We start from the raw sequence: 138,942 nt of genomic DNA, 5'->3' as shown, positions 1-138,942 counted from the left end.
GGGAAAGGTGTTCTGGGAGACTGTGTACTTAGGTCAAAGGAGACCCAAAAGTATGGGGCAATAACCAAACCTGGAAATATGGATTCCTGGCTTGGGAGCAGACTATTTGGGGGAAGACTCCAAGTTCTCAGAGAGTGCCTGAGTAATGACTCTGGCAGATATGGGGCAGGGGGAGGCAGTAGGAAGGACACTCAACTTACCAATTATATCTGATGGTGAAATAGTCAGGTTGTAGAGGTAACCTTTCTTCACATTTTCAGCAAACAGTTTCTGTACTTGACTGGTTGTGATGCTGCCCTCTTGGAAGACCACAGCACATTCTGTAATCACAGAGCCCTTTCTGGGCACAGGGAGATTTGCACCTAAGTCCTATAGGTTCCAGCTCCTGGTTCAGAATACTTCCCCCTCCTTCTGGAACTGGTACTCTTTCCCATATCTAAGCTGGTATCCTACCCACCCTCAACACCACCCACATCTGTAGACTGGTACCTGAATTGGAGCAGGGAAAAAGTCACAAATGCCTTGTCTTTGTAGATCTGCTGCAACTAGGAAAAGAGAAGAAGGAAGAAGGATAGCCAGGATGTCAGAGGATTAAATGGCTATTTGGAGGTGAGGAAAACAGTCTGATTTCCCAACCCATAGGGGAGAGGATGGTACCTACCAGACCACTGATAGAATTCTTCAATTCTCGGTAGTAGAAGGAGCTGGGATTTTCCAGAGAAGAATTAAAGTGCAGATTGGTGATGACGAATGAGAGGAAAAACATGACACTCTCATTAATGTCAACTGGGAGGTAAGGGGTACTTTGGCTGATCGTACTGGGTTGTGATATGGAGCTGTGATTATTGTCAGGGGCAGATGTGACTTTCTGGTAAAGGGTTGAAGAAATACTCTTCTGATTACCAGTTGTTGCTGTAATGATTTTGGTGCTTTTTGTAGCTATGGTGACATGATGATTAGTGGGTGTACTGGAGGTGTGATAGTTAGGGGGTGCAGATGTGTTGCTATGGTGACCAAGGGTTGTGGTTGAGGTGTGATGGTCAGGAGGTGCAGATGTGTTGCTATGGTGACCAGGGATTATAGGGGAAATGTGATGGTCAGGGGCTACTGATGTGGGACTATAGTATATGGAGGTTGTGGAGGAGCTGTGACTGTCAGGTTGTGTAGTTGTGATGCTCTGGTGGCTGGAGTTGGAACTGTGACTGTCAGGATGTTCAGTTGTGACGCTAAGGTGACCAGAGGTTGTGGAGGAGCTGTGTCTGTCAGATTGTGTAGTTGTGATGCTCTGGTGGCTGGAGTTGGAACTGTGACTGTCAGGATGTTCAGTTGTGACGCTAAGGTGACCAGAGGTTGTGGAGGAGCTGTGACTGCCAGGTTGTGTGGTTGTGATGCTCTGGTGGCTGGAGTTGGAACTGTGACTGTCAGGATGTTCAGTTGTGACGCTAAGGTGACCAGAGGTTGTGGAGGAGCTGTGACTGCCAGGTTGTGTGGTTGTGATGCTCTGGTGGCTGGAGTTGGAACTGTGACTGTCAGGACGTTCAGTCGTGACGCTAAGGTGACCAGAGGTTGTGGAGGAACTGTGACTGCCAGGTTGTGTAGTTGTGATGCTCTGGTGGCTGGAATTGGAACTGTGACTGTCAGGACGTTCAGTTGTAACGCTAAGGTGACCAGAGGTTGTGGAGGAGCTATGACTGCCAGGTTGTGTAGTTGTGATGCTCTGGTGACTGGAGTTGGAACTGTGACTGTCAGGACGTTCAGTTATGACGCTAAGATGACCAGAGGTTGTGGAGGAGCTGTGACTGCCAGGTTGTGTAGTTGTGATGCTCTGGTGGCTGGAGTTGGAACTGTGACTGTCAGGACGTTCAGTTATGACGCTAAGGTGACCAGAGGTTGTGGAGGAGCTGTGACTGCCAGGTTGTGTAGTTGTGATGCTCTGGTGGCTGGAGTTGGAACTGTGACTGTCAGGACGTTCAGTTATGACGCTAAGATGACCAGAGGTTGTGGAGGAGCTGTGACTGCCAGGTTGTGTAGTTGTGATGCTCTGGTGGCTGGAGTTGGAACTGTGACTGTCAGGACGTTCAGTTATGACGCTAAGGTGACCAGAGGTTGTGGAGGAGCTGTGACTGTCAGGTTGTGTAGTTGTGATGCTCTGGTGGCTGGAGTTGGAACTGTGACTGTCAGGACGTTCAGTTATGACGCTAAGGTGACCAGAGGTTGTGGAGGAGCTGTGACTGTCAGGTTGTGTAGTTGTGATGCTCTGGTGGCTGGAGTTGGAACTGTGACTGTCAGAATGTTCAGTTGTGATGCTGTGGTGATCAGATGTGGGTTTGTGTGTGCTAGATGAAGCTATAGCATGTGAGGTCACTGCTGTTGTACTGTCATTCTCTGTATTTCTGTTGCTACTGGTTCTGTCTGCAGCTGTAGTTGTAATTGCTGTGCCAGTGGTGTTGTGGAGGACAGCTATAAGAAGTTAGAAACACTAGGTTAAGCTGGAGTCCAAACAAATCAGGGAGAAACAACAGACCCAGAGAGATTTAGGCAGAAAGCACAAGGAAGAAATTTTAGGAAGGGGATGGGTGTGAATGGAGAAACCCAAAGACACCAGATATTACTTCACCTTCCTTGACTCCATTGCTAGCCCATAACTTCCCTCTCTGGGTTTCTGCTTCTATTTTCTTCCATTATTGCTCTGTTCCCCCTCTCCAACTTCCATATCTGTCTGCTCCCCAAAAAAATATTCTAGGTAAATCAACCAAGATTCCTCACTGCCCACTGCCAAGTCTTTCCAGTAAGGCCCCTTCTCAGTCTTAGGTCTCTGTGACCCTTTCTTCTCCCTCCTGTGCTTTTGTCCCAACTTAGAGACCCCCAGATCACCCTTACACCAGGATTCCCTCTTTCTTTAGTTCCCTCTGCAGAGGTAAAAAAGAACCAAAACTCTAGCCCAGGGGCAAAAAACAAAAACAAAAACCGTCTGAGCCAAGCCACCCCTTCCCCGTCAGTTTTTCCTCTGCCCTCACCTGTAGGTAACAGGAACAGTACAAGGACCAGGGTGGGTTGGATGCCCGGGGTCATGGTGGTAACCAGCGGAGGAGAGCACGGAGCAGGCAGGGCCGGGTTCTGCCCCAAAAGCTGGGTCGGGCTCTGGAGCCCGCTGCTTTATACCGGTCCTCTGCCAGAGGCCCCGACAGCCCCAACAGGTGACAGGTGACACAACCCCGCCCCCCCCTTCGCAATCCCTCCTCCCCTTCTACTTTTCCTCCTCCTCCCCACACATTCCTGACCCCTCGGGTACACTGGGCTCCAGATCGCTCAGCCCTCTGAGTTTCTTCTCCACCTGGTAACCTCTCATCTCCTTTCCTTCTTTCCACATAGAGGGGAGTCTGGCTACTTGGAACCCAGATCTTCTTTCTGAGCCCCGGGGCAGTTTCTGGGCTGAGGAAAATGGAACGGAGACTAACTATTAGGTTAGGTTAGTAGCTCTGGAACCACAAGGGTTCAGGGCTGCAGACACTAGAGCATCTTCCAGCCCCCAGAGTCCCTGATTCCCTGGGATATAGATTCATTTAGGACCTTTCCCAGGACTCCCCCCTTCCCCGCTCCTTGTTGGGTCCCCAGCAGAAAGGAAAGTTGAGTTTGGAATAGCTACTCCCCCCCATTTCCCGAAACAGCCTCACCCATTGCCAACCCCTCCCAGTTCGTTCTGCACGGTAGATCGGGCCTGAAACCCGACAGTCCCCGCCCCAGGGTGGGTTTTTCTGTATGCCTGGGTGCCTTCTGGATTTTCTCATGGGTGTGTGTGTATGGGGGGGGGGGGCGAGAGATAGGAGGGGGGTAGGAAGAAGGAAGTAATAAACAGGGTAAGCTCTTTGGGGTCTCTCCACGCCCATCCTCCAACTGCGCGCACCAGAGGTAATAGGTCTATTCTGCCCCCTGGTGGTTACCTGTAGCCCTTCATGGATTAGGGAAGGAGATTGTCGGTAGCTAGGTGGAGAGCGGAGCGGATGAGGGAAGGGCGAAAGTCTGCTGAGGAAAGTGGGGAATTGGAGAAACAGTAGAAGAGCAACCCGGGGCATGGGAGAAGTACCTAACGGTGCACAAAACAACACCAGCGTTAGAGGCTAGAGAGACCTGAGGGCAGATCTGTGCACAGTCACTAACTTCATCTCTGAGATTCTATTGCCTCTTTTATAATATGGGGGATATAGTTTCACTTCTTTGTTGTTGTTTGCATTTTGTTTTTCTAATTTTTCCTTTTTGATCTGATTTTTCTTGTGCAGCATGATAATTATGGAAATATATAGAAGAATTGCACATGTTTAACATATATTGGATTACTAGCAACCTAGAGGAGGGGGTGGAGGGAAGGGAGGGAGAAAAAAATGGGAACACAAGGTTTTGCAAGGTTGAATGTTGAAAACTATCTATGCATGTGTTTTGAAAATAAAAAGCTTTATAAGAAAAATATATGATGTGGGGAATAACAATCCGCGTTATCCAGTTTGTGGGTTTGTTTTGAAAAGCAAATCAGATAATGTGTATGTATAAAAGGTTTATTAGGGAAACCCTATAAATTGTGATATCAGTGTCAGCTATTACTATAATTATTTTAGTATTCCATTTTTATCCTTGTAAAGAAGGAAAAAATCCAAATTTAAAGCAAGAAAGGATTTCAGAAGCTATGTAGTGGGAAGGCAAGGGGAAGACTTAATCATTGTAGTATCTACAATATGCCAGGCACTGTGCTAAGCATTTTTTAAAAAACAAATATCTCATTTGATACAATCCTACTAGGTAGATGCTATTATTATCTAATGCAAATGCTCATTTTTTTCAGGAACTGAATCCCAGAAAAGTGAAATGAATTGTTCACATAGGTAATGAGGAAGCATTAGTGTTATGTTTTCACCCTTTACAAATATTTTGATAAGATTTAAATCAAACACCAAGCAATGATTAAAAGACCAACTCTGTGTCAGGTACTGTACTAGTGCTGGAGATACTATGAAAAAAGCAAAATAGTTCTTGACCTCAAAGAGCTTCCATTCATATTCAAGAAGCAACATAGAGAATCACAATTCAAGAACTGGAAAAGTTCTTGGCAGCCATCAATTCAACCAATGCTGGAACAGAATCTTCTCTATAACACACAAACAGTAGTTGTTCAGCCTCTCTACTCACAAATGTTTAATGAGGAGCAACCCATCATCTCTTTAAGTTGTTCATTTCCCTTTTGGACAGTTCTAATTGTGGGAAGATATCCTGACATCTAGCCTAAATTGTCTTATTTATACATTCCATTCATTAGTGGGGCTTCATATTCTTTCTCTGAGGCTAACAATTAACAAATCTAATCTTTTTGGGTTAGGGTTAGCAGTTTAAATACTTAGAAATATATTCCAGTAGATAAGTGGCCAAACCAGAGACACAGACAGTTCTCAAGGAAAGAAATGATAGCTATCAAGCATTATATGGAAAAATTATCCAAATCATAAGAGAAATGCAAATTAAAACAACTCAGAGGTTTTACCTCATGCCCATCAGATCAATAAAGATGATAAATAAGAAAAATGATGATTATTTGCAGAAATACACTTGAAAACATGTGTATACTAATTCACTATGGGTGAAGATGTCAATTGGTCCAATCATTTTGGAAAACAACCTGGAACTATAACCCCAAAGTCACTAAACCGTATATATCCTTTGGCCCACAATACCACTATTGGGAATATACCTCAAAGAAATCAAAGAAACCTAATCCTACATATAAAAATATTTATAGCAATACTTTTCTGTTACAGGCAAGAATTGGAAAGAAAGACGATGTTAATCAATTGGGAAGTGGCTAAACAAATGTAACAGATTCTGTATCCCAAGGAAATCATAAAGGAGGGAAAAGGACCCACATGTGCAAAAATGTTTGTAGTAGCTCTTTTTGGGATAGCAAAGAACTGGAAAATGAGTAGATGCCCATCAATTGGAAAGTAGTTAAATAAGTTAGGGTATATAAAGGTAATGGAATATTATTGTTCTATAAAAAAATGATGAACAAGCTGACTTTAGAAAGGCTTGGAAACATTTACATGAACTGATACTGCTCGAAAAAATCAGAATCAGGAATACATTGTATACAATAACAGCAAGAATGTATCGTGATCAGCTATGAAAGATTTGCTTCTTCTCAGTGATTCACTGATACAAGGCAATCCCAATAGACTTTGGACAGAAAGTATCACCTGCATCCAGAAAAAGAACTAAGGAGACTAAATGTTTTGTTTTGTTTTGTTTTTATTATAGCTTTTTATTTACAAGTTATATGCATGATATGATCTGTTACTAAGATCACCTTGGAAGTCCTTCCAGCATAGTAGAAAGATTTGCCAGGAATTGTAGTCAGTTGGCATAGTCTTAAAGAATGGAGAGTTAGCACTATGAAATGATTAAACTTTGGAATGGGACTTTGTGTAAACTAACTCATTTGGCTTTTATAGTAAAATGGTGAGGCAAGAATTATATATATTATATCCAATTTATAAATGAAATATCTAAGGTTCATAGAATGCCTTGCCTCAATGTTTTATAACCATTAAGTGGCAATGCTAATATTAGAACCAATAGGCCTATTCTCATTCTGGTGCTTTTTCTACTATACTATGCTGCTGAAAATATTGTATGTACATATCTTGCATGTTATTTTTCTTTTTTAAGTAAAGTCTATTAGTCTTTTGTTTAAAAAAAAAAAAGATATATGCATGGGTAATTTTACAACATCGACAATTGCCAAACCTTTTGTTTCTACTTTTCCCCTCCTTCCCCCACCGTTCCCACAGATGGCAGGTTGACCAATACCTGTTAATTATGTTAAAGTATAAATTAAATGCAATATAAGTATACATGTTCTAACAGTTATTTTGCTGTACAAAAAGAATCAGACTTTAAAATAGTGTACTATTAGCCTGTGAAGGAAATCAAAAATGAAGATGGACAAAAATAGAGAGATTGGGAATTCTATGTAGTGGTTCATAGCCATTTCCCAGAGTTTTTTCACTTGGTGAAGCTGGTTCAATTCATTACTGCTCCATTGGAACTGATTTGGTTCATCTCATTGTTGAAAATGGCCATGTCCATTAGAATTGATCATCATATAGTATTGTTGTTGACGTATATAATGATCTCCTGGTCCTGCTCATTTCACTCAGCATCAATTCATGTAAGTCTCTCTAGACCTCTTTGAAATCATTCTGTTGGTCATTTCTTACTGAACAATAATATTCTGTAACATTCATATACCACAATTTATTCAGCCATTCTCCAATTGATGGGCATCCATTCAATTTCCAGTTTCTGGCCACTACCAAGAGGGCTGCACAAACATTCTTGCACATACAGGTCTTTTTCCCTTCTTTAAAATCTCTTTGGGATATAAGCCCAGTAGTAACACTACTGGATCAAAGGGTATGCACTGATAACTTTTTGAACATAGTTCCAAATTGCTCTTAAGGAGATTAAATGTAAACCAACACATACTATGTTCACTTCTTTTTTGTTGTTTGTTTGTTTTTTACTCTCTCCCATGGCTTTTCTGTTTTGGTCTGATGTTTCTCTTCCAACATGATTCATAAAGCAATGTGTGTTTTAAAATAATTAAATAAATAAAGGGAGGGGGGAGAACATGAAAAAAAGTAATGGAATATTACTGTGCTGTAAGAATTGGGGGGAAAAGGGATTCAAGGAAATCCAGGAACAACTTTTATAGACATGTAGTATAGAATGTTGGATAGATTGACGGACCTGTTAGCAAGATCCAAGTTCAAATACCATCTCAGACACTTTCAGCTATATGACTATGGGCATATTATTTAACCTATTTGTGCCTTGATTTCCTCATCTGTTAATATGAATACATTACTTTGGATGACCTTTATTTAAGAGCCCTTCTAGCTCTAAACCTATGATCGTGAGCAGAACCAAGAGAGCCATTTATATACAATATTATAAAGAATAGTAATTTTGCAAGACTTGCAATCATGATAGCTAAGTGGTATAGTGGATAGAGTGCCAGGCCTGAAGTTAGGAAAAACTGAGTTCAAATCCTACCTCAGGTACTTCCTAGCTGTGTGATCCTAGGTGAGTCCCTTAACTTCTTCCTCAAATTCCTGAACAAATAAAATGTGGATAATAACAGCACCTACCTCCCAGTGTTATGAGGATTAAATGAGGTATTTGTAAAGTACTTAACAGTATAAGAACATTATAACTGTAATGAGGGCCAGGTTCACAACCAGCCTCAAATATTTATTAGCTATATGATGCTGGGCAAATCACTTAACCCAGAATGCCTCCAATAAAGGAAATGGCCTGATTATTGTAGCTGAAGCCATTCTGGCTTTCTAATCATCGTTTTACTTACCACATGCTCACCAGCCTTTCTTTTATAAGCTATCCCCAGGGTCCAGTCATGGGGTACATCTTAGATGTTAGTAAATATTTAACAACCAGAAGGATACATGTTTAAATTTAATTTACATTATTCATATTTCTCCATAACTTTTTTTTAATCTAGACAATCAATTAAAAAAAATAAACCAAGCCTTAATTTGAATTATTGTCCTATTTTTTAGGGGTAAATGTTTCTACTAAAAGTTGATCAAGTTTGGGCTATCTCTAACATGCCCATTGGGTTCATCCCACCAAGAATGTAACACCAGTGGTGATATCTGAAAAAGCTAGGAATTCTAAGAAGGGAGAAGATGAGGAAGTGTGTCATGTCTTTATGTAGAAAGTTTGTATACAAAGACACAGAGAACAGGAGTGGAATACTCTAGAAGAAGAACAAGCATGGAGGAGAATAATGACATAAAAGCCAGGAATGTTAGATTAGATTAAAGTTATATAGAGCTTTCTTTTTTTTTCCCATTTAATTTATTTATTTTCAACACACATTGCTTTATGAATCATGTTGGGAGAAATCAGAGCAAAAGGGAGAGAGAAAAAAGTCATCATCGCATATGTTGATTTACCTTCAGTCTCTTTAGCTCTTTTTTTGTATGCAGATGGCATTTTCTGTCCAAAGCCCATTGGGATTGCTATGGTTCACTGAACCACTGAGAAGAACCAAGTCTTTCATAGTTGATCATCACACATTCTTGCTATCATTGTGTACAATGTATTTCTGGTTCTGCTTTTTTGGCTCAGCATTGGTTTGTGTAAATATTTTCAAGCCTTTCTAAAATCAGCTTGTTCACCACTTTTTTATAGAACAATAATATTCCATTATCTTCATACACCACAAGTTATTCAGCCATTCCCCAATTGATGGGCATCTACTCATTTCCCAGTTTTTTACTACTAAAAAAAAAGAGCATTTTTGCACATGTGGGTTCTTTTCCCTTCTTTATATTGTCCTTGGCTTGTATAAAGCTTTCAATGTCAAACTGAGATGTGTATATTTTATCCAGAGGTAATAGAGAGCAATTACATCTTTTTGAGCTGGGATCACAGAATCTTAAAAGGGCTACTAGGTAGTTCAGTGAATAGAGCTTCAGGTCAAGCATGGAGTCAAGAAGACTCATCTTGGTTTCAAGTCAAATCTGGCCTTAGACATTTACTAGTTATGTTGAAATAACCCAGGCAATAAAATGCACGACAGCCGCAATGAGGAAGATTTAGAATTTATTTGGTACCGAGCTCGGGACGGAATGGTCGAATTCCATCCCTCACAGAACTGAAGACGGCCTTATAAGTATTTTCTGTTCTGCTTGTTAAATTTTGACATTAGACTGTGATTCGCATTTTACAACAGGAAGACAGGAAGAAGGGAGATTCACATAGGGATCAAGGTTAGGTGATCAGCCTCCCGGAACAGACACTTTTAAGAACATTGTGGATTTGGTCCTTTGAAGCCCAAAAGAAGTCCCCCAATCTAGCTGAGCAAACTTTCTTCTGCTGGCCCGAGGGGGAAAGGAGGGATTTGTCCATTTCAATGTGATCTTGGGCAAATTTGCCTCAGTTTCTTCATCAGTAAAATGAGCTGAAGAAGGAAATGGCAAACTACTCCAGTATCTTTGCCAAAAAAAGTCCAAATGGGATTATAAAGAGCTGAATGTTACTGAAATGAATGAACAATAACAACATAGGATCATAGATTTGGAATGGAAAGGGATCTTATTTTTTTTCTCTTACTATGATGCTTCCTTTTTTTTAACTGTTTAATCATTTTTTTTTAAAATTGCTTTTTATTGAAACTCAGGTCTCTTTGTCAAAGAAATCCACTTCCATCAGAATACATCTTCATACAATATCGTTGTCGAAGTGTATAATGATCTCCTGGTTCTGCTCATTTCACTTTGCATCAGTTCATGTAAGTCTCACCAAGCCTCTCTGTATTCATCCTGCTGGTCATTTCTTACAGAACAATAATATTCCATAACATTCATATACCACAATTTACCCAGCCATTCTCCAATTGATGGGCATCCATTCAATTTCCAGTTTCTAGCCACTACAAACAGGGCTGCCACAAACATTTTGGCACATACAGGTCCCTTTCCCTTCTTTAGTATCTCTTTGGGATATAAGCCCAATAGAAACACTGGAAGTGGATTTCTTTGACAAAGAGATCTGAGTTTCAATTGATAAATGATGAACAGAAGCAGCTACACCCAAAGAAAGAACACTGGGAAACGAATGTGAACTATCTGCATTTTTGTTTTTCTTCCCGGGTTATTTTTACCTTCTGAATCCAATTCTCCCTGTGCAACAAGAGAACTGTTCGGTTCTGCAAACATATATTGAATCTAGGATATATTGCAACATATTTAATATATATAGGACTGCTTGCCATCTAGGGAAGGAGGTGGAGGGAGGGAGGGGAAAAATCAGAACAGAAACGAGTGCAAGGGATAATGTTGTAAAAAAAATTACCCTGGCATGGATTCTGTCAATATAAAGTTATTGTTAAATAAAATAAAAATATTAAAAAAAGAAAAAATTGCTTTTTATTTTTCAAATTACATGCAAAGATAATTTTCAACATTCACCCCTGCAAAACCTTGTGTTCCAAATTTTTCTCCCTCCTATCCTCTCCCCCCCTCTTCTGGAAAGCAAGTAATCCAATATGGGTTAAATATGTGCACTTCTCCTAAACATATTTCCACATTTATTGTGCTGCACAAGAAAAATCGAATCAAAAGGGAAAAAAAAAAAAAACAAGCAAACAACAACAACAAAAATGGTAAAAATACTATGTTGTGATCCATTTCAATCTCCACGATTCTCTTTCTGGATGCAGATGGCTTTCTCCATCACAAGTCTATTGAAATTGCCTTGAATCACCTTATTGTAGAAAAAAGCCAAAGTCCATCACAGTTGATCATCCCCTAATCTTATTGTTGCTGTGTACAATGTTCTCTTCATTCTACTCATCTCATTCAGCTTTCCAGGCTTTTCTGAATTCAGCTGGGTCATCATTTTTATATAACATTAATATTCCATTACATTCACAAGCCATAACTTATTTAGCCATTTCTCAACTGACGAGCATCCACTCATGAAAAAGGATCTGAAAAGTCATTTAATACAATCCCTTCAATCAACTAACAAGCATTTTTTGAGAGTTTACCATGAGCCAGGTACTGTGTTAATGCGCAGAGCAAACAATGAAAAAAATGAAAGTCCCTACTCTTAGGGAATTTGTCAAGTTTTATTTTATTTTGGGGTGGAGAGGAAGGCACTAGTACCTGGAGGTGGAGATCAGAAAAGACTTCAAGAGTTGAATCTTTTATGGAAACTAGAGATTTGTCAGAAATGGAGGTTGTAGGAAATGAACTCCAGGAATGAAGGATGTCTAGTGCAAAGGCATGGTAATGAGAAATGGAGTATCTCGTGAGGGACCGTAAGAGAGCCAGATTAAATTGTAAAGTGAATAAAAGGGAAACATGTGTATGGAATAAGGCTGTTCATCCTAGAGTTAATAGAGAACCACTAGTATTTACTGTGTAGGAGTGACAGTGTCAGACCTGCATTTAAAGAAAATCATTTTGAGAGGAATGTATAGGAGGGATTGGAATAGGTTGAGATTTTTTTAAAGTTTATTTATTTTTAATACACATTGCTTTATGAATTATATTGGGAAGAGAAAAAATCAGAAAAGAGTTGAGAGAGGAAAAAAAAAAAACCAGAAAAAAGAAGTGAACATAGAATGTGTTGATTTACATTCTATCCCCATATTTCTTTTTTTGGATGTAGATGGCATTTTCTTTCTTTTTTTTTTTTTAATAACTTTTTATTGACAGAACCCATGCCAGGGTAATTTTTTTACAGCATTATCACTTGCACTCACTTCTGTTCCAATTTTTCCCCTTCCTCCCTCAACCCCCCCTCCCCAAGATGGCGTTCTTTACATGTTGAATAGGTTACAATATATCCTAGATACAATATATGTGTGCAGAACTGAACAGTTTTCTTGTTGCACAGGGAGAATTGGATTCAGAAGGTATAAATAACCTGGGAAGAAAAACAAAAATGCAAGCAGTTTATATTCATTTCTCCCATGTTCTTTCTTTGGGTATAGCTGCTTCTGTCCATCCTTGATCAACTGAAACTGAATTAGCTCTCTTTATGGAAGAGATCCACTTCCATCAGAATACATCCTCAAACAGTATCGTTGTTGAGGTATATAATGATCTCCTGGTTCTGCTCATTTCACTTAGCATCAGTTCATATAAGTCTCACCAACCCTCTCTGTATTCATCTTGCTGGTCATTTCTTACAGAACAATAATATTCCATAACATTCATATACCACAATTTACCCAGCCATTCTCCAATTGATGGGCACCCATTAATTTTCCAGTTTCTAGCCACTACAAACAGGGTTGCCACAAACATTTTGGTACATACAGGTCCCTTTCCCTTCTTTAGTATCTCTTTGGGGTATAAGCCCAGTAGAAACACTGCTGGATCAAAGGGTATGCACAGTTTGATAACTTTTTGAGCATAGTTCCAAACTGCTCTCCAGAATGGCTGGATGTGTTCACAATTCCACCAACAATGTATCAGTGTCCCTGTTTTCCCACATCCCCTCCAACATTCCGCATTACCTTTCCCTGTCACTCTAATAAGTGACAGGTGTGTAGTGGTATCTCAGAGTTGTCTTAATTTGCATTTCTCTGATTAATAATGATTTGGAGCATATTTTTATATGTCTATAAATAGTTTCAATTTCTTCATCTGAGAATTGTCTGTTCATAGCAGATGGTATTTTCTATCCAAAGTCTATTGGCATTGCCTTGGAGGAATATGTTGAGACCCAAAGCAGGATGATCAACTAGAGTGTATTGCAATAATTCAGATGAGAGATGAACAATAGAGTGAACAATAGTGGAGAAAAGAGTATGGTTGTTGAGATGTTAATGGAGACAGCAACAAAAAGATTTGGCAACTGAATGGATATGTTGGGCAAAGAAGATTATGAACTTGAAAATGATACTGAGATTACAAATCTGGGTCCTTGGGCACTTGATAGTAATAATAGGAAAGTTTAAAAGAGAAGTAGAGTGGGTTTAGGGGTGAGGGACAGAACTAATGAGTTTTGTTTTGGACACATTGGGCTTGAGGGGTATGAGACATCCAATTCAAAATGTCGAAAGAAGAAAAGGGTGTCTAGATATAGCAAAAGTGATATATGACAATTCAACAAAAGAAACTGAAGGAGCAGTTAGGACAAGTAGACTCTCTCTTCCTGCCCCATCCCCCTCCAAAAAAAAAAAAATAAAAAATAAAAAAGAGTGGTCATGGAAATCCAGAATCTAGAGAGGAGAGATTGTCCAAAACTGTTGGATAATCGCTGCAGAACTGACAAAAACCCATCAAATTCGGCAAATTAGAAAACCTTGGTAATTTGTATTGATTAGTTAGTACTCAGCACAATGCCAGGTATTGTGCTTAATAACTGTTTGTTGACTTAGAAGTTAAAGGAAATAAGGTGTTGATAATTTTGCTTTATTCCTCCTCCCTAGTCCCACCCTCTCCTCCACCCCACCTCCAATTTGGCTTAGAAAGGGAGAAGAGATATAGGAAACTAAAGGAAAAGTAAAATCTAGTTGGTGCTTTATAAGACTATGGTAAACTTGAATGTGTTTGTAGGGAGCAAGAAAGGAATCATAGCAGAAAGCCTGAATAGTAAAATGAGAGAGGGGATGGTATTAGGGCAATCTGCTGGAGAAAAAAGATTGAGTCCATGAAGAATTGACCGTGTTAAGTTTGGGGGTTTGTTTTATTTTGCAGTGAGGGAAAAGATATGACCTTGTCATTAGAGATTGGAGTAGAAGAGAGAACAGAATGTTACTGTGAATACAGAACAAATGTAGGCAAGGAAGCTCATAGGAAATAATCTCTCTTCAGTAGAGAATGAAGTGAAATTATATATTGAAAGGATGAGAAGGTTGGTGTGGGAGATATAAGAAAAGAGGTTTGGAACAATCATTATGAGGACTAAGATAGAGACTCATTTAAGAAGGAGTTAAAGAACTAAATGCCTTGCAGCAGCAAGAGCCCAGTTGAAATTGGATAATACAAATTTGTAGGGGATCCATTCAGCATAGTTATGTGTTGCTATGTTAACAGGCTTGTAAGTTAGAAAATAAATTGATGGTGTGTGGAAAGGTGAAGAACTTACAGATTAAGCACATATTGATCAGAGACTGTTAGTTAAAGTAGATCAGGCCTATAGGCCTCAGTCACATGATTTTAAATAAGGCCTGGACTGCATTCCATTGTCCAAAGAAGTGATTACAGGCAGAAGCTGTATATCACATTGTCCACTGAATTCCACTGACCACATAGGAGAATAAAAGTTTATGTGACCAATCACAACATATAGAGGATGGGATTTTGGAGATTCTTTGTTTGAAATGTATAAAAGCTGTGAAGCTTTTCAAGGGAGTGGCTCTCTCCTGCTGTGAATTTGGCTCACAGACCAGGATGGGGTCTGCTTCTTGAGATTCTAATAAATAATTCTGCTTTCTATGAGTGATCTCTGTAGTAGTAACTTTGGGTAGATCTTTTTGACCCAAACAGTTGGGGGCTCGTCTGGGATGGGGTCTTTGGGGATGATGGCTGTGCACCCTGGACAGGGACAGGCACTCACAGAGCAGTTTTCTCCATGGTCTCTGGCTCTGGGTGTGTAGCCTCCCTCCCTCTTAGACAATGATCTGAGGCAGAGGTACTCAGTGGAAAGCAGAATTGAAGATTGAAGGAAGTAGAGTCCTGATGGCCAGCAATGCAGTCTGGAAGACGTGTAATTTGAGGTATGCTTTCAGGGGTAAGTCTGGGGGTCCATTGGCTGGGTCAGGGGAGACCTCGAGGGATTAGCCCTCCTAAATTTGTTTTTGTTGAGGACTGATGTCGACCCCAAGGAAAGGATTCCCTGAATAGGCTCTCAGATGACTGTGAGCATGAGGCTGATCTCCTCTGGTAATGGGAGAGAAGCAGTCCAATAATTTGTCAGGATGGTAGCTAGGTATAAAAGGATAAAAGGAAATGTAAAAGGTGAAAGTAGAGCTTTGCATCTGTCTATGTGTGTATGTTTATTTTGTGTTCCATATTAAAAAGTTAGCAAGCTTGTAAGAGATAAGAATTCAGCCTCTGTGTTATAGGCTTAGAAAAATATCAGGCTGAATTGTTGGGAGTTGTAATTCATTCATAGTAGTAATTCTTTCAAAGTGGTTCAGAATGTATTGGTCTTAAATCAGGTAATTTCTAGGCATTCTCTGTGAAGGCAGAGAAATGCACTAAACGGGCTTGGAAGTTTAGAGAAGCTCCGTTTGGATTCTGAAAAGAGTCCTGGGAAAAGCCCCTACTCTGTTTTGTTGATTTAAAAGCTCTGTTAAGTTTTAAGAACAATGATTAAGAAATTTGAGAATTGGTTATTTTAATGTTACTTAGTATAAAATTTGCTTGTGATTTTAAACTTTTTAACCTGATGTGCTAATTTGTAAGTAAGGAAAAACTAGGCTGAAGAGTTTTCAGAGCCTGATAGAATAAAGGGCAATAAAATCCTTATCTGATCGAAACTCAGACAGGATATTTTAAAAATGATTCTGAAATTGTGGGTAATAATTTTGCATTGCCTTTGCATGCTAGATTTGTTTCCTCTGAGTAAAAGATCTTGGAATTTGTTTGAATATTGATACCTTTATTACTAAAGAAAAAAAATTGTCTATTTTAGTAATAGCAGGAAAAAAAAGCAGTCTGATAGTAGGATTAAAGGGAAAGAGCAATAAAAATTCAAACTTAGCCAGGACTGGGCCATAAAAGCTGCCTGGACAGATAAGAGAGAGATGCTAATTGCTGTGTGAAGAAATATGGCAGAAGAAAGAAAACTTTTAAAAACAGCTGTATTCAATTTGATTCAGTATGTTACCTTCTGATACATATTGGGTAATTTGTTAACATTGTAAGTTATGCTTTATGGAGTTTTTTTTAGTTATTCACTATATTGTGAATCTTAAAAGTTCTGAAGGGAACTGGAAAGAAGAATGCAGGAGATTTATGAAGGATTGGTTTGTAAGAGCAAATTGAGAACCCAAATGTATCAAGGAAGAATCAGTTGGAAAAAGAAAGGAAATAAATTGATTGCCTAAATCTTGAGAAGGATTCTTGTGTAGGAAACTAAGTGGAGAAACAGGAGGAAATCTTTTGTCCAGGAGTGCAGGAGTGGGAGAAAAGTGGCCACATGGAATCCTCTCCTCCCTCCCCCAATCAAGTACATTCCAGTCATTTTCTGTAGTGGCTTGGTTAATTGACTGAATATTTGTTTCTTTGAAACATAATGGTTTTGTTTTAAGAATACGATCAGAAATGTAATCTATAGTTTGAAATAGTTATTCAAAAAGTTTAATTGATGTTTTTAAGAACTTTTCAGATTCTTTTATGATGGCCAATTATTTAAATTATTGATGCCAAGGATAATAGTTTTTGCCTTTGTCCTTTTGAAAATGTTTTTGTCATGGACAATATGTAGTTTGAGATTTCTCTGTGTATTGGGTATTTTAAAAGCAAAATGACTGGTATAATATTCAATTTATGAAAAATCTATTTGGGTATATAAGAATTGTGTGAACATTCTGAGATAAATTTCTTACTGTTAAAAGTCTTACAATATGTAGATGATCTTTTTGTGGCAGGGAGGAAAAAAAGTGACCTTGTCCAACTCACTATCAGTTTGTTAAATTATTTAGGAGCACAGGGACTGGGAATTTCTCAAGACAAATTGCGATTTATGAAATGTGAGGTAAAATATTTAGGTCATTGTATAAGTGAAGGGAAAAAGAAATTAGATCCTATAAATTACTTGAGTGAAAGAATGGAAACAGTAAAGGGAAGGGATTGGCGTACAGGGCATTGGTCACTGAAATTTTGACTAATCTTATGCTACCTAAGAACATTGCAGTGGTTCATATGCAGGGGCACCAAAGAAGAGATTCATTTGAGACAAGGGGAAACTGCTTGGAGAAGAGGAATCTGTAAGTATGGAGGAAATGATGGTGCTAATTCTGGCATTTCTGCCTCCAATGCCTCCACCTTCCCTTACTCCAGAAGAGAAGCAGGAAATCCGAAGCAGAGGGGCACTGGCTCCTCCCTAACGGCAGGGGGGTAATGGCAGGGACCACAGCAGGTATGAGACATGTACTCCAACATTTACATAGGGCAGTCCTTGGGGTCCAAGACCTGTGTGACATGGTGCTAAGTTGGTGGCACCAGGCTTGTACACAATAGCAGGCAATTGGTCAGTGGGTGTCCTGTTTGTCAAAGGACGAATAGTGCGGCCCAATGACAAGTCCAAAAAAGAGGAAGGCCCCCAGGCGTTTCCAAAGCATACAGGTGGGCTTTACAGAGCTGCCCTCAGTGGGGCGTCTCAAATACCTGCTGGTTATAGTAAACCATCTGACCTCGTGGCTGGAGGCCTTCCCCCTTGCCCGGGAAACTGCCTCAGCAGTTGTAAAAGTACTCCTTGAGCATATCACTCTAGGGTATGGGTTGTTGGAGCAAATAGATTGGGACCAAGGCACCCATTTCACAGATAAGATCCTCCTATCTGTGGCCCAAGCTCTAGAAATATCATGGGACTTACACACCCCATGGTATCCGCCCTCATCAGGTAAAGTGAAAAGGATGGATAAGGAAATTAAACAGCAACTGACTAAGTTGGTTGAGACACACTTGTCCTGGACCAAGTGCCTTCCCCTTGCCTTATTAAGAATTAGAACAAAACCCTGAAGGGATGTGGGATTATCACCTTATGAATTATTGTATGGTCACCTTTATCCAAAAAGGATTCAAAATTCTTCCTTGGACCCAATATTTGAGACCAAGGATTTGTTTTTAAGGGAATATGTTCTGTCTTTACTGTAACATCTGAAAACTTTACAACTAAAAGGGCTTATTGCTCAGACTCCTCCCTTAGGATTCACAGTGCATAAGTTCTAGCTTGGAGACTGGGTCCTGATTTGGAAGTGAAAGGAGGACAAGCTGATCCTGACTTAGGAAGGACTGTTCCAGATCCTCTTGACATCAGACACAGCAGTGCTACACAGGAAAGGGGATGGATGGAACATACCAGAAATAAAGGACCAGTGGACACTCCGAGGGTGTGGACTTCCAAATTGAATCCAGAGAACAAGCTGAGACAAACATTGAAAAGGAACTGATGAACTGTGCATGTAAAATCTCCATAGTGATATTGATCTGGGATACCTTATTAGGGCATTGCCTAAATCAAACAAGTGCAGGGCCATGGATGGTGTGAATGGACCTTTACTCGTTGACCATATATCATAGATTGTGGTGAGCATAGAAACAGATGGAGCAAGTTAAATATTGTTTGTAATATGGGTTAATTGTGTCCACCAGCATTCATTAAGGAGTAATGAGGGATGTTTGAAGGAATTTAGTTGAAGCCTATTTGTCAAGCACCCCATAATCTATTCAAGCTGGTGATGCTAATAGGTGGGGAGATGCCTGGCCCCCAGCAGAGACTATCAAGGAATATGGACCGGTGACATGAGCCCAAGGTGGTGGTTGGGGATATTGGACTATATATATATATAATAGATTAATTCAACTGCAAGCAGTCCTAGAGGTAACAATTAACCAAACTGCTCAAGTCCTTAATCTATTAGCCGATCAAGCCACCCAGACAAGAGAAGTTGTTTTATAATATAGATTAGTTTTAGCTTATGTTAGCAGAGGAAGGAGGGGTCTGTGAGAAACAAAACCTGTACACCTATTGTATGCAAATTGATGACAAAGGACAAGTAGTAAAAGAAATTACTAAGGGCATTCACAGGATAGTTCATGTGCCTGTACAAGTCTGGAAATCTCCCTTCACAAATGGCTGGTGGTCTTGGTTTGATGGTGGCTGGTGAAAACAGCTCTTATGGTACAAACATTGCAATCCCTGGTATCATTCTATTGCCACTATGTTTACCCTGTATGATTACATTGGTAACAAGAATAGTTCAAAGATCACTGTCAAGAATCTTACATACAGAGGATGCCATTAAAATGATGATTTTTAAAGAAAGAGGGATGGGAGGCAGTAATAAGGGATGATCCAGGTGAGGAGATTAACAAGCAATGTGTAGAGATGTTAATTGAATTTGACCACAATGTAAGTTCTTCATGAGGAAATATATATATATACATATATATTTATGAATAACAGGGTAGATTGTGTGGAAAAATGAGGAACTTACAGATTAAGCACATATTGATCAGAGACTGTTAAAGTAGATCAGGCCTATAGGCCTCAGTCACATGATTTTAAATAAGGCCTGGACTGCATTGTCCAAAGAAGGGATTACAGGCAGAAGCTGTATATCACCTTGTCTACTGCATTCCATTGACCAAATAGGGGAATAAAGGTTTATGTAACCAATCACAACATATAGAGGATGGGATTTTGGAGGTTCTTTGTTTGAAATGTATAAAAGCTGTGAAGCTTTTCAAGGGAGTGGCTCTTTCCTGCTGTGAATTTGGCTCACAGATCAGGATGGGGTCTGCTTCTCGAGATTCTAATAGATAATTCTGCTTTCTATGAGTGATCTCTGTAGTAGTCACTTTGGGTAGGTCTTTTTTTCCCAAACAATGGTAAGCATAATTTCATTGTCTATATTTGGTAAGATATGAACAGCAACAGGACAAAAGATTCAAGAGTAGGGCTGAATAATTAATTAACTGTTGGGCTGAATAATTAATTAGAAGTTCAAGATTGGGAAGGGAGGAAAGTAAAGCTAGAGCAGGAAAGTATTCAAGGAGGGAGGGATAAGAGGTAGCTATGAGAAGGAACAGTTAAGTTTAGGAGAAGGAAACCAGAGAGAGATGAAATGATCAGATAACAGAGATTGGGTTCTTAAACACAGTAGTGAAACACATGCTCATGATGGCAAGGTCAATCATATACCTGAAGTGGAGTGGAGGGAATATAGTACAGCAGACTGAGATACTGGTGGGGTTAGGGTGTTTAAAGGACCCATCAACACATACTGGTCTATTCATATAAGAGCATGAAAGGAAGACTGTGAACTAAGAGTTAGCTCCCTCATGAAGAGGGAGAAGAGCAGTAGCTAACAGTAGATAATAGATACTAGAAAAAATTGGGTGATTTTTGTGAACCTCTAAGAAAAGTATCCTCTTTGAACATATAGGTTAATCATATGGTAATCACTGAGACTGAGTGGAGATCATGGGAGTTAAACAGATTGAGAAATTGGGGGGGGGGTTAAAGTGTTCAATGAAGGATTATTAACATGAGTGTTAAAGTCCATTTGTGTAAAGGCAGGAGAGAAAGATTGGAAGCCAGGTGCAGAATCCTTAAGATGACTTGGAGAAAGAGGGAAGGGAGCAGTAGATAAAAACAGGAGATAATAGATAACTACTATATGGATTGGGTAATAAACGGATTTTGTGAAACTCGAACAGAATAGATGGGTTAAATAATTTGCCCAAGGTCACAGAATTGTTGAGTAGCAGAGGCAGGATTTGAACTAAGGATCTCAAGAAATTCAGAGTTCTTAAAAACTGTTAAAAAAAAAAAAAGTTAAAAAAACTGCGTTTTCAATCGGCAAAAATCTATCTTTTCTCCTCCATCTCCCCATTCTACTCCCTTTCCTGAAAGTGAAAACAAAAGGAAAAAACATTACAAACTTGTTCAGTCAAGAAAAACAGCATTTCTCCTCAGAAACCCTCTGGAGCTGTGATTAGTTGTTATTTATTAGTTGATTAGTGTTATGACACTAATCTGAATTCCTAATTCTATCGAGGTTGTCTGTCTTTAGCATATTATCATTACATAAACTATTCTCCAGGGTTCTGGTCATTTTATTCCACATTAGTTATTATAAATTTTGTCAGGTATCTCGAAACCCTCCTCCTCCAATTTTTCACGTATGGTAGGCAAGCCCACCTGAGTTCAAATGTGACCTCAGACGCTTATTAGCTGTGGGACTCCGGGCAAGTCACTTAAGCTAATTGCTAGTTTTCTCCCGTGCCAAACGAACATAAAAATGGCAGGGTTGGGAGGATCAAATGCTGTTGCGGGGGGCGTTGGCACACTGCCTGGCATGCAGTAAGCACTATATAAACGTCAGCCCTTATTTCTTCCATCATATTCCCAGACCCTAATTTAAGCCGTGCCGCGACTGATGGGCACCCTCTCCGATCCCTAACTCCCTCACAAAAAGCTCTGCATCTTTTTTGCAATCCTTAGTTAAATTTGCCTCGTTTAGGGCTAGTCCCTCCCTTAATCTGCCCCGTTCCGACTTCCCCGGGCCGAGGGGCCCTTTCCACCGCCCCACCAGCGGTAGGGGAGGGGCAGCCGCCCCGAGACTTGGAGGAACCTCTTTCGGGCGGCAAAGCTGTAGCAGGGAGACTGTGGGGAAAGGACCTGTAAGCAGCCCCGGGATAGGTTGATATTCCCGGGAACGTGGAAGCCAAAGAGAAAACGGAGCAGAGCCATTTCCTCCAGAGCAGTAATATCGCGAGACTTGTCAGGGGCGGGATCTCGGAGGGCCACGAGATTTGGGGTTTTGTGTTGGGGAGGGGCCCCTCCTCCCTCACACTCCATTCTTCCCCGCCCCGAATCGAGGGAGCTAGAACTCTGGGTGGGTGGCTCCGACCTCGGCTCCAACCTCCGACGTTTCCAGGCGACAGCCATTCAGCCCGGTTGCTGGGACACGCGTCACCATGGCTACGACTCCGCGCCGCACAGTCCGAGTATTTAAAGGGGAGGCGCGCAGGACGCCCGGGCGTCGGAGAATCGCCGCCCTCGAGGCTCTGCGGTTGGGTTCCAGCGCTTTCTGGCCTCTCCACGCACCCATTTACTCCTCGACCTGGTCCAGACAGTCCAAGCTGGACGTCTCTTCACCGCTGCTCATCCTGCCGAATTCTGGCTTCTGCTCTTCCCAGCCCGGCCCAGCTCCGGGGGAGTGGGGACCCCGGGCCCCGGGCGGGCGGGAGGGACGGGACGTGGTGCAGTGTTGTTCTTTCCCCGCCAATATTGCACTCGTCCCGGCCTCCGGCCCTTCCGGCCCCCCGGCCTCCCCCTCACCCCGAGCAGGGCAACCTGGCTCCTGACCGCTGACTTGAGGAGACCTCGCCTGGACGGGCGCCGCCCGCAGTGAGTCCCACCAGCCTCCATCCTCCCCGCTGCACCCCCGCGATCCAACTCGTTCTCCTGCTGCCCTTTCCCTTTTCTCTGCCCAAGTGCCAGTCTGTAGCTTTACCTCGATCGACTCCCCACATTTCCCAGTTTACCAATTTCTTTCCCTCCCTCCTTCCCACGGGGCTGTCCATTCTTTCTTCTCCTGGGCCGGGTTCCCTCCCAAAGAAGCAATTGCACCGGCTGGGTAGAAAACAACATGAACTTTATAGAAACATTTTTCCTGGAGGGTGGGCGAGGGAGGGAAGGGACGGGACGGAGCCCTAGAGACATCTCCAAACTTCTCACACGTTGAGCAGTTGGATCTCCAGCCCATCTGGAGTGGAAGGAACGGGGTGGAAGAGAGTTTGGAAAGACTCGTTCCCTAAACCTCCAATCTGGAACCAGAGGGTCTTGAGTAGATCCTGAATCTTCCTGGATGGACCCTCACACCCGTCCCTGAAGCAACTGCCTCCTGAATGGTTCAAAATCCTCAGGCACTGTGTCTGGAAGGGTTGAAAGCAGGAGGGATGAGGGAAGTCAGAGAAATCATATGACCCATCCCACGACTGAGAGAGGAGCCAAAGATGGAGAGGCACCCTACAATAAACTACCATCCCCTTCTCCCAGGGAAAGACTGAAAGAAGCTGAGACTCAAAACCCCTCCCCCTTTTCCCAATTCTGGGGACCCACTCTTGTTCTCTGCTCCCTTTTAGCTTTAAATCTGGGTAATGTATGGGCTGAACGGTACCAGGGGCAGGTGGGGATGGTCTTGAATCCCAATGACCCTTCCCCAGCTCTCAGGACCTCACCATTGCACCGATACTGTAGATTAGACCAGATGATGTTTTCTTGGGAGAAGCAAAAGACGCCCAGGCGACCCCCCCGCATGGATGTATCAATGATCACCCCAGAATCTGCCACCAGCTGGGGACCCTCATAGAGTTTCACCCTGCCCAGGAGAAGGAAATTCATGAGTTTGGGGTGTCCTCTGGACACTGAATTGTTAACAAATCAAAGTTCTCACTCAATCCCCTGCCAGTCCCTCATGATCTCATCAGGCTTGAGAGAGGAGTGGAGGAGGGGGAAAGGAGGAAGGGGAGAGCTGTTCTCAGGCTAGGGGCCCCCAGCTCATTGTCCATCCCCCTTTGCATCTCAAAGCCCCAGCCACATTCCAAGCAGGGATTGAGTTGCCATGGCGATGGGCACAATGGACAGGGGGGTGAAGTCACCCACTTCCCAGGCTCCAGTCCACCCCCCCACAGACACACACAGCTCCCCTGCTCTGGCCCCCCACAGGCCCAGGCACCTTAAAGGGGAAAGAACTTGGGAGGGGGGAGTATATACACAGCTAGCTACTTAGCTTTGGTGAGTAATGTTTGTGTTGGGGCAAGTCTCATCTACTTACTGTTCTGACTTCCCGTTTTCCTAAGATCAGCAGTCTTCTCCTCCTTTTCCCTCCCTACCTCACTGAGTCTTGGTATTTGTAATGGTAACAAGAGCTTTCTGAACTGAGCTTTGTGTGGAAGTTGTGTTATTCAATTAAGGCCATGCACTGAGTTTCCTAACGGGGAGTTAAGAGTTTACTGACTGGTGTGTAATGCAGCAACAATTCAGGGTAAAGAATAGGGGTATTAACATTTAGCCCTGGAGTTTAGCTTGTCACTAACTCACTAAATGTCCTTGATTTCCTTATCTTTGAATTCAAATGAATATGATGAACTTAGATGATAATTGAAATCCCTTTCATGTCTAAAATTATAATTCCAGTTTGCCCAGGGCAGGCAGGGCCAACTGGCTGAGAAGTCATGACAAGTTGCCAACTTGTGACTCGCCTAGAGGAGGGCAAAAGAAAGGGGGCTGTATAGTGGATGATTATGTAGGGTTCCCAGAGGAGGGGCTCTGTCTCTCCTTCCCTCACCGGATGTATCCAACTTGAGGCCTGTGAAGCAGCTGCCAGCGGTACGAAGTCTTGTCCTGCCAGCCCACATTTCGTGGATCTGTCCACAGTAGGCGAACTTGCTCTGGTGTATGGCCTGTGTGCCACAGGGCATTTCGGAGGTGCTCGCCTGGACCAGACACTGACTTTACTGCCTGAGAGAGAGCAAAGGGAAGAATGGGTGTCATACATTGGAAGGGGAATGAAGATGTGTCAGAAGAATCACTTGAGGAATAGATCATGGAAAGGAAGAATTGAGAAAGTAATATCAGGAGTTTCTGGGATCAATTCCCAAATTATAGAGGGCTGGACAGGGGGCTGGGAAAAAGCCAGGGAAAGGAGGGACCATGGGCCAACTGCAGGAAGTCCTAGGCTCCCTGGCCCTGGGTTTGAAAGGACAGATTGGAAGACCTTGAGCTGCAGGCCAGGTTGGGCCACAGCACGGAAGGGTGTTGCCTGCCAGTAAGTTTGCTCTGTCTGTTTCCACATGACTACGTAGAATCGGCCACTATCTTGGTAGCTGAAGAGAAAACCAGCGTAATCATCATCTGTCACTGTGTTCACATGGAAGGTGCCCTCGAAGTCTACACCATTGAAGGCTGTGTATCCTGGGGTGGGGTGGGAGGCAGGGAGAAGAGATTCTTCCTCATTAATGGTCACTTGTCCCAGTAGATCAGCAGGAATCAAGACTTAATTACAGGAAAATGGTGGCAGAAAGAAGTGACAAGGGACCACCAAGCCACTTGCTGCATTATCCTGACATTATCAACCTGGCTCTTGTGATTTTCCCCTTTGCCCTCTAATTCCACTCTCTTATCCATACCTCCCTTGTTTCTTTCCTCCCTCCCATTCCCAAGTTGTTAAGAGGATGGCCACTACCTACCCACAGCCAGGCCAGGGTCACTGTTCATAGTCTGAACAATTTCCATACCCTGTGGAGGAGAAGAAACAAGGCACTTAATCCTAGTGTTCCCCTTCCTTTCCAGGTTCACAAAGCCCGAGGAACTCAGGAACCCCACTAGAGATATCTACCTGGTTGAGTACAACCCAATTTGGGTCAATCTGGGCATCCCCCTCAGGATCCAGGACTACAGTCTGATAAGCCCGGAAGTCAGTTAGTGTTACTTCAGCACTCTCAGGACACACATCAAGGGGATCAGCCACCGCATCGTTGTCAAAGTCATCCTCACACACGTCCCCCACACCATTGCCTATGCAGATATGATTCAGGGCATAATGTTTCCTACTCTGAGCTATATTGTGCCCTCCACAAATTTTGCTTATGGATTGGACCCATTCCTTCTACTTCCCTCCATTTTCCCCCTCCCAATTCCCAAGCATAGAAGGGTTTGAATTTGTCAGTGTTTAATTTCCCAGGAAAGCTAATTTGTAATAGAATCTTTACTGAACCAATTCCTCACCATCTGAGTCCTTCTGGTTAGGGTTAGGCACCAGCCTACAGTTATCAGGACCAGGGGGCACATAGTCTGGGATCCCATCATTGTCATCATCTCCATCACACTCATCACCCTGCCCATCGTTATCTGAATCAAGCTGGGAGCTGTTGGGTAGCTGGGGGCAATTGTCCTTGGTGTCCTGGTGTCCATCACCATCACTGCTCATGAGAGAGACAGCACCTGGTTAAAGCCCTCACAGAGTACTACATCCTGCATCCTTTCTACTCCTTTGCTTGGGGTTTCTCTTAGCCCTGGCCTTATTTTTGCATCCCTCCCACCTCCCACTACATTTAGAAATGAAGATGAAATCCTATGGGAAGCAGCCGCTTTTAAAGGCAGCAACTGAAGCAGAAAGAATGAGCACATTCTAGGAATTATTCTCAACTCAGCATAGGCAAGGAAGAATTAAAACAATTAGAAAATTTGGAAGGACACTGAAGAAGAGAGATTCCCCAAATCAGTTGACCAAGACGCTACCTGTCTTCGTTCGTGTCACAGACGTCCCCTACCAGGTCACTGTCTGCATCTGTCTGAGAGATGGGGACCTGTTCTCACTTCTTGCCCTGGTTAACCCCACCACAACCTGGTCCCCTTCCTTGTTTCAGGCAAGAGGTTGATTTCTTTTAGCCCCAGTCTCTGCTCTGCCCACATTCTTCACATCCCTCTCCCTTTTCCCTTCCCCTGTACCTGCGTAGGATTACTCATTTCTGGGCAGCTATCACAAGCATCCCCCACCCCATCCTCATCCCGATCCGTCTGCAGGGGGTTAGGGACCTTTGGGCAGTTGTCCAGCCCGTTAGGGATTCCTAGAAGAGAGGGTCAAGGGAAATACAAAATCACCCCAAGAATGAGCACAGTCCTTCCCAATATAAGCAAATGCTTCCATGTGATCTCCTACCCCAAGAAGAGCTACATATCTGTCTCTCCAAGGCTAACTTCCCTCTTGGCTCCAATGCTTCCCACCTCTTGAGGCCCCTCTTCTACTCCCTTCTGTCTCCTTCCCCCAAATCCTTCACTATCCTGTTCCTTATCTAACACACTCGCTCCCTCTCTGCATGGGACCAGGCCACACTGTGACTACAAGAGTTCCCATTCCCATCCACTAGACCTTAGCCTCTCCAAGTGATCCCCACTTGAGTCATCGGTTCCTTCCCTCCCCTGCTACCATTCCTCCCCAGGCCCTTTTCTTTCTGAACCTCCTGCGCACCATCCCCATCCACATCGTTGTCACAAGCATCCCCTTCCCCGTTGCTGTCTGTGTCCTTCTGGTCATTGTTAGGTACATTGGGACAATTGTCACAGGCATCACCAAATGAATCTGTGTCTGAGTTCTGCTGGTCTTTGTTGGGAAACAGCCGGCAGTTATCCTGGGGGGGTAGGGGGAACGGAGAAGAGACAGGTTGAAGCTTTGCTCATTTGAGGCACCCAATACTCTCTCACAGGACAGATGTGCTGGGGCTTGCTAGGGTTTCTGCCTCCAGGGCCACCACCCACAAATCCAGCCCTAAGCACACTCTTCCGAAGCCTCTGTGCTAGTCTTGTGCCTCTACCTCAGCCCCTCACCAAATTTGATTATGCCCTTTCTCTAGTCACTCACACCAAATCACAAGATAAAATTTTGAGCTAGAAGAGACTTAGAAACCATTGTATTCAACTTCTTCATTACCCAGATAAGGAACTTGGGCCCAGAGAAAGGTGACTTCTTCATGGCCACACAATTATATCTGGAGGAACCCAGGCTTTTCAACTCAAAGATGAGAGAGGTCAAGAACAATATTAGAGGAACAGAATAAGGAAATAGGATGTGTATGGAGAAACAGAACAGAAAGAGGGAAGGCAGAGATGACAAAGGAGAGGGCGATGAAAAGACCAGAGGGACTAGAGAAGTAGGAGCCCAGAGAAACCTCCACATTCTTGATCCCATCGCCATCAGCATCATCATCACACTGGTCACCCACTCCATCATTGTCGGCATCCTCCTGCCCAGAATTGGGTGTCAAGAGGCAATTGTCCTGAAGAAGAAGAATGACTTTTAGAGTTCATCGTTTTTGCCTCCATTGTCTCATGTAACTCAGGTAGGGCTGCCACTATGATCCCTTTTAACCCACAAGAACACAAGCCTTGAGAGATAGAACAATTTGTCCAAGATCCCACCGCAGGTAATAAGGATAAGAGTAGAGCTCAGACCTGACCCCAACTCTACCTGGTCATCCCATGCTCACCATACCCACCTGTTTGCAATGCTTGTTGTTATCCATGCAGGGCAGGGCCTGGTCTGGGTAGCCATCAATGTCAGTGTCAGGGCCACAGACATTCCCATTCCCTGCCCATCCTATGTTGCACTAGAATGGAATGCAGGAAAATTAGAGTTTCGGATGAGATTTCCAGAAACAATTTATATTTGAAATTTTAAAAGAACAATATATTATGATCACAATCCTCATTTATAAAACAAGACAGGCTAAGAAGTGATTTTCGTAGGCTTTCATAGCTGGAAAGTATCAGAACTGGACATTAGCATCCAGATCTCTCCTAAAATGGGCTCCCTTTTGCCTTCCAGACCCACCTCTCTCTTCCTACTTCATGTCCAGGCCTTTCCCTCTTCTAGATCTATTCTTACTACATATTCTACCTCTTTCCAGCTCCCAATTCCTTAGTTCCCTCCCTTTCCCCCAAAGACTCATTTTTTCTTTTTTTCTTCCCTCTTTTGGCTTACCGAGCAAGACACAGCACCATTTCGCTCGAACAGACAGTGAGCATGGACATGGCAGGGGTTGTGTGCTGGGCTTTGACAGGCCCGGGCTGGAAGACAACCTTGGCTCTGGTTACCCAGGAAACCTGAACGGCATGGACCACACTTGAAGGAACCCTAAGAGTAAAGAATTGGCGGGATCATCAGTTGGTAAGTAACAAAACATTCACTGCCAGGCATTTGTATAGCAGAGGAATATGGTGCTAATTCACTAAGGTGGGATAAAAAGGATATTATGCTGCTCCGGTAGGAGCAGGAAATTGGAATAATGGGACTTTCCACTGTGTCTATCAATTCTAAAGCTTAAAAAAAAAAGATGATACCTTGGAAACTCCCATGAAATGGGCAGATGGAAACAATGGAAAAATTAGTATTCTGTTCTCCTTTGCCACCAGTAATAATGACATTCTCTTTCCATCAGTCACTTTAAGGCTTACTTTAAAACTCTTTCTGTGCATGGCTTTGGATTTATGAAAACCCTTCCAAAAACAGGGCTTCTTATAGTGTATTCCATGCCAGAGAAATTGACTAACCCGAACCATTGCCTGGCCTCCACATCTGTAGGCCTCAGGCACTGAAGTAGGGAGAACAGGATGTTTGAACATATTTTCTTCTCCTGCCTCAACCCTCAAGGTATAGCTAAAGTGACACAGGAAATTTGCCTGCACTATTACTCACTGGTCCTCTCTTTGAGCCCCTTCATACTTTATCACCAACCTACCCCAACTGTACCTCTGTATACTTCACACAATAGGGTGAAGTATAGATAGGTATCTGTTGGGTGTCCATTGGTATAATTTTAATTTGATATTAAAAAAAACTCTTTCATGTGTCTCTAATAACAATAATAATAACTAACATTTACAAGCATAATCTTATCCTTTCAACAACTCTACAAAGTCAGTGCAATTATTATCCCCATTTTACAAATAAGGCAAAGTGACTTGCCCAGGATCATGCAGCTAGCAAGTATCTAAGGGTGGATTTGAACTCAGATCTTTCTGATTTCAGGCTTGGTACTCTCTTTATCATGTCACCTAGCTGATCTTCATAAGAACCACATCATGTAGGTATCATAGGTGAGCTTATTCTCATATAGCATATAGAGAAACTGAGGCTCAGAGAAGTTAAGTGCCTTGCCCATGGTTACACAACCATTACATATTAGAAGCAGGATTTGAAACCAGGTCTTTCCTGACTACAAACCTGTCACCGTCTCTATTACATGATACTGTCTCTAACCAACTCACCACAGTATTTGTGCAGATAGAATTGGGGTCACAGCCACCATTGTTGCCATCATTGCATTCATCCACATCATTGCAGACCTGGAGGAACCAAGGGGTTAGATTTAATGAGACCCGACAAGCAGCTGCTCTCATCATCTAAAAGGTTAAGGCACTGGAAGGTAAAGGCTGAGGAACAGTCAAGGGAGAAAACACAGGGACTTGGATAGTTTCCAAATCATGCAAATAAGCCAATATATCACGTCCAGGTCATTTCGAGAGGTCAATGTCGAACCCTCTAGACAAGTTCCCCACCTTAGTGTCTGAGCCACACGGTCCAACTGCCTAACCTGTTTGCTGGCACGAGCATAGTCGATACCCACACCAGACACCTGGGTCCCTTTGTACCCTTGAGGACAGGTCTCACAGTGAAATCCTGGCATGGTGTTGATACATTTGGAGCCTGGAAAGCAGGGATCTGCATGGGCACACTGAAGGAAAGGACAGGAGGAGACTTGGCTCAGAATCCTCTTGGGGAACTTATCCTTAGATAAGTTGCCCAAAGCCCCCTAGACCTCTTCCAGCTCAGTACCCCACATCCTTCTCTATTCCTATGGCTCTAGTCTTTTTTTTCTGTATTCTTCTGGTGTTATCCTTTTAACCCTTCCCAATTCTTCCAGTCTTCTGCTTATTTTGCCCAAACTTTTTTCCTTTTTCTCTGGTGGTTCTTATCCAGTTCCTTCATTCTCTCCCTTGTGTCATTCAAATATCATCTGTTCCTTCCCCTTCCTGGTTTTCTTATCTCCCTCCTAATTATTGTTCCAGTTTCCAGTTTGTATCCCATTAGTATCTATCTCATCCCCTTCAGTCCCTTTCTTTATCCCCTAACTTTCTTTAGTTCTCTCATCATCCTTGTATTTCCCTTCATTTATTCCCATATTCTTCCCTTTGCCATCCTTAACCTCTTTCCCCCTCACCTCATTTATGTCAGTACAGTGAGTGCCATTGCCCTGAAGACCAGGAGGGCAAGGCCCACATCTGTAGCCTGGGTACTCGTAGACTTCCATACAGTCCACACCACGGAAACAGGGACTTGGGCTACAGTGGGAACGTTGCTCGTGGAAGCCTGGGGAATGAGGGGTACTATCAGGAGCCACCAAGAAGGGGCACCATAGGGTGAGGGGAAGTTGAAAAGGGTTGGGGGGGAGGGATTAATAGGCAGAGAACTATGGGAGATGGGTAGTAGAAATGAGTCTAGGAGCATGGAGGAAACAAGAGAAGCCATACTAAGATTCCCCTCTCCAGGCCCTCCCACTCACCGCACACCTGACACTCCATAATGGTGTTTCTGATCAAGGACATCTCCTTAACCTGGAGAAAGAAAAAAAAAGCTAGGAGGCATGGTCAACACTGGCACACCCCTACTTCCTTACCCTCTGCTTGGTCCTGGCTTCTAACCTGGTCTCGGATGTCCTCTCGAAGCTCTACCAGGATCTGGTTGAAAAGGGTAAGTTGGGTGACTAGTGCCTTTGTCTGTTCACCTATGGAGAAATGAGACAGTAGTGAAAGTTTCAGAACTGTAAGCAACAGGTATTTAGCTTGTTAGTCACTGAAACACCCATGGTACACCCAAGATGCTCTTGGAACCATGCCCTCCATGCAAATATGCAACTCAGGCATTAATTTCTCCCTTAGTTCTTAATCCATCAAGCCCAAATGAGTCTGACCACTAAATTCCTTACCACCACCACCACCACCTATCACACAATGATCTTGTCTTAAGCATCCCTAATGTTCACATCATCACCCTTCCTTGCTCACCTAGGATAGAATGAAGTACTCCGGTCACTGGAGGAGAGAAGAAAACATAGTAAAAAGACAGAACATTTTTTCATCTAGAAAGGGGATGGAGGAAGCAATGGAGAATGGATTGGGAAGATGGGCATGTGAACATATAAGGAACCTTGGAAAGGTTTAGAGTTTGGATCATGACTATGAAGGTCAGAAAGAACAGTACCTTAGGTGGGGGGAATTCCCAAGTCCCTATATTTTAGGGGTTCTACCCACTAGTTAGCTGGAAAGTTATTAAGGGAAACAGATGTCTAAAGGGGAAGAGGAGGAGTCAGAAGCAGTATCTAACTAGTTGTTTTAAGATACATTTATGATTATTATATAATCACACTATCACTAAAACATCTCTTCCCATTTTTCATATTTATCATATCAAGTTTGATGTTCCTTTATTTTAAAATTCTTTTCTCCTTCTAAGCTTCCTTTAGTATTCATTTTAATTTGATGTGCTTGAATAAAAATGTTGGAAAATAAGAAATTCAGAGAATAATTTTCCTTGGGCCCCACATCTCTTGGCCCTTTCAAGATTATGAAGCCAGAAATAAAGAGATTACAGAGTCAGAAACCCAAGAAAAAGAAAAGTAGGAGGGTTAAATATTAAAGGAATTGTGGGTCAAGGGAAATGGCAATCAAGAGGTCCATAGTTTTATGAGTCAAGGATTACAGGGATTAAAGATCAAGATAGTGTATCACCTGCATTATGAATGGATTCCTCATCTCCTTGGAATGGACATTCACTCAGTGCCCCAACTCGGGCCATTGATCCCCCCAGAATCATTTTCATGGACTCTATGAAGCCCTGATGGGACAGGAAGAGAGCAAGACTAGCTATTGGTCTTCATTTGGTTACCCCCATCCCCACATTAAAGTTTTCTCACTGCTCACCTGCATTCTCATATAAGCCTTCTGGCCAGTCCGAACCTCTAGTCCATCTACTTCAGCAGGAGGGATAGGGGCCAATGGGGGGAGCCCAGCATGCTGGTCACCTAGCTTACAATCCACATAGAGCTGTAGAGCAGGATTAGGCCGGGAAGGACCACGGAGGCGCAACAGGGCAGTGTGGGTACGTCCATCTGCTAGGCCTACTTGCTGTAGGTTCACTGCATGTACTTTCCCATCTTCCCGCTGGTACCGAACCAACACTGCCCAGAAAGGACTGGGTCAATATGTGCTACTGTTTTCCATTCCAGTGGTGAACAGTGGTTAAGCATTACTTAGGCAGGAGATTGCTTTTTGGACCTGACATCATTTAAGGGTTAAAAAATCCTTCTCTCCCTCCCCTTCCCCTCTTCCTTGGCTATCAGACTTTTGCTTCCAATAGGAAAGTAAGAATGATGTTCTGTACCCACTGAACCCTACCATTCCTCACCCCCCACACAATCCTGATATATTTCCCTCAGCACTATCACTTGAACACTGGTAACATAAGCCCCCTAGCAAAAGAGGTCTACCTCCTCTCAGTCCCCAGTATTCATCCTATTTGAATATTCTCTCAGGTATTTGAAATGCCCTGGATGGCACCCCCAGAACTTATCAAGAAAGTACTCCACTGATCCCTAGCCAGTCAAAAAATACTCTTTCCCAGTAGAGGATAAAGGAAAACAATCAATGTTGATCAAATATCTCCATCATTGGTGGTCATAGCCAGGAAAAGATAGTGCCCATGGATCACCTTTGTTGATCTTGCCCACGATAGAGGCTTCCAGCCAACGAGTGTTGTCACGGCGAGAGTAGAGGCCAAAGAGAACACCACCCTGTTTGGGAGGCAGTCGGAAGGTGGACAGGAGGTAGATATCCCCAGCTGTCAGTAGAGCTGTCCGGATTTTTTCTGCCATGGCTACCATCTGCCGAGACTCACCCATAGTCAGCAAGTCAATCACTATCAGGATGGAATACAACAGAGTTGGAGTCTGGCTCCAGGTGCAGAGGTACAGGCTCCATCTTTAGGGTTCCCCAGCCTCCCCCTGGGCTTTCCGGAGAGCTGCTGCCAGTGGAGCCAGAGGTTGGTACCCTCTTAAAACACATTGCCCTCCTCTGTTAGGGATTCTAGTTGAAGATTGGAATATTAACTCAGAGGTGAGACAATTTGGAGATATCCCCACTAGGTGGCACCGAGGAGCCACTATTCCTAGACCAGGGAAAAAGTGGGCACCTGGTGACCAATGTGCCAAGTTATATTTTCTCCCCATAGCTGAATTTCAGTTCATCTTGCATTTTGAACCCCTCCTGTCCTGTTGAGTTCAATATAAATACTCAGAGAGAAAAATAGTTGCTCCATGAGATCTCGCAGCTATCTGGTCACTCTCCCCCTCCCACTGGAGAGATCCAGGACCACAGCTCCTCCAGCTGCTATGTCCTGTGGCTAATCTGTGGTTTCTACTCAAACTGAGGAAAGAATCTGTGTCTCTGTCGTCCCTTCTCCGCCTCCACCTCTCCCACACCCAAGGGCACTCAGCCCATCTGATCACCGGACCTCCCAGAGAGTAGGGACCTCTATCCTCCCCTTCCTCAGGAGTAACCAGGACCACAGGGACAGAGTGGTGTAGTAAATGGACACCAAGGCTAATTTCTTCACCAGAGTCTACTTCCAAAATCTCTCCTAATCATCTGAGGATATTTGCGGATTCTGAAGTGTCACCCTAAAGGCAATCAATTGCTAATATCCCTTGAGCTTCCTGCCTTGGCATCATACCTGGCCTTAGAAGATGTCCCTTTCCTACCCATCAGTTCATTCTCTCCATCTCTGGCCCTCGCTCCGCCACTCACACGTTTCTAGCTACTTGAGTCAGGAGTATGAAGGATGAGATTGGCTGGGAAAGGGTAAAGGGGTGTAGGGGCAAGCTTACCCTGAAGGTCCTGACTAGCAGAGGCAAAGGAGCAGAGGAGGAGAAGAGCCAAGGGCCCCCGAAGTTCCTGCGTCTCCATGCCGATGAGCCGGCTCACAACCCCAGGAGCTGGGAGGGGAAAGGCAAGGCGGAGGGAGGGGAGGAGAGGGGGGGCGGAGGAACGGAGCAGGGGGGAGCCAGCGGGGCGAGGGAGGGGGGTAGGAACAAAGAACTGCCAATCAACCTTGAGGCATCCCCAGCTCTATAACTCTAGGGGCACTGGAGGAAGAAAACTAGAGGCCTCTCAGCTAAAAAAATTCTTGCTCACCTCTCCCGACAACACTTGGCACTTTCTCCCGGTTTTCACTTTCTCCTTATAATTTCTGGGGAATCCCAACTTCCCCAGTGTTCCTATCACGATGGGGAGGGGGGAGTGTTGATATGTCTCCTAGACACCTATGCTTTTTAAAAGGTTGGTGTAGCTATTTGGGGAGGCGATGCTAAAGAAATCATGAGCATTATTCCACTCTCGGCATGAGAATAGCCAGAGTAATGGCAGTGACTAGCTAGCTATCGGGATGCTCACAAGCTGGAGATTATGGGAGGAAAGGGAGAGGGAGCACTGAGGATCCCTATGTTTCCATCTCTTCCGTAGTGCCTGGACAAGTTGGAGCCTGGAGGGGCCAGAGGTGGGATGGGTACAAAAGAAACAGATTGGGGTAACGGTAACGGGACGGATTTATAAGCCAAAAGTCGAGAAGAGAGGAAGGGAAACTGAGAATGATTTGAGTTTTGGGGAGGTGAGGGAGATGGGGATAAGGAAACGGGGTGAGGTTGGAACGAGTTTGGGGGATCGGGGGAGAAGCTTCTGTTTCCAAGGCAACAGTCCTTGAGCCTTCCCCCCCTTACCCCTCACCCAGCCTAGCCTCGGGGCCACGACACCGCCCCTGTTTTGTTTCCATGGAGATAAGCGGTGCGGGCTGCTCCAAACATAACGCGCCACGGAAAGCATGCAGCAAGGGGGACCCCCCCGCGCCCCGCCTCGGGGGCAGCCTCCTCCGGGGGCCGGGGGCACCCGAGGCCACAGAGTCCCCGCCTTCCAACATAAGACCTGGGGCTTAGTCCTAATCAAAGACTGCGAGCAAGACCTCGACCCCGAGGCCAAGGGAGGCTCCCCTACAACCTCGACCGTGTTTTCAGTCTGGAACCCGGACTGTGCCTCACGGCAGTCCCCCAATCTCCATTTCCAAGGCCTTTGTCCTCCCCACAGCTCCTCTCCGGATCGAGTCCCCTACTTCCACAGACAGCACAGCCGCTCCCACAGCCCGTTCCGAAGCCCCTCCCTAAAGCGAGCCTCCCCCCACCATGAACACAATAGCTGTTCCCCCACCCCGCCTCGTAGCCCCTCCCCAAAGCGAGCCTCCCCACGCCACGAACACCGAAGCCGCTCCCCCGCCCTGCCCCGTAGCCCTCTCCCGAAGCGAGTCTCCCCCCACTGCGAACAACGGAGCCCCTCCCCCGCCCCGCCCCGCAGCCCTCTCCCGAAGCGAGTCTCCCCCTACTGTGAACAACTGAGTCCCCTCCCCACCCCGCCCCATAGCCCTCTCCCGAAACGAGTCTCCTACCAACGTGAACAACGAAGCCCCCGCCCCACCCCGCCCCATAGCCCTCTCCCGAAACGAGTCTCCCACCAAGGTGAACAACGGAGCCCCCGCCCCACCCCGCCCCATAGCCCTATCCTGAAACGAGTCTCCCACCAAGGTGAACAATGGAGCCCCCTCTCCACCCCGCCCCATAGCCCTCTCCTGAAACGAGTCTCCCCCCACTGGGAACAACGGAGCCCCATCCCCACTCCGCCCCATAGTCCTCTCCCGAAACAAGTCCCCCACCAAGGTGAACAACGGAGCCCCGTCCCCACCCCGCCCCATAGCCCTCTCCCGAAACGAATCTCCCTCTACTTTGAACGAAGCCCCTCCCCCGTCCTGCCCCGTAGCCCCTCCCCAAAGCGAGCCTCCCCACGCCACGAACACCGAAGCCGCTCCCCCGCCCCGCCTCGTAGCCCCCTCCCAATGCGAATCTCCCTCCACTGTGAACCACGGAGCCCCTCCCCCGCCCGGCCCCGTAGCCCTCTCCCGAAGAGAGTCTCCTACTACTGTGATCAACGAAGCCCCTCCCCCGTCCCGCCCCATACTCCCTCCCCGGAGCAAGCCCATCGTCACCCTGAATACCCCAGACGTTCCCCAGTCTCGCCCCGCAGCCCCTCCCCGAAGCGAGCCTCTCCCCACCGAGAACACCGCAGTCCCTCCCCCGGGCGAGCCTTCTCGCCTTGTGGCCACGCCCCCCCGAAATCTACCCTGGCTTCGGGAGGCCCCGCCCCCGTCTGCCACCAGGCCCCCGAGAAAGCCTCCCCCGCCTCCCCGTGCTCTGAGAACTTGCAGAGTTTGGAGCTGCTTCCGGGACAGAGGGCGGAAAAGATGGCGGCGCCCATGGAGCTGTACTGCTGGGCTGGGGGCTGGGGCTTGCCGTCTGTGGACCTGGACAGCCTCGTGGTGCTGGTGAGGGCGGGAACCCCGCTGGGCCGAGGAGCCGGGGACGCTCAGGGGCCGGGGAGGTGAGCCTGAGGTCGGCTGTGAGAGACCCGGCGCGGGTGGCATGGGGGAAACTGAGGCAGGAGGTAAGCTGAGGTGGACATCCGGGGCTCCCGCCCCTCTGCGCGGTCCAGTGGAAGGGGAGCAGAGGCCAGAGTGAAATCCCACCGCTGCCATTTTACTCCTTGCGTGACCTTGGCAAAGTGGATTCACCTTCCATGGTTTGAACTAGAAGCTAGTGCCTAGGTGGCATCTGGCTGCGCAGCGACCTCTGAGAACCCTCACCCTACAGCCGGCTAGATGCCTGCACCTGGAGTCTGCCCACCCAGGTTCAAATCCTGGCGTCTTGACCTTGGACTTTGCATTTCTGGCCTTTGGAGACAAGGGGGGTGGGGAGTGAGAGATTTGATTCCCCTTGGCTCAGAGAGAACCGCGTGTCTTGAGTTAGTACTAGAAACCTTGAGTGCAAATCTCCAGTCCTGCCTCGGCCACTTAACGGTTTGTGGCTGTGGCAAAGTGACGACATTTCCGCAGACCTGAGTTTCCAGGATTTGTGTGGCATGGTATGGAGTTGGCCCCCAGGGCCAATTCCTGCCTCATGACAGTGGGCAAGTCAGCTGTAACATAATAAATGGCAGAACTTCATTGTAGAGGGAATTTCCACAACAAGAACCTGCTCTTCTATGTAATCATTGGTTCATGAAAGACCCTCCAAATGGAACTTGAACTAAGACCACCCATGAAGTCATTTCCATTTGTAAATCATCTCATACACCAGATACCACACACGCTCTACCTCCAGGCCAAACCTCAGATATTATCATTCTCTTTGCCCCGCAGAAAACCACTGTCACACTTTGTCTACGGAGAGACACAGGCCCTGCCTTTCTTTCCTCATCATGGCAGTGCCTTTCTTTCACCAGTCCTGACAGGCACATGTTAAGCTCTTCCTAATGGGCACTGCTTCACTGCCTCCTCCCTTCTTTCCTTGCAGACCTATGCCAGATTCACTGGGGCCCCTCTGAAGGTGCACAAGATCACTAACCCCTGGAGGAGTCCTTCAGGTACCCACTGAAAGTCCTGGTTGGCAGGGAGGGTTGGGGCAGAACAAACTTAAGAGATGTAGGGAATCTTGGATGTATTTGTAAAGAGAGCTTCTAAGAAGGGCTTTATCTATAGCCCCACCCCATCCCCTGCAGGCCCTGGAATGTAGAATACTACTCTTTATTTGGCACCTTAACAAATGTTTGCTAAATGCCTGCACTGATAGTGCCATAATCCCATCTTTCTCTTTCTATATCAGGAACTTTGCCTGCTCTTCGGACTAGTGAGGGTGGAGCTATCTCTCAACCACACAAGATCATCACCCATCTAAGGAAACAGGTCAGGTGGGGGCGTTCTGAGCCAGAGGGATATGTGTGGTGGGTTGGACAGGATACTTGTCCTCCATTTTCAGTTTTTTCTAAGAATGGAAGATTTGAGAGAATCACAATACATACACCAAGGATGAAAGTAAATGAAAAATGATCTGAGGAAATTGGATCATAACATTTTGGGGAGCCAAAGATAAGACAAGTCTGGAAGGATTGGGGGAAATGATAACATCTGGCTGAGAAAAAGAGGTTGAGATATAGACCCCCTCCCCCACCCAAGGGACAGCCTGAAGAGGAAAGGGGTTCTTGACCATGGTGCGAGCTGGTGAAATTTAGCAAAACCTCTAGCAAGGTAGTCAGGGAAGTCTAAAGCCACTTGAACTCTGGTATTAGGATAACTATGTAGGTTTGTTACAAAGGTTTTATTTTTTCAATGAAAGGGAGAAGGTCACAGGGAGAGAAATATATGCTTGGTCGTTAAAAAAAAAAATAGAGGCTTAAAGAGTGAAAGGAGAGGCGGCACTTCTTACATTCCATCACATTTGGGTCCCCTGGGCTCCTGAGGAGATATGGAGACAGACCTGTCTCTGGTATTGCTCTGGCCTCTTTGTGGTATTAAGATGAGTGGGAGAAGAGGCAGGCTGCTGTCAGAGAGGAGCCTCCAGTAGGCCTGGTGCCAGCTTTCCGTGGAAACTCTGGGAGCTGCTCCGAGTTTGTGGCTGGGCCTCCTTCCCCCCCCAGACGGGCTCAGGGCCCTGTCGGTTGGCAGGTTCCAAGGGTGGGCACTCTGCCAACATCAACAGGCCACTGACTGGGACCAGAGGGAAGGGGAAATGTCTTCGCGCCAAACCCATCCTCGGCTTCACCATTTGGAGAAGGGAAGTTTGGGGGGAGCACGACTCAGGTGCTCCCCTAATGTCCACTTCATGACTGCTTTCTCCACAGAAGTACAATGCAGACTATGACCTTTCAGCCCGGCAGGGGGCAGATACCTTGGCCTTCATGTCACTGCTTGAAGAGAAGCTGCTGCCTGTATTGGTGAGTGTACCTGCACTTTTGCAGTGCCACTGGTCTGGTCCCAGTCCCTTTCCCACTCCCCAAAAAATTTATATAGGGCTAGATGGGCCAGAGAGATGCAGAGAATACGATGCAGATATCCTTGGTGAGGGAGCCACCTAGACACCTGAACAGTCATCCCCTCCCTCCTTTCCTGTCCCCTTCTAGATCCATACTTTCTGGGTCGATGCCAAGAACTACGTGGAGCTGACTCGAAAGTGGTACGCCGAAGCCATGCCCTTCCCCCTCAACCTGTTCTTGCCAGGCCGAATGCAGAAAAAACATATAGAGCGGCTCCAGCTCTTGTGTGGGGAACAGAGGCCTGAGGACGAAGAGGAAGTAGAGAAAGAGGTGCCTTTGGAAAAGGGGTGATAGGGAGGTCTGGGGGGCAGATGCGGGTGACTGCCAAAGAGGTGAAGCTACTTGTGCCTTTGTTCCTGAGGCTGCCCCATTCTCTGTGTCATTCCCTCCCCCCTGCCCTTAGCTGTATCGAGAGGCCCGGGAGTGCCTGACCCTGCTCTCTCAGCGCTTGGGCTCCCAGAAGTTCTTCTTTGGAGACTCGTGAGTCTGTGCCTAGAGAGGCATTTGGGGAAGGGGCAGAGGGGGCAAGTATCTGGGAGAAGTGGATTAATTGGGAGATCACAAGGCTTTTTTCCTGGTCATGAAAGAAGGATGCTTATATGGGCAAAAGTAGGGGGGATCTGGAGGCAGGATGGGGCCTGTGGTGGGGTTTAGGAGTTGTTTGAGGTAAGCCTAAGTTCTGGGTGACAGTGGGCCTGTATGTAGGACCAAGAAATCCATTCTGATGGGGAGAGGCTCTTGTAGCCAGCCAGGACTGTGGAGTGGTAATTTACAGGGCTGCAGCCCTACTCAATGTGCCCTTTATCTAGTATTGGGACAGAGACCCATTCAGGGCTCATCCACTAACCAGTACTGGGAGACTGGACATGTATCCAAGACTTTGTGTGTAATTTCTGTCTCCCTCCCCAAGGTTTCCACTCCAGGTCTGGCCCTGATAAGTTACCCCAAAGCTTACATCTTTATTCTCACCAAATCTTCTTTAGCCCCGGGCTGTATTTCCCTGATTCTCTGTCTCACTTCTGCCTCAGGCCTGCCTCCCTGGATGCCTTTGTCTTCAGCTATGTGGCCCTGCTGCTTCAGCCTAAGCTACCTAATGGGAAACTACAAACCCATGTTCGAGGGCTGAGCAACCTGTGTGCTTATTGCACCCACATCCTCAGTCTCTACTTCCCTTGGGATGGAGGTGAGGTGGAAGGGCATTGGTGAAGGACAGAATATGCAAAAACCTTCCCTTCTGACTCAATGTTCACTTAGCATTCTTTCCCTCTCACAGCTGAAGCACCACCTCCACGCCCAGCACCTTCAACTTCAGAGTCTGATGAAGAACCGTACCGGCGAAGGGGGCAAATTCTGTCCGTGTTGGCTGGCTTGGCAGCCATGGTGGGCTATGCCCTGCTCAGTGGCATTGTCTCTATACAGCGGGCAAGCCCTAGTAGACCATCAGGAACCCGGGCCTTGGGTATTGCTGAGGAAGAGGAAGATGAATGACATCCTGATGTTGTTCCCTGAACTGACTTTTCTACTGCTGTGCATTCCAAATGACCACTGTCTGCCCCCATGTTGGGCACTTCGAGAGATGGAGTGGCCATTTCCACCCCTTGGAATAAATCTGCTCACAGTGGCCTGGTGTCAGTGTCTTTGCCCTTGGTGCCCTTCTGCATGGTCCTTGGCTATTAATACAGAAGAGTACCTGGCTTCCTTAACTGCCTCATGTTTCTGGGAAAGCACCTCTCCTCACTCCAGTTGTTTGGTTTCCCTACTTTCCTGGTCTTTGCTCGTCTCGGCTCCATCTCTCTACCGCCCTCTCCCCTGAATCTGCTGTTTGTACAGACGGTGAGCTCACTCTGGGCACAGGGCCAGTTTCCATAGCTAGCACAGAGCACACACTCATACATGCATTCAGAAGGGGAGTGGGGCTTCCCCCTCCCACTCCTCTAGGGGCCTCAAACCCTGGCACTGAGCAGAGGGGAGAGTGAGTCACTCAAACCACAGCTCAGCAATTTAGATCTTTCCCCCTTCTTTCTTCAACCTACCCCTCCCCTCGCTTCAGGTCTCTCTAGTCAGAAGCGACGGGTGAGTTAGCTCCATCCTTTTAATGTCCATTATCCAAGTGCAGCTGCCCATATGCCCACTTCATTACTGGCGCTGCCAGAGGTATGTCTGAATGGAGTAGGCAGGTGCCAAGGTCTGTATGAAGCCCACAGCAGGATCAGCAATGGTAAGAGGTTCGTCTTGGGAAGAGCTGGGGAAGAGAGGAACTAGTCAAGGGATGCTCCCCCTAGTGGGCACTGGTACCTTGGCAGTCCTGGAGCTCCTTGCCATGCCCACCTCCTCCCCCCACTCACCTATTGAGCACCACTAACACAGCAGCACCGTCGGGGCGCAGTAAGGCCACTGTCTCCAGGTGGCTTTTCTGGTTGGCATCCAGTCCTATCCTCTGGGAGCCCTCGGGAATGAACTTGCTAGACATGAGACAGACAGTATTAGTGGGCCGGGCTCCTGGCTGCTCCCCGGAAGGAAGTTCCCAACCTCCTTTTCCCCTGTGGCCAAGACCACCTGGCTTCAAATCCTGCTGCTTGATATGTGGCTAGCTGTGTGTCACTAACTTCTCTGGGCCTATATGTGAGAGGAGACTAGGACCATCCCAGATGCCTTCTGACTATAAATCCTTCCCTTCTGACTCTGTCACCATGAATGACCACTGGCCTGGTCAACTGTTGTTGATCCATCACCCCAAATACTGCACTCTTGCATAAGTGGACTAGGCACATGGCATTCCCACTGATAGGTCCTGCTTCATAGAACCTTCCCCTCCCTCTTCCCTCTCCCTCCTTCCTCCTCTCCCCCACCCCGCCATCTGCACACATTTTGCTCGCTCACCTGAAGTGTCCAAGATGGTAAAACATAGGCTGCTTGTAAAACCTGTCCTTGCCTATATCCACAATGATGGGACTATCCACAAAGTTGCGCACCCAGTTGGGCCCCCCTTCAGGATTCAGGGCAAGGTTCCAGTCTGTCCATCCTACTACATGGTAGATCAGATTCTATACAGGGCAAGAAAACATAGGCTCAGCCCTAAGGCATCTGAGAAGGCAATGAGCGTCACAAAAGCAGGGAGCAAAAACAGGTGGGTCAGCCCTGCGCTAGGAGCCTGCTGCTCTAGAGAGAAGGAAGCAAAATAAGGATATCTGGGAAGAAGTCAGGAAATCATGGGGAAACGAGATGTGACTAAAGAGGCAGAGGGCAAAGATTAATTTGGAGAACCTAAGTGTCCTAGGAATTACCATGCAGCATATGGTTGTGCAGGAGGAAAGAGAAGAATTTCTGTCTCAGGGCTCCCTGAATAAGGATCGTGCATGAGGTGGTCAGAATTGGAGAAAGGAGAAATCACTGGTGAGATTAAAGTCGGGCAAGACTTACAGTGATAATGCTGTGACTGTACTGTGTCCCTCGGCTCCAGGAACCTAGCCGAACACTCTGTTCCCAAAACTTGGAGCCTACACAGGCCTCAGAAGCAAAGAGCATCGTATCAGGGAACAAGCGGTGCGTTTCCCCCAGTGTGGCTTTGGCTGGGGCCAGGAAGTCCAGGTACCAGTGCACAGCTATCCCAGAGACATACTGAGCAGCTTTAGGGTCCTTCAGCACCTAAAAAAGGAGGAAGGAGGTGCTTAAAGGAATGAAACCTTCTGAGGGTAGATACTCAGGAATATAATGAGGAATAGAAGGAGGAATACATGAAAGTATAGAATTGAGGGAGCAAGGGAGAAAAAGAAGGATAGAACTCAAGAAAGTTCTAGAAGTCTGGCAAGATCAAGATGACCATTCAGAAAAAAAAAAGTATCCCAAGTTTCTAGGACCACAGCTATCTGGGGAGCAATAGAACCCCAAATCAAGGGAATCAAAGTATTTTGAGACAGAGGTCTTAGACTAAAAGGGACCCATGTGATTTGGGTGGCCAAGGCCTTACCACCTCTGCCCAGTGGGGCAGTAGAAGGCGTTGATCATCCAGTATTAGTAGTTTGGTGTCATGGTGATCACTTTGAGCAAGGGCAGGGCCTAGGTCATGGGCAATAAAATCGCGCTGAAGTTCTGGAGTGAAGCCCAGGCACTGGAAGGGATACCCACTTATCATTCCCGCTGATGGTTCATTCTCTGCTGTCACTGCCCAAAACTTCAACTTATGTTCTGCATAAGCATCCAGGAACCTAAAGAAAGATGCAGGACAAGTAAAATGGCGACCCCTACACTGGGATTAAAAAAAAAAAAATCCATGGTATATTGGAAAGATTCAAAAGGTTAAGTCTAGGAGATTTAGGAACCAGGAAGGTAGAATAGTCTCCCAATTTCCCCTCCTTACTTGATAAAGTAGTTGGCCCAGGTCTGATGGTACTTGTCTCCTGGTTTTCCCTTAAGTGACCCTTTCCCATTCACTGCCCCATTGGTCTTAAGCCAGGTAGGTGATGTCCATGGGCTGGCAAAGAGTGAGGTAGGGCGTTGGGCCAGGGCTTGAGCCCGGTGAATAAGGGGAATCTGAAGAAATAGGTAGATAGTGAGGAACAGGTGAAGAAACTGACAGTGACTGGCTTAACCAGTGCATCAGGCCCAGTCTTTGGGTCCCACCCTTGTTCCTTCATAACTATTTAGGGGTGGGGAACGTGTAACTTCCAATAACTTCCTTAGTGTGATGCTTCTTTACCCTCGAGGAAGCAAAGCCACTTTATACCAATTCTGCCCACCTTGAGCTTGGTGTCCTCCTCAGGAAGAGTGAAATTTTTCAACTGGAAGTCATCAGGGTGGTCGGCGTAAGTATAAACACGAATAGAGAAGTCACAGCTGGCCATGGGCACTCGGATGATGTTATATTCAATGCCTGGAAAAGAACAACAGCTCAGATAGCCAGGTTGTGAGGAGATGGAGACCCCTGAATACTGAACTACAGTATATGCAAGTCTATCTGGAAAACAGGCACTTGAATCAAGGCTTGTAGAATCAGCTGTGCCTGAGAGAAAAGTAGACCCTAAGGACCTTCAGAAATTTAGAAGATGAAAGAGGGAGGATATAAAATGGTAGGGGAACTCAGACATTAAGAAGGGATGAAGGAATCCTCCTGGGTCAAAGAATCCTTTTCCCATATTCAAAATATCTCACCTTCTGGAGAAAAGTAAGACTTAAGGAGTAAGTCCTGGGCAGGAGGTGTCAGGGCTAGAATGTTGAGGGCAGCAGCATCAGTCATTGCTCCTCCAAAGCCTTTTATTTTCTGAAACTGTTGATCTGGTCGAAGGGATAGAAGCAACCCTGAGAGGAAAAGATCTCATCTTAGTCCTGAATGCTAGGAAGGTTGGCTGAATCCCCAGGACCGGCAGCCTTGCGTTTCTTGGTTCCATGAGAGCTGTCAGAGCTACTTGAGCTGGAGGAAGAGTCATTACCTTTGCCTGTCCAGTTGCTCTGGATAGACCCAACACTCAATTCGAACCTCCGTCCACTTCGGGTACTCTCATATCGGCTAAAGGTACCAGAGTCAGGAAGTGTTACGGGATCCAGCGTGTCACAGTAGGTAGCATTGCAGACGCAGACCACAGAGCTATAGCCAAAGCTTTGGGGGACACAGGGACGGGAGCCTAACAGAGAGGAAACAGACATGGGAAACGGGGGCAAGAGCAGAAAAGGGGGAAAGTTCCACCCAAGTTTTCCCATAATTAAACATTTTCTGGTCCCACAAGGAACCAGCATTCACCAAAGAAGTGCTAAAAACGTTTCTGTTTTCAATATACCACCGCCACCTTTGTAAGTTAGGAGTTCTTCCACCTCCCTATTCTGGTCACTCACTTGATGTGCAGGAAATCATCTGAAGCAAAAGCAATCCCAAGCCAGTGGCAGCGACGTTGTTTACTTTCCCCCAGTCCCTGGGATGTACCTGAGATCAGAATAAGGATGACTTAGGACGGGATTGATTTTGAGGATGGCAAAAACAGGATGCACCTCTTACACTCCTCTGACCTTGGGGATTTCACCATCCCTAACCTACAGCGCAACTTTTCCTGTACAAGCATCCTCTGCCGGCTCCCCGGGAAACTATCTGGGACCGGGGCTAGGATGGAGGGGGGAGGGGGGAGGGCTCGGCACAAGGGATGGGGAGGATGAAGGATGGGGGTCCCGCATGGGCAGAGTCTCCTCCCATCCCGTGTCTAGCAGCTTGCCTCTTCCCTCATCCCACTCCCCGTCTCTGCGCGGGATCCCTCCTGGCTCAGGGGTCCCCAGGTGTGCACGCAGGGTGGGAAACCTTCAGCGTTTCTTCTTTCCCAGTCCCCAACAGCGGGGCTGGGCTCTCCAGCCCTGGCGTCGCGAGTGGAGGGTGGAGGACTAGGCTGGGCTCCTCACCTCTCTCCAGCGCTTCGAGGGTCCCATCTCCGGTGGGGCTCAGGAGGGCCGCGGGGCTCCCCGGCTCAGGGGAGAAAGATGTGCAAGCTCCCGGAGAGCGCCCGGTTTCTGCTGGCGCTGGGGCTCGGCGTCCCTGAATCCACTGGGCGGAGGTCATGTGACGCTTTGGTCCGTCACGTGACGGCCTCCGAAGCGCCCCCGGCCATCTTTGTGCGGGGCACAGTGAATACGGGGACGGAGAAGGGAAGTCCGGTCTGCCCCGGGCGGGGCGTATGTTCAGTCTAGAAACAAAGTTCCCAAACCCCGCGGAGAACAACGCCAAAAAACACGACCGCGAGTGGAGCGTGGAGTGGTCCGAGGACCCGGGGAGGGAAGGAACTTCCCCGAGGGACTTCCTCGGCCTCCAGCCGCCACCTTTCTCCCCTTTTAGCCCCAAAGCCCGGTTTGGGATGTTAAATGCGCTTCGGTTTATGGACAAATTTTAGGGAGAGAGAGGTAGAGAAGAGCGCTGTGTCCCCACCCCCCATGTTCAGTGCCGCTGTTTGCGTTTTAATGCTTGTTTGCTTATTTTGCCGAAGGAGCCAGCTGGCAGGGACTTACTCCGCAAACCTTTGCTAAAGCGTCTCTGCACAGTTCTGTGCTTTCGAGGCACCGAGACACAATGTTACCCCTACATCTGTGGTATATGCGAAGAGACAACTTGGAACAAGGTTACAAGCGAGAGTTACGGGGCCCTCATTAATCACGCTCTCTTCAACCAAACAGCCCGTCCACCGATTTCCAGGCTGTAAATAACTGCGAGAATTTAACAATTAGCCCACTCTTCAATGAGGCTTTCTTCTAGCACACCCCTGTCTGTAAGTTAGGGAAAGGGGGGGCGGGGGGAATGGGGAAAGCATGAAAAAATGCAAGAACCGAGGGAAACCACCAAATAGGTCATGGAATTGTGAATGGCCCTGTTTGACTGAAGGGCAAAGGATATGCAGAAAAAGAATATTTCTATGAGGCTACAGAAAAAGTGTGATGCTGGATGTGGAAGATTTTGAACTTTATTTAGGAGATAATTGGGAGCTACTGAAGATGTTTAAGAGAAACAGTACCATGTAACAGACTAGTTTTCATACTGGTGCTATCATAAAAATGAAAGATGTGAGCAAGAGGAGGGAGCGGTAAGAAGTTAAAACAATTAGGAGGTTATTGAAATAAATAGTTCAGGGATTTGGTAATTAGGATCTATGACAGAGTGTAGCATTACATATAGGAAGGCATTACATATAGGAAGGCACAGATAAGAAAGTTATTAGATTATATTGAAGAGGGGACCCCCGAACTTAGAAAATCCTGGAAGGAGAAAATCTTCAATTCTGTCTCAATAAGAGACTTTGCCCCATGTCTTTTTCCTTAAATGAATTTAAGTTCCAACTGCTTGAGGGGGGAATGAGGGGGGAAAGATTCCTTTCTAGATTCCCACCCTCTCCTAGTTAATAATGTAAATTGCCCTTTAACTCACAAATCCTGGTCCCTTTGAATTTCAATAGAAGATCCGGACCTGTCCCAGCCCCACCTGGATCTGAGTCTACGTTGGGGCTACACCTAAAAGCCCCTTGAGCTAAGTCTCCTATTATAAAAAGGCCACACTGGGAACCCCTCTTTGCAGAGATTCCAAACATGGCTATCATGTGAGGACCCTCTGTCCACTGGACCCTCTGTCCAGTGCCCTCCTTATCTCTACCTTCGCCTATACTTTAACTTGCTTATCCAATAATAAACCTCTTTTATCAATCTAGCTCTCCGGGCTAATAAATGCTTTTATTGGGAACTCGCGCTGCTACTAGACCCCCTTGCGCGGAATCTGTACCCCAAACCTGCCACTCAAGGGGAAAAAATGGGAGTAGAGGAAACAAGAAGGAAGGAAAGAGGAGGAAGCAAAAGGAAGCAAGATATAAAAATTTAAACTTGCTGATTTCCCCAGCACCTATCACTCTCCTTATCACTGGGTATTCATTTTTTGATATATCCTGTATTTAGTGACTGAGGCAACGTTCCCTGGGAAGAATGGAAGCTTCTTGAGGGCACAGAATATTTCACTCTTATTATCTGTATGCCTACCACCTAACTGGGTAGCCAATACATAATAAGTATTTAATAAATGTTGCTGTTGGGTGATTTGATTAGTGATACTATAGACAGAAATAATGAAGTCATCAGAAGAACCAAGTTTATGGGCTGCAGTGATCTATAAAAGGGCCTGTTTTTCCTTGTACAATTAGGGGAGCTTTGGCTAGAGTAACCAGTTCAAAAACAAAGCATAATTCTGAAATAAGACCCTGCTACCCTTTATGAGAAGATAGAGACTAATTTGTTAAATGAGTTGCCCAGACTCACAACCACTAAAAGTCTGAGGCAAATTTGTGCAAACAATATATATGGTGTAAGTAAATAGAAAGCCTTCTAAATTTGGAGCCAGAGAGCCTGGGTTAGAATACCAATCTTCTCATTACCCATGTGATTTTTGGCAAATTTTTAAATCCTTTTAAGCAACTGTTTCACCATTTATGAAATGAAGGGATGGACTAAATATTATTTAAGGGGCTCTTCCAACTTTAAATCCTAAAATACTATTTCATTGTTTGTAGAAGACTGAATATCTGAATTTTATTTAATTAAAGTTGAAGTGAAATGGAACTTCTCTTTCTGAATTCATACCATTGATCTCCTCAATAGATGATAAGGGATCCAATACTTGAAATCATGTAGTCATAAAATGTTAGGTTAGAAGAAATGGTGGGATCATAGATGTAAGTGGTGCAGTTCTATTGTCCTATCTCTGGTGGTGGTGATTAGTAAGAGGGAAGGAGGTCATTGTTGAGGTTCAAAGGAGACCACAAGATAGTTGGGGTTCTAGACCCATGTCACAAGGTGTTTCAAAAGAATTTGAAGGCTTAGACCCATTTCCAAGTCAAGGGACAAAGTTTATTATAATTGTAACGCCAATTGAAACAGGCAAAATTCTGAAAGAATTTAGCAGAGAACCAGGATCAAGAAGATAAAAAGAAGATAGAAAGATCAAGGGCTTCATGTCACTATTATGCTAATTTTATGGCTTAGAGGTGGAGTTGCAACCCATTATTGGCTTAGATTGTCTCAGAAACATTTTTAGTACAGGCCAACAGATTATTATCTGACAGCCAGCTTTGTTTGTGGAACTACAGCCTAAGGCCAGGAGGCCTTAGGGTTAAGGGCAGGTGGCCTTAAGGTTAGGGTCAGGTAGCCATAAGGGTATTGCTACATCCTTTCTAGGACCTACACTACATCATCATGAGTCGGTATTTTGTCAGTGTTAAATCATGGCAGATGTGGGAAGGACCCAGCAGCCATCTAATCTAACCTTCTAATGACCTTGTATATCGTGCAATTAATCCAATTCCATCATTTTTTACAGATGAAGTAACTTAAAGAGAAGTCACAGACTCAGAATTTCTAAGTGTGAAGGAATTTCAGAGGTCATCCAGTCTAACTTCATACCTAAAGTATGAATTCCTTTCATAACATCTCCAACAGGAAGAACATAAGTTTCCTGAAGACAAGGACTATGTCATTTTGCAACTTCCACCCTGTGATTCTATTTCTCACAAGTAAAACAGATTTGAACCTCTGGTTGAGATCATATGCCACTGATATTCTTAGAAATGGAGAATTAGAATGATTATTTGTTATTAATTTCATCATTTTCAGTCATTTTTCAGTCATGCCTGGTTCTTTGTGATCCTGTTGGGATTTTTCTTGACAAAGTGGTATGCCATTTCCTTCTCCAGCTCTTTTTTACAGATGAGGAAACTAAAGCAAACATAGTTAAATAAGCTACCCAGGGTCACATTCTGAGACCATATTTAAATCCAGGAAGATGGATCTTTCTGACTTCAGGCCCAATGCTCTATCCACTGCATGGTCCAGTTTAATAAATATTTATTGAGCAATCCCCATTTACTCAGTGTTGTAAGAAAACACTCTGGAGGCTAGAGAGAGGTAAAATGCAGTATCCCCTGACAGAGATTACAATCTGTCTGTCAAGAATCTTTGTCTTTCCTTCCCTATGATAAAACCATATGGAAAGTTCAACAATAATTCAAGCCAATATACCAACTAATATGCCATAGGAGGGTTACAGTTTCTATTTGTAACATCTGGTACTTTCCATTCCGTAAACTTACGGATTGTTTGTTTAGAAACATGAGAACTTTCTTCTTTTTTTTTTTTCAAAGCAATATCCAGCTAAATTGTCAAATAAAACAAGTTTTCCAAGTGATAATCTTATACAAATATGAAGCTACATAATAAGAGAACCTTGGCTGAAGAAGAGCCCAAGAGCTTCAGAGTCTAACCTTGGCTACACAAGCCAGCCAACTGTGTGAACTTTAGCCAGGCAAGTTCCTTCTCTAGCCCTGAGTCTCCTTATTTGTGAAAGGAAGATTAGGGGTTCTGATGCTTTTTTGTGTCATGGACCAATAGGCAAGTCCTATGAAACCTATGGATCTCTTTTTAGAATCATATTTTGTTTTGTTTTAGGAGGCAATCAGGGTTAAGTGTTTGAGGGATGTAGAAGATCTTTACCCAAAATGACTATGCAGAGATCACTCAGTAGAAAGCAGAAAGGTTGTTTTTTAATAAATTCTCAAGAGAATGAGCAATTCCACTGCAAGGAAGGAAAGAGAAAAAGCTCATAGCAGAAGGGCTAAAGAATTAGTAAAAATATACAACTTTTATAGGTTTTATTACAAAGGATTACATCATAAATTGGGGAGCATTGAGAAATAGGTGCCCTCTCCCCTAATTGAATATTAAACATTGGTGCCAAAGGAAGATTTGAATGGAATGCTTTGTTTCCCTGGTTCCGAGAAGAATCATCAATCAGACCTTCAAACTTCAGATTACTGAGCTGATATCATTTAAACTAATAATCTAAATATTGATAACATTGAACAAGGATAAATGTCATCATCTCTGGTTAAGTAAATATGTTCATAGCTGGCCAAAGCTCAAGTAAATATGAGCCTGCACATATTATACAGGTTTTAGGGGAAATACAGAAATAATGAAAATAAAATATAGAAAAAGAATTCACACATTCCCCTAAGTTCTTCACCTTATCTCTCTATTCGACATAATCCCCCCCTTGTAATATGTAAATGATTTTTATCATATTTCTATGAAGAACTTACACACTTCAAAATCAGTTAACATATCTATACATTGTTTATCAAGTTTACCATCAAGATCATCCCTCTCTAATACATTCCACCCTTTTCTCTGAAGAATCATCATTTTAATAGCATCTTCTGTATGCAGTTTTGATAGGGACCACTGAACTATTCTGGTTACTAATGTAATTATACAGGGTAGACATAGTGGTAATAGATAATACCACTGATTGCAGTAAGTTCATAACATAAAAATTGCTTCCATCAACTGTCTTGGAAACAGTCATCACAGAACAGGTTGGCATTTAGCAGACATAAAAATACAAAGATAAATAAACAAAGATGACAATCTAGGGAAACTGAGGCACAATATTACATACTCTGCTTCTGAATATTTGAATTATTGAATTATCTCCCCTAGATATCAGAGAGGTCTCAGCACCATAATTTTGACCAAATGTGAAGCAAATAAATCAACATGAAACTAGAAAATGCAAAGACTTATGGCAAGGGCAAATCTCTTTCTGACAACCCCAGAGTTCTCAGCAGTACAAAGGCCCTCATCTCAGCCAGAGAATCCAGTTTGAGATGGACAGTTCACTCTTAGGTGGTCTTCAGTCATTTGTGCACTTAACTCAGCTTCTGCTTATATCAGGAATAGCAGTGCTCAAGACAGCTCCATGCTAGGAGGATACCCCAAGTCTGTCAGGGATTTCAAATGAGAGAAAGAGTGGGGCCTGGAATAGCTCCACCTGTCCCCTCTGACAGAACAAGAGCTACTACTAGGATCCAGAAAGGATTTCTGAGCAGAATATGCACAGTTAGACCATGAAGGCAGTCAAACCCCGAACTTTAGAGGCTTGATCTCAAAACTGCAATGTCCTTTGAGAATGTTGAGATACCAATTAAGAAAGTGGGGTTACAGGGCTGGAGACTGCCAGTCCCAAGACAGGTATATATATATCTTGGAGATTCCCTAAAAACAGGCAATCAAAGAATAGTCTGCCAGAGCAATTGCAATAGAATAAGGGATTTCAAAGCTTAAAGCATAGTAAAAACAAAAAAGGACTGCTTAAGGATTTCCAATTCAATCTGAATTGGTGAAATAGGGGGTGGGGCAGAAGTACCTAAGGCAAAGTGAACAGAAAACTAAGGGGTCCTACTCTTTTAGGTATTTTGAGAAAATTCCACTAGTTTCCCTCTCCTCTTCTTCCTCTCCTTTTTTTTTTCTCATGGAAAGGAATCATCCCCCCCAAAAGTATATAGTCAAATAATCATTCCACATATAAACCCCAAGAGTGAATTAAAATTCCTTTACATAACAGACTAGTACAGGAGGAGTTTCCTAAAAAAAAATCCCTCAAACAATTACATATTCTGAAGTGAACACAGATATTATAAACATATTATAACTTCCTTAACAGCAACAGTTACCAATTTTAACAATTTCCATTCCAAATCTTAAACACACAGTAATAGATGACCAAATCAGGGTTTAACAGTCATTCATCAACCATTCCCAAGTCTCCCATATCAGTCCAACAGAAGCAGGGACAATGGTCTCTCATTCAAAAACTGCTTCATGCTGATAAGGGGTGAAAAATTGGCTCTCAGTCGAAGCAAGGGGATGGGTATGGTGTACTGACAATGATCAATGGGCTGATCCAGGTCCCCAAAGCAGGTCAATATAGCTTTAATGTGACCAAAATCTGGAACAAAAAACAAATCTAAGAGATAAAGATTAGAACAGTCTGGAACTACTACAAAATGTGGGGAGGCCAGTATAGATTAGCCAGCAGTTCCTATGTGAAGGAACAAGTTTGCTTCACAGGACAGGCAAATGGCTAAAGTTCCAATAAATAGCAGTTAAGTTTCACAGACCACTGTGCTAATTGTCCTCTCATTGTATAGAAACATTTAAAAAACCCTGAATATCCATAGACACAAATATCCAGTGACAGATAGATGACCAGGGTAAATACTCATTTGCCTAAGTATTTAGGGTATAATGATTACATATAACCAAATTGGAAACAGTAAAGTATGACATATTTGAATTGCATTAACAGTTCTTATTAACTTTTGTTCTGATCATAGAAATCAGTCATAGGAAGAAAAAAATGCAAGAACATAACTATAATATAACATAAGCAATTAAAATTCAACCTTCAGCACATCAGAGAGTGGAACTTTAAAACTCCCAAATAGTATTATAGTATTAACTATAAGTCCAAAGAATTTTACTTCTAATAACAAATTCTATTAATCAAGTTTCAGACATATCTTAAACAGATATTTACCATAATCTTATATCAGTAACAGTAAGAAATTTATCCCGGAAAATTCACGCAATTCTTACATGCCCAAGTAAATGTTAAATCTTGAATAAGTTGAATATTATATCAATCATTTTATACAGAAAAATTCCAAACTACATATTGTTCACAACAAAAACATTTTCAAAATGACAAAGGCAAAAACTATTATTCTTGGAATCCCTTTCAGATAATTGGCATCAATACAGTTAATTAAAACTTCCTATTTTCACATAAAAAGAATCTGAAAAGTTGTTGAAAACATCAAGTAAACTTTTTAAAAATAACTCTTTCAAACTACATATCACATTTCTGATCATATTCTTTAATATTCATAACCATTATGTATCTAAAGAAACAAATGTTCAATCAATTAACATCTTGTAAGAGCTGCCTGTCCCTTTAAATCACTGTTTGCTTTCTTCAGCAAGAGGAACTAAACAGCTGCAGCACCTTTCCACTGCTGCTCTGCTACTCCCCCACCCCACCCCCCCGGCAAAAATAAATCTCTTCTTGCAGCCGTCTCTCTGTGACTACCTTTTTCAACCAGTTCCTTCTTTTTTCCACTGATTTCTTCTTGAAATCATTTGCTCCTACTAATCAATCCTTCTTAAATTACCTTCATTCTCCTGTCCCATCTCTCTGTCTCTCTCCTCCCAATGCCTACTTGCTCAAACCTTCTCCAACATACTTTAAACACTCCCAAACCAATAACCTTTCTGACTAGATGCTCTATTTAAATTATTAATTGCTTTTGTAAATCAATCTCTCTTGTCCCTTGTCTTTAAATCACCTTTTTTCAAAATTTAAACTTCAAGATTCACAATTAACTTTGAACCGAATTTCATAAAAATTTTAATATAGTTTACAAATTACCCAATACTTTAAAAAAGCAATATATCATTCAAGTAGGGAGATACAAACACGACCTCCTCTTACATAAGCTACTGGCATTTTGTTTAATAACCTATATTTTTAATTTGAAGTCCAACCAAATAATAAAAGAAAGAAAAGTTTTCTCTTCAGTTATAAAGGCCACAATATTCAAACAATTCTTAAGATTTTATATTCAGAATAAATCTAACATGTGCAAGGTAACATTAAAATTATTTCCCCCAATTTCAAAATTATAGTACTTCTTCCCAAAACTCTTAATCAGATGTTGCAGACAAGCAATTACCCAGTTTAGCTTTCTTAAACTTTCTGTTCTCTAATTCCATGAAAGCAAACTTAACAAATAATGATTTTTCTTTCTTCTCCTGGGACAATTTTTAGAAAGATGCCTAGTTTTCCCACAGGTCAGAAAGCCCCCGTGTTCAGTTATTTACCTCTCTTGCTCTTTATTCCTCTCTTCCAAAATCTTCAATTTCTTATTTGCAATCTTAAGTTTCCAATCTTAACACACATGCCAATTTAAAGTTGTGTTAAAATTAACCAGTACTTTAGTTTGTGAAATTTCTTAAAATCTACCTAGATATTCTATTCAAACTTCTTTAGCAAACCAGGAAAGAGTTAAGTACCAATCCTTGCTTTATCTTAAGATTTTTTTTCCTTCTGGCAGGGTTCCACAAGCCTGAGTTATCGGTAACAAGTGATAGCCACTGTTCTTCTACTTTCTCAAAACTTTCCAAACTTTCAATCTATGTTTTTATTTTTCTCCTTCTTTCCCCCTTCCTGCAAAGTCGCTGCAGTCAGCCAGAGAAAGAGGGAGAGAAAGAAAAAGATTTTTCAAACTTCTTCAGAAGCCCAAAACTAGTTCCCAAATTTCCTTACCATGATCTAAGACCAATACATTCTGAGCTACTCTGAAAGAATTACTATTCTGAATGAATTCCAATTCCACAGTTCAGCCTAATATTTTTCTAAGCCTGTAACACAGAGGCTGAATTCTTCTCTCTTACAAACTTGCTAACTTTTAATACAGAACAAAATATGCAAAGCAGACATACACACAGAGACACATGCAAAACTCTGTTTTCATCTTTTACATACAGATTTAAGTCTGATATACTCAAATAGTCCTGGGATATACATCCTCCCAGTTTTCTTCCCTTTTATATCTGGGAAGTTCATCCCAGTCTTGAATTCCCTAATTAATGTCGTGATACAAATTCTTGGACTGCTTCTATCCCATTTTATCACCTTGGACCCAGTCCAGGTTTTGGTGGAGGCCCTTAGTTATCCTCACACTCCCGCAGCCACCGGAGAGCCTCCTCAAGAAAGTCCTTTATCATTGGGGTCAACAATAGTCCACACCAAAAACAAATTTAGGAGGGCTAATCCTTCAAGGTCTCCCTCGACACAGCCAATGGACCCCCAGACCTCCGAAAGCATTACCTCAAGTTTACACATGTATATATCTTTTAGGCTGCAATGCCAGCCATCAAGACTCTACTTCCTTCAATCTTCAATTCTGTTTTCCACTGAGTATCGCTGCCTCGGGTCATTCTCTAAGAGGGGAGGGCTCACCCAGAGCCAGAGACCATGGAGAAAACTACTCTGTGGACACCTGTCCCTGTCCAGGATGCACAGCCATCTCCCTCAAAGACTCCATCCCAGACGAGCCCCCAACTGTGAGGGATGTAGAAGACCCTTATCCAAAATGACTATGCAGAGATCACTCAGTAGAAAGAAGAAAGGTTGTTTATTAATAAATTCTCATGAGAATGAGCAATTCTACCGTAAGGAAGGAAAGAGAAAAAGCTCGTGGTAGAAGGGCTAAAGAATTAGTAAAGATATACAACTTTTATAGATTCTATTACAAAGGATTACATCATAAGTTGGAGAGCATTGAGAAATAGGTGCCCTCTCCCCTAATTGAATGTTAAACATTGGTGCCAAAGGCAGATTTGAATGGAATGCTTTGTTTCCCTGGTTCCGAGAGGAATCATCAATCAGACCTTCAAACTTCAGATTATTGAGCTGACATCATTTAAACTAATAATCTAAATATTTATAACATTGAACAAGGATAAACGTCATCATCTCTGGGTAAGTAAATATGCTTATAGCTGGCCAAGGCTCAAGTCAATATGGGCCTGCACATATTATGCACAGGTCATAGGGAAACACAGAAATAATGAAAATAAAATACAGAAAAAGAATCCACACTTTCCTGTAAGTTCTTTACCTTATCCCTCTATTCCACACAAGTGACTGCCCAAGTATCTGACTAGTAACTATCTCATGTCAGGTCTTCCTGACTTCAAGACTGTGCTCTATCTACTACTTCACTCAGCAGGCCCAGAATCAGATTTTTAAATGCACAGAGTGATAAAGAAAACCAATTCTATTGAAATACAGCTGTCAACTTCTAAGTTTGTCATTGGGTTGTCAGACATGGCATGGAGAGCTTTAACTAGCAATTGTTTCATCAAAGAAAAAAGTTATAAAACTGGCAAGGGGCAGAAGGTAGACTAGTTATAGTTCCATTCAAGGGGAAAGTGGGCCAGGAGAAAAATATTATGGCACCTTTGAAAGTCCATTTTCATGTATGTGGACAACAGACTCAGTTTTCACCCTGAGGCAAAGCTCTGTTGACCCCATGCTACTTGAAACTAGGATGCAGCATCACTTAGCTATATCCTGTCTCTCATATTCCAGAACTTAGCATATTGCATGACATATATTGTACAGTCTTTCAGTCAGATCTAACTCTTTTTTTTTAAATAACTTTTTATTGACAGAGCCCGTGCCTGGGTAATTTTTTTTTACAACATTATCCCTTGCACTCACTTCTGTTCTGACTTTTCCCCTCCCTCCCTTCACTCCCCTGCCCCAGATGGCAAGCAATTCTACACAAGTTAAATATGTCGCAGCATATCAATATATGTGTGCAGAACCGAACAGTTCTCTTGTTGCGCAGGAAAAATTGGATTCAGAAGGTAAAAATAGCCCTGGAAGAAAGACAAAAATGCAAGCAGTTTACATTCATTTCCCAGTGTTCTTTCTTTGGGTGTAGCTGCTTCTGTCCATCCTTGATCAATTGAAACTGAGTTAGATCTTCTCTTTGTCGAAGAAATCCACTTCCATCAGAATATATCCTCATACAGTATCGTTGTTGAGGTATATAATGATCTCCTGGTTCTGCTCATTTCACTTAGCATCAGTTCATGTAAGTCTCTCCAGTCCTCTCTGTATTCAATCTGCTGGTCATTTCTTACAGAACAATACTTCATAACATTCATATACCACAATTTACTCAACCATTTTCCAATTGATGGGCATCCATTCAATTTCCAGTTTCTAGCCACTACAAACAGGGCTGCCACAAATATTTTGGCACATACAGGTCCCTTTCCCTTCTTTAGTATCTCTTTGGGGCATAAGCCCAGTAGTAGCACTGCTGGATAAAAGGGTATGCACAGTTTGATAACTTTTTGAGCATAGTTCCAAATTGCTCTCCAGAATGGCTGGATGTATTCACAATTCCATCAACAATGTATCAGTGTCTGCATTGTTGGTGGAGTTGTGAACGAATCCAACCATTCTGGAGAGCAATCTGGAATCATGCCCAAAAAGTTATCAAATTGTGCATACCCTTTGACCCAGCAGTGTTTCTATTGGGCTTATATCCCAAAGAAATACTAAAGAAGGGAAAGGGACCTGTATGTGCCAAAATGTTTGTAGCAGCCCTGTTTGTAGTGGCTAGAAACTGGAAATTGAATGGCTGACCATCAATTGGAGAATGGCTGGGTAAATTGTGGTATATGAATGTTATGGAATATTATTGTTCTGTAAGAAATGACCAGCAGGATGAATACAGAGAGGACTGGCGAGACTTACATGAACTGATGCTAAGTGAAATGAGCAGAACTAGGAGATCATTATACACTTCAACAAAGATATTGTATGAGGACATATTTTGATGGAAGTGGATTTCTTTGACAAAGAGACCTGAGTTTCAATTGATAAATGACGGACAGAAGCAGCTACACCCAAAGAAAGAACACTGGGAAACGAATGTGAACTATCTACATTTTTGTTTTTTTTCCCGGGTTATTTATACCTTCTGAATCCAATTCTCCCTGTGCAACAAGAGAACTGTTCAGTTCTGCAAACATATATTATATCTAGGATATACTGCAACATATCCAACATATATAGGACTGCTTGCCATCTAGGGGAGGGGGTAGAGGGAGGAAGGGGAAAAATCGGAACAGAAATGAGTGCAAGGGATAATGTTGTAAAAAAATTACCCTGGCATGGATTCTGTCAATATAAAGTAATTATTAAATAAAAATTAAAAAAAAAAAAGATTAGAAATCATAAAAAAAAAAAAAAACAATGTTATCAGTGTCCCTGTTTTCCCACATCTCCTCCAACATTCCGCATTATCTTTCCCTGTCATTCTAGCCAATCTGACAGCTGTGTAGTTGTATCTCAGAGTTGTCTTAATTTGCATTTCTCTGATTAATAATGACTTGGAGCACAGATCTGACTCTTAAAGACCTTGTGGACACCAAAACTACCTATGAGTTTTTCTTGACAAAGGTATTGGAGTTTGCATTTCCTTCTCCCTTCAATTAAGTAAAACAGGTTAAGTTACTTGCCTAGAGTTACACAGGGAGTATCTGAAGGTGAATTTGAATTCAGGTCTTCCTGACTCTAGACCCAGGACTATCCACTGAGTCACCTAGCTATTTCACTTGCATATAGCAAGTATTTAATAAATATTTATTGACTGACTGATATCCCTCATGCAGCCAACATTTTTAAAAAATTTATTTAAAAATTTTTTAGATTATACACATACACTCATTTATTACATATTTCCATATGAGTTATATTGGGAGAAAAAAATCAGAACAAAAGGGGAAAACCATAAGAAAAATAAAAACAGAAGAAAAAAATTGAAAATAATATGTTCAATCTGTATTCTGTCTCCCTAGTTCTTTAACTGTATGCAGATGGCATTTTCCATCCAAAGTTTATTAGAATTGCCTGAACAACTGAATTGTTGGGAAGAATCAAGTCTATCACAATTGATCATCACACAGTCTTGCTATTGCTGTGTAAAATGTTTTCCTGGTTCTGCCTGTTTTACTCAGCATCAGTTTATGTTAACCTTTAAAAAATTTTTAATAATAGCTTTTTATTTTCAAAATACACAAAAAGATACTTTTCAACATTCACCCTTGCAAAACCTTGTGCTCCAAATTTTTCTTCCTCCCTTTCCTTCTTCCCTTTCCCCTAGGTAACAAGTAATCCTAATATAGGTTAAAGGTATAATTCTTCTGAATATATTTCCAACACATAAGTTTTTTTTTTTAATGTGAAAATATAATTTATTATATACTTTTTTTTTGTTTTTTGTTTTTTTTTTTAAACTTTTTATTGACAGAACCCATGCCAGGGTAATTTTTTACAGCATTATCCCTTGCATTCATTTCTGTTCCGATTTTTCCCCTCCCTCTCTCCACCCCCTCCCCCAGATGGCAAGCAGTCCTTTACATGTTAAATAGGTTACAGTATATCCTAGATACAATATATGTGTGTAGAACCAAACAGTTATCTTGTTGCACAGGGAGAATTGGATTCAGAAGGTATAAATAACCTGGGAAGAAAAACAAAAATGCAAACAGTTTATATTCATTTCTCCTGTGTTCTTTCTTTGGGTGTAGCTGTTTCTGTCCATCCTTGATCAACTGGAACTGAATTAGCTCTCTTTATCGAAGAGATCCACTTCCATCAGAATACATCCTCAAACAGTATTGTTGTTGAGATATATAATGATCTCCTGATCCTGCTCATTTCACTTAGCATCAGTTCATGTAAGTCTTGCCACTCCTCTCTGTATTCATCCTGCTGGTCATTCCTTACAGAACAATAATATTCCATAACATTCATATACCACAATTTACTCAATCATTCTTCAATTGATGGGCATCCATTCATTTTCCAGCTTCTAGCCACTACAAACAGGGCTGCCACAAACATTTTGGCACATACAGGTCCCTTTCCCTTCTTTAGTATCTCTTTGGGGTATAAGCCCAGTAGAAACACTGCTGGATCAAAGAGTATGTAGTTTGATAACTTTTTGAGCATAGTTCCAAATTGCTCTCCAGAATGGCTGGATGCAACACATAAATTTTGTCAGGCTTTTCTGAAATCAGAATAACATTCCATTACATTCATAAAACATAACCTATTTAGCCAATCCCTAAATGATGGGCATTTGCTCAATTGCCAGTTCTTTGCCACCATAAAAAGAACTGCTACAAATATTTTTGCACATGTCCTCTTTTATAATTTCTTTGAGATACAGACCCTACTGTGGCCCTGCTGGATCAAAGAATATGGACATGAGTGAAATGAGCAGGACCAGGAAATCATTATATGCTTCAACAACAATATTATATGATGATCAATTCCGATGGACCTGGCCATCTTCAGCAATGAGATGAACCAAATCAGTTCCAATAGAGCAGTAATGAACTGAACCAGCTACAACAGTCTAGAGCTGGAATGAGCCTTCTGGGCAGCAGAGGTTTAGGAGAGAAATCTCTGGGAGAGTGAGGAATACAACCTAGAAAAAATATTCAGGGGCAGCTAAGTGGTGCAGTGGATAGAGCACCAGCCCTGAAGTCAGGAGGACCTGAGTTCAAATGTGAACTCAAGACACTTAACACTTCCTAGCTGTGTGACCTTGGGCAAGTCACTTAACCCCAATTGCCTCAGGAAAAAAAAAAAGAAGAAAAGAGAAACAATATTCACCTAGAGATCCACAAAACCAAGATACCTCCTGTTTGATGTATTAATTTTCTAAATAAGGAGCCAGATTATATCAAATACATGATTAAAATGCTGGCTATAATGTGAAACTATGTCCAATGGGCTATAAAACTGTGCATACTCATACTCTTTTTTTTAGAAGTACCCTCTGATCCTCTCTGAGATTGCCAGATTCCTCTCAGAATCTCAATATTAAGGAAGCCACCCTAGCTACCCGTGTCTTTATTTCTTTCCAGGCTACAGTGCCAGATGCGTGGTAACCATTTGTTAAATGTTTTTTGGGACAACTAGATTGGTTTGGAGCCAAAAGAACCTGAATTCAAATCCATTTTTGATTCAATCAAATCTGACCTCAGACACTTAACACTTCCTAGCTATGTGACCCTGAGCAAGTCACTTAACCCCCATGGCTACCCCGCCCCCCTAATAAATAAATAGATGTTTGTTGCCTAAAAGAACCATTATATGAAAGATCTGGATTCAAGTTCTATCTCTAATACATATTGATTGTGTGTTACTAGGCAAAGCACTCGGTTTATTTTCTTTTTACTACACTATTACTAAATCCCTTCATCTTTCATACCAGCCCCAACTGAAGGGAAAGAAAACCTAGCCAAACCCAGGCAACTTTCTAAGACTATATATTGCAATTTTACTGCAATATAGTTGACTTGATTGGGGGAGTTTCATCATCCCTGTTTCCTATGTTAAGGAAATCATAGATCCAATACTTATCTCTAATGAATGAAATATCTTTTAAATTGCAAATTATTTTAAAATTTACAAGGATTTGTTTTGCAATAAAATAATTGTTCATGTTATTTTCCTCTGATATGGAGGTACTAATTTTGGGTTCTCAAGGATAAGCAAGCACCCAAGGAAACAGGCTCTCAGATGTTGTCCTGGACTGGAAAGTCTTTGGATATTGATCCAGCATCAGACTATACCCTTAGAGAACCAACCTAGATTGCTGTGGGAAGAAGCTTGGGCCCCAAATGATTCCATTTAATGCAGCAAACATTTATTAAGCACCTGCTGTATGCAAGTCACTGTGCTTGGAGTAGGGGGAAGAGATCAGACCAAAAAGGAAACAGTTCTCTCTTCCACATCCACTTTCCTCATTGTAGTTTCAATATACTGTTGGTCAGCATAAGAAATTTAAAAAATTTGGGGGGAGTTTTGTGGAAGCCACAAATGATACAGAAAAAGTTTAGAAACTCAGAAATGCATAAAAATATGTACACATTAATATATTTTATCTTTTAATGATATAATAATTCAGATTTCCCTCCCTGAACGGAGGACCAAAAAATTTTCCCCAGAAAGTCTGAAGGAGAGTTCACCCCTACCCCAATCCCTTCAATTAGGAATGGATAACTATAGTCTCTGCTTTCAAGGAACTACCTCGACTCTTTATTTCCACTTTTAGGATCATAGGGTATTAGACTTTAGATTATTTAGTCTACTTCTTCGGTTTATAGATGATCAAAATGAGTATCAGAGGGGCAAAGTAAGTTTACCAGTCACAAAACTTGTTATTGACAACTGTTGCCAAATCTATTACAACATTCTCCCGTACACTTTAAAAGGCTCAAGGCCTCTGTGTCTAGTATAGTAATACATGGAAGGTGCTTAATAAATGCTTCTTGGTGTTTAGTAACCTTTGAGGAAGTCTTTCCCTCCCCAAAGGTCCTCAGGGCTGGCCATACCTCAAATTGCTACTTTTTCCAAATAGATTCCTGCAGCTGTAACTCCAGCCCCTATGACTCAACCCATTTCCAGGGACTGAAAAGCAAAGAGTATTCTTGGAATTTAGGGACCTATGGTCCACCCAGGATACTAATTTCTTTCAAGGCTCATCTGTGTGAATTTAGACCAGTTTACTCAATCTTCCTGGGCTATAGCATTCTCAGAGCTGCTTGACAAGATAATTTCTAAACAAACCTTTGCAACTCTGATTATCCATGTGATTGTGTCATTGTGGACTCTTCCTTGGCCAATTGGCAGCTTTGGGATGAGGGAGGAGTTGGATAAGGAGAAGTGTTGCTGGGTGGTCCATTCTCAAAATTCCACTGCCCTGGACCTAAGCCAATCATGAGATTTACGGAGGGTGGGGTCCTGGTCTTAAGCAGTCATCCAACTTATCTTTGTCAATTAATCATGACCTGAAATTTCTCAAATGTGTTCTTTAGAAGTTGTTCTGAGTATGAGGATAAGAGTGCCATTTAGCACTCAATTTTCTTTCAGAATCTGCCCATGCCTTCTATTGGTACTTTTGTTTTTAGCAGCTCACAGGATATCAAAACTGAAAGAAAGCACCTCTGTAGGATTCAGGACCTTCTTTTTCCTCTCCTTGTGTTTGCAAGACTAGTGTATACTGGAGAGAGTTTCTTGGGGAGGAGAACTATCTTTTCCACAATTTTTGTGATGTGTCCATCGAATCATATTTTAATTTTTTTCAGCTAGATTATTTTGACACTGATAAGGTTTTGATTTAGGAAACCAAAATGAGGTTAGGGTTTCTGGTGGTCAGGGAGTTAAATAATGAAGTCTAGTGGCAGATTCAGGGTTCAGGGAACCAAATGGAGAGGTTTGGCTCCCCTGCACCCCATTGGGATTCAGTGCAAGAATAGGGAGTTTTGGGGACTCCCTTCTGGCAGTGCACAGGTTCTCTGTAAAAGAATTTACAGACCCGAAAACCTAGTTATTATGGGGATTGGAAGTAAGGTTAGAAATCCTGACAGAGAAGCATAAAATCTGGTTAGGGAAATAGGCAAGGATAAAGAGAGGATAACACTGGAAGAGAATATTTCAGTGGAGAGAGGCCCTTGGCATCCCAAGCATGGCATAGCTGGCATGTTTGGAACCTCTGCAAAGAGAGGATTTTAGTTTGGTTCTTTTATATTGAGTGTCCTAATGCGGGCTGGGAGAGCCTGGATCTCATATTGGAATTCAAAGGGATGCTTTTTGACCAGGATTTGTAATTGAATCAAAGGCTCTGGCATCCTGGAAAGACAACTTGTCTGGGAAGGATATGCCTCAGCCAGGAGGGGCTGAGAATCTGAAATGAATCACAGATCAATAGGAAATACTTAAAGGAACTACAACCCATTTCAACACCGTTTCCCAGTGGTGATGACAAAGTCTACTTTTAGCATTATAATATCTATATGTAGCTTTTTGGCCCACCTGCTCAATAAAGCTGGTTGACTTGATTGGAGTGTTAGCTGGGGATGAGTTCTTTCATTCATTTTTTTAAATGTAATTTTTATTTATAGTATTAACTATTTCCTAATTATGTGTAAATTTTTTAAACATTCATTTTTTTAAAAATTTCGAATTTCAAATTCTCTTCCTCCCTCTGTTTATCCCAAAACCCCCTGAGAAAGCAAGCAATATGAAATGTATTATACGTGTGAAGTCATGCAAACCATATTTTCATATTAGCTTTGTTTTAAAAGAACATATACCCAACAAGAAAAAGAAAGAAAGTTGGTATATGAAAGTAATGGAATATTATTGTACTATAAAAAATGATGAACAAGCTGATTTTAGAAAAGCCTGGAAAGATTAACATGAACTGATGCTGAGGGAAACCAAAGAGAACCAGGAATGCATCATACACAATAACAACAAGAATGTGCGATGATCAACTATGAAAGACTTGGTTCTTCTCAGTGGTTCAGTGAATCAAAATAATCCCAATAGACTTTAGTCAGAAAATGCCATCTGCATCTGATGAGGTTTGGCTCCCCTCGATTCCCAGTCAGGGAACCAAATGATAAGGTTCAGTGCAAGGCAAGGAGTTGTGGGAACCCCTTCTGGTCAGTGCAGGTTCTTTGTAAATGAATGTACGAACCGGAAAAGTTAAACTGGCTAAAGGAGTTTATTGGCACTGGGAAATCAGCTTTTGCTAGAGGGCTGACTTTCTTAATGGCAGGTCCTGACAGAGAAGGAAAAATCTAGCAGAGAAATCCCAACAGAGAGGTAGATAGGGTCCTGTTAGGGAAATAGGTAAGAGAATTAAAGACGGAGTAATGTTTTTTCAGTGAGTAGAAGGGGAGAGAGAGATTCTTTGGCATGATTAGGCTCTCTGCAAGGGATTGAGCTGAAGGAATCTTATTTTATGGACAGCTGTTGGTGGGGGCTGGGAGAAGTTTGAGCTGGGATCAGAATAGAGAATCTTGGAATTGAATGTATCTCTGGACTAATCTTCAACTCAATAGAGTTGGATAGAAATCTCAATCTCCAGCTCCTGCTAAGTAGGAGTGGTCCTGGACTCAACTAGTCCCACCCAGATAACAGAATGAAACCATTTTATTTTGATTCCGTGGGGTGGGTCTCTCAAAGGAGAACTTCTCTGAGGGAGTTTCCCAAGCTTTCCCCCCAAAGTCTGAGAGAGAGAATGAGAATTTCGGGGCTCCCCTTGTCACATCCAGAAAAAGAACTATGATGACCGAATATAAATCAATACATGCTATGTTTATTTCTTTTTTCTTTTTTGTTTTATATCTCCCATTTATGTCTTCCCTTTTGCTCTGATTTTTCATGATTCATAAAACAATGTGCATTAAAAATAAATTTACTACAATAAAAAAAGGAAAGAAAGTAAAAAAAAAAAAGTATGCTTCAATCTGGATTCTGAGTTCATCAATTCTCTCTGGAGGTGGAGAGCATTTTTCATCATCTCATTCATTCTTGTTCTTAAGAATGACGTTTCTGGAGACAGAGGGCAGTATATGGGTGCCACCATTGTGTAATGCAAAGAGTGAATTGGTCTTGTACTCAGAAGTGATGACTTCACCTTTCAGTTCTGACAATTATCAGCTTTGTAGCCCTGTGCATCATCCTTTTTGTGTCTGAGTTTCCTCATCTGTAAATGAAAGTCTACTGAATTGTATTTTCTTTTTCTTTTCTTTGTTTATTTAATTTTCAATAGCATTTTATTTTTTCAAATACATATAGGGATAGTTTTCGACATTCATTTTTAAATAGTATTTTGTTTTTCCAAATACACGTAAAGATAGTTTTCAACATTGACTTTTGTAAGACTTTGCATTCCAAATTTCTCTCTCTCCCTCCCTTACTTGCCTTCTCCCCAGAACAGCAAACAATTTGACACAAGTTAAATATGTACTATTCTTTTCAAATATTTCCATATTTGCTATATTACACAAGAAATATCAGACCAAAAGAAAGAAACAAGCAAACAACAAAGAGGCAAAAATACTATCCTTTGTTCCATTTTCAGTCTCCATAGTTCTCTCTCCGATTTCAGATGGCATTTTTCATCCTAAATCTATTGGAATTGCCTTGAATCACTCCGTTGTTGAGAAGGGCCAAATTCATCACAGTTGATTATCATATAATCATGTTACTGTATACAATATTTTCTTGGTTCTGCGTGCTTCAATCACCATCAGTTCTTGTAAGTCTTTCTAGGCTTTTCAGAAATCAGCCTGTGAAGTGTATTTTCTTCTATTCTTTTCTTTTTCTTAACAAGGCTAATATAGAAGTTTGTTTTCCTTTTCTTGCCATATCAGCAGGTGGAAGAGGAGGAGAAGAAGGAAAAAGGGAGAGAATTTGGAATTAATAAAATAAAATAGGATTAAAATATAATAATCTGCATTACCTAGCCTACAGATTTCTTTTTAGGACAAGTATTTATTAACTTTAAAGTTGTATGTGAAGGTGGTTTCTATTGGAAAGAGCACTTAGGCTGGTATCAGGAGATTTAGATTCATGACTCACTGTCATATTAAACATTTCATCATTTGGGCAAGTCATAGAATCATAGACAAAGTGGGAAGGAGCCCTGTAGGTCATTTGGTCCAGCCTTTTCATTGTGTGTGTGTTTAAGATAATTGGGATTAAGTGACTTTCCAGGGTCACATAGCTAGTAAGTGTCTGAGGTTAGATTTGAACTCAAGTCTTCTGCTTTATCCACTGTGTCATCTAGCTGCCTAAGACTTAGTTTCCTTGAAAGGTGGGGGGTTCCTCCTCTGAAGTTTCTTCAAGCAGAAGCTGTCAGGTACGTTCTAGTTTTGCATCTCTGAAATGGATTTAAAACTTTACATTTATGTCTATTAAATGATTTTTTAAAGATTCAGAATAAAATTCTAAGTTCTTTAAAGGGTGGCAGAAGTAGGGTGAGGTTAACTCCCAGGCAGTGAATTTTCTCTGGCTTCTCATAGCGCTTCTATAACACCAATGCTTTATATTTTGATCCTCACAAAAGACCCCGAGAAGGTTTTGTGGTTCTAGTTATTCAGTCGTTATCAGTCGCGTCCAACTCTTCCTGAGCCCAGTTGAAGTTTACAGGTGAGGAAACTGAGGCGTTTTAAATAGGGTTAAGTGACTTCCTATATCGAGGAAGTGTCTGAAGCAGAATTTGAATCAGGGGAAGACAGTCCGGGTTAAGGGACTAGGCCAGAATCTCCGCTAACAATGCGGTGCCCGAGTCCGCATTCGAACTCGCGTCCTTCTGACTCGGCGTCGGGTGCTCAATCTCCTGCGCCGGCCCGGGTCCTCCAGTCTTCCTGCCTGCACGGCTCCCACCGCGCGCTTCTCCCTCCTCCTGTACATCCCGGGCAAAGCTAATAAACGTGTCATAAACAAAAGAACCTCTTCTAAGAGGCAGTAAAGGACCCCGAAGTGGTTGTTTAGAGCCTCAGGTTGTAGTCGCGGCTCAAGCAGTCACTGACTACGGGAACCCCGGCGAGGCATTCGGTAATAACTAACATTTATAAACTGTGGGTATTTATTTGGCTTTCTCATCTGAAAAGTGTGGGGGCGGGGTGGGGCATTTGACCTTAAAGTCCCTACATCTGTGGTTCTGATTCTTTGGACTCCCAAGGCACCCAGTAGGGTGGGTCACCGGTCAAGTGCGGGCTGAAAGGATCCCTGGGACCGACCACGCCCAGCAGCAGCTGCAGCATCCCGGAGGCGCAGCTGTTTATCCGCACCTGGGCTTCCACAGAAAATAAAACCGCAGCCCAGCGCCGGAGGGCTTCGGCAACAGCTGAAAGGGGGCGGGCGTGGGGGCGAACCACGGCAGCCTCTGTCCTGCTTGGCATCTCGGAGAGTGGTCATGAGTCAGAAAACCCCCCCGCTTCCGGAGAACGAGGCGATCGGTGAGAGCCGAGGGATCCCAGCTGTACCGCCGCCGCCCCCCACCTCAGGGCAGGACCCCCGAATGGCCAGCCTGGAACAGACTTGGAGCCTGGGCAACTCATTTCGTCCCGCTGCCTCCCAATGCAGCGCTCTTTCCCTATGTCCCGTGGCCGCCCAAAGCAAGAAATCAAAGTCGGGGTGCTCAAAAGCGGAGGAAAAATTTATGAATCAAAGTGCCGGAGCCCGGACGCTGCATAACAAAGCAGCAGCCCCACCAGGAGGAAGAAGGAAGGAAAACTCCTTTACGGTGCAAAAAGTGTGTGGGAAGGGAGGAGAGCCAGGACGAGAAGGGGGTCCGCCCCGGCCTTTGATGGACAATCTGCCCAGGAAACAAAGACGCAGAAAGCTGGAAGGGGCGAAACGTCCGGGTGGAGGGGTGGGGACCCCCTGGGAGGGAAGAAGGCTGAAGAGGAGGGGGAGAAGGCTCTTTCGCTCCCTCATTGGCCCCCTCGGATGACCGAGAGACCTTGCTGGCCAGCCTCAGCCAGATTGGCCGGTTAGGGCGCACGCGTATTCACATATCCACACCCGAGGAAAGAATTCCGAAGTCCTAGGAGAGTTGAGCCTGTTCTTGGTGCCCTCTCCTCCTCCCATTCCTCCCCCACGAGCCCTGCGGCAACCCTGGAAGTGCATGTTTAGTTTGAGCTTTATTTTATAGGCGGGAAAACTGAGTGTGAGTGTGTCTTGCTCATAGTATCACAGTAGAGCTTTGGAGCCTGCCCAGGTCCCCCATTAAATCTTAAATCTCCCCATAGCCCCATTGTTTGCACCTCTGAAGGGAAAACCACGTGTCCAACTGAGACAAACCCTGGCTGGTCTATGCCGGAATCACTACCCCGAGCCCTTTCTTCCCAAGTCCCCATCCCTTGTGTTTGATTCGCAGATTGTAGCCCGTTTCCCACCTCCCCAGTCTCCCGTTCTCTGGAGCTGATAGCAACCGGGCTGTTATGAACATGAATTATTCACGATGCTACAGAGAAGGCTGTTTCCAGCCACAGCCGCGCCCTCCCCCAGCCCCTGCTTCTGAGGGCGCACCTCAGCCAGCCTTCCAGGAGGGGCAGCTCCATGGTCCAGTGGGCTTAGGAAGACATTCCAGTGGAGCCTCATGGACTGATTCCCAGCGGAAAATGGGGACGATAATAGTAATTTTGCCTCCCCTTCCCCCAGAGTTGTGGGGATAAAATGTATTTGTCCAGAAAGCGCTATAAAAATGCCTTCATGATTCCACCGCTGAGGCTGTATTCCCTTTCCCCAACCCCATGCTTCCCCGCCTTCCGGAAGCCTCAAAGCTCCTCCCGGACTTGGAATCAAAGAGCGCCCACCTGGCCTTTGTTCCTAATGTGAGCCCAGTCTGTGAGAAGGGACAGAGTGCAATAACAGTCTTGGGGGAGGAGAAGAATTTATTGGTTCTTCCTCCATCCAACACCCGCACATCGTGTATCAGCTGTAAGCGGGCACAGCCCCAGGCAGCCTCCCCCCAACGCCCCATAGCCCCATGCAGTGCATGAGCAAAGCTCTCCTGGGTGGAGAGGGAGGGAAAGGATGAGCAGCAAGGAACGTTCCCCCCACCCCACCCAGAGCAGGAAGGAGAGGGACATCGGTCGGGGGGTTCAGCAGATTTTTTTCCTGCCAACTGGTGCAAGGAGGCGGTGACAGAAGCTGGTCCAATGCCAGCCGGTAGCTCGTGGCCGTGTTCACGCGGGCCGGATGGGTGTCGGGGCGGCCCAGAACCCAGGTCAGAGCCAGGTGGAAGTCAGCAAGTGGGGTCGGGCTCACAGCCCACTTTCTTGGCTGCCCCCATTGACGCTGTGAGGGCGCGTAGCTCTTTCTAGCCTTCGGCCAGACAGAAGGCGGCGAAGGGACGAGCCGGAGCTGAGGTCTCCGCAGCTTCGCAGGTGGAGGCTTTCGCGTCCAGGCCGGCTCCAAGGGCTTCGCTGTACCTAAGGGACGAGGAAGTGGGGGGTGGAATCGGACTCGGAGACGGTCCGGCCTGGGACTCAGTCCTTTCAGAGAAGCTTCAGGCAGCGGTCGATGGAGCACAGGGAAGCGAACCTTACACAGGGGCTGGGGGCAAGGATCCCCTGTAAGGGGGAAGGGAGGGAGGGAGGAACGAAGCCGTCTGTCTCAGAGGGCCCATGAGACGGTGAGACTGGAGTGGGAGCACTTAGCCCGGCACACAGTAGGTCCCTAACGAAGGCTGAGAGACTGAGAAGAGGCTCTAGGAGCCTGGCTGAGGGGATTCATAAGAGCGAGAGGACACAGTCATGGTCCTAGAGAGTCAGGATGGAGCATGTGGGCAGAAGGACAGATCAGGGCCAGGGGGCAGAGACTGTTTTTGCTGGATGAACTCCCCTTGATTCGTACCTGCTTATGACCATGGACGCCATGTCCACTGGACTCCTGCACCCTCCTGGACATCTGGAGGAAGCGAGTTACTAAGCCCCGACCGGGCCAGCTGCCCTTTAAATCCCCCAAAGAGTGGGCAGGTGCAGGCCCAGAAGGCAATGGCACCTTTCGCCAGGTGGGCACTGGACGCCGTTTCTCAGCTGAACGGGCACGGAGCAACTTGGGGGAAGGGCAAGGGGCAAGGCGGAAGAGGCAGGCTTCAGAGCAGAGCCCTGCAATGCAAGGAGGAGGAAGAAAGATGGACAGTGGTCACCCCACGAGCGATGGGCACATTCTCCCTACCGTGCCCGCCCAAAGCCCAACTTGTATCTCAACCTGTGTCTGCAGAGGAGAGAGAAGCAGCTTCCTCCTCAAGCACTTTGGTATAAAGGTCCCTGAAATCAGCTGGACAGAGGGACAAAGAGAGAAGTAAGTACCTACAAAGTGCTCCCTCACAAAGACACGATGAGCTCGTTCTTCCAGGAGAACCCTCCCCAAACGTATCTCATTTTCCTCAGTTATTTGCCCGGCCCTCCTATATTCCCAGGGACACTAAAACCAACCCTCTCCGGCCACAACGGCCTTGACCTTCCTCTGCCCCTCAGGGCCGCCCCCCCTTCCCACCCACCAGGAGCCTCACCAGTCTCGCTGGACGTGGCAATGCCCGGGTCACTATGGGATCGAAGCAGCAAGGCGGGAGCCGGCTGAGGAGGCCGGTGCCCGGGGGGGGTGAGGGAGCCTGAGCTGTCACTGAATCGTCGGGCAGGGGGCCGGGCGGGAGGGGCCTCTCCTCGACCTCCTCCCCGAGGTCCCCGACGACGGATTTCTGGGAAGCATGGCCCGGCCCAGGGGGGCCAGCCTTCTAGCCGATGGCAACTTCGGGCAGCGGTGGGGGCACCCAGTGTGGGCGGGGCTTCTGGGGCGGAGCAGGAGTAGGAGCGGGCAGCTCGGGGGGGTCTTGGGGGCAGGGGACTATCCTCGAAGGGACCTCGGAGCCCACAGTCCAGGCTGAGGCAGTAGCCAGCCCGGCTCCGCTGGATGGATCGGAAGAGGACGTAGTCCACAGAACGCACAGAACCCTGGAGCTCCAGCAGGCACGAGTCTTCAGATGGGCTAGAGCCGCCGGGGAGGTCTCCAATGGCCGACAGCACCAGGGACCCACTGTCCATGGACACTGTGGACACCAGGCACCCCGGGGTGACACTGGGCCCTTGTCCCAGCCTCAGGGCTCCCCCCTCCCATAATCATTAGGATCCAAGTATCCCCACCACCCCAGCCTCTTTCCTTCTGTCCCCATTCCCCAGAACTTACTTAGATCAAATGAAATAATGTATTTAAAGCAAGCCTCCGTTTTCACCCAGCCCACTCCTTCCTCCTCCCAGAACAATGGTACCAAACTCAAATAGAAAATGGGGATCACAAAACCATACATAAGGATCTCTGGGCTACGTGCCAACTTTATTGTTTAAATACACCACCGCCTATGTTTTATTGCATTTTTATTTATTTTGTCAGCTATCTCTCCACTACACTTGAAGCTGGTTAGCCCACACCCTGAGAGGTGGTGGGCCCAGGGGTTCTGACATCTCTGCTCCAAAAGAAACATCCTCAGATCCACCAATCCCCAAGTATCTCTTCCCTCCGGTCCCATGATTCCTAGATTCCCTTCTCCAGCCCTGATTTGGATTCTCTGATATCTGGACCCCAAGGCCCCGGACTCAAGCTGGGCCCCTCAGCGTCCCACCCCGTACCCCAAGCCCGGCCTCTCACCGTCCACGATGGAAGCCACTCGATCACAGATACAGGAACTGTCATGAAGCTGAGGGTCAAAGAGCGTGGCCTGTGGGGAGGTAGAGGGATCAGGGGCTCGCTCCTCCTTTCATCCATCCACCAACTATTCATGGTGAAGTGGAAAGAGCTCTAGATTTGGAGGCAAAAGGTGGAGGTTCTAGTCCAGCTTCTCCATTAGCTAGAGGCGTGATTTCAGGCAGTGACCTTCTTAAGTTTGCTTAGAATGGGATGATAATGATACCCTACCCTGCTTCCTGAGCTTGCTGGGAGGTTGGAATGAATAGTGATGTGGAAAGGTTGGCGAACTACAAAGTACTATGGAGAATTTATTGTCATCATTACTCCTCTGGCCCCGGCCCCGCCCAGCCCTGCCCTCCATCCTCAGCTCTGTCCCACCCCCCCATCTCACCTGGCTATCTCCTCGGAGGCCCATGACAGCCTCGTAGGACGGGGGGCAGTCGGTGGGGTACAGGGGCACCGGGCTGTCCATGGATCCATTATAGGTGATGCTGAGAGAACGTGAGAGACCGTCAGCCGAGGACCCCCTCCCCAGTTCCCGTCCCACAATTTTCTCCCTTTGCTCCTTCCCTTGCCCCGTACGGGCGATCCTTGCCCCCAGCCCCGTCCCACCTCTGAGCGTCCGTCTCTGAGCTGCAGGTATACTCCGGGGGATAATACGGAGGTGGGGGCACCGGGGGCACAAACTCTTCCAGGTCCAGCATAGTGTGGAGCAGAGGAGCTGGGGGGGACACGCAGCCCAGGGGCCCCAGAGTCCCCGAGGCCGAGTGCTCAGGGGCCAGCTGGGGGGGGGAAAGAACCTGATCACGAAGGGTCCCAATCCCTCCCCGCTTTCCTGTTGGCCCCTCCTTCCCACCGACACCACCCCAGCCTCTTTCCCCCCCAGCCCCGGAACCTGCTTAGATCAAAAGAAATAGATCAAATAGAAAGCAATTTCCAAATGCTAGAGTACCTTATAACTCTTGTTTATCATTGCGGCCCTTACCATTAAGGCCACACCCTAGCTCCTCTCCCTTCTCAGCCCCCTTGTTCTGGGGGGGACAAGTCTCCTTTAGGCAAACACTAGCCCCCACCCAGCCAGAGCCTCAACCTCCCCGTTCTTCCTGAGCTCTGCCCCCCGGCCCCAGCGCTCTGGCCCTGGACACCTCCCCCCCCGGCCCTGGCCCCCCCGGCCCTCAGCCCCCCCGGCCTGGTCCCCGTCACCTCACCGTGTGCACAAGGTCGAGAGAGAAGATCTGGATGCAGCAGACAATAGCGGAGAGAGCACAGACAATGGCAGCACAGACCGTGAGACCGCAGACACTGAAGAGCAGGTTCTGAGGACGAGGAGGAAGGGCCGGCGGGCCTGTGGGCCAGGCTGCAGCAGGCCCGGCTCGGCTCCCCGGGGGGCGCCCGGACAGGGAGCCGCGTCCCGGAACGGGCCCTTGCGAATGGGGGCCAGGGGGCTGGGGGCCGGGGGCTGGGGGCCCGGGGACTGGGGACCAGGGACCAGGGGCCCAGGGGGTGGGGGGCTGGGGACCGGGGGCCGAGGGGCTGGGGACTGGGGACCGGGGGCCCGGGGACTGGGGACCGGGGACCAGGGGCGCGGGGGACCAGGGGCCTGGGGGACGGGGGACCAGGGGGCTGGGGGGCTGGGGGGCTGGGGACTGGGGACCGGGGGCCCGGGGACTGGGGGACTGGGGACCAGGGGCCTGGGGGACCGAGGACCAGGGGCCTGGGGGCTGGGGGGCGGGGGACTGGGGACCGGGGACCGGAGCCCGGGGAGACGGTCCCTTTCCGGAAGGGAGGCTCACCTTGAGGGCCCCCAGAGCATCGGCGCAGGTTGTGCTCAGGGATATTTTCAGCTCCTGTCCGGAGTCCCTGCAGGGTCTGGGCAAGTGAAAGGAGGGGCAGCAGACGCAGACCTTCCCTTCCTGGGTTGGGGACAGCACTGGGGAGTTAGCTGGGAGCAGGTAACCAGATCTCAGCCCCCGGACCCTTTCCTGTCCCCTTCCTCCTACCATTGAGCATTCCTGGAAATCGCGTGCCAGCTGAGCATTCTTACAGGAAAGCACGGAGCCGGCCAGGCTGAGCATGACACAGAGTACGGAGAGCAGAGAGAAGAAGGAGATCTGGGGGCACGGAGGGTCCTGGGCTGAGACCGGGCTGGAACCGCGGGTGTCCCCGGAGCTCCCTCCCAGGGGCCCCCTCCCCTCTGGAGGGGTCCCAGAGGGCCCGCCATGCACTGGGGAGGTGACTTCCTCTTAGAGGACGAGGGGGACCCCCCGGGGCCTCACAGAGTTCTGCGGGCGTGTGAGTGGGCGCTGCTCCCCCTGTACCTACCACCAGAGTGAATGGTCTCCTCCAGGACACGATGCCAACTACCCCTGAGAATGCCAGCTGCAGACAGATGGGCACAGCCTGCTGAGGGCTGCGTCTCCTGCCCCGGTCCCCAGCCGGAGTTGGGGGCAGAAGGAACTCAGGCTAGCAGTTATGGGTCAGTGGGGGCACCGCGGGATGGGAAAAGGGAGGCGGGGGGCTTGGATCCCAGGCGGGGGAGGGACTCACCGAGAAGCCGGCCCAGGACGGGTAGGACCTCTTGATGTTTTCCGTGGAGGTGACTGAGGAAGCCACCATGCTGAAGGTGACCACCAGGACACCTAGAATCACCTGGGCCAGCCCCAGGGTGAGCAGAGCTTGGAGCCAGGGCCGGTGGAGCCGGAGATGGGTGAGGCCCCTGGTGCTGGGCCGGCTGGTCAGGGAATGGCTTGAATCACTGGGTGAGGGCATTGTGCCCACCCCCGCGGCGCCTGCCTCTGTTGCAGTGCCCCCCTGGCACCCGAGGGCATCTCAGTGAAACCCAAGGGCCACTCCCTTCTTCTCTCCTCTTGCCCCCCCACCCCTCACCCCCTAGCCCCAGAACGCCCCCCCTGCCTGGGTCCCAGGGTGCATGGCCCAAACGTTCCAGCTGGAAGGATGTCAGAGGGCACTTGAAGAGACTGGGGTGGGGAGGGGGGAATCCGCCTGTCCCCCAGGGACGGAGGTCACGTTGGGGCAGCGGGAGGCTCTCTCCCCACAGCAGGCAGGGGGTGGGCACAGTGCCCGGGGGCGGCTCGGAGGGAGGGGGGGCACCGGTTCATTTCATCGCCCTAGGGATGTGGGGTGGGGGAGGGGAGCAGGGAGGGGCCAGATTCCCCCAGGGAAGACGGAGGTAGGCTCTCGGATGCTAGGCAGCGGATGGGTTCCAGAAAAGAGTCTGGGGCCTGGGGTGGGGATGGAGGAGTGGGGGGGCGGGAGGGAGGGGCTGGGATGGGACAGGAGATGCAGCGGCGTGCGGGAGGATGCCTGCGGGCGGGGGAGGGCAGGCGGACCGGTGGGTCCGGAGGCCCAGGTGGGCTGTCCCTTAGCCGTCCGGGCTTCTCGGTGGGGTATGGCTCCGCTGCAGGGCCGGCTCCCCGGGCGGCCAGCCCAGCTCGGCTCCCCGGGATCCTGGCTGCAGCAGGTCCAAGCGGGAGGCAACGGGGTTGGGGGGAGGGAATGGGGGATGGAGAGGAGGGGTGGAGTGAAAAGGAGCAGCGCGGAGCAGGCTGGGAGCTGTAGTCGGGTCCTGGAACCACTAAAGTGGGGAGGAGGGGGCGGAGCGGGCTCTACGCCCTCCCCGTCCCCTCCCCCCCACTCTGGCTCTGAGTAGCCCATCCCAGCCGGAGCCATTCACTCCCGACCTCCCACTTATCCTCGCATTTATCTCCCGAGTTCATCCTGCCCCACCCTACTCTAGCTCTCCCCCAGGCAAAGAGCTGGTTCCGGGCAGCCGCGGCTTCTCCCCCAGGCCCCTCCTCCCCGCGGGCAGCGCTGCTTCTGGGGCCCAGTCCCCGTTGGCCCCAAACCCCTTTTCCCCAAGGTTCCCCACGAAGACGCGGAGGCGCGGCTCCAAGCTCGACTTTCCTTTATTTAAATAACTGAAGCATTAGCCTTGGCACAGCAAAGGGAAGCGGGGCTCCCAAGGAAGGGGGGAACAGCAGCACAGAGAGGCCTGGGGAAGGGGGCCGAGTTGGGCAGTGGTTGGGACTGGGAGCAGCACCCCTGGGTTCCCCTCACCCTCTTGGGCAGCCAGTTCTCACGGCCACAGGTAAAGGAGAAGAGACAACGAATAAAAGTATCCGTCCTTCCCTAAAATCGATCCTAGGAGAGATTTAAGGGGATTTAAGGGGAGTAGAGCCAGCTTCATCCAGAGCCAAGGTTGGGGTGTCCAGCCGGGGAGGGAAAAAGTAGGTGAGGAGAACTTTACGGGGCCCGGAAGGCATTGTTGGCGGCCCCCGCGGCCGCGTTGGCCGCAGCCGTGCGCACTGCGGGGTTGGAGAAGACTCCAGCGGCGAACTCTTGCTGGGCCTTCTGGAAACTGGCACCTGTGCGGCGGTACAGGGAGTGGATCTGGGGGTTGTGAGAAAGGGGAAGGCCTTTACCATGGTGACAGCCACATGCGGGCTGCTGCGCCGGCCGAAGGAGCGGCCAGTCTGACCGGTCACCTCTTCCGCCATTCCTCTCCACCACCAGCTGACCACTAGTAAGCCACAACTTTTGGTGCTCCGGTGCCCCAGGAAGCAGACCCTCAACCTTTACCAAGTGATTCTAGTCCGTTGCTGACCCACAGCCCCAATGATAAGTGATGGGGGTTATAAAGAATAGGGAAAGGGGCAGCTAGGTGGTACAGTGGGTAGAGCACCAGCCCTGAAGTCAGGAGGTCCTGAGTTCAAATCTAGTCTCAAACACTGAACACTTCCTAGCTGTGTGATCCTGGGCAAGTCACTTAACTCAATTGCCTCAGCAAAAACAAAACAAAAAAAAAATTAAGAATAGGGAAAGCACATTGACCAACTGCTCTTCTGTGGCTCCTTCTGTATCTTAATAATTGACTTTTAACCTTCCTTTTCAATGTTCATCATATTCAAATCCATTTGACAAATATCTACCCCAGGCAAGAAGACATTGGGGAAGATACCACGATAGGTAAGATCCAGGCCCTGCTCTTGGGTCACTGTGTCTAGCCTGCACTTGCAAGGCCCTTCACAAAAGTCCCCTGAAGTCCTCCACCTTCCCCAGCCCGCCCCAGGTCCTGACCCTCTTTACCCGCTTCAGCATCACAATGCCCAGCACAGCAATGCCAGTGAAGAACAGGGCGACTAGCAGCATGAGGACAGCCACAACCGTGTTGATCTTCAGCACCATCAGGGCCGAGATCCAGCCGCTGCCATCCAAAGAGAAGGGAAGTACCTGTCACACTTGGGCCCAGCGTGGCCTGTCTTGGGGCCTCCTCCCCAGCCATCTTTCCAGCTTCCAACATCCCATTACAAGTCCCCACCCTGAAGATGCTCCCACTGTAGCTCCACAATTATAACTCTGGGCCAACTCTCCTCCTCTTCCCTGCTCGTCACAACAGTTTTTAGCAATTTCTCTCCTTTCACTCAGATTATTTACTTCAGCACATTCTATTCACTCTCTCACTGCTGGATGTTTCTGCCTTTCTCCTTGTTTTCTACATTCCCTGTTCTATACTCTCCTCTTCTAGGAAGCCTTTCCAGACTATTGACGGATTTTCTCTTAATCACTCCTTCCCAACACTGAGGTCTAGAGCTCTCCTGTCAATTTTATGACTTTGTCTTAAAATTCACTGTTTCCCTTCAACAAACTAGAAGCTATCCATACTTTAGCCTACTGCCTGACACACAGTAGGTGTTCAATAAATGTTTACTAACCAAATAATAGTTCATTTTCTTTCTCTGAATCTCTTGCTACTGCCTATACGGCACTAGAATTCTGCCTGTATGGAGCACTCATGACAAACAAAAGATGGGGCAGAGGGAAAGTGGACAGGCTAACCTGAATCCTGATGATGGGATGCCGATAGCCGCCAGCACGTATATCACATCCTGGACGAAGAAAATGAAGAAGAAAACGAAGAAATTGAACGAACTGTCACTCCTGCAGGGAAACAGAAATGGATGGGAGGAAGAGATGTTAGCCACAAGCAGCAGACCTGGAGCACTCTAATAATCTGCCTCCCTCCCAAAGTCCCATCTTTGCTCACCTGAAAGCCTTGTACATAGGGCGGTACCAGCAGACGAAGGAGCAGGGTGTGAAGAGTAGGGCCCAGAGAATGGAGAGGCCAAAACTAGAGCCACTGGAAATAGGGGTCACACAGAAAGAGGCCAGGCAGGCAAGGAAATTCAGGAGAAGGGCCAAGGTACTGCCTGGATGAGGAGGGGGGAAAAGGGGAACAGCTTCAACATGGATGAAAATACAAGTTTACCTTAGTATTAACTACCCAAAGACCTCATCTCCATAGGATAAAAAAATGGTAAGAAGATGTCAACCAGCCAGCTCAGCCATCACCTGCTCTATAAAGTCTTCACAGTTCCAACTAGGTGAAAATGTTTTTTTTTTTACTTCAATTTTTTTCTACAGGGTGGATTTCTCCTTTTGTCCTATCCCATGCTACCTTGTATTTATTCATGTATATGTGTATCTCTCCACTAGCCACATATTGATGAAAATATAAGCTCTACAAGAGCAGGGACTATTTTTTTTCTATCTCTAACAGCTAACATATAGTAAGCACTTAATAAATGTTTCTTAAGTTTTAGTAAATTAACAAAACAAACACTGATCCAGCATTCCCATGGTAGAAATTCAAAAAAGGAGGTGTCTAGCCTTCTAGAATCCTCTAACCTAATAGCAAAGGCAAATTAAACAAATAATAAATATGCGATCACCTGTGGAACTATACTTAGAGGAAAGGAAGTGAGAAGTCAGAAATATGCTGGCAGGATGGAGAATGGACCAGGTGGTGGTAGGGAGATCAAGAAAGAAGGCTTCCTGAAGGAGAAAGCCTTAAGTTATGATGGTAAATTAGTGAGAGATATTATGACAGGAAGAAGCTTTTTTAGACATATGAAGTGGCAGGGCAGCAAGGTGGCCCAATGGATAGAGCATCAGCCTTGAAGTCAGGAGGACCCAAGTTCAAATCTGGTCTCAGACGCTTAACACTTCCTGGCTGTATGATCCCGGGCAAGTCACTTAACCCCAATTGCCTCAGCATATTAAAAAAAAAAAAAAAAAAAAAAAAAAAAAAAAAAAGGAGATATGAAGTGGCTTAGAAACAAAAGAGAGAAGTTTCAGGTTCTCTTTTTCTCCCTGAAAGATACTCTTATTCTTCTACCTAAATAAAGCCCTTTGGTTCCCCACTACTCACACATCCAGAGGTAGTACATGGTAGACACTGTCTTCTGGAACTCCTGGGGAATTTCCATAGAAATGTCTTGGAAGAAGCAGGGCTGGACAGGGCAGAATGAGGGCAGTGGGGGCCAGTTGTTCTGTCGGGCTGCAACGTATAGAGTAGGCAGGTGAGGAGGATACTAGAAAGCTGTTAGAGATCAAGAGGGTAAAACTCAACAGAAGACAAATCTCTATTTTCCATCAGGTTCTGACTCAGATGCCCATGAAAGATGCCAGTGAGGGAGTGGTAGCAATGGCATTAAATGGAAACAATCCCATCTTTTTTTGCTCATTTGAGAATTTTAGAAGACTTCATCCCTTGTCTTCATCCCACAAGAGCTGGCATGGTGTTTGGTTGCCATCACCAAAGACTTACTAGCAGAACCCCCCAGAGCTGCATGCCGCAACTCTCTCTCCCGCCGGTCCAGCTCCTCTGCCTTTCGATTGAGCTCTTCCTGCCTTTTCAGAAGTTCTGCGGTGGCTGCTGCAGCTGAAGCCTATCCAGAGACAGAAAGGCAAGGGTGAGTCAGGCCTAGCTCGGTACACTAAGGACATCTCTGAAGGGTGCTGCTTAGTTCCAGGGACTACTTTACACACAATACCTGAGTGTTATAGGAGCCATAATTCTTGGGTTCTGTAGGGCTGAGTTTTCTGGAAGGCTGCTGGTGGGGCTGGACTGTTGGCGGAGGTGGTGGGGCGGGTGGCTCATAGGAAGGTGGTGACTGTTAGGTGATAGAAGCAATCTTAGAGCTAACCTTAAAAATCATATAACTTTACATGTAGTACAGTGATTTGAACTTGTCAACTTTTCAACAAACAAACGTCGAATGGAATCAAAAATTGAATTCCCTTTCACAATCCCTGTATCCCTGATAGAAAGCCCTGATAGCTAGTAGAACACTTCTAATAATGGGAAGGGAAGGGAGGGAGCAGCAAAAGAAAGCTCTAATTATTACTTCTTTCTTGTAAGATAAAAATAGGGAAATACGAAGTTACCTACTTTGATTGATTCTCATATCCTATATGAGCCATTAGGCAGGAGCCCAAGGCTTCTTCCATCTCTCCTTTTCTGTTTCATTTCCTGAATGAAAGTTTTCTAACTCTCTACTAAGACAAAAAAGCTTTCCATCACCTGTTTTTTCACTGCTCTCTCCTGTCTGAAGCTAAGTACAGTCTGTTTTTCCTCTTATCTTCATTCACTGTTCTCCAGAGTCTTCTTCCTTATCCTCCTCGACATTACCAGTGTTTCAGGAAGCCTCCCTAAGCTGACATCATTAGCTCATCCCTTTTCCTTCTCTCCAGAGAAGATTTCAGCCCCAACTCCTTTGTTTGGCCTGTGTGTCAAGGCGTGGGATGATTCTAAAATAAAATGAGTGACTGTCCCTTGCTTCACTGAGTGCACAATCTGGTGGTTTGATACCTAAAGTAAGATCCTTTCTAAGCTTCCTGCCAACTCTTCATACTCCTCCAGCACTCAAATCGGGTGGGCGGCAGTGTTTTTAAATCTCTGGTCATGTCCTGAGTCACATGTCACACTCACTGAAGAAAGAGACAATGTTTCTTCCCCTGCACGAAGTCCAGAGCTCTGCCCCTCAGGGGACTTAAGAAAATGAAGAGGTCCGCTTTTACTCCCTTCCTAGAATCAGACCGTATCTACCCACCCCAGGCACAGACTCACCTCGCGGTTCTCAAAAGGGTTGTAGACATCGAGTGTGGCATACTGGGGGCTGGGTCGGTGCTGGGTGACGGCTGGGTCCTGGGGACAGAGACTAGGGGCTTAAGGTGGAATTGGGGTGGCAGAAGGGTTCCCGGGGAGCTCCCCCTCCTAACCAAAGAAAATAGGGGCAAAGTGGGGAAGGGAAAGGAAGTGAGGCCCCGCCTCGGACAGCCTTCCTGAAATCCTGCACCCCACCACCCACTCTCCCCAGACAAAGGGGTGCCTATGTTGAGACACAGCCCTTCCCCCCCAGTCCTGTGCCGAAGGTCCCCTGGGACAGAGAGGAGGATGAGTCGGGCTGCCAGGCCACCCTCCACGTGTCAATCCTTCCCAGGGGTCAAATGTCACCAGGTGCTGAGGGTCAGAGGTCAGCCTATGCCCACCATAGAAGGGGGCTGGTGCCTGTCACCTGGAAGGGGTTGTCAAACTCGCTGGATTCGGCGAACGGGTTCCCACTATTCCCGCTCTGGGCCATGTCGGAAGGTCTGGCCTCGGCTTCGGCTTCAGCCTCGGCCTCGGCCTCAGCTCAGCCTTCTCCTGCTCCTCCTCCTCCTTCCCTCCACCGCCTCTTCCGCGGCGGCGGCGGCAGCGGCTCGCGGGGCCTCGTCCCTGTCGGCCCGCCCCGCTTCCCAAGAGCTCTGATTGGCCGTGAGGACCGGAAGAATCTAGGGGATCCCTGCAACAGGGGACGACCACGCATGCGCCGAAACCCAAAGCGGAAGTAAAAGATAATTATTGGTCTGTCCTAGTCCGGACTCTGGGTACCGCCCCCTTCCTCATGTGACTCTCGCTGAAGAACTACGCCTCCCGGTAGGCACTGCGCCATTAACGCTCAAGTTCTGGCCCCATGTGTTGTGGGAAACCCTGTCGCCCTATGTCCTCCGGCACTTTCCCCTCGGGCCGGATCCCATTGCTTACCACGTAACCGCAAGCACCCCTCTCCCCCCTCCCCCGCCCTGCGATCTGGAATTTCCAGGCACCAGTGGCTTTTCACCTCATCTCCACTAACCTAGGTACGTCCAACTAAGATACGGCAGGGCCCGCTCAGCCCGCGGCCCCGCCTCAGCTCCCGGGGTTTCCGCCCCGCTCCAGCGCCGGCAGCTTCCTAGCCACGCTATTGGGTTCCTCGAGATCTGGCAGTAGTGCCCCCTTTCAGAGCACTCAAAAGCCATCCGGTTATTTTCCCCATAGGAAACTCATAAGGTGGGAATGACAGATTTGACCCCATCTGGAAAATGCTCAATTGTTCTTTCAATACCCAACTCATCTTCCCGAACTCCAAATTTCAGATGGGTCAGTTGAAGCACATCATATTTTATTTCACAAAGACTGTACAAAATTCCTTATAAAACATAGGGTAGGTACTACCTCACCACCTCACGCCCTCTCCAGCACTGCTGGAAAGAGCAAATGAAGGCCCGAGAGGGTGTTGAAGGGACAGCTTTATATACAGGGCTTCAAAGAGGGAAGAGAATAAAGGCCAGAGAGCTCTGCTGTATTTACACTATCTCACATATTCACAGGTTTACAAAGGAGCCAGGAGGAGGGTGAGGGAAGTTACTCCTGCTCCATTCTTTTGTATAAAAAAGCACCAGTGTCCCAGATTGGCCACTCATTGCCGGAAGAGGCAACCAGGGGCCCCAGGCCCAGTTGTCACCGGCTGATATCCCGACTGGAGTCCCACACCTTAGCGCTTGGAGGTTCAGCCCTAAGGCGGGCAAAGAAAGGATGTTGAAGGGCTTCGCCCAGGGTCAGTCGCTTGGCAGGTTCATATTCTAGCATGCTCTCAATCAGGTCAAATAGCTGGTGGTGTTCATCTGCCTCTGATGTCAGGTATCGCTGGTGGAGGGCAGGAAAAGGGTGAGCTGGGCTGCCCAGGGAGATGGGACCCTCCATGGTGGGCAGATTTGATTGTTTAGGCTGGATTTTGAGTTCTGAAGAGTATCTACCCCAGACCAGTAGCCCATAAGCCATCTTATGTACCTCCCAACACACTCCTTTGATTTCACAGCTCAATGTACCCAAGGACACTCATCCTTGATACATGAAACCAATTTTCCTTATGTCTTCTATTTGATGTTTCCTACAGTTAGAGATGGCATTTGTTCCTTAGGTATCCAGGATGCTGCCTTGACCTCTGACTGACATTTTTCTTAACCACTGTTTTCAGTCTTTCCGTTCTGTCCCCCATTAATCACACTTTTCCTTCAATTCCTTCCAACCCCTTTACTAGTCCCCAGATTTAAAACCAGTCTGAAACTCCACCGTCCCCAACCCTGCTCACCCGCAGAGGTTTGCAATTCTCTCGCACATAACGGCCAGCCGATGTGTTCTCATCCCAATCCAGTCGACCCCGGTAAAAATACTTCTGCTTCCTGTTGGAGGTGGGGGTTTAGGGGATTCAAGGGGTTCACATTCATAAGGAGAACTCCCCCACCTCGATCTCAGCATCATTAAGTAGAAAGAATGCTGGTTTTGGGGGCCAGGTTAAGTACCTGGCTTTGAAATCTACACATGACATATGATTTTCTGTAACCGTGAGCAAGTTAATTGACTTTTCTGATCTCCATTTCCCCCCATCTATAAAGGAGATAATACTCCACAGAGTTATGAGAAAATGAGAAAATGTATGTAATGCACTTTAAAAGTCTTAAAGCACTATAAAAACATCAGTTTTATTATTATATCCCTAGGCCTTGGCTGGCCATGAAAAGTATAAAGAAGACTGATGAGAAAATGTACCCACTTCTCAGGAAATCCCACTTCTCAGAGGAAGAGAATGAGTATTAAGGCTTCACCCAAGCTGGGCTCTCACCTACCTGGTTTTTCTGATCATTCGAGAGGGAATGGGCCCCAGGATCCTCTCCATCATGGCCAAGTGTTCTCGGTTGTCATGAGTCTGAGGAAATGAAGAGATAAATGGTCCATGGGGCAGGGGGAATGATAGATTAACTGCTAAGGAGACAGAAAAGCTTCTGAATGGCAGAGATGGGAAGGAATGATGGGTTGGGAAAGCAGGCAGGTGGACTCTCAGAAGGTGAAAGGTTAAGTAGGTACCAGGGGGTGATGCAAGGCGCCCTTTCCCCCTCACCTGGAACAAGGTGAAGCCAACGTAGTACTCGAAGATGATGCAGCCGATGCTCCACACGTCACAGGGCTGAGTCCAGCCGAGCTCTGGGTGTGGGGATGGGAGGGGGGGAGGGGGAGATGGTGCTGTGAGGCCCCAGGTGGCCCCACCCTCATTCCACCCCACCCCAGATGATCTTACTCTCCCTTACCCAAGATGACCTCTGGAGCTCGGTAATGTCGAGTGGAGACAATGGTGCTATGGTGTTCGTGGTCAAAAGTGGCACTGCCAAAATCCACTACCCGCACTGCTGTATTCTTCACACTCCGTTCATCCCGTTTCTAGAATAAAGACAAGCAGAGACTTAATTTCAGCTTTTGGCATAGCTATGACTTGGCCTTGTGCTTCAAGCACTGAAGCATTCATTCTCACAAAGAATTCTTGAGGATGTGTGCCACTTTTGCCTCCCGCCCACTCCTTCACCAGCCAGAGACACTTCTTGCTTCCCAGCCTCCACATCTACCTCAGCTAAGTACTTTCAGAAGTGGAGGCCAGTTGAGAATCAAGAATGATTATCTGCCAATCTGAGTCTACATATATCGCAGAATATTTCTCAATGTGTAGCACTTGTTTATCTAAATAAGAATGTGAGCATATATGTATATACACCTTTGCGTATATATGAATGATGGCTAGAGTCAGGGGAAGAAGGCCAGTGCTATCCCCCTTTGATCCCCACTCAGCTTTTCTCTTTGGTGGTTTTTCTCTGGGTATGCAAACTAGCTGAACTCAATAGCCTAACAGACTATCTGAAGGAAGAGAAAGAGCAGACTGGAACGTAAGTTTAGCCAGAACTACAGAAATGTGGAATCAACATCATTAATGTAACAGTTGACAGAATTAAAAAAAAAAAAACCTCCCAACTGAAAAGTACTTCTTAGTTTTTCTCAAATTCTCTTGCAATTTAAGCTGATTTTCTTCCTTTCGTTCTATTCTGGTATTCTTGGTCTTAGTGGGAACTGAAGTGGAGGCAGGGAGAAAGGAGAAGATGTGGGAGACATAAAGGTGAAAGGACAGGAAGCAAGGGAACAATTGGAAGTGGCACAGCTGCCCCTACCCCTTTGCCAAGGGGGCAGGCTCTAGCCCTCTCACCTTCTCCAGGTTGTAGGTGAGTTCATAATCCGAATTCACAAACAGGATGTTTTCTGGCTTGAGGTCCGTATGTGTCAGCTTGTTGTCATGGAGGACTGCAGGGGAGAGGGTGGGGTCAAGCCAAGTCCTAAGCAAGGTCAGGGCTGAAGCATCCCAGCCTAGTCCAATAGGTGGGATCAGAACAGAGGAGGTTGTATCTAGGAACCGTTCAGGAGTACTCCCTATTATCCAGCCAATTAACTGACTGCACCAAGAACCTTTCTGACTCACGGCTGATAATCATCTACAAGGTCTACAGAGAAATGGATACATTCAATTCTCAGTGCCAAAGGAGGGGAAACTGTGATAGGTTATAAAAAACAGAATGATCTTGAAACCATGTATCTGGCTTCGGAAAAATCTTTTGTACTGACCCAGATACAAGGAGGCATCTGATGCTACAGAAATCTCCCATACTTCAAAGCAATTCATGAAGTTGCCCTATTAAGATCTGACTCAAGAAGAACCATGAAGCTGTCCAGATTCCCTATCCTGAACACTAGGTCAACTCAACTAGTCTCTGTTCCCCGTGTTGTTGCTGAGGGTGGACATCAACCCCCTCTGATGAATGCAGCTCCTAGCCTAGGCCAAACGGCCCTATCTAAACACTGGATGTCTGGCTTGTACCTTCCCTGGAAAGAGAGTTGGAAAGCAATAATTAAAGTGTTTTGGTTTCAAAGGCCTTGTCTTCCAGCTCCAGATGGGCTGAATGTAGAGTGACAGTAAAGAGAGACGGTGGTAGTAACATCAGCCAAGGAGTTAAGTCAGAAGAAGAGGATGTCAAGGTAACATTGAAAGCAAGAACTGCAGATTTTAGTCAAGAGTTCGGTGCTCAAGGGCTTCACGAGCGTGAAGCTGAGCCTGAAGAGGTCCCCTAGGGAGGGGGCACTGCCCTGAGCCCGCCTCTGCCCGCCCCACTCACACTTGACGGCCTGACACAGCTGGAATGCCATGTGGCGCACTTGGTGGATGGGGTAGGGCAGGTAGTTGTTGTCTTTGAGGAAGTCGAAAGTGCTGAGGCCCAGGAGCTCGAAGGAGATACACATGTGGCCATGGTAGTCAAACCAGTCAAACATCTGGACACACAGGCTGAGGAGAGAGGGAAGGGGAGAGCAGTGAACCCCCTCTGCCTGCTCCTCCTCCGCCTGCAGCGGTGGCAGGGTGGGCTCACATGGCAGGACAAGGTCAGCAGATTCAGGGCTGGTCAGGGGCCCTGCCTAGCCTGTGGCCAACAACATGACTGCACTCAGGAGCTCTTTTGCACATGATGCTGGAAAATCATCAAGCTAGTTTTCTTCCATCACTAAATAGCTCTGGAGATTCTGTTTCCCTTATGAAGTCTTCCTGGATTGATCAGAGAAAACAGATGCAGGGATGGATAGAGTCTTAGATGCCACCTAAGAGGAGACTTAGATCCAGAGCATGTGTCCATTCTATGTCCTAGGCTATCTTCACTTACTTGGTTGTCTTCTATCCCATGCACTACAAATATATTATTCTCCGGCTTCTGCGACTAGCATGTATTTTTTCCCGGCCTCATTGCTAAAATGCACTCACCCTTAACCAATGTTTGTTATATGTATGCATACACACCTCCAATTCATTTACATGTCTACCCATATATGTGCACATGCACACACACAAAGAAGCTTATATTATAAAAGAGAGAGCCAGAGTCAGGAAGACCAAGGTTTAAAGACTGACTGTGATACTTACCAGCTTTGTGATCATGGGCAAGTCATAATCTGAGCCTCAGGCATCAGCGAAGGCATCCATACCAACAAAACTACATGTCACTAAAGCTAACATACACCTGGCATGAGCTAAGTGCAAATTAAATGCTTGTTGTTATATTCTTCTATCTAGAATATGTGTATGTGTACATGCAACAAGCGCGAGCACGAGTGCACACACACACACACACACACACACACATTCTTCTATTTCATATTTTGGCTTAATGCTTTTCTACTGCCAGTATGTCTTATGCAAAGTATCCATATAAACTGCATCTTTTTGAGATCATATACTCCAGATATCAAGGATTATGTCATTACAAAAAGCTCTATTACCATCTAAAATTAAGAGCTTATTAAATTTTTAAAAATGAAATTTAGCATGATATTATTGGAGATAAATAGAAAAATGACAACAACAAGAAGAAGACTTATATCCCCTTGTTTCTTCCTGTTTTCCAAGTGCCCCCCAAATCCTGGGTGTCTCTGCTGTGTAAGGAGGATGGAAACTCAGGCTTTCCTTTCCTGCCCTGCTTACTTCTTATTGTCTGGGTCCTTTTCGTTGATCTTCTCCAGAACATTGATTTCCAGTCGTGCTGCCTCCTTGTACTTTTCCACATTCTTAATGATCTTTAGGGCAACCCGAGCTCCACCCCTGCAAGATGGCAGGAAAAACTGTTGGTGGGTACTAAAGAACACTCCAGAATCTATGAGATTGTCTAAGAGATTTAGAAATAAGCAAAGTGTGCCCTAGATATGATCCATCCCTCTATTTCTGGGGTTATCCGGGGGGACAAAAAGGGTTAAGAAAGAGGAGTTCATACCTTCGATGATCCACACACTGTACAACTCGGCCAAAGGTCCCTTCTCCTAGAGTGCTCACAATCTCATCTGAAATGGTACAGAATGGGATTGGGGGGAGAGGGAAGGAGAGAAAAGGCAGGGTAAGTTTAATTGGTAGAAGATGAGCATACTGACCTGGGGGTAGGAGATGACAGAAAGGGGAGACAGATAAGTCATGGGAGGAGACCCCTGACTGATTCCCACCACCTAAACCCAGGGTCAGAAGAACTGGAAGTGGGCTATAGGGATCAATTTATAATAACAACTCAAACCACCCATATGACAAACATCACAGAGAAGAGACAGAAGAGGCAGTGACTTGGGTTGGCATAGGGGAGATTAAGATGTTTATAGGACCATTACAAGCTATAGGATTGTTACGATTTGGCTTGTACATCGCTCTTGTAGCCAGTCCCCGACGTGGTAGATGAGGTGACCCTCAGCGTCGTCCTCCACACTCTTGGCTCTCCGGCTGCTGTGCTGCTGTCAGGGGACGGTGGGGGGTAGGAGCGAGCCAGGTGTCGGAGCGGGGGCCGAAGGGAGGCGGGGTGAATGGTAGAGGGGCCACCGGTCACAGGCGCCCAGCCAAGGGGGACAGACGATGATGGGGGACAGCGGAAGGTAATACGTCAGATGTAATAAGGTGGATTGGGGACAGAAGAGAGAGCGACGTACAATCCCAGGTCCCCAAATCCAAAGTGGGGTCAGGAGGAGGGATGGGGCAGAGCAAAGAAGTGGTTTAGTTGCTATAGTCACCACAGTCCCATGACAGACAACAATGTCTCCTCCATGGGGCAGAGATTTACCCTACCCCCCACCAGTTACCCCCACAGAAATGGGTACAGAGCCCAGAGCCTGAGGGAGAGAGGCATATCCCAAGCAAAGCCTCAGTTTAAAATTAACTATTATTACTAGATAATAAAAGGCAATCAAAGCGTTTAGAACAGAGCTGATCTTCCTAAGAACAGCAGGTATAATACGCCAAGGAGGGCACTTAGTAAGCATACAGGCATAGTGTCCACATAATCCAAGTTCTAATGTCCTGGTGTCCTTTAAGAGCCAGAGAGGTTCAGAAGAGGAGGACTGGTCTAGTGCCCACCACAGTATTCACACCCCGTAGCATAGATGAGAGCAGGTCATTTCCTACTTACCCAGAATCCTAAGAGTCTTGAAGAATGGGGAGAGAAGAGATGATGTTGAGTACTCACCGAAGATGAATGGCTGAATGTCCGGCTATGTCGTCTTCGCCGCCTGTGTTTCCTACGGCTACTGCGCTGACTACGATAGCTGTCATCCCGGTGGTACTCATAGGAATGTCGATACTCAGCTTCGTAGTAAGGTTCCCCTCGGTCCCGACTGTAGTCACGCCTGTAGCTGCCACAGTATCGTCGGTCATAAGCCCGCCTGTCAGAAGAGTGCTCATCATAGCTGAAAGGACAGAAAGAAGTCCTAAAGATTAAACCTTTTTGATTTAGGAAAGGCTTCTTTCCCATTCTTGTACAATTAGACACTGCCATACCATATGAAATCAAACAACATAAACTCATTCTCCTTCTCTTCTCCAGTTTCTATTAGCTTAGGGGAAAAAAAAGGAAGCTCTACTAGGAAATAGCTATCTTCTCCTAGTTATCTCAGGAGCCCAACCCCTGAGAGAGTGAGATAAAATACCCAAAGAAAACAGCCCCACATACATATAAGCACCACCCACCTCCTCAAAATACAGCACAAAACAAAACCAACTTGATCTCTTTTTATCCCCTTCTTTAAGAGGCATTGACCTCTTTTTAGACAATTTTCCTGAATTCCACTCATTATCCACAACACCAGCACTCTCACAGACCTATCTTATATCTTACTAATCTTTGGTCACTTTATGTGTGTTCTGCCTCACTGACTAAACTACTAATACATTGTAAACAAGAACCTCAACAATATTCTAATGTTCTTCATCACTATCAACTCCTATTTAGAATGGGCATTTAATAAATATTGTTGATACTATAACAGTTGCAAAATTTACAAAATTATTCCAATTTTGCAATCATGCATTTCTGTTGACATTTTTTTTTCCTACTCTGAGTTCCCTAATGACTTCCTAGCTCCTCACCTCCTAGAACGGACATGATAGCTGTCTTCTCGCCGGCGCCGCCGAGTCCGGTCACTGCTGCTGGACCAAGAACGGCTTCTCCTACGCTTATGTTTTCGACTGCGGTAGTGTTCATGGTAGCTGCCCCGGCTGCCCCGCTCTGAAGAACGGTATCTTCGGGGGTGAGGCATCTGAGAGAAGAGGAGGAGACAAGTGAGGGAGACAGGGTTTCATGATCAACACTGATCTTTATGTCTCTCCTACAAAGACCTGTGGTGTTGAATAATCAGCTTCTTATATGACCTCCTTTATCAACTACAACATATTCCTGCCTTTGTGCATCTCACTCCATCTCACTAGTGATATCCTTTCCTCCTTTCCAATCTAGCTCAAAATTACAAGATTTTCATAAATAATCCTACCTAAATTACTCTTCTACCTTGACTTTCCTTAGCATTATATGCTTTCATCGCTGAAACACATATAAAATATGGTCTTTTGGATCTATTATCCTTGCTTTTGCTCTCACTGTTCTTTTTCCCTGGAATGATATCCTCAGTTCCTTCTACTGTTCCATTCGCTACTACAATTCTAGGGATCGATGTCCCAGAACTGTAAGGTATCTTAACTGGAGTGGTTCTCCCACCCATCTACTGAAATTCTATCATATAAAGCCAACCTTAAAACATTTCCTTCTTCATGAACTTTTCCTCAGTCATTCCCAACTTAACACTTTGAAGTTTTGCATACACGTATGTTATCTTGTAATAACTGTTTGTGTCCTATTCCCTTCCTTGACTATATTTTTCACAGAAGAAAAGTCTCTATATTCTTTATTCCTCTCCATACATCTACCACAATGATTTACACATAATAGAGATTTAAAGTAAACAACTGTTGGATAGTGGCTGAAAGATTGTGAGATTATAATTGGCAAGACTGTTATCATGGGACCTTTCTATGGTTCATCTTTGGATGGGATACAACACAGAACAGATCTGTGTTAAGCTATTTTTGCTTATGGAATATATAGCAAGCCTTCAAAGTGTATTGCTTATATGATCTAATGCCACTTTGTGTTCATACTGTTTCTTCATCTAGCCTGTAAATATATTAAAGACAAGAATCTTAATTTTATATCTAATTCCCTTTGCCAATACTCTACTAACCCCCTAGAACACTTGGCAGGATGCAGGTAATTGTACAGAATAAAAAAGTAAGTATCATCTTGGAGTGGTCCTTCCCACCCCCAATCTCCCTTACAATGTTTTCTTTAGAGAGCCTCTAGCTGGAATCTGCTTTCCAATACTGTTGCCCTCTCATATTCAGAAGGTATGAAGAATGGCTGGTTTTTAAATTGATATCAGCACTTGGATAAAACTGACTACTCTCCAACTGCTGTGGAGGGGTAGGAAGGAGGAGGAAGAACACTAATCCTTTTTCTCCTTCTTCCCCACAAGCCAATTGTGGGAAACTTTCTGAGGGAAACAGTAATCTTAGGTGATTGAGATTGGAAAGGGTTGTATGTGCATTTGTATTTGTATGTGCATACAAACAAGGAAAAGGGAGGGTTTCAGGAGTAGAAGATTCCATGTGGTAAGAGTTCCAGTACACTACTCAGACATCTGGGTCACATTCCGAATCTCTTCCTCACTCCCAACTCCTAAGTGAGGAGACCAATATTTGGCTAGACTCCTGGTCCGCGAGTAAAGAACAAAAGGAAACACACTAAAAACAACAATTTCTCAAGATACTAGTTACTTCTTCCTCATCTGTAAATTAAGAATATTTACCTTACTTCTTAAAGTTATAACTAATAAACTGAGACAATGTACTCACAGCATGCTTTTGTAATCTTAAACCTATAAAAACCTTACAATTTCCAAGCACTGAAAATGCTCTTGGCATTTCAATCTAGTTCTAGAACCTCACCTGCACCTAGATGTTTCCTACGGAGCATCTTCCTTTAAGCTACTCTTAAGGAAACCTACCACACCGCCAACTTCTATGTCTCTCCCCCTCCCCCCTCCATTTGCTCCAGCAACCATGTTCCAAGTCTGCACCTCCGTTATCATAAACTTCTAGGGAAACCTCTTGTACGACAAACTTGTAAGTCTCTTCTTTTTTCCTAGTTGCTCAAGCAATCATGGCCCAAGAAGCTACCGAGGTGAACCAGCAGCCTGTGGTTTCGGAGCCCCAGCCGATCTCCTCCTAACGTGTTCGGTCCACGAAACTACTCGACACACCTCGGTCCCTGACCCCTGGTCACTTCGGCCCCTTCCCCCCTTCCCCATACCTTCCGGATTCTTAGAGGACAGGGCCAGCCCCCTCCCACATCCTTCCTTTTCTCAAAACCACTGCCTCCTTCAACAACTAGCAACGGCCTCTCGCCCTCTCGCACGGCCGCGACCCCAGGTCCCCTTTGGGGCCGGCGCCCTCAGTCTCCGGTCCTCCCCGCGGCGCGCGCCCCCGCGCCCGCCATCTTGCCGCGCGCCCCCGTGGCCCGCCAGGCCGCGCGCTCACCGTTCTGGCTGCGAGGCCCGTGCGCTTGTCCCACAGGAAGTCCGTGATGGCGGCGGCGCTGCGGCCGGAGACCGGCCCCCCACCCCCCGCGGCGACGGTCTGCGGCTCCTCCCTCCCGCCCGCCCCACGCAACCTGGGGCCTCGGACCCACCGAACCCGGCCCCGGGCCCCGCTGCGCTCGGTTCCGCTTGCGCCCGGCCCTCTCCCGCCCCCTGGGATCTATCGCCTCCACGCCGCCCGCAGCTCGCCTCCCACCCCGGGCCTGGCCCCGGCCACGGCTCCGGCTCCGGCCCCCGGCCCCGGCTCCGGCTCCGGCCGCTCCACTCCGCCGCCGCCGCCGCCGCCGCGAGCGAGCACGCACGCACGTCCTGCGTCCTTTCCCAGCTCCCTCCGACTCCTCCCGTCGGGGTCGCGCACGTCGCCGTCGTCTTCACGTTTACTCGCGGGAACTTGTCCGTCGAGGAAGGCGGCGAGGAGTTGGGAGAGGAAATGGCTTTTTGAGACTGATGGAAGGGCCAATGGAGAACGTGCTGGAGGGCGTCCGGGTGTTCCGGCAAGGCGTCAGCCACATCTCTCCTACGTTTTTTCTTTCCCTCGCTACTGCCCCGCCTGTCCCGAAACCTTATCCTCTGGCCTGGGGCTTGAGTCGGTCCTAGGAAGTGCTTTGAGATCCTTCGGTCGCCTGATCAGCTGCGGATGGAGAGAAAATGCTGAGCTGTAGGGCAATCAGTGCCCCGCCTTTGCCCAGTTACCGTGCTGAAACTCAAATAATGACGGACTCCTCGCTTTCAAAGTGGAAATGGGTGTCTTCTCCCCCCCCTCTCCCCCCAAGCTCAAAATCTTCAGGGAAAGAGCAGCAGCGCCCCCCTCTATTCCTCCCCTACTCCCGCGTGTGACTGTGTCTTGGGCTTTGTTAGTATCTAACCATACCCTTCACACATACACACCCCAGTCCCTCCGGATAGCTTAAACGTAAGCGGTGCAGGATCGGGCAGATCTACCAAATTTCATTTTCCCCCTTTATCTCAGGATTTCAGTCTTGGACTACAAATGGGGGCTTGGAAATGCAACGTCATGAGCATTCCATGAGTACCACAAACATTTCATAGTGGAACGAAATAGAGAAGGTTGAATGCACGTGCTGATGCTCCTTATTCAATTCAGCTAGATAGTTATTTGACCCTTAATGGGTGCTAGGAGCACTGTTCCAAGCAAATGCTTGATCACTACTTGGAGCAGCATAGTTATATAATACTAACTTAAATTTATGTAGAATTATTTGATATAACATTATTTCATTTGATCCTCACAGCAACCCTAATGTGAGGTAAGTAGTCCGAAGTATTGTTAGTCCTCTTTTACTGATGAAGAATCCCAGAGATTCTGCAAAGGCAGAAGTTAAACTCAGTTTTTCCGACTCCAAGTCTAGTGCTTTCACTATGTTATTGCTCCTTTTATGTTTTCCAGATTTTAGAGAATATAACCCAACTCAGAGGCAGACACTTCTATCACTGAAACAATTTTTTACATGTTTATTTTATTTACAAATTAAAGGTACCTTAAAAAAATAAAAGGGGAAAAAATAATATAAAAGGGAAGTGAGAGGTTCTGTAAGGTATACAAAGATCAATGGGAAGCCAGGCCCACTCTCTCATCCGTCTGCCCATAATCTTAGCCTGGGTTTGTTTTTGTGTGTGTTTTTAACGGTTTAGCTGCCCAGCAGGGCATACTGAACTATGGCACTATACTGAACATTTGACAATTATCTCATTGGCTCCTTGCAATCCTTGTAGATGCTGTTATTGCACTCATTTTAGAGATGAGAATACTGAATCAAATTAAGTGACTTGTCTAGGGTCTCATAGCTGGTAAGGGTCTCTACCTGGATTTGAATTTATATCTTCCCAGTTCTTGGTTCAGTCTTCTATTCTCTGTGCCAACTAGCTGCTCTACAAGCCATTGCAAGCTTGTGAATCAGACTGCTTCCAGAATCACCCCATGTTCAACTTCCATGTCTTTTCACCAGCTTGTTCCACATTGGTAGAATGCTCTCCCTTATTATCTCCATGTAATATCCCAGGGTTGCTTCAAGACTCCGCTCAAATTTCATCTTCTGCAAAGAAATCTTTTGCTGGAATTTCCCATCCTCATGCCTTTTTTCTAAAATTGTTTTTAATTTTCATTGTTATATATTGTAAAAAACACAGTTATCTCCATCTTGTGTCTCACATTAGAATGTAAACATTATAAAGGCAGAGATTTAATTTTCACCTTTCCGACAGAAATAGTAAATGCATTTTTTTCAGATCATGATGCAATAAAAATTACGTTCAAGAGAAGGCCAGGGGAAAATAGACCAAAAATTAGTTAGAAACTAAACAATCTCATCCTAAAGAATGAATGGGTGAAACAGCAAATCATAGACACAATAATTTCATCCAAGAGAATGACAGTAATGAGACAACATATCAAAATTTGTGGGATGCAGCCAAAGTGGTAATAAGGGGAAATTTTATCTTTCTAAATGCTTACTTGAATAAAATAACTAAAAAAGCTGGAAAAAGAACAAATTCAAAACCTCCAATCAAATACCAAACTTGGAATTTTTTTTTCAAGCTTACCAATTGTCTCTCTTTTAAAATTTTATTAAAGCGTTTTATTTACAAAACATGCATAGGTAATTTTCAACATTGACCCTTGCGAAACTTTCTGTTCCAAATTTTTCCTTCCTTCCCCCCCTCCCTCCCCTAGATGTCAGATAGTCCAAAATACATGTTAAATATGTTAAAATATATGTTAAATCCAATATATGTATACATATTTATGTAGTTATCTTGCTGCACAAGAAAAATCGGATCAAGAGGGGGAAAAAACCTGAGGAAGAAAACAAAATGCAAGCAATCATCAATAGAAAGAGTGAATGGGGTCCATACTCAGTTCTCATAGTCCTCTCTCTGTTGTATGTGGTTCTCTTCATCACTGAACAATCGAAACTGATTTGAATCATCTCATTGTTGAAGAGAGTCATGTCCATCAGAATTGATGATTACATAATCTTGTTGTTGCATGTACAATGATCTCCTGGTTCTGCTCACTTCACTTAACATCAGTTCATGGAAGTCTCTCCAGGCCTCCCTGAAATCATCCTGTTGGTCGTTTCTAACAGAACAATAATATTCCATAACATTCATATATCATAACTTATTCAGCCATTCTCCAATTGATATTCATCCACTCAGTTTCCAGTTTCTTGCCACTACACAAAAGGGCCGCCACAAATATATTTGCACGTCTGGGTCCCTTTCCCTCCTTTAAGATCTCTTTGGGATAGAAGCCACTGCTTCTTGACACTGCTGGGTCAAGGGGTATGCACAGCCAAACTTAAAATTCTAAAAATAAAAGGAGAGATTAATAAAATTGAAAGTAAAAAAATCTATTGAATTAATAAATAAAACTAAATTGCTTTTATAAAAAACCCAACAAAATGATAAACCCTTTGGTTAATTTGATTAGAAAAAGGAAAGCGAAAAATCAAATTATCAGTCTCAAAAATGAGAAGTGGGAACTTTCCATCAACGAAGAGGAAATTAGAGCAATAATTAGGAGTTATTTTGCTCAATTTTATGTCAATAATTTTGATAACCTAAGTGAAATGGAGGAATACCTACAAAAATATAGATTGCCCAGATTAACAGAAGAGAAAATAAATTACTTAAATAGTCCCATTTTAGAAAAAGAAATAGAACGAGCTATTAATCAACTCCCTAAGAAAAAATCTCCAGGACCAGATGGAGTTACATGTGAAATCTACCAAACCTTTAAAGAACAGTTAACTCCAATACTATATAAACTATTTGATAAAATAGGGAAAGGACTCCTACCAAACTCCTTTTCTGACACAGGTATGGTATTGATACCTAAACCAGGTAGGATGAAGACAAAGAAAATTAAACACTAATTTTTGCCTTCTACTCCAGCACTCAGCACTAACTTTAAAAAAAAAAAAAAAAAAAAAAAAAGACTTCCAGGAGTGTTATGGGCCAGAACTTGAAACAAGGTGCTAAGTCAGTGGAATTGATAGAGACAATAGTTATCTAATTTAGCATGGTTCAGTATGATTGATTTAATCTTACCAGATGTTACAGGCCAGAACTTGAAACAAGGTACTTAGTGGAATTGAGGAGACAATGGTTAAATCTAGTTTAGCATTGATTTAATCCTACAACAAAAATTGGTTTCCTAGTGATATAATGATTGGTGTATACTCAGTGTGGGGCATATAAGGGGGAGCTCTCAGGGCCAGAAAGGACAAGCTCTCTGAGGCTGAGACAGATTCATTCCATCTTCCACCTTTGTTGTGGATGGAGGCTGAAGCATAAACCCCTGGGAGTCCAGGAGATTCAAAAGCCAGAGCTCAAGCTCTTGGAACCAAGACTACAGAAGACCTCTAAGAAAGCTAACAGGGCCGCAGGAAAGGAGATAAAACTTGGAAAGAGACAGTGGAGGATTTGGACTTTAATACCTAGCTGCATTTGGGGTGATTACTGAACTGAACTGAAATGAAGGCTGCTCCCAGAAGCCCCCAGAGAAACCTACTCCCAGAGAAGATTACATTTTAGAGAACATTACACAGGAGTCCTTACTTTCATCTATTTCTGTAATGGATCCAGGACTCTCCTAGAAGAGAATCTGTGGTATTCTATCTGCCTATTTCTTGATTTCCTTTTAAATCTCACTTAAAATTGTAATTTCTACTGGAAGCCTTTCTGAACTCCTCAATTCTAAAGTCTTTCTTCGGTTATTTACTTCCTATTTATCCTTTATATAGTTTGTTGATGCATAATTATTTGCTGGTTGTCTCTTCCATTAGATTTTCAAACTCCTTGAGGGCAAGAACTGCCTTTTTACTCTATCCCAGTGCTTAGCTCAGTGCCTGGAACACAGTATTTATTATAGTTGTTTATTCGCTGACTAATTGACCCATTGTGTGAGAAGGACTGATTTTCTCCTCCTCAAGAGTGAACACCAGGCATTGGAAAATCTCCCTAGTCCTCCAAAAAAGCAGAGATTCATCTCTCTCCAATCCCATCAATCCTGATTACTCTCACATGTGTGTGCAGTGTCCACTGGCCTGTAAGGTCATTTCTAGAAGAGTGCTGGACATTCAATAAGTGTTCTGTAAGTGGCTTTCAGACGCAGCCTGAATTCTTATAGTCCAATCCTCTAGATCTTTTAGCTGCTGAAAAACATTTTCAGTCTCAAAGCACAGAGGAGGGAGGATCAAGAGAAAGGATGAAATGGCAGATTTGGGAGCTGAAAGTATCATTGAGAAACAATGGGGGTCAAACTCTCCACCATCAGTCAGAAAAGCACAGGGGAGGGTAGTTAGAAGGATTGGGCAACTGATGAATGAAGGCTCACATAAAAAATAGAACTGGAGGAAAAACTGAAAAAAGTTGGAAATGGAACTGGGGGTAGGAAGAATTAAACATGGAATACAAACAGCATGAGATAGGAGTAGTACCTATATTTTATTTTATTTTTTAATGTCTTTTTTAAAAATTGTAACTTTTTATTGACAGAACATATGCCTGGGTAATTTTTTTTACATTATCCTTTGCACTCACTTCTGTTCCGACTTTCCCTTCCATCCATCCCCTCCCCTAGATGGCAAGCAGTCTTATACATGTTAAATATGTTATAGTATATCCTAGATACAATATATATGTGCAGAACTGAACAGTTCTCTTGTTGCACAGGAAGAATTGGATTCAGAAGATTAAAATAACCTAGGAAGAAAAACAAGAATGCAAATAGTTTACAATCATTTTCCAGTGTTTTTTCTTTGGGTATAGCTGCTTCTGTCTATCATTGATCAAGTGGAACTGAATTAGATCTTCTCTTTGTCAAAGAAATCCACTTCCATCAGAATACATCCTCATATAGTATTGTTGAAGTATATAATGATCTCCTGGTTCTGCTCATTTCACTTAGCATCAGTTCATGTAAGTCTCTCCAAGCCTCTCTATATTTATCCTGCTGGTTATTTCTTACAGAACAATAATATTCCATAACATTCATATACCACAATTTACCCAACCATTCTCCAATTGATGGGCATCCATTCATTTTCCAGTTTCTAGCCACTACAAACAGGCCGCCACAAACATTTTGATATATACAGGTCCCTTTCCCTTCTTTAGTATTTCTTTGGAATATAAGCCTAGTAGTAGCACTGCTGGATCAAAGTTGTCTGCACAGTTTGATAACTTTTTGAGCATAATTCCAAATTGCTCTCCAGAATGATTGGATTCATTCACAACCTCACCAACAATGCATCAATGTCCCAATTTTCCTGCTTCTCCAACATTCATCATTATTTTTTCCTATCATCTTAGCCAATCTGATAAGTATGTAGTGGTATCTCAGAGTTGTCTTAATTTGCATTTCTCTGATCAATAGTGATTTGGGACACTCTTTCATATCCTTTCATCATCTGAAAATTGTCTATTCATATCCTTTGACCATTTATCGATTGGACAATGGCTTGATTCTTGTAGAGTCAATTTTCTATATATTTTGGAAATGAGGCCTTTAGTGATAAAGGCCTTTAACTGTAAAAATGGTTTCTCAGTTTGTTGCTTCCCTTCTAATCTTGTCTGCATTAGTTTTGTTTGTAGAAAGGCCTTTTAATTTGATATAATAAAAATTTTCTATTTTGTGATCAATGATGATCTCTAGTTCTTCTTTGGTCACAAATTTCTTCCTCCTCCACAAGTCTGAGAGGTATGTTCCTCTAATTTATTTATGATCTCATTCTTTATGCCTAAATCACAGACCCATTTTGATCTTATCTTGGTATATGGTGTTAAGTATTACCTATATTTTCAAAACTCATACTATGTCATAGAAACTCATAGGTTCATATTGAAGGGACCCCAAAACTCTCTAAAACTCCTTGAAGGAGAGATTCTCTTTGAACCTTGTGTCTGTGGGACCCTGCCTGAGGGAAATATTCTGTTATCTTAGTGGGACTAGTTGAAGCATTCAGTTCCAAGATTTTCTACCCCCTGTTGTTGGCTCAACTACTCCCAGCAAGTGGTCTCATCTTGGCCTGGGTGCAGTGACAGCATTGAGAAAATCTCATTCAATTGAAACTTCTGTCTCAGATTTCCTTATAAAAACTGCAACTTGGAACTCACTTCTTTGCAGAAGTCCTAACATGCCATGCCATGCTATGACAAGGAAACTTCTGCCTATTAGACTAGAGAGAATGTTATTCTCTCTTTATCTTCATCTATTACCCTAACAAGATTGTATGCCTCTCTGTCAGGATCTTTCTACTAGAAACTTTACTTCTCTGCCAGGATTCCTCCACTACTTTACTTTCTGTTGGGATCTTGCTACTAAGGAAGTCAGCCTTTCTGTTCATGCAGAGGAAAGACTGACTTCCCAATGCCAATAATAAACTTCTTTTATCAATCTAGGTTTTCGGGTTTGTAAATTCCTTTACAGAGAATCTCTGCACCACCAAAAAGGAGGTTCTCCAAAACTGCTTACCCTTGTCCCAAATCCTAAGGGGTGTAGGGGAGCCAAACCTCTCCATTTGGTTCACTGAACCCCAAACCTGCCACTAGACTTCATTATTTAACTCCCTGACCACCAGGAACCCTAACCTCATTTTGGTTCCCTAAATCTAGATCTCATCATTTGGTTCCCCGACAGAAGGGAACCCCAAAACCTAAGCCTCATCGATATGTAATTTTGGGGATATTGAAATGTTAGTGTTGACTCGTAATTTTTTTTATAAGAGTATGAAGGATAGGATAGAAGGACTTGAGGAGACATCAGAGAGAGAGCTGAGATTAATCATCATTTGGAAGAGATAAAGATGAAATTTAATGAGGTGAGCTGAGGATTGTTTTAGTGAAAAGGGAAGAGGTAAAGTGCTCAGAAATTGATCAGATTTAGAACAGAAAAGGTCCTTGGTCCAACCCTATTATTTTTAGAATGGAGAAACTGAGACCAACAAAGGGGAAATTACTTGCTTTTTTCACACAAGTTGCAAGTGGGAGAGCCAGGATTCAAAACCAGGACCTCTATTTCCAGTGCAAGATTAGATACAGAATGGGACTTAAAGAAGCCCCAGAGCACTTGGGGATAGGGTGATGAATCATTAAAAAGAGGATTTGTAATGGGCAGGAGAGCATAGGGTTAAAGAGCAGGTCTAGTGTTAGGATAAAAGGAAACAAAGCTACATGGAGGCATAGGAGAAGGATGGGAAGGTTATGGACAAAAAGAAAGGAGCTGGGGATAATAGCTGATATCTGCTTTAAGGTTGGCAAATGTTTCATTTGATCTTCAACTCTGAGGCAGTTTTTTAACTTTTAAAAAGTGCTATTTCAATCTCCATTTTACAGATGAGGAAACTGAGACTGGGAGGTTGTGACTTGCGCTGCATTACGCAGTAAGTGCCTGAGGCAGAATTTGAACTTGATTCCAAGGTCAACTCTAGCCACTAAATCATGTAAGTTCATGGATAGAGGACAACCAGAAGCTGAGAGGGCTCCGGGATTACTAGCAAAATAACCAAAAAAGCCTCGGATCAAGAAGTAGAGTAGTAGGCAAAGCAGCTAGTCGGTGGCGGGAGTGAGGAATTTGGGGTTATGGGTGGTAGGATGAGTCCCAAGGGGAAGCTGAAAGATCACGAGCAGAAGACCCACTGTAAATGGGGCGTTAATCTGAGGTCGGGTTTCAGGACATTGGCTGCAGTTGCAGACGGAGGGCAGGCTACCCGCTCCCCTCACTCCACCCCCAACAGTCTCCCTTTTCTGTCCCGGCTGGGCCAGCGTACGCCACACTCCAGAACTCTGGGCTCCGGACAGCTCCCCACACCTCCCTGGCTTTCTGGCGGGACACACTTTATTCTGTTCTTCCAAGGCTCTCCCGCTCAGCGCTGGAGCCCGCCCCACTCAGCCCAAGGATGCTGAGACCCGGCCCTCCTTCTCTACTGGATCGCTGAACTCGTCCCGCCTCCCGCTCCCTTCAGCTCCCGCCTGGGGGCGTCGCTCCTCTCTGCAGGCCGGCCCCGTCTCCGCCCCTCTTCCCGCCCGTCACACACACCCCCTCCGCCCCAAGCGCCGGCAGCTGGGTGCTGCCGCCCGCCCCGCCGCCTCCGCTCCTAGCCCGCGGGGCTGCGCCGCCGGCTCCGGCTCCGGTTAGGCTAGGGCTCAGCTCTGGCTCCCGGAGCTGCGGGGGCGGGGGCGGGGTCGCCATGGCTTCTTTGGGGGCCGGGAGGCCGAGGTTGTGAAGGGGAAAGGGGGGGACTGCCACCATGGATACGGAGCAGCGGCCCGTGGCAGCAACAGCTGGTGGGGGAGACGGAGGCACCCCGGGGCTGGAGTCGGCCCCCTCGCCTGTCCCCGGTCCGGCTGCCGCGGTCCCAGGACCCTCGCCCGTGCCGGGGCCTGAACTCGGGCCCGGGCCGATGCGGCGGCAGCTCGGGGCCCTGCTCCAGCCAGCCGTCAACAAGTTCTCCCTCCGGGTGTTCGGTAGCCACAAGGCGGTGGAGATAGAGCAGGAGCGGGTCAAGTCAGCGGGAGCCTGGATCATCCATCCCTACAGCGATTTCCGGTACCGCGGGCCCGGGGAGGCTCCGGGGACCCAGGGGACCCCGCCCCGTCTGACCGACGGCCAGATACTGATGATCCCAGGGAAACCCGGGGGGCCTCGGACCCTGTACTCCCTGACGGACACGTCATTTCCGGGCCGGGGGAGAGTCACCAAGTGGGCAAGGATGACCATTGGCTTCAGTAGACCTTGGCCCCCTCCACCACCACCACTACCACCACCATTGGGTAGACTTTTCGTCTTCGAAGGGGCTGGTCCCAGTTTCGCTGGGATTGCTGCAGCCTTGGCAAAGACAGATGGGGTGGTGGTGGGGGGCAGGTATTTCCGGTCTTGGGGGTCCCGGCTCCACCCTCGACGGCATCTTCCGGTCCTAGAAAGTAGGGTGGGGATTCCGAGGGTTGTATAAATTCCAGTCCTAATGTTTGGGGCAAGGAAAATCAGGAGGGAGATTCCCAGGGGGCCACTAGAGAAGATCAAAGCTATCACCCTATTGACTTCCCACCTACCCTGGGACTAGTAGGAGAAATCTTGGGTATTCGGGATAGGATTCGGCTAAAGGGAGAGGGAGAAAGATCAAAACCCCTTCTGGACGCTGTCCTTGGTGCTGAAGGCGACTCTCACTAGATCTAAAGGAAGGGCTAGAGAGGGAGAATTGGAACGTTGGAGGCTGGCCATGGGGGTTAGAGGCATCGCCCAGTAGCTTCCCTGAGCCCCGAGATAGGGGTTGACCAGTCAGAACCTTTTTAACCCATTTTTAGAGGTTGGATTCCTAACTTCACATTGCTGTAAGAAGATGTTCCTGTCCTTGGGAAAAATGAAGGACTGCTCTTAGATGGGGAAGGAATTTGGGAGTAGCAAATTTAGAGTATAAAGGTTGAGAATGGATCCAGAGCCATTAGATCCAATTGTATACAATGGGTGTACATTTTAAAAACTCCCTTTAAATCTTCTAACATTCCCTTCCAGCCTCCCTCCTTTGTTCTCCCCATTCCTTTTTTCTCCTTCCCTCTTCTGCCAGGGCCTTTACCACCACAGCTGCAGTTTTCTTGTCCATTACTACATTACTGTTTTACAACCCCCCCCCTTCTCCACAGGCAATTTCACTGTTCATTTGTATTGCCTCCAGTTGCCTGTATATTGTCCCCCACCCCCTTCCTCCACTTCACTTCTAACCATGTGTCCCCTTCTCACCCTCCCCAATATATCACCCGCTGGGCGTGTGACTGCCTGTGAGTGAGTCAGGCTGTGAAGATCCTATTTTGCTTGAAAGTGCTCTCACTCCTCTCCTAGCTTCTGGTACAAACTCTATGTCCTTTAGGAGATAAGAAGGGTACAAAGCATGGCAAAATAATAGGGCTGCTTCAGTATTTTTTTTTCATTTTAAAGTATAAAAGGTATTTACCCTTGGGGTAGAAGAGAAAGATAGAAAATTCAGAGTCAATGGAGAAAGGTGCTAAATGATTTCGTCTAGCCAGTCATGTTTTTGTGGCAAATAAAAGAGTCTAGAAGTAAAAATGATAGAAAAATGAAATAATTAGAGGCATTAAGGAGAGAAGCAGGAGTGAAGGGAAAGGGCTAGGTTGGGTTCCGTTTTAAAGAGGAACATAACTTTCAAATACATTACAAACACAATACATTTATTCTCTTATTTTGGCTTTTAGAAACTGGGGGTCCTTTTGGTTGTCTTGAATGGAAAAAAAAAAGCCTGAATACCTAGGACTGGGTCACATTCCTGGAAAGCCCAGACAATTAAAAAAGTTTCCCTTGGGATAAGGGAGTTTCCATTCTTTTTATTCCTGATCTCTGAAGCCCAGCTTCATATTCAGTCTCAGTGGATAGAGATTATAAAGATTAGAGACCAAGAATATTTGTCAAACCTTTATGTGTACAAATGCTTGTAAATAGATAGTATGGAGAGTTTCTCTATAAAGATATCGTCCTTGCCCTCAAAAACTTTCTATTGTTATTAGAGAAATGGGACAACTCCACTACTTTTCCCACCTTAAAGACAAATATGGAGAGACAAAGGGGGGTAATGCCATTGGCATGGATAGTAATAGAATGTAGAGGGTAGACCCAGGAAAGTCATCTTAGAGAGGAATTTTACATAAAATTGAGAAGAGTAGGAACACACTAGAAGGAGTAGTAAATATTTGACTCAGAGACAAGAGAGAGTGGGACAGAAGTGGATCATATAGAACAAGAGTGCTCACTTCTCTTCCTTTCCCACTAGATTTTACTGGGACCTGATCATGCTACTATTAATGGTGGGGAATCTTATTGTCCTCCCTGTGGGCATCACATTTTTCAAGGAGGAAAACTCCCCACCCTGGATTGTCTTCAATGTCCTCTCCGATACCTTTTTCTTGCTGGACCTGGTGCTGAATTTCAGAACAGGGATTGTGGTGGAGGAAGGAGCAGAAATTCTTCTGGCTCCTCATGCCATCCGCACTCGCTACCTCCGTACTTGGTTTCTGGTGGATCTCATCTCTTCCATTCCAGTGGACTACATCTTCCTTGTGGTGGAGTTGGAGCCACGATTGGATGCTGAGGTTTACAAGACAGCCCGGGCCCTTCGAATTGTCCGTTTCACCAAGATCCTCAGCCTTCTTCGGCTGCTCCGCCTCTCCCGCCTCATCCGATACATCCACCAGTGGGAGGAGGTGGGGTGGGGAGGTGGGCAGGGTGGGATTTAGCTCATCCCATGGGGGACAAAGAGTTCAAGGATTAGAAAAGTGGGTGGAATGTCAAAGGTAGGATCTCTGGGACATGACGTTGTCAAGTTTGGGGGAGAAAAGGAGCTTTCTATGATTATTGTTCTCACTAGAGAGTAGGCTGAGAGAGAGTTAGAAGGATGCTGATATCATGGTTGGATTGATGGTATACAGTATAAAACTACTGTGGAATTAGTGAGATCTAAGGGAGAGGAAGGGGAAGACCAAGATAAAAAAATAGGGGTGATAGATCAAGGGATTATAAGAATATGGGAGAGCCTTCCTCTCTCCCAATTGCAATAATAATTAACATTTACATGGTATTTTAGGATTTGCAAAATGCTTTGCATATTTCTTTTGCCTCTATTCTCCTTTAATTTATTGTAAGGCTGATGATAATAATTCTTCCATACAAATTTGTTAAGGACTATAAAGTATCTTACCATCCTCTCTAGGACCATTGTAGGGGTAATAAGGCAGGGTAACCCAAAAGCAGAAGAATTGGAAATATTTGCAAAATTGTGAAAGGGATAGGGACTAAGAGAGAAGTGACCCTGCCCACAGCCCCTGCACACACTCCTCCCCCAGATCTTTCACATGACCTATGACCTGGCCAGTGCTGTGGTTCGGATCTTCAATCTTATTGGGATGATGCTACTATTGTGTCACTGGGATGGCTGCCTACAATTCCTGGTCCCCATGCTCCAGGACTTTCCTCCTGATTGCTGGGTTTCCATCAACCACATGGTGGTGAGATACTTCTTTCTTCTTTATTGTCTATCCCCTGGGCTGCTAGGGGTCACTCTTAGGTCTCACAGGCACCATTAGGGGTAGGTGGGAGTATGAGTTGGCTTATGATAAGATAATATGAGAGATAGACAAATGGGAAAAGATGCATGAGGAGAGGAAAAGGATGTGTGAAGGGAGAAGAAAGAGAGAAAGAATCAATTAACATGTATCAAGTGCCTATTATGTTCCAGGTATTGTGCTAAGCATTGGATAGGACAAAAGAGGGAAAAGGGAGGTAAGGAGAGAAGTGGAAAGGAAAAGCAAAAGAACAGAAAAACTACCCATGATCTCTCTCCCAATATGCTAACATGGCTCTTGGGGGTTGGTCATCTTTTTGTGACTTCTCAAGCCCTGTGGGATAATTCTGTCTGTGGTATTGGGGCAACGCAAAGAGGTTGTTGAATCAAGTGCAAGAAAAGTTGAGAGAACAAGAGATGCAGGCCCCCAGCAGCTCAACCCCATTCTCTTTTTCCTCAGAATCACTCATGGGGCCGCCAATATTCTCATGCCCTCTTCAAAGCCATGAGCCACATGCTATGCATAGGTTATGGGCAACAAGCACCTCAGGGCATGCCAGATGTCTGGCTTACCATGCTTAGCATGATCGTGGGAGCCACATGCTATGCCATGTTCATTGGTCACGCCACTGCCCTCATCCAGTCTCTTGATTCATCCCGTCGCCAGTACCAAGAGAAGGTCAGCAGGGGTACAGAGAGGGGTGGAGGTGAGGGTGGAAGTCATCTCAATTTGTGCAGAACATGGGGACTAGATATCCTACTTTGATGCCCAGGATCTGTGTCCCCTTGTTCATTATCCATGGTATCTTCCACTAATTCCATTCTCTTATGCTTGTGTATCTCTGTGTTTATATCTTTGTATTTATGCCTTGTTATGCTTTGACTTTTGTTTCGATAGCTCAGTTTCCATGTGACCCTATGACTGGGTCTCTGTGCCTATATGTGCCTTTGGGAGTGTGCTCTTGCTATATCTTCCTATTCTTCCCACTGCCACTTTACAGCCTCCTGTTTCTCCATCCCTGTATATCCCTGACACTGTCTCTATGTATATATTCCCATATCTTCATCTCTGCGTACTGTGTCTACATATCTATGTCCTTATATCCCTTTCCATCCCCACATCTTCATGTTCTTGTCTCTGTCACTGTGTCCATATCATCATATTGATGGCTCTTGTTTGGGTGGGGCTGGTGCCTCCAGTATAAGCAGGTGGAGCAGTACATGTCCTTCCACAAACTGCCAGCTGATACCCGTCAGCGCATCCATGAGTACTATGAACATCGCTACCAAGGCAAAATGTTTGATGAGGAGAGCATCCTGGGAGAGCTGAGCGAGCCACTGCGTGAGGTAGGGAGGTCAAGAGTAATATTCTTGAAATGAGAATGGGGCACTAAATCATGCTGAGTAATGTGGGGAAGACAGAAGATCCTAGTATGGGAAGACTGAAAGCTTTGAGCAATAGGAACTTCTGAGAATAGGCAGCCTCTCCAGGAGATTGCTGCTCAGAAGGTAAATCCTTAAGGTATTGTTCCTTTTAGGGGGTTGGTATCTTTGAAGCCAATTATGTTCAGTGGGAGGTGGTTCCTTGGCCAAAGAATGTGAAAACTTTCTACTGGGTGATAAACTAACTGATCTCACCTTCTCCCTCTGCTCAGGAGATTATTAATTTCACTTGTAGAGGCCTGGTGGCCCACATGCCCCTGTTTGCTCATGCTGACCCCAGCTTTGTCACTGCTGTGCTCACCAAACTTCGATTTGAGGTCTTTCAACCAGGTGACCTTGTGGTTCGTGAGGGCTCAGTGGGTAGAAAGATGTACTTCATCCAACATGGACTTCTCAGTGTTCTGACCCGCGGTGCTCGGGACACTCGGCTCACTGATGGCTCTTACTTTGGGGGTAAGCAGGAATAGGAAAAGGGAAGTGTGTGTGTGTGTGGGAAACAAGTGAACAAAAAGGCACAACCAGACTTGGATTCCATGCTTTGGTGGGGAGGGGGGCGCCCAAAGGAAGGAAGAAAGTTGCACTCTGTCCCTATACTGATGACAGATAGGCAGTCTCATATAAAGAGGCAGCTCCAGTCAGGAGCAGTCAGTCAAAAATATCTTGGGAGCAGTGCTTAAAAAAAAAACCTGAGGCTCTTAGGTTTTTTTTCTTTCAAGTCTACCTTCGATATTCATTTGAACCTGATTCCACTTAGGAAAAAGTTTGCTCATTAGTGGGACTTTGGGAGTGAAAGCATATGGAGACACATATAGCATGTACCCTAGACTCATAAACTCATAGAAATAACCCTTGACTAGAGGAATAGAGAAATGGCAGACTGGCAATTCAGTTGGAAAACAAGACTATATCTGGAGCCCAAGAGCACCTACCGCATCAATAACTCCTTTTTTGGATGCCAAATGAGATGCTCTCTCCTCCAGAGAGCAACAGCAGGAGAGTATGATGGGGAGACAGGAACCTTTCCTATTAGTAGGAGCTGGGGATGATCAGAGCATTTAAGAGACCCCAGAAGGAATTGCAAAGAAATTTTACCATTTCCTCAGAGAATTCTAGTAAGTATCCTTTAAGGAAAAGCAATCTTTTTCTTGAACCATAGATTTTGCCCCCACAGTAAAGAGCAGCAGTGTTTGGGTGTCTGAAGGGTTTTAAGAAATGACTGAGATTTCAGCTGGATGATGGGTTGCTGACACCCTGCCCCTCTCCTTTCCCCTCAGAAATCTGTCTACTGACTAGGGGCAGACGCACAGCTAGCGTGAGGGCTGACACCTATTGTCGCCTCTACTCACTCAGTGTGGACCACTTTAATGCCGTGCTAGAGGAATTCCCCATGATGCGGAGAGCCTTTGAGACAGTGGCCATGGACAGGTTGCACCGAATTGGTGAGTTACCACTTCATCCACCCTTAATGACGGAGGCCCCCCTTTTTTTTTTGCCCTTGAGTAAAAATCCAAATATTTGGCCTTTCCTTCTATCTCTCTCCCTTGCTCATGGCCCACTGCCTACATTAGCAATGCCAGTTTTCCCATCTTACCCCTGGCCACACTGCATCCTACAGGTTGGAGGTTCACCCCTTGGCTCAGATCCTGTCTCTCCATTCTACTTTGGCCATTGCTCAGAGTTTCCCCTTCTCCTTAACTTTAAATGGGAAGTGTCCAGCATCACCCCATAAATGCCTCCCTGTGAGACACATCTGAAGTTCTCCCCTCATCACCTCAGACCCTGTCATCCTTTGATACCACCTTATCTGTGATATCCTTAGGAAAGAAAAATTCCCTTCTTCAGCGGAAGCGTTCAGAACCCAGCCCAGGAAGTAGTGGTGGTGGGGTCATGGAACAGCACCTGGTACAGCATGACCGGGACATGGCCCGGGGCGTGAGGGGGCTGGCCCCAGGCACTGGTGCCCGCCTGAGTGGGAAGCCGGTGCTGTGGGAGCCCCTGGTCCACGCCCCACTGCAGGCGGCCGCAGTCACCTCCAATGTGGCCATCGCTCTGACCCACCACCGGGCGCCTCTGCCCCTCTCCCCAGACTCTCCCGCAGTTCTTCTTGCTCGCTCTGCTCGTCGCTCAGCTGGCTCGCCGGCCTCCCCGCTGGTGCCCGCTCGGGGGCCCCCTCTGTTGGCTCGAGGGCCTTGGGCATCCACATCCCGCCTTCCCGCACCAGCAGCCCGAACTCTTCATGCCAGCCTATCTCGAGCAGGCCGCTCACAGGTTTCCCTGTTAGGTCCGCCACCCGGTGGGGGTGGACGGCGGCTGGGGCCCAGGGGACGGCCGCTTTCAGCGTCACAACCTTCCCTTCCTCACCGAGCAGCTGGGGACGGCTCCCCTGGGCGCAAGGGCTCAGGAGGTGAGCGCTTGCCCCCCTCGGGACTCTCAGCCAGGCTCCCAGGGACCACCCAAGCCCTCAGGCCTCCTGCCTCTGATCCGGGTCCTGCCAAGGGCCCTCAGCTTCCTGCTAACATGTAAGACTCCTGGCTGCGTCTCACCCTGATTCTCAGAAGAGCAGGCGCGACTGCTTTGGCATCTGTGGGTACCACAGACAAAGCATCACATTCCATGGCTGTCTCCATCACACTGGAAGTCTGTGTGACCCTTAGTTTGGCCTCCTCCGGCCACTACACCTCCATCTCTGCCAAACAGAAGCATCTCCACGCCCATGCTAGAGCCTTCCCCTGGCCATCAGACCTCCCCAGACAGACACTCTTTCCTTCCCCCTTCCCCATTCAACGAGGCGCGAGGATCTTCATATCCTCATCCCTGCCAAGTAGAAAGATGTCTTCTCTTCTGCCAGCTCCTGCATTCCTCTGCTCGTGAGCCCTTTGAGGGCAGAGTCCCCTCACGGCCCAGCGTGGCTACCTTCCTGTTCCCCATCACTGCCAAACCACAGGCCTCATGCCCCTTGTGTGGGCATCCACCTGCTCTCCTCACTGCCACTTGTAGGCACTTACCCGTCTACGGCCCTCTCAATGAATAGACACCTCTTGCCCAAATGGGCATCTCTTGCCAGCTTTCCTCAATCCTATCTTTGTTTTAGAAAAAGCTTCTTGTGAACAAAGAGCCACATCTCTTCCCCCTTCTCCCCCCCTTGTGCTCCTAACCAGTTGTGCCCCTAGGGAAGGGGGATGTCCAGCCCCTCCCTAATGAATGTGCCAGCCTAGGAGCCCCTTTGGGGATCAGCAGCTGAATCCTTAGGTAATTAGTGATTTATTTATATATCGTCCTCTCAGGGGGAGTGGGAAAGAAAGTGGGGGATCCACTCCCTCTTCATGCCAGCTCTGTGGTCCTTGTCTGGCTCCATCAGCAATACTAAGACTTCAGTTCCCCATCCATCCATCCCAGGGGGAGGGAAGGGCTACCAGGGTTAGGCGCAGAGCAGTTTTTATTTTTAGGTGTCTTTTTTTTTTCCTATGCTGTGAGAAAGTGGGGAAAGAGTGAGAATCTAAGCTACGAAGTGGGGGAAAGAAGGGAACAGGGTAGGGGAGGGGCAGAACCAGCCAGCACCTCTGCCTTCTCAGGGATACAGGAAGCCCCCCAACTTCCCCCTCCATTCCTGTCTTCCCCTCCATAATAGCATTAGCATAGGAAGAACAATAGCCAGAATTCTGGCATACAGCTCCCCTGCCAAGCTCTGGGCTCTGGGATTTTTGGTGTGTGTATGTATGTGGATGAATTATTTTATTGTTTTTTTAAATGTTTGTTTACAGATAGTTAAATATATATATATATATAAAAGAAAAATATGTTCTTTTTGTTTCCTGGTATGCATGGGGTACAGCAATGGGCTTTAGAGTAGGCATATGAACACTAGATTGGGGAAAAAGGCAAATGATAGAGTGGGCACTGAAGCAGTAGAGGGTGAGCATTGTCTGGGGAACAACAGACCAGATGGGCAAGGAAGTTGGCTATGACTTTGGATGATGATTTCCTAGAAATCTGTGTGGTGTCATAAAAGTAATGCTACTTCTGGGATCAGAGGAGCTGGTTTCAAAACTTGACTCTCCCACTTGATATTTAGATTGCCTCTCTAAGCCTTAGAATCAGGACTAGATCAGTTTTAAGCTCCTTTCCAGCTCTGTACCTTGTGATTCTATGAGTCCAATTGTTTGCATCTTGGCAGCAACTAATGAGTTAATGAATGAGGGTGCAAGATTTGAACCTTCTGAGAAAAAGGCATTACTTTTTCTATGTAAGGAATCCAGGGATTCCCTGAACATGTGATGCTCTCTCCTCTATATCATCTCTTTTATTCCCCCATTATTGGGTAGGTAGAGGGATTCTGGACTCAGCTGAGCTGAGACCAATGGCTTAGGGCATTTTAGGATCCAGGGTTGGATGGGGATTGGATTCAGGCATGTACAGACACAATTGAGGATGACAGTTTATTGAATGTAAGCTTCCAGGAACTATGAAATCTGGTGACAGAGAAGGGCCCCCAGGGACAGGACCTAAGAGCTAGAAAAGGGACTGTGGTCCCTGAGAACTACAAAGGGATGAAATTTCTGCAGGTGGGTAGCAAATGGAGGAGTTATCTCTTACAGTTGGGAGAAGGTCTATATAAAGGGATGTGATATTGGGTGGGGGAATTCATCTATTTTGGAACATGGTCTTGAGGACTCAGGTACAGGTATATGATTTATGGGAACATAGAGCCTCAAGATACACTTAGCACCCTCATGATGTTTGTATAACCTGAGCCAGGTCGCCAGCCTGTCACCACAATCACCAGGTCCCCGACTCGAAGGAAACCACGGAGCTTCCCTGGGTAGAGAAGAAGGGGATGGGGATGTGAAATAATACCTTGGATAACCTGAGTTATAAAATTAATTCTCAGTCCCTCCCAACTCCTCAGCCTACCAATCCCCAGAGATCTATAGTATTATAGTGTTTCACTGGATGCCAGGGAGCATGACAAGTTTGGAAGGAAGCATTGTTACCCTAATAGTCTGTCTCAATCCCACTTGTGTTGTCTTTGTTGACAGAAGATGGGGGTGGGAGGTGGGGATGACTTGGATGAGGTAACAAACTGACATTGCTGCAATGTGAGCTGTCATAGGTGGTTTTTAGACCTTGTAGCTAAAGGCTACTTCTCCCAACTGTTGCCTTCCTAAACAGAACAACAGCTAAGGAGTGAACAGGGCTCTGTTCCTGGAAAGAAACATTTAGAGGACTCTAACAGGATTTGCTTGCCTCTTACAATAAATATAAATTTAAGTATGCTTGCCAACTTCTTAGCACGAATAATTTCTGTTATAGCTATATCACTGGTATACAGCAGTCACCTATATAGCAATAACCTTACGTTGTCCCCTCAATCAGATTACCTGACCATTAAATTATTGATGATTAGTCTCTAAGATAGTGTGCAGTTCCTTCTACCTGGTCTTGGCAATAACAAAATCTCCCCAACAATGCAAGGTGATGACATTATGCACTAGCTCTTCCCCCAGATTTAAGAGAAGAAAATAAATCAGTCCCTTTATCACATGCTTTCATATCAACTAGGCTAGGTGGCTTGTTATACAAAGGAACCCTAATAAAAAGTCTCAGGGGATGAGAGGAGTTGGGTGTAGTGGAAGAATGGTATTGGAGAGTTGCTATGGAAACAAATGCCTGGAAGGCACTAGGGAGAGAGGAGGTTGTCTTGGGTGAGGGAAGCAGAAACTTGGGAAGAGCCATGGAAGCCTCACCACTTTCAATGCCAAATTGGACACGGTGGTCGACATCATCAGTCCAGACAGGTTGAGGAGGGTCACGGTAGAGCAAAGGAAAAACACCACGACACAGATGGACCTGGCGGGCAGTCTGAGCAGAACGGGTGACCGCGATGACAGCAGCCCGGGGACGGTAACGAGACAGGAGTTGTGCCGAGCTGAGGGTGACAGAGTATGTAGCTCAGTGGATCAGGAGTGGAACTTACTGTGAACCAGGAGATCTGATTTCTGATCCAGTCTCTGCCACTGACTCTCTGTGTTGATCTCTTCAAGCTTCATTTCCTCATTCTATACATCCTACAATCAGTGCTGTAAGAATCACATAGGGTAATGGCTATGAAAATATTTTGAAGACAAACAAACTAACTAAAACTAAAGCCCTTTACAAATATTGGGCATTGGTATTAGGTCTTTTCCATATCATTAATTCCAGTGCTTTTGCCCTACTCTCTGTGCCTTTAGATGTTCAGCCAGCCTCTCTGTCCCTAATGTCTATTTCCCCACCTCCCTGGGTAGCCAGGCGGTCTCTCACCGGCCAGATGTTGTCAGCACAATTATAGCAGCAGCGCAGCACTTGAAGGAAGCCTCCACAGCACCAATGGCAGTGACCTCGGTAGGGTCCCGGCTTAGGGGAGCTGCCCTACGAAGTTCTTCAAAGAGTTGCCGGTGATAGACAGCAGCCTCTGCCTCCCGAGCAATCTGAAAGTACCAGGGGGTCAGGCTCAGGTCCTGATATCTGGCCTGAATGGCCCCGATCTCTGGACCGCAGGAACATTCCATATTCCCCATCAGCCCCATACCGCATGTTGCATCTTCACAGCCTCGACAGGGTAATTCCCTTTGGCCGTCTCCCCAGACAACATGATACAGTCAGCTCCGTCCAGTACGGCATTGGCCACGTCGCTTGTTTCTGCTCGGGTCGGTCGGGCCTTGGTGATCATGCTTTCCAGCATCTGGAAGCGCCGTTCAGTAAGACTCAAGGGTTAATGCTTCCCTTCCCACCCTTTCCAGCCCGGGCATTCCTGCGGACTCCACGGGCTTGTTTTCCCATCTCCTGACCCTGAGACGCCCCATCCCCTGTGACAGCAGGAGAGTCACCCACAATCCCTACGGCACCCCTGCTCTCTTGCAGACCTGTGTGGCACAGACAACCGGTTTGCCTGCCAAGTTGCAGCGTCCGATCATCATCTTCTGCGCCAAGAAGACTTTCTCAGCGGGGATCTCGATGCCCAGGTCACCCCTTGCCACCATGATGCCGTCGCTCACTTCCAGGATCTCATCAAACCTGGGAAATTTGGGCCCAAGACGGGGCACAGCAGAGGAAAGAGTCAGGGAAAGGGAGGGTTGGGAGCTTTTCAGTTCAGTTCAATTCACACTAGAAGGGGAATCGGGGAGCTGGAGGTGGGGGCGGGATAAAAAAGGCGAGGGGCTGGAAGCCTCACTTCTCAACGCCCTCGTGGTTCTCGATTTTGCTGATGATCTTGATGCTCTGTCCCTGAGGACCCAGCGCTTCTCGTACCGCGATCACGTCTTGGGCCTTTCGGATAAAGGATGCGAAGATGATGTCCACTCCTTGCTCCACCCCGAAGCGCAGATCCAGCACATCCTGCTCCGACAAGCCCGGCAGATCCACTTCTGCACCGGGCAAGTTCACCCCCTTCCTGCTTCCCAGGATCCCGCCGTTCTCCACCTCAGTCAGCAACCCCTCTGGCTCTGTGGAATTCCAGAAGCCAGTTAAGACAGAGGCCATTTGGGGCAATTCCGTGGGGTTTGAAGGGGCGTGGTTGAAAGGAAGGCGTGTGGCCTGAGATTATACCTTGGTGCTGGGTGGAAGGGTTGGGGGAGGAACAAATTCTCGGGGAGGAACTGATTGGGAGGGGGAGCGATGGTTGGGAGGCGACAAGGGGAAATCCGGCCGGCAAGTCCGAGGACGAGGGGGTGTGGCCTGAATTGGGGCGGTAAGGCTAGGGGCTACCTCGAGTTCGCTCACCTTTATGTTTAACCACCAGAGATATAAGACCGTCGTCGATGTAGATCCTGCCTCCCTCTGGCACTACTCGGACTATATTGGGATAGTCCACCCACACAGTGCTTGCATTCCCCCGAGTCCGGAATGCCGGGTCCACTGTAATCCGGACCTGGGAACCCTTCACTAGCTCCACTTCAGACTCCGCGCCCTAGGGAAGGGATTGGGAAGTAAGAATAGGGCTGGGATTCGGGGGCTTGGTGTCCAGCCATAATTTATCCTGGACTCTTCTTTCTTTCTTCTCGGTAGGAGCTCTTATAGTACGGGTCATTGGAGAATATCTTTCTATACTTTCCTGTTAAAGTCTATCTATCCCTTATTGATTACGTCCCCGCCCACACATCTCAGGTTTCTCTTTATCCGATTCTTCCCGGTACGTAGTTTCAGCTATCCCAAGTACTGTAATCTCTGGGTCACATTCCTCTAGTCTCATCCAATCCTCAGCCCCATTCCAAGTTATTGGCCCTACCCTAGATCGATTTGGCCCTGCCCACACCCTTCTTGCCAGCTCTACCCTCTCTGACTGTACCCGCCCTTCCTTTCTTTGTTCCAACCGCCCTAGTTCCTCCCGGAGCGCTCTGCTCTCTCACTGCCCAGGGCCTCACCCCCTGGAGGATCCCGGTGCGGATCTCAGGCCCCTTGGTGTCCAGCGCTATGGCCACAGGCCGGTAGCTGAAGGAAGAGCCGGCGAAGCTCTCGACAGCTTCTCTTACGTTGGCTATGGATTCAGCGTGGTACTGGGGAGAGGGACGGGGAAGAAAGGGATCAAGATAGGGCTCTCGGGCCATAAGTTTATGAACTCTCCAGGCTCTGCTCCAAACCCCTCGGGTAGAATTCCCCCCAGCTCCTGCAGCAATGTCTCCCATCCCTCACTGCACCTCGTGGGAGCCATGGGAAAAATTGAGCCTGGCAATGTTCATCCCTGCTTTGATCATCTCCCTCAGCCGTTCCACAGAGCGAGATGCCGGGCCTGTGAGCAAAAAGACAGAATCACAATATCTCCGTGTTGGAGGAAATTCCTGGAACTATCTAGGACGATTGATAATTGAGGAGAAAAAGCCCCAAGTGGTCATCCATCCCTCCCTGCCCTCTCCCCTCCTCCCAACTCAGGAAGCGTATCCCACTTGTGCATGTCTTTCTCATTTAGTTACTGAACAGTTTAGTACTAAATCTTTTCTTCTCAGGACTAACCATCCTTGTTTCCTTCAACTAATTCTTAAGGCTGAAGAAGAGAAGCAATATCCAGCTAGGTGACCACAGTGGACAAGAGCACCTGCCCTGGATTCAGGAGGACCTGAGTTCAAATTCTGCTTCAGAGCTTACTAGCTATGTGATCTAGGCAAGGCACTTAACCTTGTGTGCCTCGGTTTCCTCGTCTGTAAAATGAGTTAGAGAAGGAAATGGCAAATCACTTCAGTATCTTTGCTGAGGAAATTCCAGATGGGGTCACTGAAGAGTCAGATACAAGAGAACAATAACCTCTTTAGAGAGACACACTGTGTCTGAAAAACTCTTCTCTGATTAAAAGATGCCTTTTCTCTCGCTCCACAGACCCCCTCTGCTTTCCCAGATAAGAGTCTGTCCAGTTGTCCTAGATGAATTCCAATTCTTGAAAGGATTTCGTGCACATGACTGCAATACCATTCACTGTCAGTGATATGTGGAAGAAATGGAGGAAGAGAGAAAGATGGCAGGAATGGGGTTGGTAAAAGCATAAAACAGGGAGATCAACCAGAAAAATAATCCAATAGTCCAGGTGTGGAGTGATGAGGACCTGCACCAGAACAGGGGCAGTCAGAGGAGAACAAGTGCAAGTGGGAGAGATGTTACAAAATGTAGAATGGGAAGCAACTTGATTTTTTTTTTTTTGAGGGAGGAGAATAGAATGTGAAATTTCTAAGCAAATGAGCTTTACTTCCTTTCCTGGCAAAATCTGAAGATACTATTGTTAGCAAACATTGGGGTATTGATCACCAAGAACAGAAGCACAGGATACAGAAGGAGCCCTATTGTGCTCCATCCTGGTCAGGCTGGTTCTAAAATGCTGTCTTTAGTTCTGAGTACCACATTTTAGGAAGGGCATTGATAGCTGCAGAGCATCCAGAGGAGTGGAAACAGGATGGTGAAAGGTCTTAAGATTATGACTACAAATAATAATAGCTAACATTTAAATAGCACTTACTATGTGAGTGGCACATATTGTACAAATCAGTTGATCTTCAAAACAATTCTGCAAGGTAGGTATTGTTATTATCCCCTTTTTGAGATGGAGAAACGAGGCAGACAAATTAATCAACTTGCCCAAGGATCACAGTGCTAGTAAATTTCTGAGGCAGAATTTTAACTCCGGTCTTCTTAACTCCAGGCCCAAGGTTCTGTCTACTTTACCACCTAACTGCTTCCCCCTTCTCTCTCTATGAGGATTGGGTGAAGGACATGAGGATGGTTAGTTTGGAGAAGAAAAGACTCTGAGGGATGGGGTACATGAAAGTTGTTTTTAAATTGATGAAGGGTACCAGATTGAAGATAGATTAGATTTCTTCTTGTTCAGAAAGGATTAAAAGTAGAAGTGAGAATGAAAAACTTCATTATATGGTTATCTAAAAATGAAATTGGCTGCCTTGGAAGATAATGATTTCTCCTTCCTTAAAAGTATTTAAGCAAAGACTGGATGAATATTTGTCATTTTAGTGGGGTTTTTTAAGGGACATATTAAACTACATGGCCTCTGAGGTCCCTTTCAATACTGTCATTTTCTTTCCCAAATCCTCTTTGCTTCTCTCTAAGATTTGTGACTTTTCCTCTTGATTCTATTTGTCTAACTACTCTTTCTCAGACTCTCTTGCTAGAGACACATCCAGCCCACACCTTAGGTCAAGGTCACATTAAACCTGGGATGTCTCTCAAGGCTCTATCCCAGGCCCCTTTTTCTTCTTCCTTTATTTTATTTCATTTGGTGATCTCATCAACTTCCACAGAGTTATTGCTCTGCTGATAATTCCCAGATTTACTTATCTAGCCCTAACTTCTGACCTTACATTTCCAATTGCCTATTATACATCTCAAAATCACTTATCATAGACATCTTAAACTCAGCCTGTTCAAAACTGAACTATCTCCCCAAGCCTTTTTCTCTTCTTAATATCCCTATTCTTAGGCAGAATTCTCTTCCCAGTCACACAAGGTATAACCTAAGGGTCATCCTTTATTCCTTACCCTCAATCCTATTTCTAATCTGTTGCCAAGTTGTACTGATTCTACATTTGTAATGTCTCTCCAACGTACCTCTACTCCACTCTGACACTGCAACCATTCTCACCCCATTTCTGGACTATTGAAATATCCTTCTGGTATTTCCGTGCCCTAAATCTCTATCAACTTCATTCCATCCTCAACACAACTTTATCTTCATAAAGTGCAGATATGACCATATCATCTTTTTCAATAAAGTCTGGTGATTCCCTGTTATCTTCAGTTTTAAATATAATCTTCTTTGTTTATCTTTTAAAATCCTTCATAACCTTGCCCTCTTACCTTTTAGTTTTCTTAAACTTTCTTCCTCCTCCCTTTCTCCCCATCTGAATATCCTTCAATATAGTGATTATGACTTCCTTTCTGTTTTTTTTTAATTAAATTAAATTAAGTAATTTTTTTAGGCCTGTAAAGATTTACATGAACTGATTTTTTTTTAAAACAAGACACTCCATCATCCAACTCCATATATTTTCATTGCCTGAAATTTTCTCACTCATCGTTCTTCAAATCCCATTTAAAATCTCATCTTCTACAAGAAATTTTCCGCATTCCCCTTAATATTAGTATCTTCTCTCTATTGATTAGCTGTAATTTATTCTGCACATATCTTGATTATACATAATTGTTTGCATTTTGTCTTCCCATTAACCCAGCTGTCAGAGAGTAGGGATTAGAATTTTTTGTTTGCTCGTTTGCTTTTGCCTTTCATTGTGTCCACAGTACTTAGCACAGAGCTTGGTACATAGAAAGTGAGTAATAAATGCTTGATTACTGAGATGTGATTGGTTAGTTTCCCTCCCTCAAGTCTTTTCACCATTCCATTTCATATTCTACTCAGATGTCAAATTGATCTTTCCAGGGCAGCTAGGTGGTACAGTCAGAAAGATCCAAATTCAAATCGGGATTCAGACACTAGTATGATCCTGGGCAAATCACAACCCCAAGTGCCTCAAAAAATAAATAAAGATCTTGCTAAAAGTACAGCTCTAGCCATATCATTCCCCACCCCACCGCAACTCATTCAACTCTATTGCCCTCCTACTACCTTCAAGAGCAAATATAAAATCATCTCTTTGGACTTTAAAATCCAGGCTCCTTTTTACCTTCCCATCTTCTTACACTTTACTCTCCTCCATGTACTATCCAATCCAGTAACATTGACTTACCTGATGTACTTCATACATGACCCTTCATCTCCAGACTCCATGTATTTTCATTGACTGTCTTCCCTGCCTGGAATGTTCTCCTTCCTTTATTTCTTGGCTTCCCCGATTTCCTTTAAGTCTCAGGTAAAATGCTATTTTCTGCAATAAAGCTTTCCTCTCCCTTTTAATACTGGTGTCTTCTTTCTTAGATTAATTCTTATTTACTCCTCTACATATTTTTTATGTGCATAGGAATTTGCATATTGTCTCCTCCGTTAGAGTGTAAAAAAGTAGGGAATGATTTTTACCCTCTTATGTCTTTAAAATTTAACACAGTGTCTGACACATAGTAGGCATTTGTTAAATGTTTGTTAATTGTTTCTTCTACTCAAAGAATTCCTCTTTTATTATTCAAATACGCCCCTCTTTTCCTAACTCAAAGAAACTTCCTCTCTTCTTCTAGGTTAGACATCTCTATTGCAGAGAGATGCTTCCTTCCCCCTTCTTCCCTTCACAATCAAAAAGATTCAATTTAACCTCTCAAAAATCTCACATTCTATCACTTCAGTCCTCCCCCATATCATTGAAAGAAAATATCTGGAAAGTGAGCAATGCTAGAGGATGTGAGATTTAATTATATCTGGAGCCAGAGAATGATGTTGTCATATATAATGTTGGAAAATGTGGAGCAGGAATGGATGTCCTTAGATTTGATGAGGGGATCCAGGTAGAGTGATACCAATATGGGATGATATTGACAATGACGTGGGACTTGACTTTGATGATGTGGGATTTGAGACTGGTAAAGGGAAAGATGAGAAATAAGGGTATGTGATGATAGAGTTGGAATGGGAGGCATTTGGGAAAAAATAGAACACTAGAGACATGGGTTCTAAGTCTGCCTCTGGTGTTGACTTATAATGAGCAAAGTCCATTGATTCCTCTGAGTCTCAGCTTTAGTCAAGTGAAAATAGTTGCTCCTTCCTACCACCCCAGCTCACAAAGATGCTATCATTCTTAAATGAGAATTGTGCAAAAAAATGCTTTTTTTCTGACTCGCTATCACTGTAAAGAGTGAGCTTTGCCATTAGATTGAGGGTTTTTGAAGGCAGAGAATATCTTTTGCCTCTTTTGTTTTAATCTCCAGCATTAGCACATTGCCTGGCATAGAGTTGGTGCTTAATAAATGTTTATCAATTATTGTTAGTTACCTATGGTGGCTATGATGCTGGTACTTCGGGCAGCCACTGGTTCTGAGTCAATATCCAGTAAGCAGAGATGCTCCAGAAAGGTATCTGCCATGGCTGCTGGGAGCTGTTGCTTCTGGAAAAAGGCAGCACCTAGTTCCTGGGTTAAATGGGCCACACTAGCCCTTCGAAGGTAGCCGGCTGGTCCTGGAAAGGGAGAAAGTAGAGTGATTACAGTAGATATTAATCAATAACCTAGAACTCAATCCTCTCCCTAAGTTCCCTTCTTTCATTCCTAGATTTCTCCCTGCTCAAATCCTGGTCCCTCTATTCCTTTACCAGTGTTAGCTCTTATTCCATTTTCAGCCCCCTCATTCTCATACACAGGGATTTAAATCGCTGAAGGACATTTGTGTGTATACAATCCCCATACTCTTATCTTCCAACCACCCCGACCTCCTTGCTTCTCAGTATATTAAACTCCCTTAATTATCTTCCTTCTTTCTCCCAGCTCCTTCAGTCTCTAAGGTTTCCCATTCTGAGAATGAGTTCTCAGGACCCTCTCTTCCTTTTCCTCCAAGCCCTCCATTTCTCGCCAGAGCCTACCCTCCATGCTGTTAGACATGTTCAGCGTCTGTGTGTCTGCTGCTAATCACCCTGGTGTTGCTCTGATCTGGGCAAGCCTCTGAATGGCTGGTTAAAGTATTACCAGATTCTTTGTCCTCACTGCCCCACAATTCACTGAGTCTTTCATGACACGGGGCAGAGTTCAGCTGCCACGGGAGCTTCCCGTGCTTGCAGGTTCCCCATAGTCTAACCTGCAGACCTTGAGAGGAGGGAAGGACATTTCAAGGGGAGTTCTGAGGACTGGGAATAATCTATTCCTGGGCAATTAATGTATGAATGTAAACAAGCTGCAGAGCACTGGGCACCAGAAAACCTGGGTCCAAGTCCTGAGCAAGTCACTACAAATACTGATAAGATCATAGAATATTACAACTAGAAGAACCCAACTCCTTCATTTTATAGATAAAAAAACAGTCCCAGAAAGATAAAGGCCACAGGAGAAGTAAGTAGATTCAAACCCAGGTCTGTTTACTCAAAAATGTTCCTAAAGTATACCAAAGTTGCCTCATCTGTTCCCCTTAGTTCCCTCATTTGTAAACAGAATGATAATAATAATCTTTCCACTTTATAGAACTCATATGAATATCCATTGGAACAGTTTATATAAAGCTCTTTCTAAAAAACCCAGCACTGTACAGATGGAAATTATCATGCAAAATGTGCACTGATCCTTTTCAAGTGACAATGTCAGTTAGATAGTGAGACAAGTGTACTTGTCTCACTTTCTCCTCTTGGACTGTTTCCTCCTTTGTCCAATACAGTTTAATTGAACAATATCTAAAGGGGATTTTTCCCCTATCCTTACCTCCTGGGGCCCCTAAGAGGAAGGAAGTCATCAAGTCCTGTTGGTGCTTAGAGGTCCATGGCCCTAATATTCCAGGAGCAAGGCCTTCTAATGACATGGCTCCAAATGGTGGGTCCTTCAAGCCACATGGAGAATGGAGAAAAAGAAACACAGGGGAGGGTGCCTGCCCCTCTTATCTGAAGGAGCCAGAGAGAAGAAAAGGGGCACACCCAACTGATCTTCCCCCATCCTCTTGTTGGACAGTCCCCCCACTTTTCTTTCTCTAGCCTCTTTCTTTGACTGGTTCCCACCCTTCGTTGTTAGACAGCTTAGCATAATAGAAAGAATACTGGACTCAGAACTAGGCAGAACTAGTTTTAAACTCTGCTTCTGACACAAGCCACAACAATGGCCAAATAACTTCACCTTTCTGATCCTCAGTTTCTTCATCTGTAAAACATTGATAATGAATGCTTCATTGAGCTGATCAAGTGGTATAATATGTTTGAAATACTTCACTTGAAACTACTTTATGTCAGCTAATATACCTACTCAGATATTGTCAGTCAATAAGTATTTATTAAGAGCTATTTGTTAAACTTTGTGCTTGGAGCTTTGGATACAAAGAAAGGCAAAGATTGCTCTCAAGGAGCTCACAGTCTTAAGTGGGAGATTCAAATAACTATATATAAGAAGATGTGGGAATGGCCTTTAAGAGAAGATATGAAGATTAAGGAAGGTTGGGGAAATTTTTTTTTTTTTTTTGCAGAAGATATTTGGGGCTTGGAAGAAGCCAAACTAGGAGTGTTGTGCCACAGTTCCCTTTTAATATTCTGACCCAGTTTCCCTAATTGTCCTACCTCAGTTACTTTGCCCCAAGACCTCAGGCTATACTCATTCCCTCTTAATGTTTGATAGGATAAAGGTCTTATATCTTAGACTTCATTAGAATATCAGGAAGCTCTCCAGTACCTCCCTCCATTATGTCATCCTAGGTGCCTCCCCCCATTAGGTCATCCCTTCCAGGTGCTTCCCCCATTAGATCATCCCCATCTCAGGTACCTCCCCCATTATGTCATCATTCTTGTTATCCTATAAAAAAATCTCGTATCTGAAATTCGTGGCTGGATTCTTGGAGATGATAGTCTCATTCAGCCCTGGGACCAAACCATGGATCCATTTAGTCCCAGTAAATCTCTCCCTTTCAAATAAAATATTAAATTCTTCTCTAATCTCTATCTGCCTCAGTTTCTTGGCATTGCTGGAGGAAATTAGGAGGTAGAAATGATGAGGGAGAAAGTTCCACATGGGTGATGAAGTGTTTTGTTCCAGGAAGAGCAAGGAGACCAATGTCATTAGATTGCTGAATATGTTGAGAGAAGGATTATTAAGTATAAAAAGACTGGAAAGGTTGAAAGTGGGTGGGGAAGGTATCACATCATGAAGGACTTTTAAGTACTTTAAACACTCAGGATAGAGCCTTAGACTTGAAATCAGGAAGATATGAATTCAAATTTGACCCCAGGCCCTTATTAACCATGGAACCCTGAACAAGTCACTTACTTCTGTTTGCCTCAGTTTCCATATCTATAAAATAAGCTGGAGGAGAAAATGGCAAACCATTCCATTATCTCTGCCAACAAAACCCTAAATGGGGACATAACTGAACAATAAATTTGATTTTGAAGATGACAAAGAGGTGCCACAGTTTGTTAAATAGGGGGTTGACATGGTCAGACCTGTACTTTTGGAAGATTAGTTGGACAGCTGAGTGGAGGATGGAGTGAAATGAGCAGAGATTTGATGCAAGCTGATTAATCAGTAAGCTGTTGCAATAATATAGGCATGAGGTGATCAAGGCAGTGGCAGTATCAGAGGAAAAAAGGAAGTTGGAATAGACAAGACTTGATAACTGGCTAGATATTGGCGGGGGGGGGGGGGGGGGGAGGAGGAGGGCGAGATGGAAAAAGAGAAAAAAGAACCCAGAATAACATCTATGTTTTGAGTCTGCATGATGGGGAGAATGCTGGTACCCTTGATAGTAATAGAAGTTAAGAAAAAGGAAGGATTTGGGGGAAAAGATGAGTTCAGTTTTGGACTTGTTGAGTTTAAGATGTCTGTCATAATCCAGTTCTAGATGTTCAATAGGCAATTGGAGAGGTCAAGATCAGAAAATCAGGAGATCAAGAGAGAGATTAGTACTGAATAAGTTGGCATAAGAATCATTAGGATAGAGATGATAACTGACTCCATGGGAGCTGATGAGATGGAGAAGAAGAAGTAAAGGGGGCCCAGGACAAAACCCAGGATACCTATGTTTAATAACATGACTTCTAATACAGGAGAGTAGGAGAAGAACCAGAAGATAGTTTGATGAGCTCTAGATTTCAGGGTTCCCGGTTAGGGAACCAAATGATGAGATTAGGGTTCTTGGTGGTCAGGAAGTTAGATGATGAGGTTAGTGGCAGATTCAGGGTTCAGGGAACCAAATAAAGAGGTTTGGCTCCCCTGAATCCCCTTAGGATTCCCCACAAGGTAGGGAGTTGTAGGAACTCCCTTCTAACGGTGCAGAGATCCTTTGTAAAGGAATTTAGGAACCCAAAAAGCTAGACTGATAAAAAGAAGTTTATTATAGGCATTTAGAAGTCAGCCTTTGCTATGCATAAATAGAAAGGCTAAATTCTTTAGTGGAAGAGTCCTGGCAGAGAAGTAAAGTTTCTAGTAGAGAAATCCTGGCAGAAAGATATAGTCTCCTTAGGGAAATAGGTGAGGGAGATAAAAAGAGGGTAATGCTGAAAGAGAATATTATTTCAGCGGGCAGAGGCTGCTATGCCAGGAAGAGAGAGTTTCCTTGGCATGGCATATTAGCTCCTCTTTGAAAAATAAGTTTAAAATTGGCTCTTTTATAATAGAAGCCTTTGGCTACCAGCCCAAGGAGCTAGTGGGGGCTAGTGGGTGGAGTTTGAGCTGGACTCAGAATAGATAATCTTAGAATTGAATGGATGTTCTCTTCAATTCAATATGATTGGTATCTCCAGCTCCAAACTCAACCAGCCCCACCTAGATAACAGAAAGAAGCTATTTGTTCTGTTTCCCTGGGATGGGGTCTTTTACAGAGAGAGGATTCAAAGAGAATTTGTCCTTCAAGTAATTTTAGAGGTTCGGGCCTTCATCAAGTATATCACTAGGACCTAGAAAGAAGAGAGTATTAGGAAGAGAGTGATCAATAGTGTCAAAGACTGGAGAGAAGTCAAGAAAGATGAGATCTGAGAATCATTAATACCTTTGGAAAGATCTATTTTAGTTGAATAGTAAGGTTGGAAGCTGGATTGAAAAGCGTTTTCAACATTTTTTTTTCTTTTCAATAGTATTTTATTTTTCCAATTACATGTAAAGATAGTTTTCTTTCTTTTTTTTTTTTACATTCTTTTTTTTTAATTATTCTTTAAATAACTTTTTATTGACAGAACCCATGCCAAGGTAATTTTTTACAGCATTATCCCTTGCACTCACTTCTGTTCTGATTTTTCCCCTCCCTCCCTCCACCTCCTCCCCCAGATGGCAAACAGTCCTTTACATGTTGAATAGGTTACAGTATATCCTAGATACAATATATGTGTGCAGAACCGAACAGTTTTCTTGTTGCACAGGGAGAATTGGATTCAGAAGGTATAAATAACCTGGGAAGAAAAACAAAAATGCAAGCAGTATATATTCATTTCCCAGTGTTATTTCTTTGGATGTAGCTGCTTTTGTCCATCCTTGATCATTTGAAACTGAATTAACTCTCTTTATCGAAGAGATCCACTTCCCTCAGAATACATCCTCAAACAGTATCGTTGTTGAGATATATAATGATCTCCTGGTTCTGCTCATTTCACTCAGCATCAGTAAGTCTCGCCAGTCCTCTCTGTATTCATCCTGCTGGTCATTCCTTACAGAACAATAATATTCTATAACATTCATATACCACAATTTACTCAACCATTCTCCAATTGATGGGCATCCATTCATTTTCCAGCTTCTAGACACTACAAACAGGGCTGCCACAAACATTTTGGCACATACAGGTCCCTTTCCCTTCTTTAGTATCTCTTTGGGGTATAAGCTCAGTAGAAACACTGCTTGATCAAAAGGTATGCACAGTTTGATAACTTTTTGAGGATAGTTCTAAATTGCTCTCCAGAATGGCTGGATGTGTTCACAATTCCACCAACAATGTATCAGTGTCCCTGTTTTCCCACATCCCCTCCAACATTCTGCATTATCTTTCCCTGTCACTCTAGCCAATCTGACAGGTGTGTAGTGGTATCTCAGAGTTGTCTTAATTTGCATTTCTCTGATTAATAATGATTTGGAGCATATTTTCATATGTCTATAAATAGTTTCAATTTCTTCATCTGAGAATTGTCTGTTCATATCCTTTGACCATTTATCAACTGGAGAATGATTTGATTTCTTATAAATTAGAGTCAATTCTCTATATATTTTGGAAATGAGGCCTTTATCAGAACCTTTGACTGCAAAAATGTTTTCCTAGTTTATTGTTTCCCTTCTAATCTTGTCTGCATTTGTTTTGTTTATACAAAAACTTTTCAATTTGATATAATCAAAATTTTCTATTTTGTGGTCAATAGTGATCTCTAGTTCTTCTTAGGTCATAAATTCCTCCCTCTTCCACAAGTCTGAGAGGTAAACTATCCTATGCTCTTCCAATTTATTTATAATCTCATTCTTTATGCCTAGGTCATGAACCCATTTTGACCTTATCTTGGTGTACGGTGTTAAATGTGGATCAATGCCTAGTTTCTGCCATACTAATTTCCAATTTTCCCAGCAATTTTTGTCAAATAATGCATTCTTATTCCCAAAACTGGGGTCTTTAGGGTTGTCAAACACAATATTATTAAAGTTATTTGCTGTTTTGTCCTTTGAACCTAACCTATTCCATTGATCAACTAGTCTATTTCTTAGCCAATACTAGATGGTTTTAGTAACTGCTGCTTTACAATGTAATTTTAGATCTGGTACAGCTAGGCCACCTTCATTTGATTTTTTTTTCATTAATTCCCTTGAAATTCTTGACCTTTTGTTTTTCCATATGAACTTTATTGTTATTTTTTCTAGGTCATCAAAGTAGTTTTTTGGGAGTTTTAGTATAGCGCTAAATAAATAGATTAGTTTAGGTAGTATTGTCATTTTTATTATATTTGCTTGCCCAATCCAAGAGCATTTAATATTTTTCCAGTTGGTTAGATCAGACTTAATTTGTGTGGAAAGTGTTTTGTAGTTTTGCTCATAAAGTTTCTGATTTTCCCTTGGCAGATAGATTCCTAAATATTTTATATAATCAGTAGTTACTTTAAATGGAATTTCTTCTTGTAACTCTAACTGTTGGGTTTTGTTAGTGATATATAAGAATGCTGATGACTTATGTGGGTTTATTTTGTATCCTGCAACTTTGCTGAAGGTGTGGATTATTTCTAATAACTTTTTAGTAGAGTCTCTGGGGTTCTCTAAGTATACCATCATATCATCAGCAAAGAGTGATAATTTGGTTTCCTCATTGCCTATTCTTATTCCTTTAATCTCTTTCTCAACTCTTATTGCCAAAGCTAGCATTTCTAATACAATATTAAATAGTAGTGGTGATAGTGGGCAACATTGTTTCACTCCTGATCTTATTGGGAATGGTTGCAGTTTGTCCCCATTACATATGATGCTTACTGCTGGTTTTAAATAGATGCTACTGATTATTTTAAGGAAAAGTCCATTTATTCCTATACTCTCAAGAGTTTTTAATAGGAATGGATGTTGGATTTCATCAAATGCTTTTTCTGCATCTATTGAGATGATCATATATTTTTTGTTAATTTGATTATTAATATGGCCAATTATACTGATAGTTTTCCTAATATTGAGCCAGCCCTGCATTCCTAGTATAAATCCTACTTGATCATGCTGTATTATCCTGGGGATGATTTTCTGTAGTCTTTTTGCTAATATCTTATTTAAGATTTTAGCATCAATGTTCATTAGGGAGATTGGTCTATAATTTTCTTTCTCTGTTTTCAACCTACCTGGTTTAGGTATCAGTACCATGTCTGTGTCATAAAAGGAATTTGGTAGGACTCCTTCATTCCCTATTTTTTCAAATAGTTTATAAAGCATTGGGGCTAATTGTTCTTTGAATGTTTGGTAGAATTCACATGTGAATCCATCTGGTCCTGGGGATTTTTTTTTAGGGAGTTGATTAATAGCTTGTTCTACTTCTTTTTCTGAAATGGGACTATTTAAGCAATTTACTTCCTCCTCTGATAATCTGGGAAGACTATATTTTTGGAGGTAGTCATCCATTTCGCTTAGGTTATCAAATTTATTGGCATAAAGTTGGGCAAAGTAACCCCTCATTATTTCTTTAATTTCCTCTTCACCTGTGGAAAGTTTTCCCTTTTAATTTTTAAGACTACTAATTTGATTTCCCTCTCTCCTTTTTCTAATCAGATTTACCAAAGGTTTATCAATTTTATTGGTTTTTTCATAAAACCAATTCTTAGTTTTATTTATTAGTTCAATAGTTTTTTTTTTTTACTTTCTATATTATTAATTTCTCCTTCTAATTTTAGAATTTCAAGTTTAGTAATTGATTGGGGGTTTTTAATTTTGTCTTTTTCTAGCTTTTTAAGTCGTAGGCCCAATTCATTGATCTTCTCTTTCTCTATTTTATTCAAGTAAGCCTCTAAGGATATAAAATTTCCCCTTATTGCCGCTTTGGCTGCATCCCATAAATTTTGTTATGATGTCTCACTGTTGTCATTATCTGGAGTGAAATTAAGATAGTTTTCAACATTTATTTTTTAGCCAAGATTTTTTTATTTTTTAAAATTTTCTTAATAATATTTTATTTTTCAATTATATATAAAATTAGTTTTCAACATTCATTTTTATAAGATTTTGTGTTCCAAATTTTTTCTCCCTCTCTCCTCTACCTTCCCCTACGACAGTAAGCAATTTGATATAGGTTATACATGTACAATCATTTTAAACATATTTCCACATTAATCATGTTGTGAAAGAAAAAATCAGAACAAAAGGGAAAAAAACCACAAGAAAGAAGAAGCAATCAAATAAACAAATAAAAAGGATGAAAATAGCATGCTTTGATCCACATTCAGTCTCCATAGTTTTATCTCTGGATGCAGATGGCATTTTTCATCCCAAGTCTATTGGAATTGTTGTGGATTGTTATATTCGTGAGAACTAAATCTATCATATCAACATTCATTTTTGTAAGATTTTTGAGTTTCAAATTTTTTCCCATCCTTTCTTCCCTCCTCTCCTTCCCCCACACACCAAATCTAACATAAGCTATACATGTGCAATCATGTTAAACATCAGACTCCAAAAAGAGATTGAGGAGGAAATAGAGGTTCCTATTGTAGATAACCTTCTCAAGGAATTTAGCCCTCCCCCAAAAAAGGCAAAGAGGAGAAATAAAAGGATAATTCAGAGGAATGGGTCAAGTGAGGTTTTTTTGAGAATGAAGATGATATGAGCATATTTGTAGACACCAGGGAGACAATCTGTAGGCAGGAAGCAATTGAAAATTAATCAAAGAATAGGGATGATAGAAGAGGAAATCTGAGAGAAGATGGGTTGAAATAGGACCATTTGTGCATGTAGAGGGATTTGCCTTGGCAAGAAGATCCACTACTTCATGTGAAACAGGGGTAAAGAAGATGAGAGTATCAAAAGGCATCTAAAATAATGAATGAGGGAATGGGTCTCATTTTTGTCATTAAAATATGAAGCAAGGTTCTCAGCTAAGAGGGTGGGTGGAGGGGGAGGATGTGAAAGGTGTGAGAAGAGATGAAAAGGTTTGGAAAAACGGATGAGGTGAATGGCATATTGAATTGATGGTTGTTTTTGTCCGGTTTTGTGACCCCCATATGAGGTTTTCTTTGAAAAGATACTGGAGTATCTTCTCCTCCAGTGGATTGTGGTAACATAAGATAAGTGATTTATTCAGGGTCACACAGCTATTAAGTGTTGCTATTAAGAACTCAGGTCTTCTTGAATCCAGACCTGGTACTACTCTATGTTGCCTCTAGTGAACTGACTTTTTTTTTGTAATAAGTTTATTTATTTTTAATACATATTGCTTTATGAATCATGTTGGAAGAGAAAAATCAGAGCAAAAGGAAAAAACCATGGGAGAGATTAAAAAAACAGAAAAAAGAATGCTTTGATCCACATTCAGTCTCCATAGTTTTTCCTCTGGATGCAGATGACATTTTTCATCCCAAGTCTATCCATGTTGTTGATTTACATTTAGTCTCCTTAGTTCTTTTCCTGGATGCAGATGGCATTTTCTGTCCAAAGTTTATTAGGATTGCTTTGGACTCTAATGAATTGATTAGAGATATATAAAAGGATTGTTGGTTGAGATTATATAACACAAACTTGTAATGGATCTAATCAACATGGTTTTAAAATTCCCTGCCTCCCTCCACCCTCCATCCCTACTCCCCATACCCAGTTTCCTTCAGACTGAGCACTGGACTGGATGTCAAAAAACCTGAATTGAAATCTCAGTTCTTCAATCAATTCCTCTGTGTGACTTTGAGTAGTCAAAATGATAATACTTGATTGGAAGGGAGGAAAGGAGATAATAGACTGATTACCAAACTGAAGGTCTATAGAACCCTTGGTCTGACCTCATTGTTGTATACCTGTGAAACCTGGACAGTGTACCAGTGTCATGCCAGGACACTGAATCACTTCCACTTGAATTGTCTTAAGAAGATCCTGAAGATCACCTGGCAGGATAAAATACCAGCCACAAAGGTTCTTTCTTTCTTTCTTTTTCTTTATTAAAACTTTTTATTTTTCAAACCATATGCGTGGAAATTTCTTCAACATTAGTCTTTGCAAAACTTAATGTCCCAATTTCCCCCTTTTCCCCATGCCCTTCCCCAGGCAGCAAGTCCAATATATGTTAAACATGGTAGAAATATATGTTAAATCCAATATATGTATACATATTTATTTAATTATTGTGCTGCACAAGAAAAACCAAATGAAACCAGCAGAGAGAGAGAGAGAGAGAGAGAGAGAGAGAGAGAGAGAGAGAGAGAGAGAGAGAGAGAGAAACAAAATAAAATGTGAGCAAACCACAAGAAAAAGAGTGAAAATGCTATGTTCTGAACTACACTCAGTTCTCACAGTCCTCTCTCTGAGTGTAGATGGCTCTCTTCATCACTAAACAATTGGAATTGATTTGAATCATCTCATTGTTGAAAAGAGTCATGTCCATCAGAATTGATTGTATAGTCTTGTTGCTGCCATGTACAATGATCTCCTGGTTCTGCTCATTTCATTTAGCATCAGTTCATGTAAGTCTCTCCAAGCCTCTCTGAAATCATCCTGTTGGTCATTTTTTAAAATATAGCTTTTTATTTACAAGATATATGCATATATCTTGTAAATATATGCATGGGTAATTTTTCAGCATTGACAATTGTAAAACCTTTTGTTCCAACTTTTCCTCTCCTTCCCCCATTCCTTCCCCCAGATAGCAGGCTGACCAATACATGTTAAATATGTTAAAGTATAAGTTAAATACAATATATGTATACGTGTCCATATAGTTATTTTGCTGTACAAAAAGAATCGGACTTTGAAATAGTGTACAATTAGCCTGTGAAGGAAATAAAAAATGCAAGCGGACAAAAATAGAGGGATTGGAAATTCTATGTAGTGGTTCATAGTCATCTCCCAGAGTTCTTTCACTGGGTGTAGCTGGTTCAGTTCATTACTGCTCCATTGGAACTGATTTGGTTCATCTCATTGCTAAAAAGGGCCACGTCCATCAGAATTGATCATCATGCAGTACTGTTGTTGAAGTATGTAATGATCTTCTAGTTCTGCTCATTTCACTCAGCATCAGTTCATATACGTCTCTCCAGGCCTTTCTGAAATCATTCTGCTGGTCATTTCTTACAGAACAATAATATTCCATAACATTCATATCCCATAATTTATTCAGCCATTCTCCAATTGATGGGCATCCACTCAGTTTACAGTTTCTGGCCACTACAAACAGGGCTGCCACAAACATTCCTGCACATCCAGGTTCCTTTCCCTGCTTTAAATCTCTTTGGGATATAAGCCCAGTAGTAACACTGCTGGATCAAAGGGTATGCACAGCAAAAGCTACATTTGCAGTATTGACATTTCCTCATATCAACAAAATAACAAATTGTCTGATTTGTAGCCCTTTGCTGATTTCTGAGTTATAAATGAAAATGTAACCATTTGCTGTTGGGTGATACTATAAAGCATAACATTGCTTCCCCTCATTGGAAGTGCTCAAATACAGATTGGATTACCATTTACAGGGTAAATGTGTTGCATCAAGGATATTTTTTTCAGCTATGATCAGCTAGCTATGTTGCAGTTCTGTGATGTAGATCAGGTTCAATATTGAGGATTCTTTGGTGATGATAATCTTTGGTTTATGACCCTACACTGAATCTGCCACACAGTAATGTCTAAATTTGGCTAATCTCTAGCTTTTCCTTAAGTGTATTCAGTTGCTCTTAGAAGCATCAACCTAGTAAAGCATGGAATATTGAATAGATTTATTAAAATTCATTTAAAGAATAAAGACCAGAGCCCTATCCCTGTAGAAAAAAGTAGAGTTATAGCTCACTTCCAGGCCTTATGTCACTTGAGCTCTCCTCTAAAATGAAGATATAGTTTGTTCTGGTTTGATTCCTTTCATCATAAGGAGAAACCATTTCCTCTACCTCCCTATATTTACCATATAAAATGGGAACAATTATATTCCTGTTACAAACCTCATAGGTTTTTTGCAAATTTTGCAAACTTTAAAGCAAAATATGGATATGATTTATCATTATGCATGTAAGAAGTGGCATTTTAAAAAGGGTTCCAAGGAATTGTACATAAAATTCAGGGCTAAGGACATAGTTATAAATGCCAGTTATTAACACTTAGAATTTCAAACTACCTTGTATTTACTTATCTGTGTATACATAGCCCTGCCTGACCCTCTATTGTCCTAGTAGAATTTCCGTTCTACTCTTTAAGGGTTGGACTACTGAATTTTTGTTTCTGCAGCCCTAGCACTTAATATAATATCTGAGTGAGTCAGACATCTAGAATTTATTAAGTGCCTTCTATTTGCTAGGCATTGTGCTAAGCACTAGAGATACAAAGAAAAGCAAAAGAATCCCTACATTCATGAAGTTCGTAATCTTAAATGGTGAGTGGATAAAAGATGCAAACAGCTATATACAATTAAGATAGACTGGAAATAATCTCAGAGGGAAAGTGCTAAGAATAAGACTTCTTGTAGAAAGTAGGACTTTAGCTGAAATTTGAAGAAATTCAGAGAAGCCAGGAGGTGGTGATAAGGAGGAAGAATGTTCCAAGAATGGACAATAGTCTGTGAAAATGATTGAAATCAGAAGGTGGAATTTCTTGTGCAAGCCACAGCAAGGTCAGTGTTACTAGATTGTTGAGTATGTGTGGTATAAAGCATAAGAAGATTGAAAAGGGGGCAGCTAAATGGTGCAGTGATTTGAGGCAGGTGAGTTCAAAATCGTCCTCGGACGCTTAACATTTACTAGCTGTGTGACTCTAGATAAAGTGTAGTGGATAGAGCATAAGCCCTGAAGTCAGGAAGACCTGAGTTCAAACACTTCCTAGCTGTGTGATCCTGGGCAAGTCACTTAACCCCAATTGCCTCAGGGGGAAAAAGAGAGAGAAAGAGAATTAGAAAGGAAAGAGTCATATGATGGAAGCTTTAAAAGTGAAAGAGAGGGTTTTACATTTGATCCTGAGGTAACAGGTATCCCTTGGAGTTGATTGAATAGAGGAGTGAGATTGGAAGATCAATTTGAGAGCTGAGGGGAAAGGAAAGTAGAATGAGAAGAGATCTGAGATTGAGAAACCAACTCCCGGATTATAGCAATGATCCTGGTGGATGGTGATGAGGGTCAGCCTCAGAAGAGAAAGAGGGCATATTCAAGAAATGTAACAATAACAGAAATCACAAGACTAGATAATCGATTGGATATAAAAGATGAGAAAGTAAGAAGGAAAGTATGACATCTAAGTTTTGAACCTGGGAGACAGGAGTAGTGAAGTTGGGAAAAGGGGAGTGTTTGAAGGAAAAAAACAGTGGGTTCATTTTGGACATGTTGAGTTTAAGAAGTCTATTAAGTATCTGGTTTGAGATGCCCAACATGTTATTGGTAATTTGAGACTGGAGGTCAGAAGATAGGGCTGGACAGATAGGCCGTTAAATGTTTCCTCAGTTAAACTGAGGAAACAATATGGATGAAGGTGCAGAGACAAGAATGGATGGTTGTATTTGGGGAATGTCCAAATCCATGTTTTAAAACAGTTTGGCTGGAGAATAGGGTGTATTAAAGGTTATAATAATGAGAAAAAAGCTTGGAAAAAAGAGTTGGGTGATGTCATAGATCTTTAACAACTGACCAAGGAATGTGAACTTTATATGAGGCAATCAGGAGCCATGGAAATTAGAGATACTTCTAATAGATAAGCAATCAAAATACTCTGAGTTTTACCATATGCCCAACAAATTGGCAAAGATTATTAAAGATAGAAATAATAATGAAGCTATGGAAAAATAGGCATACTAATATAGTGTAAATGCAGCTGTGAATTGGCTATATAAAATCACATGAAACTACACCTAGAGATACACAGACTTTATCCTAAGGATGTCAAGAAGAAGATAAAGGTCCTCAATCAGTCAATCATTAACATTCCTCAAACAAGCTAGCACTCTGCTAGGGGCTACTGAGCTATGCTGAGAATACAGAACCTGACCTCAAGAAGCTTACATTCTATTGAGAAAAACACCAGGCACACATAGATAGATAGATAGATAGATAGATATGGACATACACATACATATATATTTTGAAGTAGAGGGGAGGTACTAGCAGCTGAGAGGATAGGGAAAAGCCTCCTGTAGTTGGTAGGATTTGAACTGAGTCTTGGAGACAAGCAGGGATCCCAAAAGACAGAGGTAAGTATTCCAGGCTTGGGGAGTAGTGTAAAGATAAGGGATGAAAATGTCACATGTGAGAAACAGCAAGAAGGTCAAAATGGCAAGAATGTAAAGAGTGTCATTATGGGCCAAGATACTGATAAAACTGAGGAGGCACGAGTGAGCCCCACATACTCTCACAACTACATATTGGACTGTGTTGAACAAGGAATTTTTTTTTCAATCAACAAACATTTATTAAGAATTTACCATATGGGTCTTGTGATGAAGAGAGCCATCTGTACTCAGAGAGAGAAATGTGGGAACCACAACATTGTATTTCCATTTGTTGTTGTTGTTTGCTTGCATTTTGTTTTCTTTCTCATTTTTTCCTTTTTGATCTGATTTTTTTTGGGCAACATAATAATTGTGGAAATATGTATAGAAGAATTGCACATGTTTAATATCTATTGGATTACTTACTGTCTGGGAGGAGATGGGGGAAGTGAGGGAGGAAAAAAAAATTGGAACACAAGGTTTTGAAAGGGTGAATGTTGAAAACTATCTATGCATGTATTTTGAAAATAAAAAGCTTTACATATAAGGAATTTACTATATGCCAGGAATTGTGCCAAGAATTGAGGAACAAAAAGGGAAACAACAAACAGTCCTTGCTTTCAAGGAGATAATATTCTAAGAGGTGAGACATCACGCATATAAATGAGTGTAACTGGGTATTGTGTTGATCTCACCCTTACACATGGAATCACCCTTCTGCCTTTCTCTCCTCCTCAGCTCCTGAACTCAGACTAGGCACCTTTAACATTCATTTCAATATGCTCTCAAATATCTTAACTTCTAAGCTCCCTTACTTGATTTTTTCCTAGACTTACTCCTCAATCAGAGGAGATGGCCATTCCCTTGACCTTATGTCACCTACTAATACTCTGTCTCCATGTTAATGATCTCTGAAATTCTCTTATCTGATCCCAATCTGTTGGCATTCCAACTGAGCAAAGAAATTCTGTGGCAGACATGAGGTTACTTTTGGTTAACTTTGCCACAGATGGATCCATTACTCTAGGACCCAGTTGTGGGACTTTTGGCTAAGAAGAGTAAAAAAAGGAAATCTGTGGGACTTTGGGCTTTTATCTGTTTTTTTCTTCCTGAACTGTCTTTAAAAAAAACAACACCATGGGAACTGTGTTTCCTTGATTGTATTTAAATACATTTTTAGCAGAAGGACTGAGTTATTTGTTTGCTTTTGAGCTGTACTGTGCCAGATGTACAACCTGGAGAGTAAAGAGAAGGGAACTTATGCAAGACATATTACAGAGAAAAATAAAAATGACAAAATTTTGTATGTAGTTGAGATATATGGAATGAATGAAAGCGAGAAGTCAGGGATGACACTAAAGTTGGGAACTTGTGTGATTAGAAGGTTGGTGGTACTCTCGACAAAACTTGGACAGTTAGAGGACAGAAAGGTTTAGGAGAAAAGAAAAACAAGTTATATTTTAGGCATGATGAATTTGAAATGTCTTCATAATATCCAGTTGGAAATATTTAAAGGGGAATTGATATTGTAATTCTGGAGCATAGGGGAAAGACTTGGGCTGGATATATTATAAATCTTGGAGTCATCTACATTTAATCCATGATAGCTGATAGAGACTCCAAGTATGAGAAAAAAGGAGAGGGCCCAACACAGAACCTTGGCTCATATCCACAGTTAAGTGGAATGACATAGAAGATGATTCAGCTAAAGAGAATTAGAAGTAGCCGTCAGTAGTAGAACCAAGAGGCAGCAACATTATGAAATTGCAGAATGGAGGGGTATCAACAGTCTCCAATGTTATGAAGGGATGAAGAAAACTGAATACTGAGAAAAAAGATCATTAGAACTGGCAGTTAAATGCTCTGGCCTGAAGCCCATGGGGGTGATAACAGTGGATACTGGGTTTAAAAAGGGCCCAGGGTGGTTTGAACCCAAAGTAAAGGAATCATGTTTTTCTCTGCCTCTATCTGTATTGCATCCACCAAAAATTCCAGGAAAATTTTCTTTAAAAATTTTTTAAATCCTGAAAGAGGATCATAGGGACTCAATGTGGATCACAACATAGTATTTTCACCTTTTTTGTTGTTATGTGCTTGCTTTTTTTTTCTTTCTCATTTTTCCCATTTTTGACCTAATTTTTTCTTGTACAACATAATAAATGTGGAAATGTGTATAGAAGAATTGCATATATTTAACATATATTGGATTATTTGCTGTCTAGGGGAGGGGAATGGAGGGAAGGGAGAAAAAATTTGGAACACAAGATTTTGCAAGAATGAATGTTGAAAACTATCTTGGTATGTATTTTGAAAACAAAAAGCTATTATTAAAAACAATTCTTAAATAAAGTCTATTCATAGTTTTTATCTACCTAATTATCTCTCCTAAAAGGGACTCAACAGGATTCTTTTATCATTTTTTATTGATCCTATTTACAATTAATTGATTTTGTCCTGTAACTGTTTTTGTCCATAATTACTTGAGTCATTGTTCTTTGTCTCTGAGCTTAGCTCAGAATCAGCTGGCCTATAATGAGTTAATTTCAGAAATCCACATCTCCTGCCTCAAGGAATTTAACTGACCTTGGAAAGTATTATCACCAAGCTCTCTTCCAAGAATGTCTGATTTGCTATCCAAAAGTCCAAACTGTTATCTCACCAGGACTCAAACAATGAGCACTTCTTAATCTCAAGAGGGAAGAAGGGGACATCGTTGCTACCCTCTATCACAAAACTTCCAATCAATCATGATGTTCCCTGTGTCTCAGCTTATGGTGTCATCTACCCTGTCTTTGCTTTGCATTCTCCAAACCTTATAAAAGCGGAACTGTCCTTGTGTTTGGGGTCTTTGGAATCTATGAAGGCAATCCATTGACCCATTTATTGATAGGCAGTATATCCCTGATAATAAATGTTATTATGAGTGGAGTTTTGCCTGAATTTATTCCCTTGTTAAATTACAATTGCAACATCTAGGACTTAAAATCTTAGAGAGTTAATTAGAGCAGAGGCATCAGACATAACCACATTTCTGCTTGGGGTGTAGCCCAAATTAGATTAAAATTTAATGGGACGATGTTTAACAATGGAACATAGATAATGTTAACATGTGTTTTTCTAAGTCAATATGAAATTGGCAGGGGTCCTCCTTTCTATCTGAGTTTTAACACTACTGTACTAGGTTGTGTTGCTTTTCA

At 44.5% G+C, this 138,942-nt stretch overlaps 9 protein-coding genes, 1 long non-coding RNA gene and 1 other non-coding gene across 14 annotated transcripts in view; 4 read left to right on the top strand and 7 right to left on the bottom strand.

The window, feature by feature from the left end:
* The window catches only part of MUC1 (mucin 1, cell surface associated), a 5,100-nt gene extending 1,953 nt beyond the window's left edge, over positions 1–3,147 (bottom strand). The window contains exons 1-4 of the mRNA XM_051996608.1: positions 3,018–3,147; positions 662–2,460; positions 490–545; positions 201–340 (exon numbers count right to left, since the gene is read on the bottom strand). Of these exons, the coding sequence (XP_051852568.1) occupies positions 201–340; positions 490–545; positions 662–2,460; positions 3,018–3,072 (2,050 nt within the window). The 5' untranslated portion in view covers positions 3,073–3,147. The remainder of the gene's footprint in view (positions 1–200; positions 341–489; positions 546–661; positions 2,461–3,017) is intronic.
* A 19,760-nt stretch (positions 3,148–22,907) lies between these two features.
* Positions 22,908–34,861, bottom strand: THBS3 (thrombospondin 3). Of its 2 annotated transcripts, XM_051993868.1 has the most exons (23): positions 34,770–34,861; positions 33,596–33,802; positions 32,809–33,065; positions 32,617–32,722; positions 31,894–31,920; positions 31,531–31,613; positions 31,392–31,443; positions 31,050–31,198; positions 30,423–30,563; positions 30,097–30,174; positions 28,811–28,963; positions 28,326–28,436; positions 27,999–28,106; positions 27,302–27,461; positions 26,782–26,900; positions 26,572–26,624; positions 26,059–26,252; positions 25,670–25,848; positions 25,521–25,569; positions 25,049–25,245; positions 24,620–24,792; positions 23,511–23,650; positions 22,908–23,204 (listed from the first exon to the last, which is right to left on the bottom strand). In XM_051993868.1, exons 1-23 carry the CDS (start codon positions 34,846–34,848, stop codon positions 23,146–23,148), a joined length of 2,874 nt encoding a protein of 957 aa, XP_051849828.1. In that variant the 5' UTR covers positions 34,849–34,861; the 3' UTR covers positions 22,908–23,145. The 2 variants fall into 2 exon arrangements, with proteins under 2 accessions (XP_051849828.1, XP_051849827.1); XM_051993867.1 differs by lacking the exon at positions 22,908–23,204 and having other exon boundaries at positions 23,211–23,650.
* On the top strand, positions 29,301–29,440 carry LOC127563636 (small nucleolar RNA SNORA42/SNORA80 family). The gene has a single exon (XR_007954076.1). It is a non-coding gene; the product is annotated as a small nucleolar RNA SNORA42/SNORA80 family (small nucleolar RNA).
* Positions 34,862–35,732: 871 nt separating the features above from the next.
* MTX1 (metaxin 1) lies at positions 35,733–41,467 on the top strand. Its single transcript, XM_051993869.1, has 8 exons — positions 35,733–37,303; positions 38,331–38,400; positions 38,640–38,719; positions 39,655–39,747; positions 39,934–40,116; positions 40,250–40,326; positions 40,875–41,029; positions 41,120–41,467. Exons 1-8 carry the CDS (start codon positions 35,759–35,761, stop codon positions 41,332–41,334), a joined length of 2,418 nt encoding a protein of 805 aa, XP_051849829.1. The 5' UTR covers positions 35,733–35,758; the 3' UTR covers positions 41,335–41,467.
* A 453-nt stretch (positions 41,468–41,920) lies between these two features.
* Positions 41,921–46,347, bottom strand: GBA1 (glucosylceramidase beta 1). The gene is made up of 11 exons (XM_051993875.1): positions 46,225–46,347; positions 45,673–45,760; positions 45,273–45,464; positions 44,995–45,141; positions 44,583–44,716; positions 44,204–44,376; positions 43,814–44,051; positions 43,267–43,491; positions 42,727–42,890; positions 42,192–42,308; positions 41,921–42,088 (listed from the first exon to the last, which is right to left on the bottom strand). The coding sequence occupies exons 1-11, from the start codon at positions 46,249–46,251 to the stop codon at positions 41,983–41,985; spliced, it is 1,611 nt and encodes a 536-aa protein (XP_051849835.1). The 5' UTR covers positions 46,252–46,347; the 3' UTR covers positions 41,921–41,982.
* A 90-nt stretch (positions 46,348–46,437) lies between these two features.
* Positions 46,438–49,880, top strand: LOC127559823 (uncharacterized). Its single transcript, XR_007953211.1, has 2 exons — positions 46,438–47,081; positions 49,667–49,880. It is a non-coding gene; the product is annotated as an uncharacterized LOC127559823 (long non-coding RNA).
* Positions 49,881–70,026: 20,146 nt separating this feature from the next.
* On the bottom strand, positions 70,027–75,719 carry ENTREP3 (endosomal transmembrane epsin interactor 3). Its single transcript, XM_051993872.1, has 12 exons — positions 75,386–75,719; positions 75,161–75,217; positions 74,839–74,949; positions 74,632–74,751; positions 74,047–74,154; positions 73,451–73,620; positions 73,230–73,329; positions 72,800–72,869; positions 71,670–72,203; positions 71,366–71,434; positions 71,009–71,262; positions 70,027–70,584 (listed from the first exon to the last, which is right to left on the bottom strand). Exons 1-12 carry the CDS (start codon positions 75,605–75,607, stop codon positions 70,417–70,419), a joined length of 1,983 nt encoding a protein of 660 aa, XP_051849832.1. The 5' UTR covers positions 75,608–75,719; the 3' UTR covers positions 70,027–70,416.
* A 1,027-nt stretch (positions 75,720–76,746) lies between these two features.
* SCAMP3 (secretory carrier membrane protein 3) lies at positions 76,747–82,424 on the bottom strand. Its single transcript, XM_051993878.1, has 9 exons — positions 82,216–82,424; positions 81,768–81,845; positions 80,692–80,811; positions 80,466–80,586; positions 80,067–80,195; positions 78,903–79,065; positions 78,695–78,796; positions 77,945–78,062; positions 76,747–77,248 (listed from the first exon to the last, which is right to left on the bottom strand). The coding sequence occupies exons 1-9, from the start codon at positions 82,279–82,281 to the stop codon at positions 77,102–77,104; spliced, it is 1,044 nt and encodes a 347-aa protein (XP_051849838.1). The 5' UTR covers positions 82,282–82,424; the 3' UTR covers positions 76,747–77,101.
* A 676-nt stretch (positions 82,425–83,100) lies between these two features.
* CLK2 (CDC like kinase 2) lies at positions 83,101–93,364 on the bottom strand. 2 transcript variants are annotated; one of them, XM_051993876.1, is made up of 13 exons: positions 93,253–93,364; positions 90,751–90,920; positions 89,852–90,071; positions 89,039–89,126; positions 88,625–88,691; positions 88,339–88,455; positions 86,987–87,153; positions 86,026–86,120; positions 85,085–85,214; positions 84,898–84,980; positions 84,626–84,705; positions 84,091–84,181; positions 83,101–83,645 (listed from the first exon to the last, which is right to left on the bottom strand). In XM_051993876.1, the coding sequence occupies exons 2-13, from the start codon at positions 90,918–90,920 to the stop codon at positions 83,460–83,462; spliced, it is 1,494 nt and encodes a 497-aa protein (XP_051849836.1). In that variant the 5' UTR covers positions 93,253–93,364; the 3' UTR covers positions 83,101–83,459. The 2 variants fall into 2 exon arrangements, with proteins under 2 accessions (XP_051849836.1, XP_051849837.1); XM_051993877.1 differs by having other exon boundaries at positions 89,039–89,123.
* A 9,025-nt stretch (positions 93,365–102,389) lies between these two features.
* On the top strand, positions 102,390–111,640 carry HCN3 (hyperpolarization activated cyclic nucleotide gated potassium channel 3). Its single transcript, XM_051993870.1, has 8 exons — positions 102,390–102,885; positions 105,116–105,545; positions 106,185–106,346; positions 106,863–107,081; positions 107,603–107,749; positions 108,058–108,298; positions 109,120–109,284; positions 109,665–111,640. Exons 1-8 carry the CDS (start codon positions 102,587–102,589, stop codon positions 110,366–110,368), a joined length of 2,367 nt encoding a protein of 788 aa, XP_051849830.1. The 5' UTR covers positions 102,390–102,586; the 3' UTR covers positions 110,369–111,640.
* A 627-nt stretch (positions 111,641–112,267) lies between these two features.
* Positions 112,268–122,771, bottom strand: PKLR (pyruvate kinase L/R). Of its 2 annotated transcripts, none has more exons than XM_051993873.1 (11): positions 122,659–122,771; positions 121,251–121,433; positions 116,518–116,609; positions 116,245–116,376; positions 115,604–115,790; positions 115,056–115,326; positions 114,748–114,898; positions 114,414–114,566; positions 114,146–114,312; positions 113,590–113,771; positions 112,268–112,660 (listed from the first exon to the last, which is right to left on the bottom strand). In XM_051993873.1, the coding sequence occupies exons 1-11, from the start codon at positions 122,753–122,755 to the stop codon at positions 112,554–112,556; spliced, it is 1,722 nt and encodes a 573-aa protein (XP_051849833.1). In that variant the 5' UTR covers positions 122,756–122,771; the 3' UTR covers positions 112,268–112,553. The 2 variants fall into 2 exon arrangements, with proteins under 2 accessions (XP_051849833.1, XP_051849834.1); XM_051993874.1 differs by lacking the exon at positions 122,659–122,771 and adding an exon at positions 121,833–121,931.
* Positions 122,772–138,942: the final 16,171 nt, after the last annotated feature.

Source organism: Antechinus flavipes, chromosome 4 (assembly GCF_016432865.1).
Source record: "Antechinus flavipes isolate AdamAnt ecotype Samford, QLD, Australia chromosome 4, AdamAnt_v2, whole genome shotgun sequence".
NCBI lineage: Eukaryota > Metazoa > Chordata > Mammalia > Dasyuromorphia > Dasyuridae > Antechinus > Antechinus flavipes.
Note: the sequence above shows the minus strand (reverse complement) of the source record. Positions and strands in the feature narration are given on the sequence as shown.

Bases quoted from the DNA above. Each gene is read 5' to 3' on its own strand.
- THBS3 (XM_051993867.1), bottom strand. From the start codon at position 34,848: ATGGAGACGCAGGAACTTCGGGGGCCCTTGGCTCTTCTCCTCCTCTGC. The intron at 33,803-34,769 runs GTAAGCTTGCCC...CCATCCTGATAG, and splicing joins TGCTAGTCAGGACCTTCAGG to TGATTGACTTGCTGACTATG. The intron at 28,964-30,096 runs GTGAGTTGGTTA...CTTTACTCTTAG, and splicing joins CTATCTGCACAAATACTGTG to GGTTCCTTCAAGTGTGGTCC.
- MTX1 (XM_051993869.1), top strand. From the start codon at position 35,759: ATGCAGCAAGGGGGACCCCCCCGCGCCCCGCCTCGGGGGCAGCCTCCT. The intron at 38,401-38,639 runs GTACCCACTGAA...TTTCTATATCAG, and splicing joins CCCCTGGAGGAGTCCTTCAG to GAACTTTGCCTGCTCTTCGG. The intron at 41,030-41,119 runs GTGAGGTGGAAG...TCCCTCTCACAG, and splicing joins CTACTTCCCTTGGGATGGAG to CTGAAGCACCACCTCCACGC.
- GBA1 (XM_051993875.1), bottom strand. From the start codon at position 46,251: ATGGGACCCTCGAAGCGCTGGAGAGAG. The intron at 44,717-44,994 runs GTGAGATATTTT...GTTCTTTTCCAG, and splicing joins GTCTTACTTTTCTCCAGAAG to GCATTGAATATAACATCATC. The intron at 44,377-44,582 runs GTGGGCAGAATT...CTATTTCTTCAG, and splicing joins AGGAGGACACCAAGCTCAAG to ATTCCCCTTATTCACCGGGC.
- ENTREP3 (XM_051993872.1), bottom strand. From the start codon at position 75,607: ATGCCCTCACCCAGTGATTCAAGCCATTCCCTGACCAGCCGGCCCAGC. The intron at 72,870-73,229 runs GTGAGATGGGGG...ACCTCCCCACAG, and splicing joins GCCTCCGAGGAGATAGCCAG to GCCACGCTCTTTGACCCTCA. The intron at 71,435-71,669 runs GTGAGGCTCCTG...CCCTCTGTCCAG, and splicing joins TGCCACGTCCAGCGAGACTG to CTGATTTCAGGGACCTTTAT.
- SCAMP3 (XM_051993878.1), bottom strand. From the start codon at position 82,281: ATGGCCCAGAGCGGGAATAGTGGGAACCCGTTCGCCGAATCCAGCGAG. The intron at 80,196-80,465 runs GTAAGTCTTTGG...TATACGTTGCAG, and splicing joins AGCTCTGGGGGGTTCTGCTA to CCCGACAGAACAACTGGCCC. The intron at 79,066-80,066 runs GTGAGTAGTGGG...CTCCTCATCCAG, and splicing joins CATGTACTACCTCTGGATGT to GCAGTACCTTGGCCCTTCTC.
- CLK2 (XM_051993876.1), bottom strand. From the start codon at position 90,920: ATGCCTCACCCCCGAAGATACCGTTCTTCAGAGCGGGGCAGCCGGGGC. The intron at 89,127-89,851 runs GTGAGTACTCAA...GTCCCCTGACAG, and splicing joins CATTCAGCCATTCATCTTCG to CAGCACAGCAGCCGGAGAGC. The intron at 84,182-84,625 runs GTAGGTGAGAGC...CACCTCCAACAG, and splicing joins CGAATGATCAGAAAAACCAG to GAAGCAGAAGTATTTTTACC.
- HCN3 (XM_051993870.1), top strand. From the start codon at position 102,587: ATGGATACGGAGCAGCGGCCCGTGGCAGCAACAGCTGGTGGGGGAGAC. The intron at 106,347-106,862 runs GTGAGATACTTC...CTTTTTCCTCAG, and splicing joins TTTCCATCAACCACATGGTG to AATCACTCATGGGGCCGCCA. The intron at 107,082-107,602 runs GTCAGCAGGGGT...TGGTGCCTCCAG, and splicing joins GTCGCCAGTACCAAGAGAAG to TATAAGCAGGTGGAGCAGTA.
- PKLR (XM_051993873.1), bottom strand. From the start codon at position 122,755: ATGTCATTAGAAGGCCTTGCTCCTGGAATATTAGGGCCATGGACCTCT. The intron at 116,610-121,250 runs GTAACTAACAAT...TTTTGCTCACAG, and splicing joins CAGCATCATAGCCACCATAG to GCCCGGCATCTCGCTCTGTG. The intron at 114,313-114,413 runs GTATGGGGCTGA...TGGTACTTTCAG, and splicing joins CTGTGAAGATGCAACATGCG to ATTGCTCGGGAGGCAGAGGC.